Source organism: Polypterus senegalus, chromosome 3, assembly GCF_016835505.1.
Source record: "Polypterus senegalus isolate Bchr_013 chromosome 3, ASM1683550v1, whole genome shotgun sequence".
NCBI classification, from domain to species: Eukaryota; Metazoa; Chordata; class Cladistia; order Polypteriformes; family Polypteridae; genus Polypterus; species Polypterus senegalus.
Genome location: NC_053156.1, coordinates 81,497,261 through 81,641,439, shown reverse-complemented (window position 1 = coordinate 81,641,439; position 144,179 = coordinate 81,497,261). Strand labels below are relative to the sequence as shown.

Here is a 144,179-nt window from a genome sequence, read left to right as displayed (position 1 = left end):
CACTCCGCGGGACAGCTATGACCATTTTAGCTGTGTGTGGCCAAGCATTGACCTGCTCTAATGTTGAATGTCTAGCAGTTCTGAGAAGGGAGCTTGCGACAGGTCGCCATACTCTAAGACCAGCAGCATGGAGCATGTCCAGTACCATCCTGTCACTCATGTGAGCCCTGTGTCTGCCAGTAGCTTCAATTGCAAAATGGTTGGCAGCTCTCTGATGGACCAGCCCAATGATCTAGATACTCAAGGGCAACCAGATTTTGGAGGTCATCAGCATGCTGAAAACTTAACTGTAGTTTGGACACAATGAACCAGCTTAATCTACAGTGTCTGGCAAAGCTGCCTCTGTTAAAGCAGAGATGGGGCCAGGCAGCATAATCAAACTTTAAAATGCAATGCACATACAGACTCAAATCAAATTAGCAACTCAGCTACCTTACATTTATTACAGTCCTTATCAACGGTTTACCTCACTCAGTTCATTTGACACTCCTACCTGACTCCAATTTCCTGTTGCATTGGTCCTGCCTCTAATTAGTTCCACCAATATTGCCAGGCCAAATGAGCATAGCACTCTATCTTATCCATCATGGTCACCTGGTAGTCCCTCTCCCCTTCTTGAACCCGTCCAGTTCCTGCCACCGTTATCTATAGTTCTCAATTCAAGTTCACTACCTGGAGAACAGGGGGGCTTGCTAAGAAAAATAAAAAATACACAGGCACAGGCCTTTTTGTGAGTTAACCCTTGCTATACTAACGTGCATTACGATCCAATGCTTATTTTCATACATGCTTATGATTGTCTTTGAATATATGTAAATCATCAACTTTAAGAATAAACCTTTCTGTACCTCATGCTATGCCCACCTGCACATGCCAATGGCCTTCTCGTCTGCTTTGGATAGCGTTCAAGGCATTCTGGAATAGACGAAAAGCGACTAAGTGTCATGATGGGTCAGAGCTTTGAATAAAGGCCTTTTTACAGGTGACCTGACCAGGTCTTTACTTCAGTGAGTAGAGTGCACCTAATGAGCGCTTATGTGTTCAGCATGTGGCAATGCCTCACTGGACAACCATGCTCCTTTTTCATAAAATTAAAACAAGCTTCAAAAGTACACACACTGTAACTATAGTTTTCTTATCCCAGAAAATGTTGTATTTCATTTTTCTATCAGTATATAATTCTGGACAAAATTTACACAAACAGGCCAGGCTCTGACATGTGTGAAGTGTGTGGCTTCAGCAGCTCTGGTAAACAAAGTAAGATTTTTTGATGGAATGTACAAAAAAACAAGTAGTTGCAGGTTTTCCTGAGTTATGCCTTGTTTAGGTCAGGTTCTATAATATAACTTTACATATCTTCACACCTTCAGTTCTATTGAACTTTCGGTTACTTGTCTACTGAGTATGCTATTTCTGTAACCCGGCCTTTTCTCATATAAAATTTCATATGAGTGCTGTCTTTGTTCTGGTTTGGCTGATTTGTATGAATAAAATGATTTTCTCAGAAAAATGCATTCTTTGTTCCACCACCTATGATTTTTAAGAACTCAAGCAAAAAATGCATGTGCAGTCAAATGAAGAAATAATAAGTAGTGACAAAAATAACCTCTGAATTATTTTTTATGTGTAATGTGATCTCTAAGCAACCCAATTTTCAGTGAGCAGAGTGAGAGTTTCAAACATGGACGAGTGGCTAGCTGTGCCAAATTCAGAAGGTCATGGGACCAACACAAAGCTGAAAGATGAACTCTAAGGAGACATTTTTACATTTAAAGAAAAAAATCAGGATTTTAACAGTTGTACTGCTTAGAAAAAGTTAAGTGGTGTGGCCTTTTGGTTTAAGAGGTGGCTTAACGTTCAGTCCACAACACTAGCTTACTGTGAATCTTATAAAGCCCTTTCATTGGTCAAGTTTCTCCTTCTCTATTGTTAGTACTGTTGTTGCTATAAATGTAGACGCCAAGAAAGACACCATTTAAGTGACCTTACTATCCCTCTTAATCCAGTTCAGGGACCAGGGCACTGCAGCCTAACCCAACAGTACTAGGCTGAAGACAAGCACAAACTGCACGGGGCGCCAGTGCCTTTTAAAGTACCAGATAAAATAAAGACTGCTAAGTATCCTGGGGACCCCACTGTGGCTGCAGGCTTTGCTTTTAACCTACCTATTTGCTGTCTGTAATTGATGTGATAAAATGTACAATTTTATTCCATTAGGAAAAACAGTTCAGCAAAATATCAAAGTTGGGGTAAGATACCTTAGATGTGAATTTTAAACAATATGTATGTAAAAAAAATATTTGAACCACTGTCTCACCCTTAAATAAAGAAGAATTCAGATTACCTAGAAAGTATGCATAAAACTGGGTGGATCAGTCTGGCATAAATTCTTTTAGTTAAGTAAATTTCACTGAGTTATTATAACTTTTTCACATGTGAAGATTATGAGCTTGCAGGCAAAACAAAAATTAAACAATCATTAAACTTTTATGAAATACTTTCTTTCACGTTCTCTTCTCTGTTCATTCTGCTTCTATCGGCTGAACGGCTCAGATCTGTTAAATACTTGTTATGGACTGCAGATCTCCAGGAATGGTTCCTGACTGCTTTCCAAAAGCTGCTAGGACAAGTCCCACTAATTTGATGAATATGTGATTTTGTTAAACTGGTTGTTTGATAACTGTTGGGCAAAAATTAAGACAGCGGTCCTTATGTTGTATGTTTGCACGTACATTATATCATACAGGTTGTCTAAATCAAATTCCATGCAATCAGTGTTGTTATGGTAATAAAGGAAAAATAAAACTAAAACAAGAACTTGGCCAAGTACACTGCAAAAAATAAGGCATAATGCAGAAAATCAAATAGCAGGTAGATACGTTATCACCCACATTATAACCTTTAATTACCAAACCACAATGTTTTATACCACAGTTTTTCACATACAGATTTCTAAATGCAATACAATATTCCGCTGTAGCTGGACATCTTCTGCTCAGGTCTGTGAGTTTTGAATCCTATTACTCTATTTAGTTCATTCAAGTTATCTGGGGTTTGAACTTTGAATGCAGCAGAAATCACTGGAATTAAATAAAACTGCATATTGGCATGAGAGTGGAACAGTAGTGAAAATTCATGTACGGTTGTCTTAGTCTTTAAGGTAACAGGTGTCAATGAATGGGACATTAGTTTAAGGGTTGCCGCAATCTCATTTTGATAAAAAAAAGAAATCAAAATGAAAAGTAACAGAAATTATAGCCATTTCGGTTTTTGTTTTGTTCTATTCCTATGCACAGACTCCCAGAGTTTCACGTTCTTTGTGGAGTCTTGTCCCTAAATGATAATACGTCTTTGGCCAGCAGGCAGAATATATCAGAAGGGTCCCAGAAGGCACGTGGCTTCAGTCTGGGGGTGAAGAGGCTTGGTCAGAGGTTGTCAGTGTTCTTCAATTCAGAGCTGCAGGTAATAATAAAGAGGTCATTAGCGACAGTGCTCCTTCTTGGCTTGGGGTGCAATCGCTTACCAAGACAGAGCCCCGAGAGTGTCTCTTAAATGTCAGACAGGGCTTGAACTTTTCCCTTTTTAAATTTACTTTTATTTTTTTCTGAAACTGCTTGATGAGTACACAGCTGAGGCCTAAACAGGAAATACTGCGTACAAAGCCAGAACCAATCACCAGCTGGGTAATTGCCAGCCCAATTTTGATTTTCTTATGTGTGCATTACAGTGCACTCAAAACCCTAAGGAGAGCTGAACGTTCAAAGATGTACTGTTTAAACTGCATGACGTCACCTGGATCTTTATCATGCATACAGATATGCCAGGAGAAATGCTCAAATGTTCAACTTTACCACAAATGGCACTTGAGAACTGATTATGTTTCCACTTAAAGTAATAGTTTTTAATTTTTCTTAAATTTAAGAATTCTGCAGTCACTACTCACTTGACATGTTTCAAAACCTTAATCACATTAGTCTTTTCCTTACACATATTCAATGAAAATATTTTTTATTTATGCTCACTTTTTACTTCTTAATTTTAAAACCTGTGAAATAAATCAAACAGAATCAATCAAATGCAGGCTTTAATGACACTAATGTATGTCATTCTTGGACTTCTTTAGTAGCAACAACAGCTTCCTGAACAGGCGCCATTTTACAAATATTGGAATGGACGAGGGGTTTGGGATGATGCCGTGAGTGTTCTGATTGGTCGGTGATTTCTTGGCTAAGGGCAAAGTTGAAGCTGCTGTGCTACTCTCAAATCCTTCCCCTAAACTGTTATGATTAGCAATTTTTATTCATTGTTTGTAGGAATTCTTAGATGAATTTTCAAAGTCTATGTGTCTATTTTTGGTTTTGGGACATAATGAACATTATGAATTTAATGACTTAATGAAGTTTGATATTTTTACCATAATGCCATGACATTATCTTTTCTTTTTTTATAGTCACTGCTATTTTGGGACATTTGCGTTGATCTTTGCCATAGTATTTTTCCCAGACTTTCCCAGGATATGCATATCTTTTGATATCATCAGAGCAACAGTTTACAGATTGCCTAGGACGGGCTATCAAAGTTTGTGGATAGATCTTTGCATTCACATTTTCAACAAGATTCTGTTTTGTGACTTCCCGGTTTATAAGCTTTTGCTGTCATTCCTAACTTTAGATTTTTTGATTAGCAGTCTAAACTTGACAAAAAAATAGGCAAAGCTGGGCTTGCCCTCTGACTACGTGCATCTGCTGGACAAGTTCATAAAAATCTTCACTGTCTCAGTACATATGTACCCTTCTTATTGGATCCCATATCAGAAAGACTGCACTTGTGTGTCTGTGACGAGCTATTAGTACAAACCTATTGTTTTCATCAGAAATTTAATAAATATATTTTAGATATGTTAACACATTAAGAAAAAATAAATCCTCTGAACCTATGTGCTTAAGCATTTTAAACAGCAATACTAATCGTATCAATTAAATTTTACAATAATGTAAAAAAAGGCTATTTTATTAATAACACCTACCTATAAGCAGGGTAGTCCTCCATTTGCCCATAGAATTAGATGACCTCACTGGAACTGAAATCAACTTAGTGTTGAAAGTATAGGTCTGAGATACTGGATGATGTTATATATGTTTTGTTTCATTTCTGGCCACCACATTGTATTCCATTGTCTAAGTATCACAGTTTACCGTGTTCTCTTGTTTCATGCCTTTATAAAGAAATCTTTATTTTTTGATCTTTGATTTTCTGACTTTTGCTGCATTCAAAGAATTTTCACTGCTTGTTTTGATATTTTAGTTTTCTCTCTCTCCCGGTTCTTATACTTTTTTCTGTTTTTCGTTTTTTTCTCCTGCTTGCTCAGCTTACTGACAGATTATTTCAGCATGTACTATGGATATAGTGTGTCTTAATTCCCATTTTATCCTACAAATACTTGATACAGCTAAGATCAGGTGACTAGAGTGCCCACTGCTTGAAGGAGAAATTACAGATGTATTCCTAGAGTAGTTCCCGATGTTTTCACAGCTATCACATGAGACTTATCCTGCAGAAATGCCCTTCATTGCCATGAAGTATTGTGTTTGATTGATGGCAATGTTCAGATATCCTGTCACTATGCTTTCACCAAAGGATTCAATCTGAAACAGAAATGCACATCCCACACCACCGGTCTGCATTGCTGATAAATTCCTGGATGTGCATATTGAGGTTTTCCCAATATCATGGTCATCCAATCTGGATTTTTTAGAACATGAAATGTTTTCCAATGCCTGCTCTGTCCAGTTTAGATGTTCCATTATGCTAGCTGTATCAGTAAGCTGAGCACGTTTTGTGCATCTTTTATACTTTTAATATTTTATTTAGTTTTTCAGTTTGACTTTTTTAGCTGGCAATCTTATGTTGTATTTACATGCATATACCCAAACAGGGAAGGCCACCAAAAATACTTTGCCCAGACACAAAATTATTAAAAGTTTAGAAAAGTTTACGACAAACCAAAAGAATTCAAAAATAGTCCAAGTTGCGAAGTACAAAGTAAAAAAAATGAAGGAAGACATGTCAAAAATACAAAATAACTAACTAAAATGGAAACCTTTAAACAAATAAAACCAAAATTACAAACATTAAAAAAGAATAAAGCAAAAAAAGGAAATCCAAATAAAGACAAGTCTGAAAAGCTAAAATATAAACTGGAAACCAGAAGGCAAGATCAAAGTCAAAAAGTACAAGAGCTTAAATGGTCAATACGACCAACAAACGTATACCAAGGGAATATGCAAACGGAAGCTGGCAAACATGGCTAGACGTTACTAAATGCCGCCACAAAGAACCGTCAGTACAGGAGGCTCACAGTGAGCATTTCAAGTAACACCTCCAGGTCTTAATTGAGTAATGGTGAGGAAAGGAACTCAATGTCACAAAAAATGAAGATAGGGAAAGACAAAGGAATGGGAAGAACATGACAAAAAAACAAGAAGACCAAAAGGCAGAGACAGAATCTGTGTATATATGCATAAATGTCAATGGCTGTACTCCTCCATAAAGGATTCATGCATGTTTTGCGGGTTTTGTCCAATTTGTTCTGTTTAATATTTAGATTTTTAAATGCTGTTAATGCTGCTGTTATGACTATTTTTTGGGTTACAGTTGTCACCATTTTGTGCTTTTGTGTAATGTTTGCGGCTGTCTTGTACTGTAAAAAACAAAAAGCATTGCTATCACCTGAACCACAAACTTATTGCAGGATGACGTCATTTACATGTGACTATATAATACAGCACTGCACTTTCTTGCTGTCCAAGGTTGTCTTCAAACACTTTAAAAAAATCAAAGTTTGGTCTTGTTATTTTTCAGTGACTTTTTAGTTTTCTGACTTTTTACTTCTTGAACTTTTACCACGAATATTTTGTTTTTCATTTTTGCTTTGGCACACTGGCTAGGTTTGTTTCTTGTGGTTTTCACGTTGCTTTGTTCTACTATGTTCATTCATTCATCTCCAGGTTGATTTCATTACAAACATTTTCTCTTCTGTCACTTTCTTGCTGAATCAGAAAAATCATTTGTTTAGTGTTTACACTGTATACATAGTGTAAATTGTATTATTTTTAGTACACTATTTTGGACTTTCTTCCCAGTTTGTTTAATATCTCTATGGGTCGGGTGGATGAGCTGGACAATGCTTGCTGGGCTGTGCCTCAAGGAGAGACAGAAAGATATTCTTTATGAGAAAGGACTGAGAGATGTACTCAATAAACTGGCTGAGTCTGTACTGGGAAATCAAAATATTGATTGTTAGAGCAAAAACATCAAAAGAAAATAAAGTACAAAGACAAATGCAAAGATCAGAAGGCCATTGATTTCAACAAAGTAAAGGTTTGCTAACAATTGTAACAGTATCCTAATGTCAGATAATTTGAGGACACCTTTTTATATGTTCGTGTCGATAAAGAAATCAGTCACACATTCTAGAGAGAATTTTGGAGTAATTTCTATAACAACAAGTGATGGTAAACACTGGAAAATGGTAGCACCCAAAAATAAACAAAATTAAGTTACTGTAAATGCAAAATAATTTTAAACTTCTTAAAAGCATTTTTGGAGCAAGACAAATGTTACCAAAATAAAAAACACATAAATACTTTTTTTAATTTGTTATCCAATATTCCTCAGAAAATTAAATAAAAAATCCCATGTACTGTAAGAGGGTGGTATCCTGGCATTCTCCAAATAAAATAAATAAATTATTTACCAGGTAGGGAGATGTGAATCCGAAAGTCCTTTAAAGTAAAATTCAGGTTTGTTACAACCAAAGTACAGAACAAGGGGTGACACTAAATTCAAAATTGAAAAATTAAACTAAATCAAAACTAGAATAGGAACCTAAATTGGGTGCTTGCTTGTTGCTCGGTTGATTGCTGCAAGTTTCTTAGCAAGTCTTTCCTTTCATTTCATAAAATCATAAACACTACTTAAGTCATATAATTATCCTCAATAGAATTGTATCTCAATGACTGGGTCGCAGCCCACTTTTGGGACATGGAATGCTACCAGTTGGTTGCACTTTGGTATTATTTATAACGGTTATGAGTTGAAGTTGACTTGTGAGGGGGCCACAGCTGGATGTCACTTCTGATGATTGCACTCCATTCACCAAGAGAGTTCCCACCCTTGGGTCCATGATACCAAAAAGGCTGAGAAACACTTTTTGTATAACACATCCATGATACCTAACACATGCCTAACAATGAACAATGTCCACAGATCCAAAATGATAACACCTATGAAAACAAACAAATAGTGGATCCCATGAAAACCAGTTATACAAAGTCTCAACAAAATAATGTCATCAGAATAACAATAAAAATATACAAATTCATTAAATGATGAAGAAAATGATGATGAATGTGCTACAACAGAAATAATGTTACAATCGAATCATTATAGCATTTCGTACATGTGGTATTGTGATGGCTTTGCTATAGTTTATAAGACATTTTTCAGACATTTTTCCCATTATGCACAATGGCAAGATGGTCAGTCATAAGTCATATTTCATTTGTTGATATAATTTCTGAAATATGCTAATATATTTTTCTTTCTTTTTTATTGTACCTTAGCAAATTATGCTACCATTTTTTGTACAAAAAACTCTGTGCTCTATTTCCTTGTTGTTTTATATTTTGATGGGCACTGTAACCATTAAAGGTTAATTAAAACAGCGTAAACTTTGACAACTCAGCAGAACATTTTGAAAATTTATTTCTGTTTTTTCCTGATTGCTGGTTGTGATGCTTAGGTTTGTTTCGTCAATCTTTATCCACAACAAAGTATGATTAGCTGCAGACTGATATCCCTGGGCACAGACACAGGAAGGGAGTGGTTGAAAGTGCTGCAGCACCCTCTGCTGGAGAATACTGCACCTAACATGTTGGATTGGTAGTATCATGCAGATGACTCCAAATTAGTTAAAGGTGTCTGAAACTACTACCAATTGGCATTTGCTAAAACATTGGGGGTGTGTGGTGGCAATAAAATCTTTTTAAATAATTTGTTAAATGCATGTACTGTTTATTTTTGAAAAAGACTGAATGACATCTGCCTCATCACATACGGGACCGTAAAAATGGACGCTGATGAGATTTAAGTTAGTTTAATTTTTATACTTAATGTTACCCAATTGTCTGTTATTGATCCCTCCTATTCTGCTTCAGGGTCACAGGTTGTAAGACTGGAACTTAACTTATACTAGCTTTAAAAAATCACAACAGATCATAAAGAAAAGCCACACCTTTAGTACTATTGATCCAAAGCTAGAGATAGTCTGAACATCAGCCCACCATGTAATGTGAGGGAACAGCAAGACCCCAAGCTAACTATAAATGCCACTTGGGTCAATGGCAATTCCAAATAAGGTAGTTATTTTATTTGATTTCTCCCAGTGTGCAAAATACCTTTCTATAGTAATGCCTTTTGTGTGCTGTTTGTATGTCTGTGATGAAGTGTTACCATTTTGTAATGCCAAATGTTATAACTAATACATACATTTCAAAGGCAGAAATGACACATTTACTTGGCTTGTTGAACTCATTTTGGGAAAAAAAGTTAAATGTTATTAAATAAATTTAATTATAACATATAATATTATTAAATAAATATAATTATGACATATAATATATATTATAATATAATTTTATAATATTAGAAATTAAATATTAAAATGAAAGATTTCAGACCTGGGCAGCATGGTGGTGCAGTGGGTAGCACTGCTACCTTGCAGTTAGGAGACCCGGGTTCGCTTCCCAGGTCCTCCCTGCGTGGAGTTTGCATGTTCTCCCCGTGTTTGCGTGGGTTTCCTCCCACAGTCCAAAGACATGCAGGTTAGGTGCATTGGCGATCCTAAATTGTCCCTAGTGTGTGTGTGCACACCCTGCAATGTGCTGGCGCACTGCCCAGGGTTTGTTTCCTGCCTTGTGCCCTGAGTTGGCTGGGATTGGCTCCAGCAGACCCCCCATGACCCTGTAGTTAGGATATAGTAGGTTGGATAATGGATGGATGGATTTCAGACCTTGATTTTTTAGAATGTTTCTTATCACATCTATACAATCTGACTAGTATTGAAATTCACAACGCTCTGTGTCAATAAATTAGTTTGGCTGTATGCACATATTTGTGTAAAAACACCACAGTCCATAATTAATGTAGATAATGCCTAAGAATAATTCTGCAAAAGATGTTTACTCTTAATCATAGCATGAATATATGATCCAAATTTACCAGGTAAGCCCATCTATTGGAGAAAATAGAGCATCTAAGAGAAACCCACACACAGACATGGGTAGAACATGTAAACCACTCACAGATAATGGCCAGGGTTGGGACACAAACCTAGGTCACTGAATCTGTATGGTGCCAGTGCCACCACTCTGATACTCAGTAGGACTTTTCTTCCAATCATGTTTGCTTGTGGTTCTCCCATAAAGCGGTCTCTTCTTATCCAGCATGCTTTTTTGTTTCCTAATCTTCTCTGTTGTACGGTATGTGGCATAGTGGAATGTTCACAAACATCCCCCTGTCTTTAACTCTCTAGTAAACAATCATTACACATTTAAAATTACTAATTAGGTATTCAAACCATACTGTGTAAATAATCTGAAATGAAAACATCAGGGTTTAAACTTTCACAACAAAATAGGACTAAATGCATTTCAGGTATAACAATATTGGGCAGGAGGGGGAAATGCTTGATATGTTTGTCTTGATGACTTAAAGATAACCTTTTGTTCTGTGGTGTAAATAAAGACTGCATTATACTGAAAACATGATCATGCTGTCTACCTTTTAATGTCTAGTCTTTATCAATAATTTACAACATTCTTAGATTCACTTAATTCACAATTCAGAGTCCGTTGCACAGCACACTCACACATAATCACACTCACAGAATGCCAATTAATCTAAGTTGCACTTTACTTGGGGATGTGTGAGAGAAAATCTGAGTACCTGGATAGAAATCTAGACAGGCATGAAAAGAATGTGCAGACTCCACACCGACAGTGACTGGCTGAGGTGTTTTAACAAAGGATGCTCGTTCTTTAAGACAGCAGTGCTACTTACAGAATGAGAAACCTTCATGTACATATGCTATTTCATGTTTCTAGACACTGATCTAAATTTCTATTTAGTACTTTACTTCTTTGTACTTAATCTCTTTTATGAAAATGAACTCATATCATTTGTGGCAGTAGGGGGCAGTAGTGCACCCTCGAACCCTCAGGTACAACTCCCGAGACCAGGTAATAGTCCAAGAATCTTTTTATTCTTTTCCACAGTGCACGAAGCACCTTCCACACTCTTCACAAATCTCTTTATCACACGCACAATAACCTCTCCTCCTCGCCCAGACACTTTGCTCCTCTCCCACCCAGCACAGCTCAGTGTCTGGACTGAGGCACCGTCCTTTTATAGGCCCCGACCCGGAGGTGTTCCTGTCCCAGCAGTCTGTTATTCCTTCCGGGTCAGGGCAATCAGTCTAATACTTCAACCCGGGAGCACGCCATACCTTCCTGTCACGTGACCGTGACGTACTCCCGGGTCATAAGGCACAACAGAGCCCATAAGTCCCCCCACAGCGACTCCTGGTGGCGCCCAAGGTATCCAGCAGGGCTGTGTATAAACACCACAGAGTCCATAAGGCCCTGCTGGACCTCGGGCACGATCCCGCTGTCGGGAGAGCTCCTCCTGTCGGCCTGGGGGTGCGGACCGGCCTCGGAAGCCGGCAGTCTTCCACACATTCTATTTAGGATGCGTAAGAACCTTTGGTAAATAAAACATAAAATTTTCAAATTTTATACTTCTTTAGATATTATTTACATTGTTACACCATTTTGGATTTCTCTCAGTTCCCTGTTATTTTGTGAGTTTTTTTTTTTTTTGCGTGGTTGAGACCATAGAAGTTTGAGGTAAGGAAATTATTTAGGGTAAGGAAGACAGTAGTTTCAAAGTAAGGCAGTTCTTGTTGTAGGCATATTACCGTACATAAGAATCGCCATGAGCAAAGAGAAAAGTAGATGAAAACAGAACAGAAAGAAATAATGAGGGGTCACAACCAGATAGTCAATAAGAACCAAGTGAACTTTGCCAAGGGAAAAAATGAAAGTGAGGGTCAGAGCCAGAAACAAAGTAAAAACCACAACAGCCTACTTGATAAAAACTAACTTTCTAAACTAGACTTGATATTTTTTTAGAAGAATTAAGTGAATAGAAATTGCGAGCTTTGTTGGGCTGAATGGCCTGTTCTCGTCTAGATTGTTCTAATGTTCTAATTTTCACAAAAAGGTAATATATGATTGATACCATATTTATATCTTCACATCCTGTAATGTTAGAAGCAAGACAAAAGTGGTAACGTGACAGAACTCAAAATGGAGTTGCATAAATAAAATACAGTATAATGGTAATAAAAATCAGATTTTTAAATACTTATACATTGTTAAACATCTATCTATCTATCTATCTATCTATTGCATTCTAGTATTCAGATTAAAAAAAAAACTCTCTACCTTTGCTTCTTTTGAACTTTGATCTTTTGTCTTTTTTAACATCTGCTTAACACTTTTTGAGTTTTGATTCTCAGTTTGCAGAGGTGTAAAATAAAGAAGTAGAACTACTTTGTTACTTTACATTTACGTACATTCCATTTTCATCTATCTGCACTTTACTTGAGCAAATTTAATTTTAAGGCTAATTTTACTTTTACCTCAATACATTGTTAGGTCAAATAAAGTACTTTTTACTTGATTACATGTTCGATCAAGACCACACTACTTGTTACATAGACCAAACTTTTATAAATTCTTAAATGAGACCTATCAGGTGTATTGTCAATTTTGGTTATAGTTTAGCCAACAGAATGCCATATATCATTCAAAAAATAGCGCACCTTCTACTGCCCCTTTTGGTAGTTCATTCCCATGGTTCTCACTGTTGACACATACGGGTGCCTCATCTGCTCCTCCCGGGTATCCCAATAGAAGAGGCACAGTGTAAGTGATATCCCCACTCACCAACACCGCACCAAGACGCTGACTACATTTACAGTATGTATCAATCAAAGGCATGATTGCGTTTGCATGATTCATTATTCTGCTGTGCAGTTTTGTAGCAAAAATAGTGTGTTGTTGATAAATAATATAAATGTATTGTGTATTCTTCATAAAGCTTTGCACCTTCTCATTATTATAAAATGTACTTTTGCATTTGGTACTTCAGCAGTTTTAAAAGCAGATTTTTTACTGCAATACTTCAGTAAAAGTAAAAATTTCACTAAGTACTTTGACTTTTACTCAAGGATCATTTCTGAGTACTTTTTACAGCTTTGCATTTTTTACTGGTGACCTTTCTGATAACAGTCTTTTTGTTTTTGTTTTTTTACATTTCCTTTGTCTTGTGCCCTTCATCTCTCAATACATTGTTAACTTATTCTTTTATGGACAAAACCTGCCTTTCTTACATGGTTGGACACAATAACAATTTCATTATATTTTGTGGATGTTGCCTAACTGATATTCGCCTAATTTATTTTGCAATAAATATTATTTAGTTAATCACAATGCTGTATACTTTACATGGTTATGCAGAGACATATGTGATTTTTTGGCTATAATTCCACTGTCACACAATGATCTCAGCTGTATTCATACACACATATCAAAGTATTTCAGCATGTACTAAGAACATCAGATGATATATGAGCTAAAAGATAAGTCTTCAAATCTCAAAATTCAGAGGCAAAGTATAAAGAAGATGGAGCTGAAATTCGAGCACAAGATATTTTACATAGGCAAGAACTCACCAAGTTACAGAGAGAAAGACAGGAAAGAAGTATTGTCTGGGATAATTAAAATATTTATTAGAGTAATTTACGTAAATTAAATTTCGAATAAGATGATAAAGGGGAGCAGTTCCCTCAACTTTCTGTTCACTGCCTATTTATCACAGTGGTTTAATACTGGACTGCTGTCTTGTTAGAATTCATTGAGCCATCTAGCCTTTAAAATTTTTCTCCATGTCATCTCAAACAGCCACAGACTTTATCATGTACCAGTTGCAGCAGTGACTCTTCCTTTGCTGAGTTGCTGCACTCCTGTGTCTTAACAGATGTTTGGTTCAAGAAGTCAAATCAACAGTAAAGTCTGAGTACTATTTTTCCTTAATGTTTGAATGGTTTAGCCATTGAAGACTGTTTTGAAGTGTGCTTGCATGTCTGGGGCTAACATTAGATGTCATATAAAATGATCTGTTTTACAGACAGAGTGTGTCTTCTGTGTAATACACTGGCCAAAAACAAAAAAATACACTGAATCCACTTAGAAATAATGTATACAGGAAATGCCGCCATGTTTATACTGTGGATTATATCATAGAAGCCACGTTACTGAAGGTCTAGCCATGCATCAGATAAATCATTGTGATCTTTGTTTAAAGTAAAGGGAAGACATCCTTTAAAAACAAAGTATTTCTTGAGCAGCCTATCGGTAATTTAAGAGTATGTCTGGTTTCCTCTTTCTACCTGTTCAGTGATTTTGAGTTTAAGATTGTCCATTATGTTTCAGTGTTCATCTTTGACTCTCCATTGAACAAGCCCACTCTCCCATCTGACCATGCTTCTGCTGTTACCACTTAAAGAAACCTCTGCCACTCAGTATGTATGTACCTTGATGGGTACATCATTTCAGTTTTATAGAAGCATATAAACAGTCACATTGCTTCATATTCAAAGAGAGAAAATCTTTTAATGCCTCTTAATCTACATACATTATGATTAGCATGACTTTGTGCCTTTGTAATTAGTAACCATTCCCAGGTGAAGAGAAGGTACAGTTACCATGAGGTCCCCTTTAGAGTAATGGCTTTGCACTGACACCATCTGCCTGACTCACTCAAGGCAAGAGTCACACTGAGTGGCAATCAGTGGACAAAAAACGGCAGCTTGCTTACTGAGTACATCAGATCTCTGAGAAAAGCTAGTGGGGAGGGGACCGGATGGATGGATGGATGGATGGATGGATGGATGGATAGATAGATAGATAGATAGATAGATAGATAGATAGATAGATAGATAGATAGATAGATAGATAGATAGATTCAGTGCACTACTTGGTAACAGGGACAAACACAAAGGGGTGGCTGCAGTTTCTCAAGACCATTGCCACTTTTTTAATATATCTGTTTTCGCGGCACATAGCTTTTTGTGCCTCTCAACTTTGGCACATTGTAACTAACCAAAGCATCATAAAACTGTGGGTGCCTGTGAGAGTGTACATGTATGTATGTCTGCTTCAGTGTCTGCTCACTCTGAGAGCAAGAAGGAGGATCTGATGTTGGCACTTGGGTCGGGTTTATTGACAGGGCTGAGTGTTTTTATCTATACTAATAAAAGGCAAAGCCCTCACTCACTCACTGACTGACTGACTGACTGACTGACTGACTCATCACTAATTCTCCAACTTCCCGTGTAGGTAGAAGGCTGAAATTTGGCAGGCTCATTCCTTACAGCTTACTTACAAAAAGTTGGGCAGGTTTCATTCCGAAATTCTACGCGTAAGGGTCATAACTGGAACCTATTTTTTCGTCCATATACTATAATAGACTTCTGCTCAATGCCCGTGGGAGGCCGGAGTTACGCCTCCCACATAATTTACTGCCTGTCCATATAAGGCTGTCCGTCAGTGGCAATCCAATAGAAACACTGCCGCTAAATATTCACGGGTGAAGGACTGTGCTTCTGCAGACGAAGATGTGATGGTCAGGGTGGTGTTTGGCACAAACTCAGCAAAACTGCATATTCATAAGTGCAGCTACTGCGGAAACAAAGCACACGGTTGAAAAAGTCAATGTCCCACTAAAGGAAGACAGTGTAAAAAAAAAAATGTGCATGCAGTGTGTCAGGTCTCAGATAAAGAAGAAGACGAGCCGTTTATTGATGCAGTAAGAAACGAATCAATGAATGAAACCTGTCATCTTTACAACGATTGACAAACACGGAATGTAACTTGAACACAACACATCGTACAAATACGACCCTGATTGAAAGAAATAATGATAATCAAATCCTTGATGAAAGCAACACTCAATAACACTCACAAAACAAATACTGTATATTGACAGTCATGTTACGTTATTTTTAAAATGTTCCCTTTTCTTTTTCATAACTTCTTTAACACACTACTTCTCCGCTGCAAAGCGCGAGTATATATATATATATGTATATATATACCCCGATCTACATACTCTCAAATAGACAAACCACACACCGTGGCGCAATGGAAGAGGCTTCGCCTCTAGCGCTGACGTCCGAGGTTCGATTACCGAGAGGGGGTGCACTGAGTATGTACGCACGCTTCCCGATTCATTTTAGCCTCGCATCCCCTTGGTTTGAGACGTATGAAAAAATATGCAGTTAACGCAGAAAGACAGATCATCAATTGAAGCTTTATGAATAATGGATACTTTATTCGCCATCAATGATTATTTTGTTAAAGCCATACTCAGTGTAATCATTAGATGAACGGTAAAAAAATAAGAGTGAGGGGAGGGTGACTTATTGAGGCATGCAGGCGAAACCACAATAGCACGCAGGCTCAATGCGTCGGTGCGCGTCATCTCGATCTGAATTGCGCGATCACATTCAAAAAAATATATCGTTTCAAGTTCTATTTAGTCGACACAAATATCTTTGGTTGGAATGTAAGGCGAATTTACTCTTTACATTTCTATGGTGAAGAAAAATTTATGCAATGATGCCTACATTTAACTTACATTCCTACCAAAGATATTTCTGTCGACTAAATAATAATTCCTTCTATTTAAAATTTAAATAGAACTTGAACAGATACGATAGTTCATAATATCCACACAGACTTGCACGTAAGAGCGGGAGTTATCCGTTTTAACAAGCAGCATATTGCACTGATACAAAATAGCCTGCCCATTTAAATATTTAGGAATGGATAAATAAATTAAGATTTTGTACAAATAATGTTTTTCATTTTTCTTCCTTGATGGATTCTGGCACCCCCAGCAACAGTTGCTCGCACCCCAAAGAGTGTGTGTGTGTATATATATATATATATATATATATACTGTATATATATATATATATATATATATATATATATATATATGTGTGTGTGTGTATATATATATCACTCACAACAGTGACAAAACAATTACATTGACAATCATGTTGCGTTATTTTCAAAATGTTTCCTTTTCTTTTTCATTGCTTCTTCAACACACTACTTCTCCGCTGCGAAGCACGGGTATTTTGCTAGTTCTGCATATACAGTACCTGCCCAAATGATTGTGCCCAAGTAGTGCTGGCTACATTTAACAGTTTTGATGTTACCTGAGTGTTTCCAACACTGTTTCACTGTTTGCTGAATGTCAATACCACATTGGCTGTATCAAGAGAAACTGCTGAACAAAGTTTTTCTAAGCTCAACTGGTTTAAGTCCAAACTCAGAAATATATGGGACAAAAATGGCCCTCTGACCTTTTGTTCCTGTGGACAGAGAAAGATATCACTACTAACAAAGATGAAGTTCTAGCAATCTATCAAAACATGAAGCCCAAAAGGGTGATTCTGCTATAAAACTCAAATGATAACATTTAAAAAAGCAAGAGTATCTTATTTTGATTTGTTTTAGTTATAGAGAAATTTTAATATTATAGTACTGTATATATAACATCAGGGTTCTGTATCATAATTTAATCCACAAAAAAAGAATACTGATCTCTGACATCAGATGATCATTTTTAGTGGTATCTCAAAAATCTGACAAATAAAACAATTCATAGAGGGAAAAAAAACATTTAATTTGATATCAAAAATCTTTTCTTTGATGTACTGATGTGAACTCTTGCTGTTAGGGTCCATTTGGTATTTCAGGTAACAGGATGAAAATTATTTTATTCGATTGTTCATTTGGTTAAAATCTATTAAATTAAGAAAATAAAGCACAGTATATGCACAGTAGGGGTGGTGTGGTGTTCTTTATGATAATCTAACATACCCAGCAATCGTAAACAAATATATTTTGCTATTTAAGAAAAACACGGAAATAAAAGAGGGCATTAATTTGTGTCCAGGATTAAAATACAATAAATCTTGTCCTGTATAGTGCCCCTTTTACCCTTCTTAGGCATTTCTCACCAAAAGGTGTTTGCATATCACTGTATGACAGACAGACAGACAGATAGATAGATAGATAGATAGATAGATAGATAGATAGATAGATAGATAGATAGATAGAGACAGGAACCAAAGAAAACATATAGCAAATTGGAGGGGAGTTGTAAGGGGGGGGTTAATAAGGGGGAGTTCGGAGGGTGTTGGTCATTAAGTGTTTTTTATTATTTGAGTGTTCTTTTTTAAGCCCACATATGCTGGGTTCATGTCCTTGTGACAGTTAATGGTGTTTTCATAGATAGCTACGATTCAGTCAGCTCTCTGGTACTCTTAGTATCGTAGATAGATAGATAGATAGATAGATAGAGAGAGAGAGAGAGAGAGAGAGAGAGAGAGAGAGAGAGATCAGCAGTCTGTTCATAATTAACATATTAAAATCCAAGAAAGGCATAGTTTAGCCAGAGAGTATGTTGTCAAGTCTGATGGCAGCTTTTAAAAAAGCCTCCATGCAGCACTGTGGTAGTTTCAGCCTCGTGCTTTTGATGTTCTGCTGACTGATCAGAGTGTCAAGCACATGATGTTTGATGGTGTTATTAAAAGCTGTCTCAACAATCTAAATTTATCCCTAATAGACACATTTAAGTTTTTAATTTATGTTATTTATTGAGAGGAAGGACCATAGTCTATTTATCCATTTTCCTAACCCACCTATGTGGGGAGGGGTCATAGGGTGCCTGGAGCCTATCTCAGCAGGTATTAGGCACAAAGCAGGAACAACATCTGGACAGGGTGCTGGTCCATTGCTGGGTTAAAAAAACACACACACACCAAGGGTGAATTTAACAGCAGCAGTTTACCTAAACTGTATGCCTTTTGACTGTGGGAGGAAGCCTGCATGGACACAGCAAGAACATGCAGACTCCATGCAAGAGCACACAGATTTTGAACCCTGACTTTTCTGTTGCAAGACAGCTGTGGTACCACTATAAAGCAGCAGCACTAAAGATGGTCTAATATCAGTGAAATATCTTAAAAGTGTTAAAAAAACAACTTATGCTTTAATGATTTGTAAATGCCAGGGTGTTATGCTGGCACAGTGCCTGGCACTTATACCCCATGGTGTCCAAGTTCTGGATTCAAATCCAAATTCTTCCTCGGCCACTGGGGTGTACACTAAAGGCTGCCTGGCTTGTCTAAAGTAGCTTCCAATGAGTGACGTGGCCTGTGGTGGTCTGGCATTCCGTCCACAGTCGACTCTCTGAGGCCAAAGCTGATGGGACAAACAGTGTCTTGGGATTAGGACGGTTCAAAAATTATTATAAAATGAGAAAATACATTAAACTAATAAGCATAACTGTTGCCAATGCACATCTTTAAATAAAACGGAAAAAATAACATGCAAAGGACGTGCATGTGTCACTCCACTGTGAAACAACAGTGTAAGAAGACAATTTACTGTCTCAGTCAGTCCTCCGAAATGGCCCAAAACCTTGGCCTAAATATGGAGCTGTCATTCATGTAAAACATATAAAACGGCAACTGAAATGAAAGAAATGCAAAAACGTTTCAACATGACCCACATAATTGCAAAGCGTTTTCCTACGATATAGCGTGTGTTTCTTAGCTAAAACGGGGGAGCCTGTTTAAATCTTACTTTTCTCGATAGCGTTGGCATTTCCAAGCGAAGCGCGACAAACGCGCTTTTCGGCCTGTAGAGGGAGCCAACAAACAGTACGGCCGCGACTTCCAGTCTGCGGCTCTCGTCAGGTCTCGTCTCAAAGCTCGCCGGTTCTTGCCTGCGCCTCTCGTTTCACACGTAAGCGGTTTGAGTGAACAAAACAACGCGAAGCAGCCCTGAGCGAACTCTTCTCGCTCGGCCTCATTCTTTACTTTGCTCCTTCATTTATGACGTCACCCCAAACGGCTAGTGAAAAGGCAACATCACGAGATACTGTTCCGCAGACTAGTAGGAAGAAATGTTTTTGCAGCTCTCCCTGTAAAATAAATACAAAAAGTTAATTCTAGGAATTTTTCATAAGTACCAATTTGCAGTGCTGTTTAATATTTGTAATTAAAGAAAAAAGTATTTTACCAGGAGTGGGGTTCGAACCCACGCGGACATTCGTCCATTGGATCTTAAGTCCAACGCCTTAACCACTCGGCCATCCTGGTTGATACAAAAAAATAGATACTCTGTAGCTTGTAATAGAGAAACAGCGACAGATTTGGTGCATGGAAAAATAAGTTAGATTATTATTCAATGAAAGTCCTACTACAATTATATTGAGGTAAAGGAATACGCGTACATTCAATAAAAGATAGTATACAGTACTTCCTTCAACTTTCTGTGTTTTTATAATAGAACTTCGTGAGGTTTAATTCCGAGAGCATCCAAAGACCAACACGTTCCTACAAATCGAACGCTGTGTCATGTCGGACAAGTGACGGATGTCAATTATTTTTAACAACGTGGCGATCTATGAAGACAGAATGAAAATGTGCGCCACGGTAAGTGTGATAAGCCAGCATCTGGGGTTACGGAACAGCTAGACAGCTGAGGACGAAAGGCGGTTCTCGAAAGATATGTGGTGCGCTTTAAAACGTGCTGCTTTTTTCACTCAGTAGTAAAGAATGCAATGGTTTTTTTTTTATCGCCATAATTTGTAATTATCATTATTATTATTTAAATTTCTCTATTACCTATTAATTTCGAATTTGGGCGTTTTGTTATTTCAAAACAATGGTGTAGCGCCTCCTGCAGATTGAAACAATGAAATGCATATTGTAGCGTGTGCCGGAAAGTCACCATGCAGGAATGAACGAACACCCTCAATGCTAAGCTGTATCTATGCTAAATATAATATAATGTATATTGCTAAATAAAATTCCCAACACAGTATACCATTTGATAGCCAGCATCCTTCCTGTAATATCAACAGCTGACCAACTAACTAAGGACTCTCCTTAATTTCACAATATTAGGAGCGATGCCCCCTCCCTTTTTTTACAGCGGGTTTAGTTTTATTGTCAAGGATCGGACTAACACGTTAGTTTTATGAAGCACAAAAAGAAAAAGCAGCCCTTTGTAGTAAAAGCTCTAGTGGGTGGGCCACACTGTTAGACTGAGTTGTATAATCTGTTAATGTATTGTTATAAGACTGCTGCAACTGCGCATTTTCTGTTTGAATATTTAGCACTTTGTACATTTTATATGAGCTTGTAATTTTATGAAGTGTTTGAGAAGAGACATCAGATTTATGCATATGTGCGCACAAAAGGCATTACATAAGAGACAGATATAAAAGGCACTATATTATAGATTGATAGACAGACATACAGATATAAATATTGTATGTACATTCAAAAGACTCTGATAGATAGACAGGAGAGGGACTGTATTCGAGTTCATGCATACTGTGTTTACATACAGAGTCACTATACAATAGACAGATGGGAAAGGCATTATATAAAAGATAGTCAAGACAGTACATTGCCGCACCCACTACACGACTAAACATCCCAGTTGGCAACCCCCCAGGCAGACACGCGGCTCAGTCCCACCCTTCGGAAAATGACCCTCTATCTGCCACAGCCAGGTGTAACGTGGGCGACCCCTTGGCCTGGTCCAGCCACTTGGGATCTTACAAGTTGGATCACCCTCGGGGAAAACGCGCCACATGGCCGTAGTGCCGTAACTGACACTCCCTTACAATGCAGGTAATGTGCCTCATTCAGGACACCATGAGCAACCGCTAATTTGACACAAAGTCAAACCAACGGTACCCAAGGATTTTCCAGAGAGACACAGTACCAAAGGAGTCTTGTCTTCATCTCAGGTCACTGGATAGCGTCCATGTCTCGCAACCATATAGCAAGACAGGAAGCACCAGGACTCTAAAGACTTGGACCTTCGTCCTTTTGCACAGATATCGGGAGTGCCACACACACCTTTCCAGCAACCTCATGACCCCCTATGCTCTCCCAATCTGTCTACTGACTTCATAGGAAGAGTCACCAGAGACACGAATGTCACTGCCAAGGTGAGTAAACCTCTCGACAAGGTCAACACTCTCTCCACAAACAGACACACTGTTGATGGCTGTGCCCAAGAAGTCATTAAAGGCCTGGATCTTGGTTTTTATCCAGGACACTCGCAAGCCCAGACACTCAGACTTCTCACTCAGTCTCTCGAGCGCCCTGATCAGAGCCTCCAAAGACACTATATTAATAGAATTCACACATACTGTATAGAATCCATAATATTGTATTTACACACTTAAGGCACTATATGACAAAGAGATGGACAGATAGATAGGAAAGGCCGTGTATTACAAAGAATTCCTACAGAGGCACTATATTATAGATAGATAGATAGATAGATAGATAGATAGATAGATAGATAGATAGATAGATAGATAGATACTTTTTTGATTCCTGATGGGAGAGGGCTTACTATAAACTGGTCAGTTATGAGTGAGAGTGCATATATGTGTGTGGAGTGCACTCCGTGACTGACTGAAAGGTTTCCCATCCAGGGTTGGTTCCTGTCACCCCCATGATGCTGGTATAGGGTCCATTTCCCCATCCCCTTCAACAGAAAAAGCAGGCAAATGGATGGTTAAACTACTGAACAATAATAAGTAATATTGCAGTGCTAACACTTTAAATTTAAGTACACCCTGCTTTAGCAAGATTTTGTCAGCAGATGGAGACATTGCCATCCATCCATTTCCAAATCCCTTGAATCCATTACAGGATTTTTGGCTAGAGCATGTCCATATAGTCATTTTTAGTCCATCTTATATAATGAATAGCTTCAGATCAATCCTCACAAAAAGGATGATTTCCAGTTATGGTACTGTATAATGTGATCTGAATGCCCACTTAGTACGTGTAACATTGCATGGTCCTGCACACATAGTGGCCTACATGTTGTTAATTTGGGTGGCATGGTGGCGCAGCGGTAGTGCTGCTGCCTTGCAGTTAGGAGACCCGGGTTTGTTTCCTGGGTCCTCCCTGTGTGGAGTTTGCATGTTCTCCCTGTGTCTGTGTGGGTTTCCTCCCACAATCCAAAGACATGCAGGTGAGGTGAATTGGCGATTCTAAATTGGCCCTGGTGTGTGTCCTGCAGTGGGTTGGCACCCTGCCCAGGATTGGTTTGTGCCCTGGGATTGGCTCCAGCAGACCCCTATATTCAGATTCACCAGGTTAGAAAATGGATGGATGCTGTTAATTCAACAGGTTCCATATCTTATAGGATTTTGCCAAGCAGATATTAGAGCACCCATAGAAATCTACCACACTGTGACATGAAGCAGTTTTCTGAATGTTTGGGACAGGAGGCAAAAAAACATTAAAGTTTTTGAATGTCCTTCTCTAAGCATAAAGCAACAGCACATTGTTAAAGCTCATATCATATAATGCTTATATAAGTCAGGATAATGTTCTTTGACTTTTCCAGTTCTTTGAACATCATTCTGTTTTACTGACTGGGGAAAAAGCTCAAGGTTTTGAATCTTGATGCCCCCCACCATCTCCTGAATCATGGACTATCTGACCAACAGAGAGCAGTTTGTAAGGCTGAAGGACTGTTTGTCAGAAGCAGTGGTGTGTGATACTGGAGCACCACAGGGAATCTGTTTACTCTCTACACAGCGACTTCCAGCACAATACCTAGTGAGTGGGATTACTGGTGTGGCGTCTCTTTAAGACACCGTCTCGGCCTCTGCTCTCACAGTCTGAACTCTTTCTACTAACTCTCATTAGCTGGGCGTGGCTGTTTGCTTATATCTCCTTGCAGATCTGGCACCTTCTTACCCTTGGGTGTTGGAGCCTCTCTTATGCATTCTGCTGGTGGAACTGGTTGTACATCTTTGACTCGGAACTGGAATTTAATAAACTGTGGCTCCACCATTTCCACTACTGACAGATTTAGAACACATTTTCTCTGTTGCGTGTAGACTAGATTTCTAACACTCTGTCCCTAAAGTGAGTCTTGCTGACAATTCATTTGGCTGACACTGGCACAGTTCAGTTTGGTATTATGTAAACCCACAGATGCTTTCTGTTTTACATTTTCATTACATGCATACTGTCATGCCCCCACTTTGGCCTTCTCAATCCTTATTTGAGTTTGGAGAAGACTTATGCTTGCACTATAGAGTTCACAAGTGTCTTCATTTAGAAAGGTGTATACAATTGTTAAAAAAATAATTAAATCAACACGAGAGACCATCAAAAGGCAGGTGAAAAACAGAAAGAGGAAAGAAACTGTTGCTGGTGGGAATGCAACAGTGGAGAATCAAGTATCAAAGTGTATGCTGAGGCCGAAGGAGCTTTACAGACAGACCTAGAGTCACAGTCAATTGAAGGGGAACCAGAAAGTCCGAAAGGCTTGAGAAGAGTAGTGCAGCAAGTCTGTCCTGTGTTGAGAAGGTTGGCATCAGTTGTCTGGCAAGTTTGTTTTCAGGCATGGCTGCACTCGGGTACCAATCTGGGTAATTCGTCATGTGGTATGTGTGGCAGCATACTGTAATCAGTGCATGCTCCTAACCTAGTTAAGCATTCTAGGGGGTGTGAATAGTTAAACTTTGAATAGGATTATAAAAAGATGGAAAAACAAATTTGAAAGGAAGTGGAGTGGTGGATACCAGCTATTATTTTAAAATAAAATTTCAACAAGAACACAGGGGAGCAGAATTGAAACTAGACAAGGGTAAAAAAAAATGTTCACATAGAGAACTATAGGTATGTTGAATGAATGATCAAGTAAGTAGTGAAGTAGATAGTAATAAAATGGGGACCTTCAAAACTTGACTGATATCTTAAGTGAACAAGATTGATAAACGATGCTAGGCTGAATGGCCTGTTTTTATCAAAATTGTATGTTTTAATTCTTAACATATTCATGACACCAGGAAGGCACTACTTCTTGCAGCAAACCTTACGTGCCCAAAGACCACAACATCATTAGTAATGGAAGATGGAGACATCAGAATACCAAATGTTTTTGAGTCCTGGCAACTTAAGCGGCTGGGATATAAATCATGGTGGGTCTGTAGCTTCTGGAAAGTCATTTGAACTGTTATACTGGCAGCACCCACCCATAAATACTTGATTGTTTCGTGGTATTAGTATTGCCCATATGAGAACAGTCATGAGAGTCATATTTTTGGATTATTTTTCATCAGGCTTCAAGTTTGCCATTTGCATCCCTATCACAAATACATATCTCCAGACACCATAACTCTATCAATCAATCAATCAATCAATCAACATTTATTTATATAGCACATATTCATACAAAAAAATGTAGCTCAAAGTGCTTTACAAAATGAATAGAAAAATAGAAGACACAATAAAAAATAAACATAAGTCAACATTAATTAACATAGAATAAGAGTAAGCTCCGATGGCCAGGGTGGACAGAAAAAACAAAAAAAAAAACTCCAAAGGCTGGAGAAAAAAATAAAATCTGTAGGGGTTCCAGACCAAGAGACCACCCAATCCCCTCTGGGCAATCTACCTAACATAAGTCAAACAGTCCTCTTTGTATTTAGGGTTTTCATGGAAGGACCTGATGATGATGGTCACGTAGACTTCTGGCTTTCAGTCCATCAATGTTGGTGCATCATGATGCTTTGAGTAGGTGGTGGTGGCGCCAAGAAACCGGAAAAAGAAACAGAAGAGAGAGTAGGGGTCAGTACGGATTTTAGAGCCACCATGAATAGTTATTATGAAGAATTGAACATACAGAGTATCAGGATTAAGTTAAAGTGAAGTTATAGAAAGGCCATGTTAAAGTAATGTGTTTTCAGCAGTGTTTTAAAGTGCTCCACTGTATTTGCCTGGCGAATTCCTATTGGCAGGCTATTCCAGATTTTAGGTGCTTAACAGCAGAAGGCCGCCTCACCACTTCTTTTAAGTTTAGCTTTTGGAATTATAAGGAGACACTCATTTGAAGATCTAAGGTTACGATTTGGAATATAACGTGTCAGGCATTCCGATATATAAGATGGAGCACGATTATTTAAGGCTTTATAAACCATAAGCAGTATTTTAAAGTCAATCCTGAATGACACAGGCAACCAGTGTAGTGACATTAAAACTGGAGAAATGTGTTCGGATTTTCTTTTCCCAGTTAGGATTCTAGCAGCTGCATTCTGCACTCGTTGTAAATGATTTATGTCTTTTTTGGGTAGTCCTGAGAGGAGTGCGTTACAGTAATCTAGTCTACTGAAAACAAAAGCGTGAATTAATTTCTCAGCATCTTTCAATGATATAAGAGGTCTAACTTTAGCTATGTTTCTTAAGTGAAAAAATGCTGTCCTAGTGGTCTGATGAATATGCGATTTAAAATTCAGATTACAGTCAACGGTTACCCCTAAATTTTTTACTTCCGTCTTAACTTTTAATCCTAGTGCATCAAGTTTATTTTTGATAACCTCACTGAATCCATTATTGCCAATTACTAAAAATTTCAGTTTTCTCTTTATTTAACTTGAGAAAGTTACTATTCATCCATTCTGAGATACAAGTAAGACATTGTGCTAGTGTATCAAAAGAGTCGGAGTCATCAGGTGCTATAGATAAGTACAGCTGTGTGTCATCAGCATAGCTGTGGTAGCTCACGTTGTGCCCTGAGATAATCTGACCTAACAGAAGCATGTAGATTGAGAACAGCAGCGGACCCAGGATAGAAGGCACAGAAGCTGCTCCACCAGACCAACTCACATGAGCCACTTGGGGAAGTTTCCCCATGTAGTTAACATGTAATCAGTCAAGCTAGGAGTCTGAGAGACAGATCAAAAACATACAGAAGGAGTAATAACTTTCTATTGGCCCACAGTTGTATGTAGAATGAGCAGGAGACAGTTACCGAGGATAGAATAGTCTGGTCTGTCCTGCCTGACATGTTGTCCTGATGATACTAACTGGAGAACGCAGGTAAAAAGTCAGTTATAAAGAATACTCTGTGGTGGTGTATTGGTTAGTGTTGCTGCCCCCAGTTAAAGGAGACGTGGCCAGGTCACTGTTCTGGTGGACTTTCAGGTTCTTCCTTTGTCAGAGTTGGCTGCCGCCAGGTTATCTGTTTAAGCACAGCCTAAGTACTGTATATGCATGTTAAATTCCCTGGTGACTCCATTAAAAAAAAGGAAGTTTGACAAATGAACATTCACTCCATCAAGTTCTTTTTGGTTAGCTAATAGCTGAATTTTCCCAATATCTCATCGAGATACTTTTTAAATTGACCTGGTGAGAAAGTATAGATGTGTGAGTGGTGCCCTACCTGATGCTGTCCAGAAAGGCTGTCACTCCCTACAACCCCAAAGTGAATAAAGCATGATTGGATAAGATGCTTCCACAGATTAGAAAGAAAAAGCAGTATTTCAGTTATCTTGTTTTTTAATATTGCTTCCATCATCACATAGTTGTGCCGTGTCTTCATCTCCAGTAGATTGTGATAAGAACATGACATGTCAATGTTCTTCCTTGTATTTAGACTATAACTGCACATATGCACCGTGCTGTAAGAGACCAATTTATTTTCTATCTGAGAGTTAGAACTTGCAGTATTGCTGCAATGAGTGAATGCCAAACTAAGGAGTGTGTGATGGTAATCCCAATCCTGTTCATTTTATCAGACAAATGTTAGTGGCATGAGGACATTACCACCACAGACTTTGGGCACAGAGGCCATCAGTATAAATAACATAAACTTATTAGGAGAGCTGTCATAGTAATAAAAGGAGCACAGAGAACCAAAAGCTGTGGTATTCAATATGTAATGGTGTCAGAGTTTAAAAAGAAATATACCTAAGGCAAGTGGAAACCATAATTGTATTTCTTCCCAGTAGCACACTTCCCCAAACATATAAACATGTGCCACACATCTTAAGGCTATAACAACAGTGTTGAAAGTCAATGTTCACCTGTCCATTTATCCAATTTCTAAACCTGCTTTTCTACTTTGTTTGGAGGAGAAGCCATTCCCAGACAGCACAGTAATATACCATGGAGCACACTCCCGCACTCATATGCAGACAGTTTAGAGTCCTCAGGCAGCATTCCAGCAATTCTTTGGATAATGGCCAGCAATGTGAACATCTGAATGGAATTCACACAAACAGGCAAACTTCACCTATGAGTAACCTAAAAAGGCAATCAGTAGTTCATCATTCTATCACTTTCCCCAACATTTTAATTATCAGGCTTAAAATGTGTGTATTACAGTGTGGGCCGTTGTTTAATCATCGATATACATGATTACAGTAGTATAGTTTTAACCGTCACACAGAAAACTAAAATTTGCAGCTATTTAAGATAAAAGAAAATATGACAGTTGGGTTAAAAAAAAATTAAAAATCATTCAATAACCAGAGCCTCAGAGTAAGATGGCTACTCCTCCTTATCGAGAGGAGCCAAGTGGGGTGGTTTGGGCATGTCAGAAGGAAGCGCCTGATTGACTCCCCCTAGAGTTACTCCAGGTACATCCCACTGGGCAGCAGGCCAAGGATATGCTTGAGGAATTATATCTCTTGCCTGGCTTGGGAATGCCTGGTAATTCCCTAAGAAGAGGTGCTAATTGTTGCTGGAAACAGAGAAGTCTGGGCTGATCTGGTTGGCCTGCTTCTTCCTGTGACCCTCACCAGGGAAATAAGTTGAGATGATCAAGAGTAAACATGACTGAAAATGTTTGAAGTTATGAAGGGAATTAGAGAAGTGGCATTATTAGGTTGGCCAGTGTTATTTTAAAATAAGTTTCTCAACAACATCATCATCATTGTTTTCAAGTGTTCTGTCTTTAGACGTGTCTGATGCACAAACTCAGCTCCACTTTGTTCTATCTTCAGCTACTCTCTTCACCTGCCCATAACTACTTACTTTTTGAACATTTTCTAACACTGTCATCCCTTTCCTTCTTCTTGGTGTTCCTTTGATCTCATCTGTCTTTGGGCCAGTTCCTCTCAGCACATACCCAATTTATATTTTCTTCTTGTTCATAACTAAAAGAATTAGTCCATGCTCTTCCACCTGACATAGGACCTCTTCATTAGTTTTCCTTTGCATCTAATGTATTTATGTCACATGATCCACATTTGAAATGTTTCCGGTCTTTTTATGTCTACCTCTCAAATTGTCCATGACTCAGATGCATATGTTGCCATACTCCAGATATAACTTTTTATTATTCTCTTCTTCAGTCTTTTGTTGAAGCATTTACTTAGTAGCTCTTTCTTTTATCTAAGTGCTTCTTTGGCCATCCCAATTCTAGTTCTGATTCTTTAGAAGTTCTGATGTGATTGGGCTACCCAAGGCTTCCAACTTTTTTTTTTCAACAGTGATATTTAGTCTTTGGCCTTCTCTTTTAGCTGTTCTCACCACTTTATCTTTTTATATTTATCTTCATCCTAAAATATTTTTGATGTCTTTTATCAAGCTAATTGGTCCGAAATCTCAAATGTCAACTTCATTTGAGCTCTTTGGTATTACCACTGATTTCATGAAATCTTCAGGCCGTTCTCCTTTCTTGTTGAAGAATGTAGTCATTTAATTTATTGTTTCTTCCCCTAAGAGTCTGATCATTTCTGAAGATATTCCATCGAGTCCTTCTGCCTTCCCTGTCTTCATACTTTTGCCTTCAGCTGTGACGTTATTTCTAAGAATAGCAGAACGCTTGCCCTCTTTGTGTGGAATTTCTTCTTCTGTCTCAGTTTTGCTTAGCTTTCCTTCTTTATCATACAGTTTCCCAATGTACTCAACAAGAACACTGGACCACAAGTGGCAGGACTAAGGACAAATTTCACATAAGTGTTAAAAAATGGTGTATTCATTGATAAAATCGTCAATATGTGGTGAAGAAAGTGACTCAGAAGTATAGTAGACATAAGTAGTTTAAAGAATTTTAAATCTTGATTTTTTTTTTTTGAGATGGGTGAACTATGTAATCCGTCTTGTCAAAACTTTTCTTGTGTTCCAGTATTCTTAAAATTACATTTACAGCTTGCACAAAATGCAGAAGATGGACATGTTAGATTAAATTGGATTAGGTTAGATTACATTAGATTTAATAAACTTTATTAATCCCATGGGGAAATTTAAAATTTGCAATGATCTTAACATGCTCTTGTTCTGGAGTGTTGCAGCCTTTTCTGGATTGAGTGGGTTCAGTAAATGGATGTATGGATAATTAAATAATCACCTAATGCAGGATCCTGGGGCCACCATAGTGATGTTGGTTTTCAGTTTAAGAAGGCAGTCATAGGAAAAATACTACAGGCAACTAAGTGACTCAGTACATTAGACATTTGCTTTGTTTACTGTTCATCTAGATGCCTTAAAGAAGAAATAAAATGAAAATGGATTCAATTGACATATTTCTTAAAAATTGTAGTTCGCAAAATTCCATTTATTAGTGCTGCTAGTAAGGCTACCTTCCATTTCAGCTTCCTTTTTCTCTAACACTTTTCTCCATTTTATTGTTTTAATTAATAATAAACAGGTATGGAGGCAAAAAGATTAGAGGGCATATCATTTTCTGCACAGTGCACTTGCATGATCATCCTTTTAAAAGTATAACATTAAGGTAAAACTTTAGTTCAGGTACTTCAAAAATGCTTCTGTTACTCAGTTATGTAACAAAACCTTAGAAAAGGCTTCTTTTGGTCTTCATTACACTTACAAAACATCAGCAGATAGGTTTTTGATCTCAGTGCAATGTGACATATCGACATAATAGTAAAATGACTTGTTAATATGACGGATTCACAGGTCTTATATTAGAATATGTAATATCAAGAGAAATGATTGCCACCACAGACCACTCCAAAGTGAAGTTATGTTAGCAGGTCACATTGCAGAGATGAATAAAGACTTTAGTGATGCTTTGTAAGTGTTATGAAGAATCAAGGAAGCCTGTGTTAAGGTCTTGTTACATAAGAGTAAATGAGCAATAGATTCATTTTTGTAGTACCTAAACTAAAGTGTTACCAATAGCAGAAAAAAGAGAAATAGTCATAATAAGAAAGTACAGGAAAGCCAACCTGCTCCTGTGTACAAAATGTGCAAATGTCTTCTGCAATAAGCTGAGGACAGAAACAAGCCATCGAGGCAGGACTTGTTATCTGATAGCATCATTGGTTGTGGTCAGGACTGAGTTTGAAAACTGCTATCCTAACATAAATCTACAAAGTAAGGCTAAGTGTTGAGATCTTGAGATCTTCAAGGTGCTAACTATACCATTTAGAGGAGAGGCTTAAAAACAGACCCCACTCGTATGTCACCAGTCATTTTAAATAAAACTGACATTATTGAAACTCATGAAAAACTAGAATCAGTCACTGGCAAGCCAAGTATGTGACAGCTGAAGCTGTCATGAACTTGGGAGCACCTCAGGATAAACTCCCAAAAACTGTAGCAAAACCTCAACAAGTGGAAGGGTCTATCAACTTTTGGTTTGTGTAACACATGAGAAACAAAGAATCTTTATAAATAAAAATATTTATTTTCTCATAAGGAATGTTGGATGAATTACAAAAGGGACAACAACAATTATCTGAAGTAGGGATTTCAGTAGTAAACAAGTCCCAAAAAAAAATTCAAAACAGGTCACAAAATCCAGGAATCCACAAAAGCAAAGAAATAAGCACAAGAACTCACCAACACCACTAAGCACATTCAGTGAACTGCAAGGCACTGCGTGTTTTCTCAGTCTTTATAAGTTTGAGGGCAGTGCCTTGATGCAGATGGACAAGTGGCCTCAACTGCTGGACGACCACTTACAAAAAACATGGAACATGGTAACATCATCATAGATACATAGAAATAACATTATACACAAAACTAATAAAAAAAAACACAGAATAATGCAAATAAATAACAAAGGTAACACTAATAACTTAGACCAAAACAATCAAAAATGAACAAAAAAAGACATAACACAGGAATTTGAATCCCAGCCTGAGGAGGAAAATTATCTGAAATATAACAGAAACCAGACATGTTCATTTTTTTATTGTCCTCAGTTTATTGTATAGGCTTTATTATTTTTCCAAACCTGTTTTATTAACCAAGGTCACAGAGCCCACATGATACAGTCATATGTATCTGCACTATGAGCTGGACAGAGACCTCTGGGGAGGAGAACAAAAATACACCATTTAGTTATGTTTTTAAGTGGAGTGAACCTGGTCCTTCAAATCAGTGGAAGGGAAATGTTGTGCCGAAGGCTCAGAACTACTGGAGGTTTTGACTTCAACCAACGTGATGATTAAATTACACCTGTAAGTAATAGGAGACCGCATACAACTACACAGTGGAGCACATCAGCAGCTTCAGATTTCTTACAGTCTCCCATTACTAGTGGTCTGATCATAAAGAAGGCTCACCAGCACCTTCATTTCCTCAGACATCTGTGGAAAGTCTGCATGTCTCCACCTCTTCTCACCAACTTGTACGGGTGAACAGTGAAGCTCACACTCCCTGGCTGCACCACATCCTGGCACAGCACCTGCTTGGCTTAAGAACATGAAGCATTGCAGAGGGTGGTGAAGGTGGCACAGAATATGATGGTCACTATTTAGGATGTAAACAACACTCACTGCCATAGAAAGGCAAAGAGGAGAATGAAAGACCTCAGCCATCCTAAATTTTTATATCTGAGATTTACATTTTTTTCACTTGGAGGATGGCTACTTATTTATTTTGCATTTCCGTTGCCCTGTTTATCAATCTGTGTCTGCTCTGTCACCGTACTATGTGCTGTAATATTGCTGCATCTTTCTGCGCTGCTTGGACTGCCATTGTACTGTAAGGTATGGTGATAAAAACCTGAATTGAACTAATTTAACTTACTTTTAACACAAAGCACCATTTTCGTAAACTATGTCCATAAGCACATTTATACATGAGAGCGCAATAAGTGGTTTCGCATTAGGTTGCCATGTTGCCTCTGGAAGGCAGTGTTCAGTCATGGTCTGCATGGAGTCTGTATGCTCTTGCTCTTTCTTTGTGGCTTTTCCTTTGAGTATGCTGGTTAGGTTTTCCTCCCACATTTTAAAATATGTGCAGTTCATGTTAATTTGCAATTCCAAATTAGTCCAGTATGGGTGTGTACCCTATGATGGCTGCTTCCTCCTTTTTACACAATGCTGCTGTCATGGGTTTCAGCACCCTGCACCCTTGAACTGGCTTAAGCAGATGTTTGTTTATCTCTCAGTGTTGGATTTACAATAATGCCAATTCCTTTCATGGCACTGTTTGGAGTAACAGCGGTAGGAATTAGATAAACCATAAACCCATGATGATCTTCTATACTGGGGTCCCCAGCTCTGGTCCTGGAAGGCCGCAGTGACTGCAGGTTTTCATTCTAACCCTCATCTTAATTAGTGACCTGTTTTTGCTGCTGATGAACTTCTTTTGAATTAATTTTAATTGACTTCCTCTTGCAGACTCAGACTCCTTAATTGTTTCTTTTTCCTTAATTAACAGCCAAACAATAATGACATACAATATGAGCCAAAACATGACCAGCAAACTGTGTTCATCAAACAATATCTGAAAATAAAGAAAGATAAAGGTCTCAGGAACGTTGATCTTCTCAGGTGGCCAAAACATTTTAACAGTGCTCTTAGAAAAGAGAACCTCAATCTATTCAGAAACGTTATGCTGTTGTACAATGAGAGCAGCAACAAGCCATGGAATTAAAGAACGCGTTTAATTAACAAGAAGACTCGGCGCCTAATTAAACAACTGATTGGAGTGAAATTGGTTGAAGTTTGAGGCCCTGACTTAGTTGGTGTTCTTTTGGCTCACTCACTTCACATTTCATTTCTTTTTGGGTGCCATTTAAGGAAAGAAATGAAGCAATTCAGAGGAACGATGAGGAAATTCAGGGGAACAAATCTTAAAAAACAGGTCAATTATAATGAACAGAAAAAGAGTTAATTAGCAAAAACTGGCCATTAACAAATGGGTTAGAATGAAAACCTGCAGCTACTGTGCCCCTCCAGGACTGGAGTTGTAGACCACCAATCTATACTGCATGGTTAGCATACTGACTGATTTTTTGCTTAACTGTAAGAATTGTAATTCTGTAATTCTATGTGAAAGTAACATGTTCAAACATCTAAAAGTAGAAATAAATCACATTCTTTTTGCATCGGACAATGCATATTCTAAAATAAACTTGCAAGGCCTACAGTATGCTTCTGTTGAACTTTTAGTGTTTCTTTAATAACAGGAACTAGAGTATAAAGGGCTGTTTGTTACCAAGTGGCTCTCTGCATTGGCTGTAGGTGCAGTTTCAAGTGTTGGTTATTAATCTGTTTTCAGTATTTTTTTCATTATGTCGCATTGACTGTATTTAGGATTGAACTGTTTTTTTTTCTCCTTATGCCGTAGTATGTTTGATTGTTTTGTTATTATTAAATAAAATGAAAGCAAAAAAAACAACAAACCATGTTTTTAGAATGGGATAAGAACTATAAATATGACTGTCAACTAACTGGCTGCTACCACTTGTACCAGTTCATACATATCTTGTGTGAATTTATTGTTTTGAATCAACACCATTTTGTGCACTTTTGTTGTGGCGAGACTAAGACATCTTCCTAAAATCCAGTTGTTTTCTCAAGCTTTTAAATGCCTTAAATAGTGTTTCCCTGCCAGTAACCTTGACCCTTTTTACTAAGATAGAGTAAACCAAATGTTACTTGCATGTTTGGCCAATGTAAAACAAACACATCTCAACCCTCTACAACCATGGTGTAAAAGATTTCAAAGGCACTGAGAAATCACAGTATTGCGTTGCCGGACTCCATGTCCCATAGTGCCCCGCGGGAATCCAGGGCACCGCTGGGGTCCAGGGAGGCTGCCATCCAGTGTCTTGGGGAGGCAGTGTCCTCCAAGAGGTGCCTTTGCCATCCTTCCCTCTCAGGGGCGTCCCAACCAGGTTGAGCTGTCCTCCGTCTCTTACACAACCCAGAATGGGATACCAGTTTGTTGTAGCGTATGACTCTTGCCATAAATCAAATGTGGGAATATAACTCTACCTGGATGATTGTGCCTATTTGTCAGCCACTTTAGAAAGACTTGAAAAAATTCAAGATGTGCAAAATGGCTTGAGGGACTGCTGACTGGGTTACCATAATGGACATTTTCCCACTGATGACTGACACATTGCTGCAGAGATTTTCTTTTTTAAGTATAGGGACGCACCTTCTCCATGTCACACATGTGTAAAAGAATACACACAACTATCTTCACAGACTTCTTTAGAAGTGGTTAATGAGGCTCCATTTTGTTCTTTTTTTTGGTTACAAAGGGAAGTGGAATTTTAACTAACTCTTGCAAGTCTTTCTTGTCTCATACTGAAATTAAACCAGTTATCAATCATGGCGGGGAAAGCCCAAGGCAGCAGATTTCTACACTTTTTTTTTTTTTACAGTAAGTCACAGTAAATGGACCCACACATTCTGTTACCCTTCATCTTGTGGTGGGCGCTGACTCTTATAGCTTGCTTGCATCACATTTCCTGTAAATGTCAGCATTGCTGTCAGTTCAACAGAAGGTGGTCAGTTTTTATACAAGACCTCCACCGGCTGAAAGCAAAACTCATATTGGCTGTAGGTGTTATCGGGAACTTCATCTGTTTCATTACAAAGAAAAACATTAAGATACAAGAAATTATTTCATAGCAGAAAACTTGAGCTAATGAATCATTTTTAGATCTGAAAAAAACTTCCGAGTTTTGTTTTTTTTTGCAGGGTGACTGATGTGTACATTCTATGATAAAAAATATTTGAGCTTAATGCGGAAGACTCACTTTTGGTCTCCAAATAAGCAGAAGAACTTGCCGTGATAGTCTGAATCAGCAGTTCAGAAGAACAGGAAGGTGGCTCAACAGTGGAAAAAAAAGAACATGGGCTTGAGAATGTTATATTAGTTCTACATCTATTAGCTTATTTCTTTATATGAAGATGAATGTTAAAGATAAATGTTGAATTATCTCAATGGGTTTGTTTAGGGGCTGTTGGGGACTAGGTGGAGTAAAGCCTGTGACATTCCAGTCCCCCATGGCATGATCCTTAAACTGAATCCCATATTTCCTTCTGGGACAGCAGGCAAAAGCATGGACCAAGGAAATCATCTGCAGTAGAGGGGCTTGGCAACTCTGTATAACTAGACAGCATTAGTATTCTAGAATGTTACAAAGATTTTTCAAAGTTTATTTAAAAGTGCTAAATATCACAGTGCTGTATATCAAAGCCTAAAGTGATAACTGCTACATAATACAATGGACCTAAATAAATGTCTACCAAGAATAAACAGTAAAAGTTAGTAATGTTGTCCTCTATCCTTCTATTTCTATCATATTCTGAAGAGCAGAATGAGTTGAAAAAATCACATTTCATTCTGTTTCATTGTGGCTTACCTCTGTTACACTTAGTAATTGTATACATCCATCCATCCATCCATTTTCCAACCCGTTGAATCCGAACACAGGATCACGGGGGTCTGCTGGAGCTAATCCCAGTCAACACAGGGCGCAAGGCAGGAACCAATCCCGGGCAGGGTGCCAACCCACCGCAGGACTTAGTAATTACTAGGCTGACCCGCCTTTTAAGGCGACCGACTTTTAAGTTGACCATTTCTTAAGGCAATTCAATATGTAGATCTATTTGATATTTTATACAAACTCATTAATTTGGTTATATTGCATTTGAGCGGTATTACTTTAATACTCGTAGTTTCTGTTATTTTTGTGATGAAATTGAAACTTTTTTCTATATTGAAGTCGCCCTTTTGAACCCCCCTAATTTTTACTACTCGGTGAGGCATTTGTACTCCATCAACATTAATTATTTCCAGAGACATAATTTTGTCTATTTTTCCAGTGCATCGCGTACAAAAGCAAGGGAACGATGGGAGCACCAGAACTCTGCTCACATCATGTCTCTTCGTACCGCAAGCTGCAAGTAAGTAAGTCTGTGATAAGCGGAATACCGCTACGCTTTCCACTCACGGGACGGAAGGACAATCCCGAATGCTTTTATATAAAGAAGAAAGAAGAAGAAGATATCGCACAGTCTGGAGTAGAAAATCATCTTTTACCTGGAAAAACGAAACTACAAATCCCATCGTGCATTGCAAAATGGACGGGCGTGTGAAACTCCGCCTGCATAGCACTCACGGGACGGAAGGACAATCCCAACCACTTTTATATAGAAGGATATGCAGAAGTAAAATATCATTCTCCTTTTTAAAAAATGTATGGCTTTGCTTTGATAAAAATGTGTACACAGGACGATCAAATTCCTATTTTCACGCTCAAACAACACGTACCAGGACACCGCTGTCCTTGTCCAATAGCCTGAATCTCACTCCATAGGTAGTGATGAGCGAAACAGTTGAGTACTTTTTCACATTCATTTTTGCATATTTAATGCTGAAATCTGTTTGTCTGCAACATTGAAATTTAAAGTTTAAAGTTAAAGTTTTTTCTGGATGTTGGAAAGAAAGGAACATTGCTTTTTAAGGGTTTCGCAACACCACATACCTCTTAAAATGGTCCAAGTGAAAATAAAATAAACAAGTGAGAAAAGTGTCTTTAAGAAATGAAATATGGCAAAACATAACACATGGTGAGACAGACATACTCCAAGACAAAAGATATAATTCAGCAAGGCAAGAATAGAGTTGTCCATGTTCATTAAGAAGAAAACACTGTAGCTAATGTCTTAGATGAACTCCCACTTTTGCAAAAGATATCTGAACTTTGTGTGCACCAATAAAAGTGTCCTCCCATAAGCCCCAGCGGAGTGCTGCCTGATGTGAACTGTAGACCTCACACCAGAATGTCACCTGGTTGCAGATGAGGTAAGAATAATGGGCTATTATATGCACTAAACATTTTCCTTCCTAGGTCAATAAAGCGAATTTCACTGGTTAATTAAACGTCACACAGTTGTGGCAAAAAATGTTGATAAGTATTGGTTTTCACAAGTTTGCCGCTTCATTGTTTTTACATCTTTCTGTCAGATGTTTCTATGGTATACTGAAGTATAATTACAAACATTTCATAAGTTTCAAAGACTTTTATTAACAATTACATTAACTTTATGCAGAGTCAATATTTGCAGTGTTGGCATTTCTTTTTCTGCAATTTGTCCTGGCATGCTGTCAATAAACTTCTGGGCCAAATCCTGAATGATGGCAGCCGATTCTTACATAATCAATGCTTGGAGTTTGTCAGAATTTCTGGGTTTTTGTTTGTCCACAAGTTCTCAATGGGATTAAGATCTGGAGAGTTTCCTGGCCATGGACCCAAAATTTCGATGCTTTGTTCCCCGAGCCATTTAGTTATCACTTTTACCTTATGGCTCCATCATGCTGGAAAAGGTTTTGTTTGTCACCAAGCTGTTATTAGATGGTTGGGAGAAGTTGGTCTCGGACAATGTTTTGGTATCATTCTTTATTCATGGCTGTGTTCTTGGGCAGAATTGTGAGTGAACCTACTCCCTTGGCTGAGAAGCAAACCCACACATGAATGGTCTCAGGATGCTTTACTGTTGGCATGACACAGGACTGATGATAGCATTCACCTTTTCTTCTTTGGACAATCTTTTTTCCGGATGCCTTAAACAATCGGAAAGTAGATTCATCAATGAAAATGACTTCACCCCAGTCCTCAGCAGTCCAATCCCTGTACCTTTTGCAGAATATCCATCTGTCCCTGATGTTTTTCTTGGAGAGAAGTGGATTCTTTGGTGCACTTCTTGACACCAGGCAATCCTCCAAAAGTCTTCACCTCACTGTGCGTGTAGATGCACTCATACCTGCCTGCTGCCATTCCTGAGCAAGCTCTGCACTGGTGGTGACCGAATCCTGCAGCTGAATCAACTTTAGGAGACGGTCCTGGTGCTTGCTGGACTTTCTTGGGTGCACTGAAGCCTTCTTCACAGCAGCAGTGGAAATGGGTTTTTGGGGATTAAGTTCATTTTCATGCAATTAACTGCAATTCTTCTGATCACTCTTCATAAAATTCTGTATTCTGAGTATATGCAAATTGCCTTCATAAAAACTGAGGCAGCAAACTTTATTTGTGTCATTCTCAAAACTTTTGGCCACATTTCATAGTTTTTATTTTTTTGAAAAGCAAATGGCTCATTACTAATCAGCTAAAAATAGCCTGTGTCCAGGCCTGGGTGGTCTCCCTATACTATTTGTATAAGCTTTACAGTCACCCCCCCCTCATTGCATCTGATTTTTTGATTTTCTCCATTGCCCTTACCATTCTGTTTTGTTCTGGTGCAGCATTCAATGCCACACCAGAAGATTCTCAAATAGTGTTTACCATCAGGCCATCGAACGTTGACCTGCTGACCCCCAGTCATCTCCAGGACTCTACTATGCTGCATTTCATTGACTTTGAATTTTCTTGCTTTGTATTATCTTTCACTTTCACTCTGACCCACTGACTGTATTTGATTATGTATTTGTTTGCTCTCTTACTCTCCATTTTTCTGGTCCCTCGCCTTCATTCTGCCTTTTTAAGGTACCCAGAAGAGGCGCATTGTCAAGTTGTAAAATCAAGATGTAATTGTAACCTAACCCTGCTCACCAAGACGGTCCCCAGAATACATGCATTCATTTTCGAAAGTCCATCCGTCTGTCTGTCTATGTCTCCTGCTTTTTAAAAGAAAATTAGCTTGACAGTTTGGCACAATAATAGGCATTTAAGTAAACCAGACCAACAACACTAATTTTCCAATCACTGTCATTTTTGGGGGATCTTTGTGTGTGTCAGTTGTGCCTATCCATGTAGTTGCTAAAGCCATAACATAAAAACAAGAAAGACACAGGACGTCAAGTCAAGTGGTTTTATTGTCACACTATCCTTACCCAGCATACAGTGGCATGAAATGACGTTTCCCGAGACCGTTGTGCAACATATTCACAAAAACAGGACAAGTGCAAAACAAGTAAAAACTACGCGGTACTATAAATAGATGAATGAATAAATAAATAATACTGTAGGACAAAGTGGGCATTGCCCATTTCGCTAGGCTTTTAGTGGCACACAAGGCCTGTTCAAACAGCAGGGATGAACAAAGCCAGATGACACCTCCCCATACAGTTCTGAAGGAAAACTAAAGTGAATGAGTAAACTGCACTTCTAGCAACACTTTGGTCGGCCTTGTACTTCATCTGATAACAAAGGTGTAAACCAGATTTGAGCTGATGCCTCTGCAGAGACTCCTTCAACAACAACAACATTTATTTATATAGCACATTTTCATACAAATAATGTAGCTCAAAGTGCTTTGCATGATGAAGAACGAAAAAAAGACAAAGTAAGAATGAAAATAAGACAACACTAATTTACACAGAATAAAAGTAAGGTCTGATGGTCAGGGAGGACAGAAAAAAACAAAACAAAAAAAAACTCCAAACGGCTGGAGAAAAAATAAAATCTGCAGGGGTTCCAGGCCATGAGACCACCCAGCCCCCTCTGGGCATTCTACGAGTACCTAACATAAATGATCAGTCCTCATTTTATTCAGGGTTCTCATAGAAGGACTCAATGGTGAAAGTCACGTGGACTTCTGGCCTCTAAACCATCAATGTAGGGACATCATGGTGCTTTGATTAGGTGGTGGTGGCGTGGATTGCCACCACAGAAGACCGGAAAAAGAACAGAAGAGAGAGTAGGGGTTAGTATGGATTTTGGAGCAAACACCATGAATAGTAATGATAATTAATTGAATATACAGAGCATCAGGATTACACTAAAATGAAGTTATGAGAAAGCCATGTTAAAGAAATGTGTTTTTAGCAGTTTTTTAAAGTGCTCCACCGTATCAGCCTGACAAATTCCTATTGACAAGCTATTCCAGATGTTAGGTGCATAACAGCAGAAGGTTGCCTTACCGCCTCATTTAAGTTTAACTCTTGAAATTCTAAGCAGACACTCATTTGAAGATCTAAGGTTACGATTTGGAATATAAGATGTCAGACATTCCAATATGTAAGATGGTAAGAGATACATCAGACAAAATACATCCAAATTACACCCAGATGAACTCTGACTGGATGTGATGGACAAAATAACAAGGCTATATGCAGGCACTAGTTCTTTAATGGGAAGGGATCTCTACAGGTTACACTTCCCTTCAAAACTACAGTAGCTGCATTCATCACTTGCATCTCTTTTGGTTATCAAAAAGCTGGTGATCTGTTCCCTTTGTGAGCTGAAAGCAGACAATCTACTCTTTTTGGGGCAAGAAAATACTAGCTGTCTGTGGAGAAAAAGGCTCACAACATTTCGAGCTGGAAGCTCTTCTCTATAGAGCCTTGGAGTTTGACATCTTGAATTAAATCTTCAAATCCAAGCTCTGGACCAGTGAATGAGCTCAGTCTTAGAAGAATAAGAAGCATTACTTTGAGAGGGGAACTTCATTGTCAGCACTCCTGTGCCAGCAAGAGCAATGTTTTTTCCCTATTAATTTGCATAAGACACAGCAAAGAGCCTAACAGCAAGCTGAGAAAGGCAGCATCAGCAAACACCACTGACAAAAGAGCATGTTGTAAGAGTGCAATCCAAAGCAAGAAAAGTCTTCCACTTGAACCCAGAGCAGCAAGACTCAAATTCATATAGCATCGGGCATTATCTTTAAAGTCTTGGTATCATACAGACAACAAATTTTATTAATTATTTTTCTTAAAGTGTGTGTGCTTCTGTTGCCTTGATATAAGTCTAATGGCCGGAGACCCCCTCCTACAAGGAAAGGTAAGGAAAATAAAATGGGAGCCTTACCAAATTACTTAAATAAAATGATTACCAGCAGTTCTGAAGGCAAAATGTATAATTAATATCAATCAATCTGTTCTTCTCACATTATCCATCCATCCATCCATCCTCTTCCGCTTATCCGAGGTCGGGTCGCGGGGGTAGCAGCTTAAGCAGGGAAGCCCAGACTTCCCTCTCCCCGGCCACTTCCTCCAGCTCTTCCGGGAGAATCCCAAGGCGTTCCCAGGCCAGCCGGAAGACATAGTCCCTCCAGCGTGTCCTGGGTCTTCCCCAGGGCCTCCTCCTGGTTGGACGTGCCCGGAACACCTCACCAGGGAGGCGTCCAGGAGGCATCCTGATCAGATGCCCGAGCCACCTCATCTGACTCCTCTCGATGCGGAGGAGCAGCGGCTCTACTCTGAGCCCCTCCCGGATGACTGAGCTCCTCACCCTATCTTTGAGGGAAAGCCCAGACACCCTGCGGAGGAAACTCATTTCAGCCGCTTGTATTCGCGATCTCGTTCTTTCGGTCACTACCCATAGCTCATGACCATAGGTGAGGGTAGGAGCGTAGATCGACTGGTAAATTGAGAGCTTTGCCTTATGGCTCAGCTCATTTTTCACCACGACAGACCGATGCAGAGCCCGCATCACTGCGGATGCCGCACCGATCCGCCTGTCAATCTCACAATCCATTCTTCCCTCACTCGTGAACAAGACCCCGAGATACTTAAACTCCTCCACTTGGGGCAGGATCTCTCCCCCAACCCTGAGAGGGCACTCCACCCTTTTCCGGCTGAGGACCATGGTCTCGGATTTGGAGGTGCTGATTCTCATCCCAGCCACTTCACACTCAGCTGCAAACCAATTCAGAGAGAGCTGAAGATCACGGCCTGATGAAGCAAACAGGACAACATCATCTGCAAAAAGCAGTGACCCAATCCTGAGTCCACCAAACCAGACCCCTTCAACACCCTGGCTGCGCCTAGAAATTCTGTCCATAAAAGTTATGAACAGAATCGGTGACAAAGGGCAGCCCTGGCGGAGTCCAGCTCTCACTGGAAACGGGCTCGACTTACTGCCGGCAATGCGGACCAGGCTCTGACACCGGTTGTACAGGGACCGAACAGCTCTTATCAGGGGGTCCGGTACCCCATACTCCCAGAGCACCCCCCACAGGATTCCCCGAGGGACACAGTCGAGCGCCTTTTCCAAGTCCACAAAACACATGTAGACTGGTTGGGCAAACTCCCATGCACCCTCCAGGATCCTGCTAAGGGTGTAGGGCTGGTCCACTGTTCCACAACCAGGACGAAAACCACACTGTTCCTCCTGGACCCTCCTCTCCAGAACCCCTGAATAGACTTTTCCAGGGAGGCTGAGGAGTGTGATCCCTCTATAGTTGGAACACACCCTCCAGTCCCCCTTTTTAAAGAGGGGGACCACTACCCCAGTCTGCCAATCCAGAGGCACTGTTCCCGATGTCCATGGGATGTTGCAGAGACGTGTCAACCAAGACAGTCCTACAACATCCAGAACCTTAAGGAACTCCTTTTCACATTATACAGTACAAATCTTATATAATAGGTAAATAAGCAGACAGTAATGAAACTGACTGTAGTAAATAAATAAGCAGATCTGAGGGCAGGGAGACAGCACAGGGCTCAGAAATCAGACAGCCAAGGGGTAGAAGCTGTTGCAGAACCTTGCAGAATAGGTTCAAATGCTATGGTACTTCCGCCAGATGGAAGTGGGATACAGAGACTGTTCGAGGGGTCGGAACGGTCCTTCACAATGCTACAGGCTTTGTGGATGCAACACTTGATAAAGGTGAAGGGTAGAAAGGTCCTGATATACTATCCACTGTAGGACCTTGCGGTCAGAGACACTTCAGTTAAAAGCACAGAGGACTACCAATGAACATGAGAAATGGAGACCCATATAAAATTGAAAAAGAGAAAGAAATGGGGCAGCATGATAAATGAATACAGAAGCAAGAAAATTCACTTATCAACCATCTTTTACTATTACAGTTCCATTGGAATCCTTAACCGATTGTGTATGGTTGTGGTACGAGAGACTGCTGACGACAGGATAGTTCTCCAGATCCAGGCCATCAGACCTTACTTTATTCATTGTTACTTAGTATTGTTTAATCTTATTTTTTTATAAACTTTTCTTTCTTCATCTTGTAAAGCTCTTTGAACTACATCCATTGTATTAAAACATGCTATATAAATAAATGTTGCTGTTGTTCTTGTTGCCAGTGTACACAGATGTGCATGCGTTGGGACTGTGACCCTTTTGATGAGCTTTCAGGGATGAAATGAGTGAAACTAGGTGGGGCTAACGCTGCTGTTTTCATCATTTTTTTTGATCTCCTTGTTATTTTTACTGGAGTGTTTATTATTCCATAGGGCTTAGGTTATGTCAGAGAACCTATTTCTGTCATTATTTTTTGATTGGGTTATCATTTTGACATCTTTAGTGTTAATTTATGTTTAACCATGCTGCCCTATTTGTTTATCTGTTCTATGGCATTCCTGTAAGGTCAACCAGAAGTGTGTCATGTGACACTACTGGGTTGAAGATATAGAGGTCAGTGTCATGTTTGTTGTGGATAATAACAAACATTTTAATTCATGCTTTATTTGCTGATTTAATCTTTGGTTTTTGATTTACAATTCTGAATATTCTCAACAATGAATTAGGGTTTCATTTTGTTGCGCATTGCCTTACATTCTGGGAGTCAGGGAGCTGAAATAAGAACTTTAACCCAATCTGACACCACCTACTGGGTCTCGCTGCATTATAAAAGCTCCATTTTTCTTGCTTCTCTTATCCAGATGGAGGCAATGCATTAGTTTAATAGTTGCTGGTGACAGTGAACCTGTGCATGCCATGTCATCCTTCCTTAAAATAAGTGGGGTTTGCCCATTTGGGACCCTAATCTTTCATCTGCTACTTGTGTGCTTTTTACAAGTTAAACATATGTCAATTTACTTATGCACATGTATGCATGTTATATACACAACAGTCATTTTCAGAAAGAATTGTCATTCTAGGGTATTGTAAGGCTCACGAGCTGTACTGTATACAATGAAGCAGTGGGTAAGTGCTTCAACAAACTGCATCTAGCAGCACATTTATAATGCCACATGTCCGTCTCATGTCCTGATAAATGATGTATTGCTGTTGTATTTATCTTTTTTTTTCAAACTAAATTCAAGATAATGATAAGATAATTTCACTGTCTCATGCTGTCTCACGCTTATTAACATAACCTGACATTTTTACTGAGGTGAATTGCATCACAGATCAAAAACAACTAACTGTGCTGTTTTTTGCATGTGCATTTCCTTTAACCTTATCTTTGTATATTCAATCAAATTAACATTAAAAAGTGCCATTCGTGAACCAAAACTAGGCCCTTTAATAAAGGAGATCTGTTGATAAAAAAGTGAAATGATGATTTTAATGATACAGGAAGGGGAATTAGGATATCTCCCAGGATTTCTCAAAATGCAAGATGAACATTGACTTTAAGTGTAGAATTAATCAACCAGAGAAAAGAGTATTTTGACCAAACCCTAATACCAGTAAGTAAATGAAATGGTTAAAAACTTCTGCACTGGCAATGCATCAGTGGTTGATGAGATCCAGCCACCAAAGCACTGGATACCACAGAGTGCCTTGGCTAACACACCTCTTCAAGTTCAATATTGTATTGCAGTTGAAAATACAATGGCTATAGAAAGGCATGGTGCTTCCCATTACTAAAAAGAGAGAAAAAATGATGTTCCAGTTGCTTAAGAATCACATTCCCCAGCCTGCCTAGCAAAACCCATGCAATGAGGTACTAGAATGAAGACTCTAGCTCAGATCCAGGAGGGGCAGTACAGATTCATCACCTTCTCCATCACTATGTGCCTGCCCGCTCACTAAGGTCCTCTAATTCTGGTAATCTTGTTGTGCCCCACACTAATCTACACTCTGTGGGTGACAGTGCCTTCAGCTGTATAGCGCCCAGACTCTGGAATGGCCTACCAAAATTAATCAGATCAGCTGACTCCACAAATTCTTTTAAAAAACAACTCAGAACTCATCTGTTCAGGAAGGCTTTTAGCTCTACTTGACTTTATTACCCCTCTTTCAGTTTACCTTTATGTCAAGATGCTCGTGTAACCTATGTGGGTGTGCTAGATCATCAATTACAGTGCATCCAGAAAGAATTCACAGCGCCTCACTTTTTCCACATTTTGTTATATTACAGCCTTATTCCAAAATGGATTAAATTCATTTTTTCCCTCAGAATTCTACACACAACACCCCATAATGACAACATAAAAAAAGTTTACTTGAGATTTTTGCAAATTTATTAAAAATAAAAAAAATTGAGAAATCACATGTACATAAGTATTCACAGCCTTTGCCATGAAGCTCAAAATTGAGCTCAGGTGCATCCTGTTTCCCCTGATCATCCTTGAGATGTTTCTGCAGCTTAATTAGAGTCCACCTGTGGTAAATTCAGTTGATTGGACATGATTTGGAAAGGCACACACCTGTCTATATAAGGTCCCACAGTTGACAGTTCATGTCAGAGCACAAGCCAAGCATGAAGTCAAAGGAATTGTCTGTAGACCTCCGAGACAGGATTGTCTCGAGGCACAAATCTGGGGAAGGTTACAGAAAAATTTCTGCTGCTTTGAAGGTCCCAATGAGCACAGTGGCCTCTATCATCTGTAAGTGTAAGAAGTTCAAAACTACCAGGACTCTTCCTAGAGCTGGCCGGCCATCTAAACTGAGCGATCGGGGGAGAAGGGCCTTAGTCAGGGAGGTGACCAAGAACCTGATGGTCACTCTGTGAGAGCTCCAGAGGTCCTCTGTGGAGAGAGGAGAACCTTCCAGAAGGACAACCATCTCTGCAGCAATCCACCAATCAGGCCTGTATGGTAGAGTGGCCAGACGGAAGCCACTCCTTAGTAAAAGGCACATGGCAGCCCACCTGGAGTTTGCCAAAAGGCACCTGAAGGACTCTCAGACTATTAGAAACAAAATTCTCTGGTCTGATGAGACAAAGATTGAACTCTCTGGTGTGAATGCCAGGCGTCACATTTGGGGAATACCTGGCTCCATCCCTACAGTGAAGCATGACGGTGGCAGCATCATGCTGTGGGGATGTTTTTCAGCTGCAGGAACTGGGAGACTAGTCGGGATAAAGGGAAAGATGACTGCAGCAATGTACAGACACATCCTGAATGAAAATCTGCTCCAGAGTGCTCTTGACCTCAGACTGGGGCGACGATTCATCTTTCAGCAGGACAATGACCCTAAGCACACAGCCAAGATATCAAAGGAGTGGCTTCAGGACAACTCTGTGAATGTCCTTGAGTGGCCCAGCCAGAGCCCAGACTTGAATCCGATTGAACATCTCTGGAGAGATCTTAAAATGGCAGTGCACCGACGCTTCCCATCCAACCTGATGGAGCTTGAGAGGTGCTGCAAAGAGGAATGGGCTGAAACTGGCCAAGGATAGGTGTGCCAAGCTTGTGGCATCATATTCAAAAGACTTGAGGCTGTAATTGCTGCCAAAGGTGCATCGACAAAGTATTGAGCAAAGGCTGTGAATACTTATGTACATGTGATTTCTCAGTTATTTTATCTATACTAATAAAAGGCAAAGCCCTCAATCACTCACTGACTCATCACTACTTCTCCAACTTCCCGTGTGGGTGGAAGGCTGAAATTTGGCAGATTCATTCCTTACAGCTTCCTTACAAAAGTTGGGCAGGTTTTATATCGAAATTCTACGCGTAATGGTCATAACTGGAAGCAGTTTTTCTGCATTTACTGTAATGGAGATGAGCTTCAACGCCGTGGCGGAGTTTAGTGTGACATCATCACGCCTCCCACGTAATCACGCAGTACATAGAAAACCAGGAAGACCTCAAAAAGCGCTGAAGAAAACATGCATTATATAATTGAGAAGGCAGCGAAACAATAAGAAGCGAGCGAAGTGACATATACAACCATATTCATGAGTTCTGCTACTGAAACAAAGCACGATGTAAACCTACACTTTAAATTAAGTTCATAGACAGGCTGCGCTGGCGTTTGTAATTTAGTGCCTGCCCATATAAGGCCGTCCGTCAGCGGCAATCCAATAGCAAACTGCCACGGTAAATATTCACGGGTGAAGGACTGTGCTTATGGAGAGGAAGATGAGATGGTCAGGGTGGTGTTTGACACAAACTCAGCGAAACTGCGAGAGAAAGTTTTAAGTGCCAGGACTAAGGTAACATTAAATACAGCCATGGACATAGCACGAGATGGCACCAGCACAGCTGGGAACCTTCGATGCATGTACACCGAGTGGCTCACGTGAACTGACGCAGTGCACAGATAAAAAGCAACAGTTCCAAAGAGCTGAACAAAACCGAATTACACAATTGAAAAGGCAGCAAAAATATGAAGCGTCTCATACATACAAGCATATTCATAAATCCAACTACTGCGGAAACAAAGCACACGTGGAAAAAGTCAATGTCCCGCTAAAGGAAGACAGTGTAAAAACCCGTGCATGCAGTGTGTCAGGTCTCAGATAAAGAAGAAGACGAGCTGTTTATTGATGCAGTAAGAAACGAATCGATGAATGAAACCTGTCATCTTTACAACGATTGACAAACACGGAATGTAACTTGAACCACAACACATCCTACAAATACGAACCTGATTGAAAGAAATAATGATAATCAAATCCTTGATGACAGCAACACTCAGTAACACTCACAAAACAAATACTGTATATTGACAGTCATGTTACGTTATTTTTAAAATGTTCCCTTTTCTTTTCTAGCTTTTTAACACACTACTTCTCTCTGCGATACGCTGGTATATATATATATATATGTATATATATATATATAACCCGATCTACATACTCGAATAATGGATACTTTATTCGCCATCAATGATTGTTTTGGTAAAGCCATACTCAGTGTATTCATTAGATGAACGGTAAAAAGTAAGAGCGAGGGAGGATGACTTATTGAGGCATGCAGGCTGTAGTCTTGCGTCAACTCTATCTGAATTGCGCGATCACATTTGAAAAATATATTTTCAAGTTCTATTTAGTCCATATGTGTCAAACTCAAGGGCGGGCCACATCCGCCCGCGTAATTATATCCGCCCGAGATCATTTTATATACTGTATTATTGTTATTAATGGCCCGGTATATGAAGCGCTGGTAACACAATAAACTACAGATCCCATAATGCAGCGCTTCAGCTGCCTTGCTAACACTTACGCGTTAATCAAGTCTAGCTTATGATGCTGCAAGTTATTGCGAAGCTAGCTCACACGATGCTGAAGAGAAAAGTTGATTCTGAAAATAGAGCCTTTAAAACCGATGGGAGGCTGAGTATATGTTTACTGAACCCGTGTGTCTCATTTGTGGAGCTAATGTGGCTGGAATTACAGAATTTAATCTAAGACGGCACTATGAAACAAAACATCAGGGTAACCTGAAAGACCTGAATGCAATGCAGAAGATACAGAAAGCAGAAGAATTAAATAAGAATCTGACACTTCAGCGGACGTTTTTACCCGTGCACAATCACAAAGTGATTTCAAGTGAAGCTGCTTTTATGGGAGACACAAATGCACCAGTGCAATTGCCCCACTTTCCCTGTTGCCAAGTAATGTTAAACCAAGTCGTCACTACGGTGTTCCCAAATCGCACTTTGCTGATAAACTGAGCGCACTGAGTTTGCACGGCGCTTTGGTGACTTTGAAGAACAAAAAGTCCGTCTACATGCGGCTCGAACCTCGTGCATGTTTGGTAGCACATATCTGTGTGAGAAGCTCTTCTCAGTGATAAAGACTAACAAAACAGCACACAGGAGTCGCCTCACTGATGAGCACCTGCAATCCATCCTGAGAATCTCCACAACACAGAACCTCACACCAAACAGAAACGAACCTGTTGCCAAAAAGATGCCAGGCGTCCAGCTCTGATAAAATGACATATGAGCAAAGACAACTGAATGATTTGATTTGTTATTGCTGAAAGGAACACATTTTATTTATATTTCTAGGTTTTGTTATGCAGCATGTTCATATTTGAATTTGTATAATTTTGACAGGATATATTTTTATGGAGAGCAAAATCTTTTGGGATATTTAAAATCTAAGTTTATTTTTTATATAAAATTACATAAGAGTAAAGAAATTTGAATGTTTGTTCTTTTAATGTTTACTTTATTTCTAACTTGTATAATTTAGACAGGATATATTTTTATGGAGAGCAAAATATTATAAGTTGTTTAAGGTTTGAGTTGATTTATTCAGGAATAATATTCCTGCCTGTTTTTACCATTCCTACCAAAGATATTTCTGTCGACTAAATAAAAATTCCTTCTATTTAAAATTTAAATAGAACTTCAACAAATACGATAGTTCATAATATCCACGCAGACTTGCACGTAAGAGCGGGTGTCATCCGTTTTAACAAACAGCGTATTGCACTGATACTGAAATAGCTGTGTGTGTATATATGTAGATATGTATGTATATGTATATATATGTTTATATATGTGTGTGTGTGTATGTATATATATATATGTATTTGTGTGTATATATGTGTGTATGTATGTATGTGTGTATGTATATATATATATATGTATTTGTGTGTATATATGTGTGTGTGTATATATATATGTGTATATGTATAGATATGTATATATATATGTTTGTGTGTGTGTGTAAAAAATATATATATATATATATATATATATATGACAACAACACTCATCACTCACAACAGTGACAAAACAATAACATTGACAATCAGGTTACGTTATTTTCAAAATGTTTCCTTTTCTTTTTCATTGCTTCTTAACACACTACTTCTCCGCTGCGAAGCGCGGGTATTTTGCTAGTTTTTAATAAATTTGCAAAAACCTCATGTAAACTTTTTTCACCTTGTCATCATGGGGTGTTGTGTGTAGAATTCTGAGGAAGAAAATTAATTTAATCCATTTTGGAATAAGGCTGTAACATAAAATGTGGAAAAAGTGATGCGCTGTGAATACTTTCCAGATGTACTGTATGTTGTCTGTTAGGCTTTTTTTCTCTGAATTCACTGTCATAATCTTCTTTATTTATTTGGTTTGTACAATGCTATATACTGTATACCCTGCCATTCTTTCTTATATTCTGTAAGTGCCTTGAACATGAGAAAGGCACTATATAAATAAAATGTATTATTATTATTATTCCAAACTTTAAAAATGAAGTTAACCCGCTACTTTCAGACCCGCACCCTTGTGTTCATATGGACCAATAGGACCATTGGTGTTTGACCATCCTGTGCACATCAGATCTGGAGAATGCTTATGCCAGTGTATCCTGCTGTACTGTATGGGAGGTGCTACATAATAACAGTCTTCCCAGTGTCAGGGCGCGTGTCATTTGGTCTCTTTATTGACACAGTGAGAGCTCTGCACACATCGAAGACATTAAGTTGGACCAGTTTAAAGTGGATGGCAGAGGACCTGTTCTGGTATGTGCTTTGTCTTGTCTATGAGGTCAAATACCCTGAGGTGTAAAATCTCAGCCTAGTCTCTTTTAATACACAGCTTCTGGCTGGGGGAATGAACAGTCTGCCTCCATTTGAAATTCTGAGCTCCCTAATGTATTTAAGAAGCATTTGAAGACTTTTTTGTTTTACTGAGTTTATGTGTAGTTGAAATTAGCTGTAACTCACTTATATTTTGTTCTGAGCTGTTCGCATGAGAAGATCGATTTGTACCCTTGTCCTGTATCACTTTCCCAAACAACCCCTCAGACTGATATTACGGAATTATATTGACCTTGTTTGTAGGTGGCTTTATGCTAAGCACATAAATCTAAATGTAATCCCTTTAATAGTCTAACAAGTAAAGGAATTAAGTGTAGGATGTACAAGAAAAAGACATATATAACAAGAACCACAAAATTTTGAACTTGCTTAATAAAATATGATCATGGGAGACTGGAACCAAATTTGATAGCATCAGGTATCTCTGGATAATCAATCTCAGGGCCCAATCACACTTATTCTCGTAAAGTTGATTTAGAGTCATAAATAAACCTAGATCCAGCATCTAATCTTGTGTCTTTGTCAGTGTAGAGTTTGCATGTTCTGCCCATATCTGTGTGGTTTTAATTCTGGTATTCCAGTTTCTTCCCATGTCCCCAAAGACTTTCACATTGTCAATGTAGGCTGACCCCATGCTTGTGTTTGTAGTCCCTTAGGTAAAGTGGAAACCCCTCAGGAGTTTTCTCCTACCTTGCACCAAATGCTACCAGATAGCCAATAACTGGATTACTCAGGTTTGAGAGTACTTTACTATGGTGTGTAGTTAACCAACACCCAAGTCTTTGGGTGGAGAGGAAGACAAGGGTAACTGAAGAAATGCATGTACTGACATGGGGGTAATGTGCAGACTCTACACAGACAAGTCCAGGTCAGGATTTGAACACAGAATACGTAATAGAGCAGAGCTAATCACTGTAATGTTCATATTGAAAGTCATCCATCAAGCAATTCATCAACAGGATCACTGCAGCTGTTTACTGCCACTCCACTTCATCTTTTTGACTGTGAAATGTTTTGCCTTAAAAAGAACTAATGGGCCAAATCGCTCATCACTAATAAGCAGTAAAGCCATCCAGCCACTTCAGTACTATATGTTTGTACTTCTTGTGTCCAGTTTTCTATGTCAATATATTTGCGTTTTCTATGTCAATATATTTGCAGTTATCATATTTCTACAATCCTTGTCTTTGTCAATACATTTTATTATTCTGTTTCTTAAAACAAATGTGCTTCAGTTAAAATGATACAAGTCTAACGGCCAGAAAGCCCATCCTACAGAGAAAGGTAAGGAAAATAAACTGGGAGCCTTACCAAATTATTTAATCAAAGGCAAACTGAAAATTAATTAAATTATTGTTTAGCATCAATGAATTCTTCTTACATTGTGCACAAATTTCCTAAAATGGCAGACACTGGGAAGGCAGGAAAAATGGTTAAAAAAAAATCTGGACAGACTTCAAAACTGTGAAAACACTTGGAAGATGCACTTTCAATTTAGACAAGTGCAAAGTGCTACATGGGGGCAAAACAAATATCTATTATAAATACAAGATGGGAGACACTGGGCTACAGGAAGCAACATCTGAAAAGAATTTAGGGGTATATGTTAACATAACCTGTGGTGGGCTGGCACCCTGCCCGGAGTTTGATTCCTGCCTTGCGCCCTGTGTTGGCTGGGATTGGCTCCAGCAGACCCCCGTGATTCTGTAGTTAGGATATAGCGGGTTGGATAATGGATGGATGGATGGATGTTAACATAACATTTTCATTGTCTAAGCCAGTGCTCTGCAACCTTTTCACACCTACGACACACCAAAGTTCTTCCTAGAATTCTGTGGCACGTCAAAAGCTAAAATATAAAGCAGTAGCGTAGCTAGGGCTTGTTGGCGGTCCGAGCACCAGCTATTTAGGGGCATCCATACTACGGTAGTTTCCTTTTTTTTTTTTGTTCCTTGAGGAGGCGCAAAAAAAAATTTCTTTCACCTTTGGGGCGTCAAATTTTTCACCGTCCGGGCAACATGATCTCCAGCTACGCCACTGATATATATAGATATTAATTTAATACACAAATTTTACAATAAATTTTCATTTTTTATTATAAGTATACATTTATTATAAGTATACATACATAAAAACTATATTATATTTACTTTTATGCAATCTTAATAATTATTATAATGACTGATTAATGTGATACCTGCGCTTGTTTCAATGAACACAAAAGTTTTATATTCGGCTCAATATTTGACAGCGCAACCCAAAGTTCTTGGTCAAGATCTTTTAAGCATGACCGCTTATCATTTTTAATTAACACAAGAGTTGAAAAACTTTGCTCACATGAATATGTCGTCAAAAATGGAAGTAGTGTTAGGATGGCCTTGTCGGAAATGCGAGGATATTCTTTCTTAACGGAAATCCAGAAAACATCTAAAGGAACTTCGGCGAAAGGAAGTTTTAACGTCCTGTCATTACTTAATCCTATAAATTCCTCTCGAATTTGCAGTGACAGTGCTTCCGTAGAATTTATTGCATTGGTTGCAAAAGGATTTTGAATCCAATCGTATTGTTCCGTATTAAAAGAATAAAAATAGTGATCAAATTTCTGCTGAAGCATGCTTAAATGTTGTTGGGCCAAATCCACAATTAATTGCTTATTTTCAATCGTACTATGGTTGGTCCTTTGGTACATTTTTAAACATCCTTTTTGCAACTCTTCCTGCCAAAGTTCGAGTTTTTTTTGAACCCCTGTAATTTAATCGGAGCACGTCAATATATTCTCATTCCGTCCTTGCATTTTTTTTATTAAGTTCATTCAGATGCTTGAATATATCAGCCATGTATACAAGTTTGGCTATTCAGTAATCATCATCGAGGCGCTGGTATAGTTCGGGCATATTTTGATCTAAAAGAAACTCACGCACCTCGTAGCAAAGCTCAAACAATCTAGCCAAAACTTTGCCTCGGGATAGCCAACGAACTTCAGTATAAAACAATAAGGATTCATATTCGGCTCCCATTTCTGCACAGAGTATTCCAAAGATTCGCAAATTTAGGGCTCTCGATTTAATTATGTTTATGATTTTAATGCATTCATTCATTGTGTTCAAAAGTTCCTCTGGCAAATTCTTGACCATCAATGCTTCTCGATGTATGCAGCAGTGTGTAATTTGTATTATCGGATTTTTTTGTTTTACACAAGAGACAAAACCTTTTTTTACTACCCGTCATTGCTGCAGCGCCATCCGTGCAAATAGCAATGCAATTGCTCCATTGAATATTATACTGTATATTTTGAAGAAATCATCGGTTACTCAGAAAATTTCTTCACTAGTAGTTCGCTCTGGAACCTCCTTACAAAATAAATAATGTTCTTTAATAAAGTCCTTGTCAACGAAACGTACAATAGCTATCAGTTGTGCTTTATTTTTAATATCGGTTGATTCGACAATTTGAAGCACAAATTTTTCAGCCAATATCAGTTTTCTAATCAGTGTTCCTAAAATATTGCTTGACATGTTGTGAATACGTCTTTTAACAGTATCGGCAGACAACGAAACTTTATTTCACTTCCTTAGCTTCATTGGGCCCAAGCATAAGTCAAACAATTTCCATGCATGCTGGTTTAATAAGTGTTTCGCTGATAGTATGTGGTCTTTTCTGACGTGCAATTAATTTTGCAACATGGTAGCTAGCTTCTAAGGCCTTTTCAGAAACCGTAACGGCCGATTTCATAAATTGCTTCTGTTTTTGATTTTGTTCTAAGCGCCTCTGAAAATATTGTTTGTCTTTTTTGGCGTAACTGGGATGGTTTGAATTTAGATGGCGATTTAGTTTACCGGGTGCCATTGCCTCGTTTGATAGCTGATCGCCGCAAATGATACATTGTGGCTTTGGAGCTGTTTCGTCACCACACCACGAGAATCCATATCGAATGTAGTCTTCGTTGTACTTCCTTTTCACAATCTTCTTTGTTTTTTTTGCAGCACTTGTGCTGGGTTCTTCATCATCTGTATGTGAAGACGAATCTTTTCCACATAAAAATTTATCCATATTTAAAGGGGTATAAAACTAAATATGAATCACATGAAGAACGTTAACCATACACAATTCAGCAACACAACTAATAGTAAGGAATGATAACTACTGTCGCAAGACGAGTGAATGCGACGTAGCACGACTAATACGTCGGCTTCAATTGAATCTAGGTGAGGGCATGGAGCGCTCTGCCTATCACAGCATACTACGCAGTTGTCTGGCGACTACGTAGGGCCTACATCGTAGGCGCCAGGCGATGGAATTTATTATTTCAGATAAATGACACATAAAATTATGAAACCTTTAAAAGGCTATTTACGCAAATATTTCATTGCACGTATTCTCGTTATTGTGTTTCTAAGGAGGACCGTTGAAATATTATTTAGTTAGAAAATTGTCTTATTTGACCGCGTCACACCTGTATCGGCTCAAGGCACACCAGTGTGCCGTGGCACACCAGTTGCAGAGCACTTGTATAAGCAATGTCTAAGCAATATTGAGACAGCTTAGTCATTAGCTAAACAAATAAGCTTGATGGACTGAATGGTCTCCTAATGTTTGTCAAATTTGTTAATTTCTTAAAAAAAAAGTGAGACCTAAAGTGGATTTGTAAGCCCAATCAGATGTTACCATCTGTGGGGAGCTGCTTGAAGGGTGGCACACTAAGAAAAGTTACAACATCACCGAGGGTTGAACACGGTCACACTTCCTAAAAATGTTTGCATGATCACAGTCTCATGATTTATTTCGAAATGCTGTATAAGTATAGGCACATATGCCCAACAGAAGAGTGAAGAGGGCCAATCTGCAGTTTAGTTTCACATGAGAAGTTGAGGGAGGGGAAGGAAGGAAGTTCTGATGAAGAAATCACAATTGAAAGCTACAGGACACAGCAAGAAGCAGGACAGGCCAAGGAATTATTACAAGGCCTTTCACGAAGACGATCATCTCAAGCACAGTATTGTTAATAGCTGTATGTTTTACCAGAAATAATTTTCTAAAAAAGACTAAAGCAAATATCCTACTTACATAAAGACATACATTCTCATACTCACTTAATCAAATCCAGAGGACCCCAAAGTCTATCCTGACAGCAACAGATGCAATACAGAGAAAAAGTCAGGTCAGAGCACCAGTCCATCACACTCACACAAGAATATGACCTGAACAACAAACTGCAAAGATATGTGGAAAATGTGCAATCTCAACTCAGACATTTGCTGGACTCTGTAAAGTGGCATTGTCATGCCAGTCAATGAAAATATCTGTATGACTACTTAAAAAAAATACTTCATCTTTCCTTTCATTCATTCCCTTACCTTGCCGCATCCAATTTGAGGTCACAAACTATGCATGGGGCAGCAGTCCATTTGCCATTGTCCATTGTCAGCTGCTTGGGTATAATAACTCTTTTACAGGGACTGAAAACCTGCACCCACATAGGATTCACCAGGAGTGAGGACTAAGTTTGAAGACCACTGATCTAGATTCTAAACTGTCTTCAGACAGGAGGACACTGACACAGAATAGCGAATCCTCCCTGCCTTCACCTCTAGCCCACTTCTTTCACTCCAAGGGTCTAAAAACTCCCCAAAGAACAACATATAGCATCACTTAGGGACTGATTGTGGAGCAAGGCACTGAACCTAGGCCATATATCAAAAATTAATTAATGGATGGATATTGGTGGGCTCCATTTATATCAATAAGTTCTGAACCTGTTTAAACAGTGAAGAGCGCTATACAAAAATGAACTGAACTGAATTTCACATTTTCCAACTTCTTTTTGCCAATACCTGGGTAAATTATATTTGTCTCTATTTGCTGTTCTATAATTGCATACTAATATTAAAATAAAAGTAATCTTTGATATACCTAGCATGAGAAGGGTAGCAGATGATAAAGGTCATTCATTGTAGCAATAGCATGAAGTAAGTCAGTGTACGGGGTAGGAACCGATCCCAGCAGCACCATCCAGAATGGGCTGCCAGTTCATTGCTAGGCCCATTTACTCATATGGGATAAATCAGTAAGACAGGGATATGTGGGATAACACAAAATATCATTATAATATTGTTTGACGAGAACAGGCCAATCAGCCCAACCTAATCTCTCTAAAATGACATCAAATGGAGTTTTGATGGTCCCCCCAAAGTCTGCCTGTCCGCTGCCTGCCACAATACTTGATAACTTGTTTCATGTATCTATGGCTCTTTGTGTACGAAAATACTTCCTAAAATGTACCATTAACATGTTTCTGTCCTCTTATTCTTGTTGAAAAACTAATTTTAAAGTAACAGTTGGGATCCACTGTACTAATTCCCTGCATAACTACAAACTCTTTTATTATGTTACATTATAATCTCATGCAAACTTCAGGCAGTGACGTTGCCAGGAACTCAACACAGACCTCTAGAGCAGTGAGGTAGCAGTGCTTGTTGTAGTGCCACCCAGGTGAAAAGTATTTTTTTGTTTAATAATGTAAGAGGCTAGTCAGTATGTCTGTCCATAATTGATGTAATCAAAAAAGCATATTTGTGGCACACACATACTCTGTATCTTACTGAAGCTGAATCTTTGCATCCACAAAAACAGACAGATTGACTGCCTCTCATTATTTTCTGATCAGCAGTCATAACTTTCAAGATCAGCTCACAAGCTGTTCATCCACACCACTATCTTAATTATACTCCATTCTGCAGTGAAGAACCCAGGCTATAAAGGCCTGACCCATTTTTACCTTCACTTTCAGGCTCATTTCAATGTTCCACACAACGAGCTAAACTCATGACCCACCACACAGCGGACATGCTTGGCTGATTAAGTGAAGTGATACCCCTCACTCCAGTGTCAATGCTTTGGCCAATTTCTGTGAGACACCATGCTGACTTGGAGCACACTTCCAAAAATCCTGAAAACTGAAAGATGTGAATGAAATACTGTATGTCATTAAGTAGCAGTCATACGTTCAAACAAGAAAAAAAATACATCTACAGTATGTGAACGGCTTTGTAACTGGCACGATTTTTTTAACCAGATGTTTCCTCTTCCTGTTGATCAATCCCACACAATTTGGTGGTATGAGAACTTATGCTTTTCAAAACGGTTATATGCTATTGAACATTAGAAGTCTGTCCAAAAGAGGAGACTATACAGTCCATCATGCTTGTTTGGTGTACCAGGGGTTATCATTTTGTGGAATTTCACCAAATACCAACTAGGCTATGAACATGACATGATTTCCTTTTTGTGGACAATGCAAATAGCTTCTGCTTTAGTCATTCTCTTGCAGATGCTCTACCACAAGACTAATATTTTGTTAAGATGGAGACTGTTTAATTCCCAATTTATGGATTCCACCAATGGTTGGAAGCCAGTCAGGTTCTACAAATCTTTATAATCCTATTGGCATAAGATACATTTGCAGATATAAGTGAACATTCCATAAGATAATATGGAGACAGGTTGGGAGCATGCACTGATAACGCTTTTCTGCACCACGCACATAATGAACCACTTGGACTGGGACCGAGTGTGAGTTTTCTACCACCAGCCCCAAAGTTCTCCCTGCAAACTGGAGGACCTGCTTGCAGGGCTGGATGCAGATCAATGTCATACCCAGGACGCATTGCAGGTTAAGGGCCTAACTCAAGGGCCCAACAGAGTTGAGTCACTTGTGGTGTTTACAGGATTGAAAGTAGCAACCTTCTGATTGTCTGCGCAGATCCGTAGTGTCAGAGCCATCCCTCCGCCTGTCATAACATAATAACATTCTCAAATTTGCTTCATCCAATCAGTCCAGCAGCAAACAGCCCAGCATCCAGTTCATATTCATGCTCATCTTAAGGATAGTAAAGCAGAAGCATTCACTGGAATAGCTTAAAAAGAATCTTAATGTTCATATAGGAACAACATTCGAGCATTTTCATACATACAAAGGAGAAACCTCATAGTGCTTTACAAGATGACAAGGAAAAAAGTGTCAAAAAAAACAAATACAAAATGATGAAAAAATAAAGCATTACATACAAAAAATATTTGATAAGAATAAATTAGTACATATTTACCTACAAAAGATGTGCAAATTGAAACAAAAAGCGCTGGTATTCCAAAGGTTGCCAGTTCAAATCCCCATCATTGCCAAAAGAAATCCTACTCTGCTGGGCCCTTGAGCAAGGCCCTTAACCTTCAATTGCTCCAGGGGCGCTGTACAATGGCTGACCCTGCGCTCTGACCCCAAGGGATATGCGAAAACGAACAAATTCCTAATACGAGAAATTGTATAAGGTGAAATAAAGGGAAAAAAAAAGATCAAATAGCATAGATTTGGTATAGTAAAAAAGAAAAGAACATATTCAGATAACACTTGTTAAACACCTGCCTTTCAGTCACTTTAAAATATGAATTTGTGTCAGCCAATAGACCAAGATAGTTAAACTGACACTGATCACAAACAAGATGGCGGTCACTCAAGCCATGGGCCCCGTCTTGTGTGCACTCAATTGTATGTACTGCTCATTTGTTCCTTGTTAAAGGCATTTCCTCTTATGCTTATATGAAGTTCAAAAACAAACAACTTCTTTAAAAAATAAGTTATATTCAAAAACAACGAAGTTCACACATCTAATTGGCTTAAGTGTGAAGCTCTTATCAAGCTTTGACATGCCTTTTGTCACTTCTTATGCTCAGTTTCCAATACATTGTAAATTAAAAAGTCAACACGGCTAACTGAAGGTCACATTAAAACACAACAGAATGTTTCAAACCAGTTATGTCAAAGATGCCATATCACGGACAGCTTCTACAACTAGACATACAAATTCTGTTATGTTTTTCCTGGGCCAAACTCCACAGAGGCAGATTATCAAAAAACAGCTGCCATTTTTACTGATGATTGAGTGCAGATACAGTAACGGTTCACTGGTGCTGCAAAAGTAAAATTCATTGCTTAGTTTCTTTTCTACGAGAAAGCTTTTCAATAAATGTTTTGAGACCAATATTATTACCACAGAATATTGTAGCCTACATTTAAACAAAGAATTAAAGGGTTTTACAAAGTAGAGTATCAGAAAATGAAAAAACAGCAGCAAAAGTTAACTTCAGATTGATAAATAAAGAGGTTGATAGAATAATGGTCCACTGCAAATGAGGCATAGAAATAGCAGTTAGACACCTATGCAAAAATGTACTACAAGCTTCAAAGTTCAAGAGATATGTGGTCCACTCTGATGCCAGGCCGCAGTCTGCATTCATTTTTCTTCAATACCTAGAAGCTTATGTTATGTTAACTGGCTCTACTCTAAGCTGACACACTATGAGCAAGTATCGTTGTTTGCGAGTGCTCTTTAATGGACAAGCACAGTGTATGTTTTCCCACAGTTGCCAAGGGCTGCTCCAGTCTCTGTGATTCTTGACTAGATTTAGCAGTTCTGATAATACAGAAATGGATGGATTATTAATCAGGGAAGGCTTTGTATTGGTGATGTGCTTCAGTGCCATCAAAAGATTTTAAGAAAAGAAAACTTGGTCAAGATCTCAATAGTGTTGGATTAAGACAGTAAGAAAAACATCCCAAGGCTTGATGATTGAAATCCACAGCATGCCAGCAAATATTTGTCATACAGGAGTGGGATCCATTTCCAAATAGATTTTCTCCTGAATCACAAATGTAAATTGGCCTGGAAAGTATGTATGGCCTCTGACACATTGGCATCCTGTTAAGTTCAGGAATTGGATGAACAGAAGGAAACATCAAGATTTAACAAACAAAGAAAAACCATAAATCAATAATAATATAGAGAGTAACATGATATCAAAGAGCACTAAAAGTTAACTGAAAAAATTGGCAAAAAAGATAAGAGAATTTCCAGAGGTACTAAAGTGAAAAAGAAAAAAGTAAATTAAACTCAAAAAATGTAGCACACATGTAAGGGGAAAATATTGATAAAAAAAACAGAAGGTGGCAAACTAAGAAAGCAATTAATTTCCTCAAGTTTATTTAAAAAAAAAGACCAAATTGAAGGTCTCTGACAAAACTAGCAATGTTTGTTTTAGAACATTTTGCATTAGAAGCCACTGATGTGTTCACTCCGTACACATTTTTCAAGTTAGTACAATTTGCTTCTGGAAAAACATCCAAATGCTAATTCAATAAACAGCAGTAACAGGAGTGTCACCTACAAGAATTTTCTCAGCAGAGATCACAGTACAGGGAGTGCAGAATTATTAGGCAAGTTGTATTTTTGAGGATTAATTTTAATATGGAACAAACACAGTGCTATCAGTCAATCCAAAATGTTAATAAACCTGAATGTTTCACAACGGAAATGTGAGTGTGAACATCATCAGGGGAATACATATGTGCGCACAATTATTAGGCAACTATTAGTGTGCAGATTTATTATGCAACTAAAGGAAAAATGAAAATTTTCCCATCTCACTTGTTTATTTTCATCTGTTATAGTGAGAATAATAAACAAACACCTCAAAATTTACAAATAAACATCTCTGACATTTCAAAAAAAATCAATCAATCAATCAATGACCAATATAGCCACCCTTCTTTCCAATAACAGTCATAAGCCTTTCCATTCATGGAGTCTGTCAGTTTCTTGATCTACAGCCTCCCAGACACTCTTCAGAGAGGTGTATTGTTTTTCTCCCCCGTAAATCTAGCGTTTAAGAAGTGCCCACAAGTTCTCGATAGGGTTTAGGTCAGATGAGGAAGGGGGGCCATGTCATTATTCCTTCATCTTTAAGGCCTTTATTGGCTGGCCACGCAGTGGAGAACTTCGATGCAAGTGATGGAGCATTGGCCTGCATAAAAATCATGGTCTTTTTCCTGTATCACTGTTTGAAGAAAGTGTCTTCGAAAAACTGGCAGTAGGTCAACTAGCTCATCTTTAAAAATACCAGCTCATACCAGTACCCCACCTCCACGTTGGAGTGGAGCTCTGTGCCCATTACTGCTCCACAGGTCCATCCATCTGGTCCATCAAGAGTCACTCTCATCTCATCGGTCCATAAAACCTTTGAAAAAAATCTGTCTTCAGATATTTCTTGACCCAGTTTTGACGTTTCAACTTATGTTTCTTGTTCAGTGGTGGTTGGGTTTCAGCCCTCCTTACCTTGGCCATGTCTTTGAGCACTGAACACCTTGTACTTCTGGGCACTCCAGGTAGGTTGCAGCTCTGGAATATGAAAGTACTGGACGATAATGCGTTCCTGGTAGCTTCACGTTTGATTCTTCTCAAATCTTTGGCAGCTAATTTGCGTCTTTTGTTCTCAACACGTTTCTTGCGACCCTGTTGACTATTTGCAACAAAATGTTTGATGGTTCTGTGATCACACACCAATATCTTAGCAATTCCAAAAGTGCTGCATCCCTCTGAAAGACTTTTTACAATTTTTGACTTTTCAGAGTCAGTTAAATCTCTTTTTTGACCCATTTTGCCTGAGGAAAACTAGCTGCCTAATAATTCTGCACACCTTGATATAGGGTGTTGATCTCCTTAGGCCACACCCTCCCTCATTACACAAATACACATCACCTGACGTGCTTAAATCCAATAAGCATTCAAGTTAATACAGCTTGGAGTTGGAATATACGCATAAAAATGATGATATGGTCAAAATACTCACTTGCCTAATAATTGTGCACACAGTGTATAGTCAACCAATCCACTATAAGATTATAGGATATGCATCAGATACATTTTTAACCTGTTAAAATTTAAATGCTATTACTTTTTAATGCAGTAAGGTGTCCTTTACTATTTTCAACTTACAACCCTCATTTTTTTTTTTTAAATATGGTTTTGGTTACTATAACAGTGTACAACTATTTGCCCCTTCCTGATTTCTTATTCTTTTGCATGTTTGTCACACAAAATGTTTCTGATCATCAAACACATTTAACCATTAGTCAAATATAACACAAGTAAACACAGAATGCAGTTTTTAAATGATGGTTTTTATTATTTAGGGAGAAAAAAAAATCCAAACCTACATGGCCCTGTGTGAAAAAGTAATTGCCCCCTGAACCTAATAACTGGTTGGGCCACCCTTAGCAGCAATAACTGCAATCAAGCGTTTGCGATAACTTGCAATGAGTCTTTTACAGCGCTCTGGGGGAATTTTGGCCCACTCATCTTTGCAGAATTGTTGTAATTCAGCTTTATTTGAGGGTTTTCTAGCATGAACCGCCTTTTTAAGGTCATGCCATAGCATCTCAATTGGATTTAGGTCAGGACCTTGACTAGGCCACTCCAAAGTCTTCATTTTGTTTATCTTCAGCCATTCAGAGGTGGATTTGCTGGTGTGTTTTGGGTCATTGTCCTGTTGCAGCACCCAAGATCGCTTCAGCTTGAGTTGACGAACAGATGGGCGGACATTCTCCTTCAGGATTTTTTGTTAGACAGTAGAATTCATGGTTCCATCTATCACAGCAAGCCTTCCAGGTCCTGAAGCAGCAAAACAACCCCAGACCATCACACTACCACCACCATATTTTACTGTTGGTATGATGTTCTTTTTCTGAAATGCTGTGTTCCTTTTACGCCAGATGTAACGGGACATTTGCCTTCCAAAAAGTTCAACTTTTGTCTCATCAGTCCACAAGGTATTTTCCCAAAAGTCTTGGCAATCATTGAGATGTTTCTTAGCAAAATTGAGACGAGCCCTAATGTTCTTTTTGCTTAACAGTGGTTTTGCGTCTTGGAAATCTGCCATGCAGGCCGTTTTGCCAAGTCTCTTTCTTATGGTGGAGTCGTGAACACTGACCTTAATTGAGGCAAGTGAGGCCTGCAGTTCTTTAGACGTTGTCCTGGGGTCTTTTGTGACCTCTCGGATGAGTCGTCTCTGCACTCTTGGGGTAATTTTGGTCGGCCGGCCAATCCTGGAATGGTTCACCACTGTTCCATGTTTTTGCCATTTGTGGATAATTGCTCTAAATTGTGGTTCGCTGGAGTCCCAAAGCTTTAGAAATGGCTTTATAACCTTTACCAGACTGATAGATCTCAATTACTTCTGTTCTCATTTGTTCCTGAATTTCTTTGGATCTTGGCATGATGTCTAGCTTTTGAGGTGCTTTTGGTCTACTTCTCTGTGTCAGGCAGCTCCTATTTAAGTGATTTCTTGATTGCAACAGGTGTGGCAGTAATCAGGCCTGGGGGTGGCTACGGAAATTGAACTCAGGTGTGATACACCACAGTTAGGTTATTTTTTTAACAAGGGGCAATTACTTTTTCACACAGGGCCATGTAGGTTTGGATTTTTTTTCTCCCTAAATAATAAAAACCATCATTTAAAAACTGCATTCTGTGTTTACTTGTGTTATATTTGACTAATGGTTAAATGTGTTTGATGATCAGAAACATTTTGTGTGACAAACATGCAAAAGAATAAGAAATCAGGAAGGGGACAAATAGTTTTTCACACCACTGTATATAAAGAAACTTAAAACTGATGCAAAAGGTACAGATCACAGATCAAACTGACAGATCTCAAGCATTTTGGTGACAACACACAGCACTGCAAGGTAGTATTAAAAATGCACCCATCTATCCCTTTGCTTAACTAATTGCATATTTTCTTCCTTACTAAAGCGCAATCAGTTTTGATTACAGAAAGTGGGTCTTGTTAAAGAAATCACCAGCAGATTTTTAACAAAAAAACAGATGTTACCTCAGGTATAGACCGCAACAAATTTTAATAGTACATGAAATTTACATTGTTTAAGGGGAAAAAAAAAATTTGGATGTAACCGTCAGTAGGCTTTTTCGCTCTAGTAACCAAGGTACCCAAATTATTCAATACCATTTCAGAAATTATTTACCACTCTGATTCTGATCTTTCTGATCATAAAATAGGTCATTATGATAGCAACTGATGAGAAGAATTCAAAATTAATTGCAAAATTATGGTATTTGAGGATTCCTCTGGAGTGCCTCTTTCTCTTGTACGATTTGGGTCAAAAACTAATCAGCACATTGTCATCTACTAACAGGCTTAACTTTCGAGTTTGGTATTTTTTCTGTCCAGCTGTTTTTGCTGTAGATCATGCTCAAGAAACAGTGACACACAGATACACACCCATCATCAAGGCACCAATAGTTTCAGTATCGGGGACCTTAAAACATTTAGAATCTAAAGCTTTTGCTCCTCTCCTATTGACGATAGGTTATGATGGAGAAGGGTGCAAACAAAAACAAGCAAAGATTTAATTTATAATTTTTAGGAACATAACTATCAGTGGTAAAATCCTGTAAGTAAAAAATGAAGCACACCCTCCATTCAGTAAGTTGCAGAAGGACCAGTTAATAGAATCTGGCATTGCAAAAGCATTTTTATATACAGACCTCTTTAGGACTTTTGGACTAGGTTTAGGTCATTTCAAAGTTATAAACTTTTTTTTTTTTTTAAACAATTTGTTCAAAGACTTGTGTGCTTTATCATCACTGTAATGCTGCATGACCCACCTTTGCTTGAACTTTGTCTTTCAGAAAGATGAAGTCACATTTTTCTCTAGTATACTCTGTTATGGTGTGAAATTCATGGCAGACTCAATAATAAAGATTCACTTACTGGGTCACTAAAGTAAAACTCCTAAAACCCCAGCCCACCATATTTAATACCTGCTAAAAGATTCCAAGATTCAAAGATACTAGCTAATTTCCATGAATATGTCACTTTGACCAACAACTCCACTTTCATCTCATTTTAAGTTGACATTGTTCTAGATCCTTTTCACTGTGCAGCTTTGCCAAAAATCTAACCTTACAACACTGTTTTAAATTTGGCAGCTTTTCCATCCATTAAAATATTTCCGGATGATAAATCCATGAAGTTTGACATAAGCCATTAAGGTAGGAATTCACAGAGACTTTTTATAGCCTTAAAATCACAGGACATATTTGCCAGGAAAGCCACTTTAGGTGGACTGCAAACTGTCTTGAATTTTGTGCCTTCTTTACCTGTACATGGCTTCTAAAAATCTTTGAGACTAAGATCTGAGATATACACCGAGCTAGTTAAAAATAATTTACTTATATTAAAACTTAAAAGTTTTGTTATACATACTTCCAGATGATCCAGTAATTATTTGCAGAAGCTGTAGTGCTCCTAATTTTACATACTGTCTTGACTAACATCAAAAGGGGGCCCAGGTACTTACATTTTCAAACAAGGGAATTTAGATGTTGGCTGATATTTTTTAATGCATACTTATAAATGAAATACAAATACTCCTTTGTAAGTGGAGCTTCCTGTTTACTATAAAAAAGACTTAATAAGGAACATCTTACTTGAAATAGTGAAATCTGATACTGGGCCTTGTCAATCTAATCTGTCAAACGGCCAAAAGAATGACTAAAACTGTGTGCCACTATCACTGAAGCAGTTTGTGCTTTCACAGACATACAAATCCATTGTTGCGTAACTGATGTACAGTAATTTATTGATATTCTCTAAAACACCATAAACGCCACAATGAAGTTAATATTATGCAGGTTCATTTATAATACTATGGTGTTCATTAATGAAAACTTATGCGTTACATTCAGATAACTGAGATAATTCCTCATTTATGTAGATGTAGTTGTGCTCCGTTTTTGGTTAATCTGCATTTTGTACCGATTACAGTTTTGTGGTGGTGCCTCTTTCTCATAACTTTTTCTATTAACACTTCTGCTTAAACTTGACATTAAAGAAAAAACAACAAATACTTAAATAGCTTTTCTTCTTTTATTAAATGTTTGATTATCACATGTAAACCTTTTTTTAAATATCGCACACAAAGAACACACCACGGTACCAAAACAGTCATACACATTTTTACAGCACTTATTTATAAGTATTAAAATATAGAAACACTTGTTCTTGCAAATATTTTTTAAAAACTACCCTTTCAATCAAAATCTTTTAATTTCCATTCTGTCATTCTCAGCTCAGCTTTTAATAATGATAATTCTTGGAGAATATTGGCCTAGAAGAAAATGTTTCAATATAAGCAGATTAACTGTCAATCTGACAGGGCTCTGGGTTTGAATTTGAGAAGATTTAAAAGTGAAAATTAAAATCTTATGATGTGAGCAAAAACAACTTATGTTGTGACAGTTCAGTGTATAAAGAAAATCCGAGAACCCCCAGAATGAAATGTAGCCCACTTGTTTACAGCTGAAGGCAGCATATAATACTAACAAAATGCTAGATTTTGCATTTTGCCCCGAGACACATTTCTTCTTTTGACACGGCACCAATATGAAACCAAAACAAAATCAGTAATATGCCTGATGATTGCTTGCTTTACTGTTTTGCTTTTATATATTATCACCGCTGCATACTTCCTTTTGTCATCTCTTACAGCAAACACTATTGCCACAGCCATCTGCATACAGAGGAAAACTTGCATGTCTCAACTTTTAAGCACTTTGAAACAAATCACAACTTTCATGGTGGGATTAGTCACCTATAGTGATGGCTAAAAACACAAAACAAAAACAGTGATCACCAAAATGTCTGGTTATCTGCAACAAGGAAAACAGCAGCAAAACAGCTGTCGGCAGGGGTTCTTTTTTTTGTATTCCACAGCTTTCTTGATGTGAGTCATGGCCTCACCAAGATAGTCCTCAGTACGTTGAACATTCATTTCAATATTGTTAAGCATGCTTCCTTGCTCCTCCACCAGCAACGCCATTTGAAAGAACAAGTCATGAACGTCGCGGATGCGACTCTCAAGGTCCAGTAACTCCTTATGTCTGTTCTCAATTTCGTTGAGGGCAGAGCGAGCTGCCTTTCCATCTGTCAGAAGGTTTTCAGAGAAAACATCCCACTTCCCTTTTTCAATCATATCCTCAAGCTGATCTCCAGAGACATCTTTTCCCATGATTTCCAACTGACGCTGAATTCTGATTTTGCAGTTCTCCCGCTGACTCATCTCTGCTTCATTATATTCAAACATGGCATCACGAAATCCATTTGTCAGAGATACAAGCTGTGCCCGTACAATACGAGCTAGTGCAGAATTGACGCCATATTTTTCTTCAATCTCTTTACTGGAAGCCTCCATCTTTTGTAGCCGTTTGTAGACTCCCTCACCCCTGGTCTTGATATCACGGGCAATACTGTTGGAATCTCTCTTGATGCTACTGATACGGCGCATGGAGGTAAGGAAACGAGTGTTTTGTTTCCCAAGCCTCTTAACCTCCATTTTAAGGAGATCATTTTCTCGACGCAAGGAATGAACTTCTTTGAACAAAACATCCATGATATGATCCTCATCAAACAAGATGGCTTCCTGAACCAGTTCCCCATTGTCTGTTTCATCATTAGTTAGTTTATCAGTAGAATTATCACAGAAATTCTGAAGATCACCAAGTCGATCTTTCATTTTTCCTGCAGGGAGAAATAAGATACAATAGTATGCATGACAAAAAAACAGGAGCAGATAAACACACACACACTAGTATTAACATTAGGGTAAAACTGTAGTGAAGCACAGCATATTCATTTCTTAATTTTGACTATTTGTTACATTTATTTCAAAATAAATTTCATTTATTTTTGAAAAGTGCTCTTCTCGGAGTTTAGGCTCAGAGCATAATATCAAATGTTCAGGTACAATACAAATTACAAAACCTACGCACTGTATTCTGTACACATTAGAACACTGGACTTTTTTGACAAGAACAGGCCATTCACCCTAAAAATGCTTGCCAGTCTTATCCACTTAATTCCTCCAAAATAACATCAAGTCTAGTTTTGAAGTTGCCTAAAGTCCTACTCTCCACCACACTAATTGGTAACTTATTCTATGTGGCAATGTTCTGTGTGAAGACATACTTGCTAATTTTTGTGTGAAATTTATACTTAAAGTTTCCAGCTGTGTTCTTGTTCAACTCATTCAAGGCATGAACCCCTGTACGAATTCCTTTTACAAATTTAAAGACTTCAGTCCAGTCACTTCTTAATCTCTATTTGCTTAAACTATAAAGGTTCAACTCCTTCAACCTTTCTTCATAACTAAAACCCTGCAGTCCTGGAATCAGCCTAGTTGCTCTATGCTGAACTTTTTCATTATAAAACATAAGCATTATTATTATGATGCTTGCATGACAATAATGTCCGATAAGCCTATAAACATAATACAGATTATTTTGAATGCACAGTAGAGGAAGCAATTTCAAACTGATGAATATAAATGGATCCTAAAAAAGTATGTCTATTAATACTGTCATTGAGACATGGCTACCTGAAAAACAACAAGAACTACAACAACTCAAAACAACAACTCTAGTCATACCTTGAGAAAACAAACATTTGTGCGGTCCATGGTCAGTTATAACTCAAATTTATAGACAAAGTCAGACACAGTAACAGTTGTGGAGAACAAGGTCCACTGGCCACTCATGCTCTCTCACTAAAGTCTACAACAAAAGGGGTGGGAGGGACACACTGGCCATTTTCTTAGCTTGTTTACTTCATAGTTATCAAAATATTATTCATATTCATACTGTACAGTACATGGCAAGGTTTTATGACAGTACTACCTATCTGCAGCTAAATATGCTGTCCATATTCATCTCTTGCCGTGAAAAAAATATTTATGCTATTAGGATGCTTCATTCAGAAAAAAAATATTGGGTTTGATTTGTTGCTGATGCTTGGATATATTTATCAACAGAACTGGAGGATCCTCCTTCAACTACATCACTAATTAAATTTTACCGTGAGAATAATAATTTTAAAAGTGAGACTTACTCTCCTTTAAATTCAGAAATAAAACACAAAACTTTTGGTTTTCTACACTGTCAGAGCTTCTATTTCAATCTTAGATATATAAAAAAAAATTAAATGGCTTAGCAAATCATATATAGAGAAGTTACTTCAAACAGAATGAACCATTAAAATGATTTACTGTAGAACTGTTCAATTGCTACTCTAACCTCAATTAAAACATGGTAGTAAGAATCATAACTAGAACCAAGGCCAAACTAATTACTAGCCTAATTCTGTTTAGAAATAATTTGAATATTCATCATTTGACTAATAAAACCATAAATGGCCAAATCCCCACCTCACTCTCTATATAATACAGAGCTCTTAAGATGAAGACCTGTTTAAATTTCCAAAGATAAGACTTGCATCATATAACCAAAGGCCTGCCTAAATTTAAGGAGTCCCACTGGTCTCAGCATTACACTCAAACAGAGAGTCTTCTGTTTAATCTAAACAAACATTTACTTGAGCTGCTGAAAAAAATCAATGTTACTTTAAAGTTTCTATGAAAATATTCTTGACAGTTCTTCTTAACTTCTAAACAACTAATGGTAGTGAATACAGCTGCTGTCTTTCTGATCAGGATATACCCCTCTGGCATTGGAACACGAGTCACCAGATCACCACCAATGACAGGCCCAGTCTTTCACATTCTTTGTATTTTTCTGGTCATCAATGTTTGCTTGTGCCACAGTGCATTGTTGGAGTGCCATCAACAGGTTAATAAAGCCTGTAGACTGGAATTTTGCCATTCTCTTCTCTGTTGCCAGCTAGTCTTAGGTTAATACACGGTATATATTAATACTTTCAGTTTAATTATTACTATTTTTAAACCAAATTACAAACTTAATATGTTAGGAAATATATGCATATACACACATAATTTTGATATTTAAATCAAAGGGGTTTCTTTTATTTTAACACTTGTTTTACATTTCATTCATGTTTATAAAGCTATAACACACCGTGCTATTAGCTGGTTAGAGGATGTGTGGTGTTTATAAATAAATACATTTGTTATCATTAAATGCAGTTCTATGATGATCTGACTTTAAAATAACTGTACTCTTTGTCAGAACGCTAGCACAACTCAAGCTAAAATTTTTTACTTGGGTTTCCATTTTCTCTACAGGCATTTCTTGATTAATATTGTAGGAGTTATTAAACTCTATATTAGGTAAATTATTAAAACTAAAAACAAAAAAAAAAAAAAACAACTTCCTGTTAACTTTGAAAGTGAAAAGGGCTTAGAGGAGTTAGTGTGATTTAGCACAATTCAGTGCCGGAAGTCTTTTTTTTTTTTCTCAGCAACTTTCACTTTTCACCCATATAAATAAAATAATAGTCTTCATACAGGTTTTTAGCAAAGGTGTACACATTTTACTATGCATCAGTATCATAACTTAATATATGATGAAGTCATATCCAGTCATCATCTGTGCAGAATTTCCATGTTCTCTCTATTTGTGCGAGTTTCCCTCCCACATCCTCGAAGACGTGTGTAAATTAAACTAACGACTCTAAAGTGGCCCCATTTTGGTGTATGCATGAGTGAAGTTGGTGACAGGCTGGACATCTGTCCAGGGCACGTCCCTACCTTATGCCTGAAGCTGCTGGAATATGTTCCAGTACCATATTACCTCATACTAGGTTAAATAGATTGGAGAATGTTATGAATTATACCTTTGTGTTATAGGATTGTTTTTACATTACATTTTTCAAAATTGACTTAAGTGAACACCAAAACAGAGGAAAACACCTGCTTTTGTGAAGTTAAAATTGCAAAGATCATAACTGTGAAGATAACTCATCTACAGTATATTTATTTCTACCTAAACTCTCCATGACAAGTCAAGTCGGGGTGCATACACTGGTACAGTGCGTTGCCACACCCACTACACGACAAAACAACTCGGAATCCCGGTTGGCAACCCCCCAGGCAGACACGCGGTCCAGGCCCACCCTCCGGAAATGACCCTCTATCTGCCACAGCCAGGTATTACGTGGGTGACCTCTTGGCCTGGTCCAGCCACCAGGGTCCCCAACAATGAGGATCTTACAAGCTGGTTCACCCTCGGGTAAATGCGCCACATGGCCGTAGTGTCGTAACTGACGCTCCCTCACAATGCAAGTAATGTGCCTCATTCGACACAAAGTCAAACCAACGGTACCCAAGGATTTTCCGGAGAGACACAGTACCAAAAGAGTCCAGTCTTCTTCACAGGTCACTGGATAACGGCCGTGTCTCGCAACCATATAGCAAAACAGGAAGCACCAGGACTCTAAAGACTTAGACCTTCATCCTTTTGCATAGACATCAGGCGCGCCACACACCCCTTTCCAGCGACATCATGACCCCCCATGCTCTTCCAATCCATCTACTGACTTCATAGGAAGAGTCACCAGAGACATGAATGTCACTGCCAAGGTAAGTAAGCCTCTCAACAAGGTTGACACTCTCTCCGCAAACAGACACACTACTGATGGCTGTGCCCAAGAGGTTATTAAGAGGTCATTGTCTCCATGACAGTCAGGATTAAAGATTTTCTGTCACTAAAACCTCTGGGCTTAATGTTTTAATTAGGGTGTTCAATTTTATTACAGTTTTTTTGCAGTGTCCATGTAGAGTGTTCAACTACTGTAGATGTCAGACAGAAATAAGGCAGTTGTACAGACAGCATGTCTAAAGTGCACCTAACCTAAAAGTTTCAGGTTAATACATTCCATCCAATCAGATGCAACAGCTCTTTTTTCCTAGCCAAAAATATGGCACCTCACAAAACTGGATCACAATCAAATATTATTGATAGCAGCCAAATACAGAACAGGATTTTTTTGTTATTGTTTTATTAATACGTATTTTGAAGTTAGTTAACTTATGTAAAAGTGTTTTACTTTCTAAATATTTTGACCCCAACACTGCAGCACTCCTGGACACGACTGCATTACATCTACAATTTTTCATGTGCAAAGCTATTAAGTTCTACTGAGGATGGATGTGGATCAATTTATGATATGAACACAATTGTTATGATGTGGCTACATTTAAGCTAAGATCCATAATAGCATAAACACTGTTGTAAACTGTAGGGAACGGGTAGTAAATTTCAATTAAAACAAAAAAATAACACAGTTGTGCTGGACTATATGCAGAGTGCCATCTGCATGCATAGGGTGATGTTCATAGCCATTCTGAAACAAATGAAGCTGGTTTGAAAGTGGTTACATTTCCTCAGACCACAACAGAACAGACTATGAGACTCCAGATAATCAGGAGATGCACAAATGCCCACATGTCTGAACCTGAAAGGGTGCAGATTTTATTGGTGCCCAAAGATCAGCATGTGTATGAAATACCGGAATTGCAAGTACTTCTTGTATTTGTGGTTTATAATGCATGTTTCTTGTTTATGACTGAAAGCTGTAAAATGAACTCTCATGGAATCACGATACACTGTCAGCAATTCATTCAGTCACCTTCAAATGCCACAGCCAAGAGATGGGCCACAGACTCCTGTGGTTGTCTCAATATCTGGCAATTCATTCAATTGACACCATAAACAGAAGAAAATCGAATACGGGTGCTTAGAATACTGACTGCTGAAATGATGTATCATTACATCCAGCGCTCCAATTAGAAGCATATGAATTTGGACTCGGAGAAATTTAAGAAACATTTTATATCCATGGAAGAAGCTGTTGCTGAGTTTGAACAACAACTTAAAACTATGGAATCACAAAGATTATGTAGCAAAAATGAAATTTAAGGCCCAAGTCAGCACTGGCAAGATCACATCTTTCTCTCAAAAGGCCCACATAATTTGATGTTATTATACCGGTTTACTTTAGAGTGTCCTATAGACAATAAGGAAAAGTGGCAAGGAAATCTTTTGATCATCTCCTTTCACAACAATATCCTCATTCACACAGAATGGATTGTAAAGGCTGCTCTGCTTACTGTAAAAACCTGGCCTTGTATGACTGCAACCAGTTTCCCAATCTGAAGGGCTATCCTACGCAGATGATGAAGATGCCAAGTCAGCTAGAGAAGAATCACTCTACAAGCAAATGACAATGTTTTGTCATTGTTTTACTAATACGTATTTTGAAGTTAGTTAACTTATGTAAAAGTTGTAAAAGCTGTCGCTGTATTCTTCAATCAAAAAATTAATGATATTAGAAATAACATAGTATATCTCCCCAACACTAAGGATCCCCCTAAACCCCAACATCCTGTTATAAACAAATTAAACTCTTTCACTAGGATAGATTTACCTGATTTACAAAAAATAATATCTCAATTAAAACCCTCCACCTGCGTCCTTGACCTGATACCAACAAGGTTTTTCAAAGAAGTATCAGGCGTGCTAATTGATAATGTTCTTGACATAGTAAATTCGTCACTAGATACTGGGGTCTTCCCAGACTGTCTTAAGACTGCTGTAGTTAAACCCCTACTTAAGAAACATAATCTTGACCCCTCAGCTCTTGAAAATTTTAGACCCATCTCTAACTTGCCCTTCTTAAGTAAAGTTCTAGAGAAGGCAGTCATTATGCAGTTAAATGACCACCTAAATAAACATGCTATTCTTGATAAATTTCAGTCAGGTTTTAGAACAAATCACAGCACAGAAACTGCACTCGTTAAAGTAGTAAATGACTTGCGGGTAAATGCAGACAGAGGCCATTTATCTGTTCTCATCCTCTTAGATCTGAGTGCTGCATTTGACACCATTGATCACAACATTCTTAGAAATCGCCTTAGTCAATGGGTGGGCCTCTCTGGCAGTGTCTTAAATTGGTTTGAATCCTACCTGACAGGGAGAAAATATTTTGTTAGTTGTGGGAATTACAACTCGAAGACACATGATATCCAATATGGTGTTCCACAAGGCTCTATCCTGGGTCGCTGTTATTCTCAATCTACATGCTTCCGTTAGGTCAGATTATCTCAGGGCACAACGTGAGCTACCACAGCTATGCTGATGACACACAGCTGTACTTATCAATAGCACCTGATGACCCGATTCTATTGATTCACTAACACAATGTCTGACTAGTATCTCAGAATGGATGAATAGTAATTTTCTCAAGTTAAATAAAGAGAAAACTGAAATTTTAGTGATCAGCAATAATGGATACAATGAGGCTATTAGAAATAAACTGGATACATTAGGATTAAAAGTCAAGACGGAGGTAAAAAGCTTAGGGGTGATTGTTGACTGTAATCTGAATTTTAAATCACATATTAATCAGATCATTAGGACAGCATTTTTCACTTAAGAAACATAAGTAAAGTTAGACCTCTTTATCACTGAAAGATGCTGAGAAATTAGTTCACGCGTTTGTTTTCAGTCGACTAGATTACTGTAACGCACTCCTCTCAGGACTACCCAAAAAAGATATAAATCGTTTGCAACTAGTGCAGAATGCAGCTGCTAGAATCCTAACTAGGAAAAGAAAATCAGAACATATTACTCCAGTTTTGATGTCACTACACTGGTTACCTGTGTCATTCAGGATTGACTTTAAAATTCTGCTTATGGTTTATAAAGCCTTAAATAATCTAGCCCCATCTTATATATCGGAATGTCTGACACCTTATATTCCAAATCGTAACCTCAGATCCTCAAATGAGTGTCTCCTTAGAATTCCAAGAACAAAACTTAAAAGAAGTGGTGAGGCGGCCTTCTGCTGTTATGCACCTAAAATCTGGAATAGCCTGCCAATAGGAATTCGCCAGGCTGATACAGTAGAGCACTTTAAAACACTGCTGAAAACACATTACTTTAACATGGCCTTTTATAACTTCATTTTAATCGTAATTTAACTTAATCCTGATACTCTGTATGTTCAATTCATCATAACAACTATTCATGGTGGCTCTAAAATCGGTACTGACCCCTACTCTCTTTTCTGTTTCTTTTTCCGGTTTCTTTGTGGTGGTGGCCTGCGCCACCTCCACCTACTCAAAGCTTCATGATGCTCCAACAATGATGGACGGATTAAAAGGAAGAAGTCTACGTGACCATCATCATCATCAAGCCCTTCCGTGAGAATCCTAAAGCCAAAGAGGACTGTTTCATTTATGTTAGGTAGAATGCCCAGAGGGGACTGGGCGGTATCATGGTCTGGAATCCCTACAGATTTTATTTTTCTCCAGCCGTCTGGAGTTTTTGTTTTTCTGTCCCCTGGCCATTGAACCTTACTCTTATTCGATGTTAATGTTGATTTATTTTTTATAATTATGTCTTTCATTTTTCTATTCTTTAATATGTAAAGCACTTTGAGCTACTGTTTGTATGAAAATGTGCTATATAAATAAATGTTGTTGTTGTTGTTGTAGATCCAATTGGTGTATGGCAAATGTACAAGTATTCACTGGGAGCATGTTGAAAAAATGTTTGTGGTTTTGCTGACACTTCTCCTAATAGGTTAGCATTAGCCTCAGAATATTTTGATCACACCATGTATATACAGATACTGTATATATATATACATATATGTATGTGTGTGTGTGTATGTGTAACATACCCTTTTATCTGTCAAATGCAGGTGTACCAAGCTTTCACCAATATTGTACATGCTAGACATGTACCATAAATCAAAGCACACATAGCTCAAATATTTTATTTTAAACTGTTTATATATGTTGGTAAGCATAACACTTTGAATTTAACAATCAACAATGCTCATCATCCACTAGCTAACACAACATATAAAAGATCAAACCTTTATTCACTACTGTGCTGTGATCAAGAGAAAAACAATATTTATTATGCTAGAACCTAAAAAAAACAGTAACAGAACACTTATTTGACATATGGAAGTTTAGGAATTACTAGCAGAAACACTAATTACAGTAGACAGAAACAGTCTGCTATAAATTCATAACTTTTGTAATTCACAAATACAGAGAATCATTCCTTGATGTGGGATCCACAAATGCAAATTGCTTTACAGGGAACAGAAAATATAAACCTAAATGAAAGTGCACACTTTAATTTGACATAAAAATTGTTCTCCTAAATCACTCTAAGAACCTTATTTATGTATGACATTTATTAAATATTTACTTTTGCAATAACATCATTAGGTAAATATGATTTGGTGAAATATATCAAATAACACAAAAATCACATCAGTAATTATTATCCCCCAGCTAAAAAATAAACTCAACTAAAAAAAAATTAACATAATCAATTGAGTTCATATGACTGACTGCAAATTCAAAATGCCAAGTTAAAATAGCAACTAAATATTTTAGGAAACATGAGCAGACTGCTTGAGAGAAACTTGGATAATTGTACTAAATGCATGTATTAAACTTTTTACATTTTCATTTGTGTGTTTACATGCATGACACCTCTGAACTAATATTACAGGAGAAATACAGTACATGTATTCATGCTCTGAATGGTGGTAAATTCTACTTTAAGGTCAAATAGTGATCATACATTAATTAAAGTTGAGTATTACTATTAACTCCCAGGAAACCCTTCTTCCAATGCTCCATGGCATATTTTTGTAGCAACATTCAGTTAACAATGTAATGAAAAAAGCATATTTAAATGAATCATTTTAAAACAATGTGTACAGATTTACTTTAGCAGTGGTTAGTGTTGCTCCAGTAGCCCAGATCTGAATACTGACCAACCAGCAGTTTTCAGAAAATTTAAATCCCAGCTGTTCTATGGATATTTTCTGGGAATTTTGTCTTCACACATTCTAAACATATGCGGGTAACCTGGCAATATTAAATTGGCTCACTGTCACTGAGTGTACCCTGTAATAGCCCAGCTTGTCATCTATTGTTGGTTTCTGCTGCTCTTTGGATGTGCTACAGATGTCTACAATTACTTTTGAGTAAAAAGCTGTTTAAGAAACTGGATGGGAGAGCGTATAACACTGATAACTTCAGGGATTTGGTTTTAAATGCCTGCAAGGTACAAGGCATAAATGTTCTACTTGTGTCTATGTGGATTAATAGCTTGTATGTCATCCTAAATGAAGGATTCCTAACCTTTTTTGCCCCTTTTACCCAGTGGCAAGTTTTCAAAAGGAAGTTTATATATACTTCTACCATAATAAATTGATTGAAAACGGGTACATAATAAGATGTTGTTTTTAAACATTATTTTAACTTCTAAATAACAATGGCGCAAACTGCAATAATGCCATTTCGTTTATTTAAAAACGGCTAATAATAAGCACATGCTTGTATACCAGAACAAAATGCAGTGAGTCAATGACAACACATCAATCAGTGAGATGCTTCTTCTTGGACATTCTTGGCGCAGTTGCTGAAAGTCTCGTGTGTTCCTTTGGGAACTATCCAAAATCTTTTAAACTTCAGCTTTTTAAAGCAAATTTACCTCCTAAGTAGGAGAAATCTACCCCCAGCAGGGATCGTCTGGACTAAATTCTGACTCCAAATATACTATGAATGTGTGACTGAGGTTTAAACGGTTTTCAAGGGTGTAAATGTAATTGTATTAAGCAGTGCACAAGGTTTTTCTTATAATATTCTGCAAAACACGGAACGAGTCACGCTAATTAATATAAATAAAGTATTCCTCAGATTTGGGCACATAAAAAGTAACCCAACAAGATTATTTAACGTTCTCATTGATCTCCATCCCCACCAACTGCATCGTACGTAACGAGTTCGCACGTTCTCTCCGTGTACGAGTGGAGTTTCCTCCAACATTCCCAAAGACGTTCAGGTTAGTTTAAACGGCGATTCCAAATTGGCCCGTGTGGGTGTGTGTTGTACGTGCGTGGGCTATGTGATGGACTGGCACCCTAACCCGGGGTCGTTCCTACCTTTCACCCGATGCTTTATTGATCGACTCCAACGTGGATTTGACGGGTTTAAAAACTCTGCTATTCCTTGTTACAATAATGCGAGAAAGAAACCTGAAGAAAAAAAAAAAAACCGGCGCAGTCTTCACCTCAAATACTATACCTTAGTACATGGCATGCGCGTACACACACACCAGCTGTTTACCGTGAGCACTACCTTAGCACTTAATTACTAACACATCTCCTCTCTTTCTACTCTTCTAGCAGATCTGCTCGAACTTTGTAGACAGTTTGGCCAGAGGCGGAGTCAGCAGCGCCGAGACTCCGGTAGGTCTAGTTTTGTGAGCTCACGAAGCACGGGGCGGGGTTAAAGCTAAATTTCAACTTACTGGTCTCTCTTGATAAAAATGTAATGTGTACAAAAATAACTTCATTTACGGCTAGGATGAAGAAGCGGAAAAGCGCGTTTCCGCAGAGGTCAGAAATGTGATTGACAACCCATGTATTTGTAGGGCCAACCTTGTGGTGCTGCGGCCCAGCACACCGTGGGAAAGGAGACACCCGCGCACCTACGCACTTTTGTTTTCGAAAGCCATTTTAATCTGTACTCACGACTAACGCTTTACACATTGCATGTCCCGACAAGAGGCTGCTCTCACTATAATCACTTATAGTTTGGCTAAAAAATTGTATGGCTAGCTTTGAATATGGTGTAAAATACATCAAAGATGAGTTCCTACTAGATAAAGTTTACTTGTGCTTAAGTTAAAAATCCATTAAACAAAACATGGAAATACAATTTTAAGAATTATTCAAATTTCTAATTTCCTGATAATATTTCATTTTTTAAATTATGGCTGTAGTACACGCTAAATTCTAGCATTTAGAAACTGACAGGTAATGTGTCTAGACTGGATCTATTAATCTGAACAACATATTAATTTCACCTTTATTTCAGGGTTCCTGGAACAAACCATGACATTTCACTGCAGAATTGATTCCCATTCTGTACATTGTACTGTACATATGTCAAACTGGAAACACCTCCGTTTTGTTTCAAAAAGTGGTCTTAGCCTGTGTTTTCCTGCATATGATGCGTGAGGAGTTGCATGGTTGTTCTGCATCCCATTTGTGAAAACTTCCATGAGCTGTTTTGATCTTGTGTGCAAAATACAGTAACAGATTGTTCAACCTTTCAATGTCACTATTTGAAATGATTTGAAAATTCCAGTGACATGCAGAATATTGTTAGGTATCAAAGAAAATTGATAATGCATGACAAATTGTAAGTGTAAGCAGTGCCAAATGAAAACATAAAAAATGAAGTAAAACAAATGTGTGGATGTTGGATTAACTGGGAACTTTAATCTAGCACAGGATGAGTGAAAATGCCCTGCTACAGACTGGTTTCCTTTCCAGATTTTGTACTCAACATACTGAAAAGCCCTAGCTCCTCCGCAATTTATAAAACTGCAGTAATTTCCTCTGTATCGTCTATGATACAACTAGTTTTTAATTGGTAGATGTGGTAATGAAGCACCCTTTAAACAGATCTTTTGCAATGAGCAAAAGTCAAGGTATAAAGAAAGTAAACACCAAATTATAAATTATAGTAATACTTAATAGCTAATTTAACAGGAAAATACTGAAATATAAGAAAACCTGCAAATAATTTTTTTAACGTACACACACAAAGCAAAAGACCGAAAGTACTCTCTGATCGATCCCCACCCGTTATTATGATGGCAGTGTGGCCTAGGGTTTGAAGCATTGAGATTTAAACTAAAGAGATGCCGATTTGGTCCCCACTTTGGACTAACTTTGTGATACTAAGTAGCAGTAGATAAACCAAAGCAGTTGTACCCTGACTTTCTACTTGTGAAGTGTCTTAGAATTGTTTTTACAATAGAAAGATATTTTCAAAAAGGCTGGTTGTTTGTTGCAACATGAAGAATTACAAGGAGAAGTGTAGAAACAGGTATGTGTTCAAAGAATACAAAATACTGCATGTAAACTAATTATAATTATTGGATAGCACACAAGCTTAATATGTTCTTCAAAAATAATTTGCTGTTGGGTGTCATAGTGAATCATTTTATATTTTTGGATGTGCTAATGTTGTAATTTTTCATTTGTGTTGCACTGCCATTTTGTTTGCTGTTTTTTGTGGGTGCCTCTTTTTTTTTTTTTTTTTTTAAGTGTTTAGATGGTCGCTAATCGCTACCATACTGTTTGTAGCAATGATGCCTTTGCTGGTCACCTGAATTGTAATCTACAGGGTGTGCACAAAGTCCGTATACCCCTATCTTTTTTGAAAGCTAAAGGTTACCTCTTAAGAATCCAAAACAATTTTCAATTGTCATCACACTTATTCTGTCAAAATTGGTGACACACTCAGCAGTCTGTTAAATCTTTGAATCAAAAATCTTAAAACAAACTACATACTAATGTTAATGCATAGATTGTCAACTAATTATATTTCAGTGTTTCAACTTTTAAATTGTTTTTCAGACTATGTGGTTTGGTTTCAATTTTTTGTGCCTTAAATTAAATGTGTTCAGACCTCTGCCTGTTTTAGATAAATGGATACACGGACAGATATATAGAGTTTATTTGTCTCCAATGGGAAATTTGTTTTTTTACAGAAGCTCTTTAAATAAATAAATGCATAAAAATATACCAGTATACATACACAATATATATACACACATACTATGTTCTGAACAAACACCAGAATGACCAAAAAGAAAGCAATTTAAAAAGAAAGAAAATTTCTGACTTGGCAGTCCCAGTCACAATGAGGCATTATGCAAGCGTATTGCTTTTAGCATAAAGGAGCCCTAGTAGTGTTTCTTGACACATATTTGGTGTCAAGAAAATATGTTGGCTGACAGTACTCAGTGTATCAGAGGGATGTTGTGCAGCATTGCTCATTGCTTATAATGGAACAGTTTTATTTCTCTCCTTTGCTACCACCTCCAGGGGTCCAGAGTGCATCCCATAACTGAGCTTGCCTTTTTAAATAGTATGTTGATTCAGAGGGTCTCTCCTGAAGTGATGTTACCAGCCCAGTACACCACAGCATAGAAAACTGCACTGTTCATCACAGAGTTGTAGATGATGTGAAGGATGTCACTTCCCATATTAAAAGAACACAGCCTACTAAGGAAAAAGATAATGCCCAGCACTTTCTTACATAGCTCCTCTTTGTTCTGAAACTAGCCCTACCTGTTACTGATATGGACACCCAAGTACTTGTAGAAGCACACCACCTCTACATTCACTCCCTGGATAGTGATAGGACATAGACGTTCTTTGCTGTGGCAAAAGTTGATAACCAGTTCTTTGGTTTTGCTGATGTTAAGATGCAGTAAATTCTCTTTGTACCTTAAAAGAAAGTTCTCCACCTGACTCCAATATTCTCTTATATGCTATTTTACTACTATTCTCTTGGAATGCCCATTTGAAAGCTTGCCATTTCCTAGATGTTACCTTTAGCAAAGACCATGTTCAGTCCTTTGGTTTGTTTTTACGACCAAAGTAATATACAGCGATGTGCAAAAGCAATGAGGTTTGAAGCCATCCTTATCTGGAATAGCAGTCAATTACTGATTTGTGGGTAAAGGATGATTAACAGTGAAAGTGAAATTAGGTGTCTTAAAATAAACCTCCAAACAATTAACATATTCAAAACCTGTATAAGAGGAGGACCTGAAAAAATATTATTACTATACAGTAATGCTTATCTGAATATTAGTACTACTCAAGCAATTATTTTTAAGTTTCTGAAATGGAACTTAAAAATGTAACTACTGTGAACTGGGACCCGGACACAGTCAGACGGACATCGTATGTTCACCCACAAACACTGTTTATTTACAATATATTTACAATTTGTTTCAGTGCACTTCCCAGTGCCTCCAGCACCGTTCCCCCAAATATCCAGGCCTCACAGTCTCTGTGCCTCTCTCTTGGCCACCTCCCGTCCTCTCTTCAGCTCTGTCCTCTTCCACCCGACATCCACCAATGACTGGAGGGAGGTGGCCCCTTAAATAGGAACCCGGATGGGCTCCAGCTGCTTCCCGGCATTCCTCCGTAGCCACACCCCAGTGTGGCGGAAGTGCCGGCTGCGCACCCGGAAGCCATCCGGGTGTCCTCTGTCGTCTTCCCCCCAGCACTTCCTGCTGGGCTCCCGGGATATTCAGGCACTGGGGCGCTGCCTGGCAGTGGCCACGGGTCCCTACAGGGCTGGGCTTCCAAGCCCATCACCCGAGGCCCCCAACATAACCAGGGCGGACGCCCCCTCGCGATCTGGAGGAGGCACAAGCCCTCCTCCGGTCCTCCTGGGTGTCCCGGCCAGGCTCCAGCCCCGGCCGGATACCACACTACCTTTTTTTCTATCAGTTTATAAGTTAAAATGGTTTAGCATTTTGTATTATATAATAGTATCTGTACTGTAAGATGACTTTTTTTTGTGAAAACCTTGTGATTTTCTAAATTTGTGCTAGGAATCTTAAATGTCTGATTTATCTCAGTTTTTTTTTTTGTTACAGAAGGGTTTTTAACATTATTTACAATGTTAAAACCAAACAGAATTAGTTGCAGTGTTTCCTTTTTCTTTGCCACTATCTTTCTTCAAGCCTACATTTTTATAATACAGTACTCTTTCAGTTTAACATTACAGTTAATGAACTAGTAGCTTAATACATGAACAGCAGCTCAGATTTTGAGGTAAAACCATGTTTTGATTTTTTTTTTTCTGGTTGTGCATAATTAATATGTTGTTATAAATCCACAATTTTCTAAGGTGCATGTCTAATACAGGGTAACTCATAATCAAACTAAGTGTTAAATTATCACTCAAAATCTATATATATAATTCACTAAGGGCACGCAAGACAGAGAGCCCCGCCCGCCAACTCTAAGACCATGGGATACGCTCGACAGAGCCTCGCCCGCCAACTCTAACCCTCCTCCTGTGTCATGGGATACGCACGACAGAGCCCCACCCACCAACTGTAACCCTCCTTCTGCGTCCACTGTCGCTCTTGAGGCATGTGCACTGCCTGCTCATGTGCCTGCATGCAACAACTCACCAAACGCAGCCTCAGTCACTTTCGTCTGTGCTACAGTCCACATGCACCTCTGAACCACGTTGACTTTTCATTGTTCTTTTTGGTTCCGGCTGCTTTTCTATATATATATTTATAATCGACCAACGTGCCCGACTGAGCCACAACCGTCCACTCTAACCCTCCTCCTGCGTCATGGGCAACGCACAACAGAGCCCCACCCACCAACTCTCACCCTCCTCCCGCGTCCACCCTCGCTCTCGAGGCATGCGCACTTCTGACTCCACTGAACGAATAATGCAATGTGAACATTGCCAGCAGTGCTTCAAAACAACTCGCACTCTCAAGAAGCACTTACAAACTCATTCCACTCACACCTTCAGTTGCACATTTTGTAACAAGGACTTCACGGCTGAGATGGATCTCCTCAACCATGTGCAAATCCATTCAACACAAACATCTGTCTGCAGCCAGGCTGATGTGACGTCGTCACCTTCCCACTATCCTCTTACTGAAAAACATTTACAAACGCATTTCACACTGGCAACATTTGCTCAAAAACTTTCATGCTCCAGAAATATCTCATAGCACAATTAAACACACACTCCACTGAACAAACGCATTCCACGCAGGTCTTTCAATGCTCTATTTGTTTGAAAACGTTCCGACTGCAGAGATATCTCAACGCACATTTAAAATCACACTCCACTGAACAACTGTGTCTTTCAGGAAGTGTTCACACATCAATAAATAATTATGCGGCGTATGCTACGCTACGGGTTGGCTAGTACTCTATAATATGGTTTCATATCTATACTTGATTTCTTCATTTTTGTCTTCTTTTATACACCTTACATGAACAAAATAATATTAAGTAAAAAAAGAAACTTTAAAACAATTTATTGCTTTGATTGACCAAAATAGGAGATTCAATGACTTTTGTCAAATAAGCAGGCCACTTAAATAATGTTGGAGAAGAAAGGATAGGCTGCCTTTACAAAGTAACAGAAAAAATGTCACAAGGTGTAACAGACAGAATTTGGTGGCTGTGTTTGCCTAACAAGTCCTGTAGAGAAGCAAATTTTGAGAGGAAGAAACCTTACATGATGTAAGGAAATATCTGATTTTTCTGAGCCACAGTTATGAAGAAAATGCAGGAAATAAAAAAAAGAGATTAAAATATATGTATGTTTTTTACAAACAAACTTATTTTTAGACTCCACTAATTACTTCAAACCACACCCTTTTGTAAGAGATATTCCTGTGTATCTCAAGAAAGGATCTTATAATGTGACAGTATCGTAGTCATATGTATGGAAACAGAATAAAAGTCTCCCACTTTTGACAAGAGTCATTCCCAAGTTTAAAAAAATAAATGATTAGTTAATTTTAACATATTGTATAAAATGCTCCCAGTAACAATTTCAGTTATTCTTATCATTGCAATGTTGGTCTGTGAGTTGTATAGTGCTACAGTATTTTGTGGTGCTTGCTACATCACAGCTTTAGGGACCTGGTTTCTTTGCAATTTGTTTACATACTGTGTTTTAATCTTATCTGGGTACACCAGTTTCTTCACTCACCTCAAAGGTGTTTGTTTTAGATTAATTGGTGTTAAGTGAGGTGTACTGGCAACCTTTTTCAAAGATGGTTATTGGCCTTTGTAACCAATGTTGCTGGAATACACAGCATGTGTTTTAAGCTTTTAATGGATTAAACATGTTTGAAAATGAATAAACCCCATGATAAAACAGGATGACCGGGATAAAGCAGGTTTGGAAAATGGATGGTTGGATAAAAGTGAATAGAAGAAAATTATCATCCTTGTTCTCATGACAAAAATGTTAAGACATCTACTTTAGTCAACTCAGTTATCAGTAGTAATTGTATGGAAGGGTTTTAGCTTTGTTAACTGACTTTTTAATTCAAATCTCAAATATCACATGTTGCACATACCCAATCAAGAAAGAAACAGTAATAGGTTAAGGAACCTTTATATTGGCAATAGAACAACAGAATAGGCCTTTCCCCTTTATTTGTACACTCTTTGGGCCAGTGTCAGGGAACGTTTAATGTTATTTTATCTCTTAGATGTGTACAAAGCTATCATGTTCAGGCTAAGGGGGTGTGCCTGAGTTCATAACTGGAATTTTGTAAAGGGAAAATTAGAACTATTTATAAAACAAGAAGGCTGAAGAACTGGATCAAGTGAAAAAGAAACAGAAATAAAAGTGAGGCTAGAAGCAATTTCATCATTTTGTTGGGTGGAGTAACCTGAAATTGACATTCTGTGATCTAGTATGAACCCGACATGATATAATTGTTGAAGCAATTTCATGTTAATCCCTGTCTGTTCATTTCACATCAGTCTGTTTTATTTCTTTCAGTTTTACTGCACTATTTACACGTGGGCTTGGGCAGGGCATAGCATAATGAAACCATCATAAAGAAGCAATAAACTAAAATGAAGACATTCCATCTGTTCCACTGTGGTTGGCTGATAATCAAAGATGAATTAAGTTCTTTATTTGTTCCACTCTAAATGTACATAATCTTCTTAACTAATTTAATATTAAGTAGAATGTAAGAACAGTATTATTTATAAAAACAAACACTGTGGTACAAACATTAGGCACTCTTATATTAATGTAGTTTGAAGGTTATGGTCCAGTTTACAGATTTGAAGAGGAACTATAACACAGTATTTCCTAAAAATACCCCTAAAGGAAAAATATTTTATAACTGTGTAACTCATTATGATTGATTCATGTCTGTTCTTATAACTTCCTTCTCACTGACTAATCTTGTGGTTTAAACTATCTCCCTTGTGCTGACTATTTCAATAAATGAGGAAATGTTTATGTTCTGATAAAATTAACGAAAACTTTGCAGTTGCTTTTTTATTTGAAACAACTCACCAGTTAGGATATTGTGGTGAATAACAAACACACATCCATTTTTTTAAACTCGCTTTCCATTGCAGGGTTGCAGAGGGCCGTTATCTTGGGTGAACAGGGTAGTTGACAGGAATTAACTCTAAATGACATGCCAATAATTCATACCTCATAACAAGCGAATTTAGAGTCACTAAATAATGTTGCCAATAAGTATTTGATATGGAAAGAAACGGAGTATTTGGAGAAAACTCCAAGTGGATACAAGTAAAATGAGCAATTTCTACTCAGACAGTGATGTAGTTAGTAATGAAATGCAGATCAATACAGCACTGAGACAACAGTGCTAGTTACAGTACTAATATGAACCTCTGTGCCACCTTGAATAACAAAACATTTGTTTTTGAATTAAAAAAAGAAGATGACAAGTACAATTTACTCTGAACTAACTTATAATAAATAGTGGAATATTTCTGTGTTTAATGTTTCAAAAAGAATTAATTTCAGTGGCTGCTCTTCCCTCATCTTTAAGTGATGTGTAAAGAGTGCAACTTAAACTCAGGAGTTCATAATTTCTTTAAAAAACATCTTTATTGCCTCATTCTTCCTAATCATTTCCAAATCTGTGGTATCTTTTTTTTCCTCCTACACTTACCGTTCCCTCTCCTGTGATTACAAAAGCCATCTTACTACTGTTTATGCAACTTATATTTCTACTAGCTACGTAAGCCTGTGCTATAAAAAGCCCGGGGTCCTAGAAACTATTGAAATTGTCAGGAAAAAAAAACTGAAATATAGAGATGTCAGGTAATTGAAAGGAACTACTCTGGGCATTTCTCCTAGGATTCGTTTTACTGACGTGCTCACATTGCTTGTGTGTTAGCGGTGGGAAGAAAAGTAAAAGGGATACCGTTTTGTCGATGTTAGTGGCTAAGCTACTTTGTCTTTCTTCTGAGGTTTTGTTTTGCTAATGTGCTAGCCTTGCTTGTTTTATTAATGGCTAAGCAAGTTTTCTGTTTCCTTGGAGGCGGATCCCTTACCTCGATTCCACCTCTCATTTCCGGGCCGGACAGACATGCACACTTCCATGCGTAGATGTTTATATATAAGGTATCTTCATTTGTCATTTCATCATTCCTCAGAAGAAACTGAAAAGCTATACAAAACAACTGTGACCAGCACCTCAGGCCTAATTTTCCCATTTGAAGACAGGAATAACAGCATAAAACTGTGCTCATGACTTACAAAACCTTCAATTTCAATGTGAACACTCTAAATGTAGCTCTCTTTGTTGGTTGGCTAATACCAATATGTCAGACAGAAGAAATCATTTGCTCTTGGACTTTCACTATGATTTTCTATGCAACCCAGTGCCTATTTGGCTTATTGACTTCTCTAGCTAAGCTTTGTTTGTAAAGCTCAAATGGTGATGACATTCTTACTAAGATTAAAACTCAGCTGACCCTTTGATGAATTATAATGAACAATATCCATAACTATATTCTAGTTTTAACTTTCAGAACTTAATTTAGGTCCCTGTGATTCAATTTGTTAACGCTTGATGCCAACCTATTCCCATGTATTAACAATTAATGCTTACTTGTGTAGACTCTTCGCAGTTTGTATTATAGTACATTATAATTTACTGAACAGTGTTGAATTCTACTTGTTTACTTTGGTATAGTGTGCTCGGTAGGGGCTACTATGTTAAATAAAGATTAATTAAAAATCTGAAAACCTGTGAATTTTTGGCACTCAATTACTGTTTGTAATAAAAATGTAGATATTCTAATAGGTTGCGTAACAAGTAATAAGAGTATTATCAATGTTCTGGCACTAAAGAAAGGCATTTATTTCTGACAATGATACATCTTAATATAACATTTTTAAACCCATTCAATTCAGCTCAGGCCCATGAGGGCCACAGCCAAACCCAGCAGCATCAGGCAGAAGTGGACTGAGCTCTAAAACACCACAGAGCCCTCTTACAGACAGACCCACAGTTACACTCCCATGAGATCAATTTATAATCACCAGTTAGTCTAGGGTTGTGAAAAGTATCAAAATATCAATATGTATGAATTATAACATTTTAAAAATTATTTCAATACTGATTTTTCATGGTATTGATTCTATAGCCTACATTACGAATATCCTTCCAGTTCATTGTGGCTTCTGAAAATTGAGCCTAGGCTACCCGTTGGCATGGCTAGAGCTGCAAGCCAATTTCTAATAGTATTTTATGTCTAAATTATGGAAACATTAATCAGTATAAGTCTGTACTGTTGCTTTTGATGTAGGAATGAAACATTTGTTTTTCTATAGGTTAAAATGTTTTTTATAGTAAATATTTAATAATAGGGGTCTACAAATATTTTTACCCGTGGGCCTGTTTTATCGGGTGCTGTTTATTCATGGGTAACACTGTTTAGCACTAGAGCTCAGTCATCCTCTCTATTTTTAAAACCTTGCCACGAAGCTTGCTACCATAGTGCATTACTCTCTTTTATTTTTATTATGTGTGATTTTAATTTTATATTTCATCACATTAATATACAATGTAAGGTGCAACAACTTTTCACTGCTCAGTTGCATAAACACCCCTCCTCTAGCCGCCACCTTATCGTAGTGGAGGGGTTTGCATGACCCAATGATCCTGGGAGCTCTGTTGTGGGGGCTTTATGCCCCAGGTAGGGTCACCCAAGGCAAACTGGTCTTAGATGAGGCATGTGACAAAGAGTGGTTCAGAAGACCTCCTATGATGCATACAGACATTGGATGGCGTTTTCCCTTGCCCGGACGTGGGTCACCGGGGCCCCCCTCTGGAGCCAGGCCTGGAGGTCAGGCTCGATGGTGAGCGCCTGGTGGCCGGGCCTGCACCCATGGGGCTTGGCAGGGCACAGCCTAAAGAGGCAATGTGGGTCCCAATTCCCATGGGCTCACCACCTGTAGGAGGGGCCAAGGAGGTTGGGTGCAATGTGAGTTGGGTGGTGGCCGAAGGCAGGAACCTTGGCGGTCCAAGCCTCGGCTACAGAAGCAGGCTCTTGGGACGTGGAATGTCACCTTTCTGGAGGACGAAGGTGCCTGAGCTAGTGCGCGAGGTTGAGTGGTTCTGGCTAGATATAGTCGGGTTCACCTCAACGCACAGTGTGGACTCTGGAACCAGTCTCCTTGAGAGGGGCTGGACTCTCTACCACTCTGGAGTTGCCCCCGGTGAGAGGCCCCGAGCGGGTGTGGGAATATTTATTGCCCCCAACTTGGAGCCTGTTCATTGGGGTTCACCCCAGTAGACGAGAGGGTAGCCTCCCTCTGCCTTTGGATAAGGGGATGGGTCCTAACTGTTGTTTGTGCGTATGCGCAGAACAGCAGTCTGGAGTACCCACCCTTTTTGGAGTCCCTGGAGGGGGTGCTAGAGGGCGCACCTGCTGGGGACTCCCTTGTTCTGCTGGGAGACTTCAATGCTCACATGGGCAATGACAGTGAGACCTGGAAGGGTGTGATTGGGAGGAATGCCCCTCCCCCCAATCTGAACCAGAGTGGTATTTTGTTATTGGACTTCTGTGCTCATCACGGATTGTCCATAATAAACACCACGTTCAGGCATAGGGGTGTCCATATGTGCACCTGGCACCAGGACACCCTAGGCCTCAGTTCCATGATTGACTTTGTGGTTGTGTCGTCGGACTTGTGGCCACATGTCCTGGACACAGGCAAGGAGAGGGGCAGAGCTGTCAACTGATTACCACCTGGTGGTGAGTTGGCTTTGATGGTGGGGGAGGATGCCAGTCAGGCCTGGTAGGCCCAAAAGTAATGGGAGGGTCTGCTGGGAATGTCTGGCAGAGTGCCCTGTCAGAAGCAGCTTCAACTCACACCTCCAGCAGAACTTCGACCAAGTCCCGAGGGAGGTGGGGGACATTGAGTCTGAATGGGCCATGTTCCATGCCTCTATTGTTGGAGCAGCTGACCAAAGCTGTTGCCGTAATGTGGTCGGTGCCTGTTGTGGCGGCAATCCCCAAACCCGTTGGTGAACACCGGTGGTGAGGGATGCCGTCAAGCTGAGGAAGGAGTCCTACAGGACCTTTTTATCCTGTGGGACATCAGAGGCTGCCAACAGGTACCGGCAGGCCAAGCGGAATGCGGCTTAGTGGTTGCTGAGGCAAAAACTCGGGCATGGAAGGAGTTTGGGGAGGCCATGGAGAACGACTTCTGGATGGCTTCAGGGAGATTCTGGTCCACCATCCGGCGTCTCAGGAGGGGGAAGCAGTGCAGTGTCAACACTGTGTATGGTGAGGATGGTGCGCTGCTGACCTCGACTCGGGACATTGTGTGTCGGTGTGGGTAGTACTTCAAAGACCTCCTCAGTCCCACTAACATGTCTTCCAATGAGGAAGCAGAGCCTTGGGACTCTGAGGTGGGCTCTCCCATCTCTGGGACTGAGGTCACCAAGGTGGTCAAAAAACTCCTTGGTAGCAGGGCCCTGGGGGTGGATGAGATACACCCGGAGTTCCTCAAGGTTCTGGATGTTGTAGGACTGTCTTGGTTGACATGCCTCTGCAGCATTGCATGGACATCAGGGACAGTGTCTCTGGATTGGCAGACTAGGGTGGTTCTCCCTCTCTTTAAGAAGGGGGACTGGAGGGTGTGTTCCAACTACAGAGGGATCACACTCCTCAGCCTCTCTGGAAAAGTCTATTCGGGGGTCCTGGAGAGTAGGGTCCGTCAGATAGTCAAACCTCGGATTCAGGAGGAACAGTGTGGTTTTTGTCCTAGTCACAGAACACTGGACCAGCTCTACACCCTTGGCAGAGTCCTGGAGGGTGCATGGGTGTTTGCCCAAGCAGTGGACTTGGAAAAGGTGTTTGACCGTGTCCCTCGGGGAATCCAGTGGGGGGTGCTCTGGGCAGGCCCGCCGGTAGAAATATTTGGGCCCCAGACAACTGGGTACGTGTGGGCCCCTCTGCCTTCATCCGGGTCCCCACATGCCAAAACCTTCAAATACGTATACAAAATGATCGAAATGTAGTTTATCCGACAGCGACAATGCTGCTTTTTTGAAAACCATACTTGAGTTAAGCCTTCTCACACATCAAAGTTTGACTGCAAGAAGGAAAACCAGTGCTAATGGAAGTTTGTAGCGGAACTGAAACAATACATTAATGAGATAGGCCTATGTATTATCTAACGTGTAATGGTAAAATTATACCAATGCAATGAATAGGAGTAACATCTGAACATTTTAATATATACTAATGGTTAGGGTTATCTACATGGTGTACAATCAGTATTGTAACTTGCTGTATCAAACTTCAAAGTTTTCAAAAAATCCAGGTGATCTGGAATCTTTAGTGATACACACAAAACCAACGCACACTCGTCACTGCTTTAAAAGCAACAATAAACACCAAAGCAAATGAATTATCAAACTACGGAGATGGACTTTTGCTACACCATACACGTCAACATCCACGATAGTGCACAACAATATCACTGTTGTCTGAGACAGAACAGCGCCTGTGTGTTTAAAACGGAAGTATTCAATTACAGCGGCGAAGTCAATCCATTATCCATGTACCCTGTACAACAAGCATACTAGTCAACGTCAAGCTCAAGGGCGTCGGCTCTCCTTTGTCACACGACACAAGCACAATATCTACTTGAGTGGAGCGTGCGGCTATTAAAACACTCACTTGTATTGTTGTCAGCTAAATGATTTAACTTTTCTATTACATGTAACTTGAATAATTGTCCGAATATATGAGGGGGGACCCAAAAATAAACGGAATTTTGTTGTTGTTAGGTTGGTACTTATACGTGGTTGGGCGATGTAACTAGGGCTAGGGTGATCTAGTTACACTCCTCACAAGTCAGTCTGGAAGGTTGTGCTTGTGTTCAGTGAATTTTGTAAAAGTAGTTTTGTTCAAGCGTCGTTTTTTTACGATGGCCGATTATCGTGAGCAACGCGTGGCAGTGAAATTTTGTTTTCTTCTTGAAAAACGTGTTGCAGAAACTATTGATATTGAAACGGTATGACAACCCTAAACCACCCTACTCACCGGATTTAGCTCCGTGTGATTTCTTTTTGTTCCCTCGAATGAAAAAAAGACTTGAAAGGAAGGCGTTTTGCTGACGTCGAAGAGGTAAAACAAGAAACGACCAGAGCAATAATGGGCATTACTTCAGACAATTTAAAAATGTTTGAACAATGGAACAAGCGGTTAGATAAGTGTATTTCCGCCAATGGAGAGTACTTTGAAGGAGACGAATTGTAATTTGTACAGAAAATTAAATTAAACACGTTTTTAAAATATTTCTGGTTATTTTTGGGTCCCCCCTCGGATATCTACGTTCACAACATCAGCATAAAAAAATTCAAACATGAAGGGGCCCCCTTCCGTTAGGGCCCCGGACCAGAGTCCCGTTTGTCCCTCCCGGCGGCGGGCCTGCTCCAGGAGTATGGCGTACCAGTCCCCCTGATAAGGGCTGTTCGGTCTCTCTACAACCGGTGTCAGAGCTTCGTCCGCATTGCCGGAAGTAAGTCGAACCCGTTTCCGGTGAGAGTTGGACTCTGACAGGGCTGCCCTTTGTCACAGATTCTGTTCATAACTTTTATGGACAGAATTTCTAGGTGCAGTCAGGGCGTTGAGGGGGTCCGGTTTGGTGGGCTCAGGATTGGGTCACTGCTTTTTGCAGATGATGTTGTCCTGTTTGCTACATCAGGCACTGATCTTCAGCTCTCTCTGGATCAGTTCGCAGCCGAGTGTGAAGCGGCTGGGATGGGAATCAGCACCTCCAAATCCGAGACCATGGTCCTCAGCCAGAAAAGGGTGGAGTGCCCTCTCAGGATTGGGAGCGAGATCCTTCCCCAAGTGGAGGAGTTCAAGTATTTCGAGGTCTTGTTCACGAGTGAGGGAAGAATAGAACGGGAGATCGACAGGCGGATCAGTGCGGCGTCCACAGTGATGTGAGCTCTATATCGGTCTGTCGTGGTGAAAAAGGAGCTGATCCGAAAGGCAAAGCTCTCAGTTTACCAGTCGTTCTACATTCCTACCCTCACCTATGGTCATGAGCTATGGGTAGTGACAGAAAGAATGAGTTTCCTTCGCAGGGTGTCTGGGCTTTCCCTGAAAGATAGAGTGAGAAGCTCGGTCATCCGGGAGGAGCTCAGAGTAGAACCACTGCTCCTCCACATCAAGGGAAGTCAGATGAGGTGGCTCTGGCATCTGATCAGAATGCCTCCTGGATGCCTCCCTGGTGAGGTGTTCCGGGCACGTCTAACTGGGAGGAGGCCCCGGGGAAGACCCAGGACATGCTGGAGGGACTATGTCTCTCGGCTGGCCTGGGAACGCCTTGGAATTACCCTGGAATTACTAGTAGAAGTGGCCAGGGAGAGGGAATTCTGGGCATCTCCGCTCAAGCTGCTGCCCCTGCTACCTGATTTCAGATAAGCGAAAGAGGAAGGATGGATGGATGGATGGATGGAGCTGCATAAACAGTGATGCTACTACTCTGTGTAATACAGTAGAAATAGAACTGTGGGGCTGTAACTAAAATTAAAGTTGATTGGATTTGGCTGGCTGTGGCTGATGCTTCATGGATGTAATCTGTGTAAATGTACAGTATCAGCGTGGTACACTTTCCTTTGAGCTGTATCATGAAAAGTGCTGCTCAATACAGCACTGTTTATGATTTGATTTGTTTTTTTTATACTTTGATGACTCTGCTGCTTTGTTGCAGCTTTATGATATTGTTGGACAAGCCAGATCAAAATTAAAATCAGACTGCATAAGATTATGACTAGGTGAATGGGAACTGTACTTTTTCAGTAGGCCATAATGCACATTAAAGTTAACACCAAGGCAGTTGACAACTACTGTAAGTAATTTTCCCAATGGTTTAATGACTGAAATTTCTATTATTTGTTTTCATTAATGTAAGGATTTTAATGCATACAGTACTGAAGTTTATTAAATGTAGATTTTTATTAAGTTGCATTATTCACTGTATTATGTATTGAAAATTTGTATTTCAATACTTTTCTTAGTATCATATCAAAGTTTGAAATGTTGGCATCGTGACAACCCTGCCTAAAACACACAAGTCTGTTAGTTTTTTTAGCAGCAATAAGGTATGAACTTACCATAAGGTAAGTCTTTTACACATTTTTTTTACTGTGCAAGGATTTTGCTTCAAATTAAGATTAGTTCTTTTTTCTTTCCTATATTACAATCCCATCTTTCTCTGCCTTAACCTGTATCTCTTTCTAATAAAACTTAAATCCTTTGTATATCATTTGCTTAGCCCTTTGCTTCACTCTTTAATAAAATATTCTTGATGTAAGTTGTTCCACTGAACACACTCTTCACTCTGATTCCCTTTTCCTTGCATTTAAACACTTTACATTGCTATTCTATTTGATTTTCATTTTATGTGTAATTTATATTTTCTGTCTACTGTATTCTGCATTTTTTAACAGAAAATCTAATACTTGCATATGTTCTTATTTTTTTCTTGGTCTGCATTTATCACCAATTGTTTACTTACTATTGTATTGTGTATACATGTACTAAGTACCCACTTTATTATGTACACTTATCCTGCAGATTTTTCAGGTGCACATACATGCTGTGAACCTCTCGTCCCACCCCAGCCAAAAGGTGAGTGCTTTCTATAGATTAAGATTTGGGAATTGTGAAGACCACCAGAGCAACTATTACGGTATTTTGAGGAGGTGGCTTATTTTCAGACACATTTTTATGCAACTGATAGTATATTGCTTTCCTTCAACATCAAAATAAAATTATGAAATAATACATTTTTAAATTAATATTACATTTGAGTTACACAAACTATGGTACATGATATATTATTGTTTTTGGCAAAGTGGAAACTTATTTTTTCATTTACAGTTGCAGAATACTTACCACTGTTTGAAATCTGTGCAATCCACTAATCAAAAACAACAGAATCATCAGGTAAAATAAATATATATGCAGTATCCTACAGTAATTCTTAAAACATTTTATGAAACTGACTTGAAGAAACGTCACTTAGCCCAATTGGTTGTTAAGACTATCAAATGTGAGCACATTGAAGTAATTTGTTAACAGTTCCACTCAGTTGCACTACAGAGAAACTTTAATTAAATGGTAATTACAATAAGTAACAAATACAGTTCAATTTGGATATCTTTGTTGCAAAGCCACAATTGTAATCTTGCTTGACATTCTACTGCTTCACAAAAAACAATTTCTAGTTAGCACTTAATTTCCTTGGCGTTAACCCTGAGCATGACTCAGGCTTGAAATTCTAAGTAAATATGGTTAAGCCCCAGTCAGACTTGGGGTAATGTGTAATGATTCATCTTTTCTGTGTTACACCCAAATAACTCTCAGGACAGTATTCCGCTGCCATCTAGTGGGTGAAATGACGCCATGCTGCAAATAATCATGAATACAGTATTTCCCTGCATACTGCCCACTTTATGGCAACTGTATGAAAACTCATCAGTATTCAGGAGTGGGGCAGAGCATTCAACCAAAATCAAAATGGCAAATGAAAAGCCCTAAAGCCAGTTTTAGAACAATCTGAAACTGAAACATTGCTCAAATCAAGCGAAAGCGATGACGATGTGAACTGGTCATCAGATATTGGCATGTACTGTACAGTGAAACTGATACCTGTTCAGTAGATTCCAACCCGCCAAGTTTCAATGATGTTCGTGTTTGCTGTCAGGGACAAACTACTGCTGCAAATCCTGCACCTTTTCGTTGTCCTGTTCTAAAGATGTCTGTTAATTATCTGGACTATTTACAATTTGTTGATGATAGTCTGGAGGAGAAAATAATTTCTGAAGCAAACCACTATGCAGAGTAGTGTCAAAAAAGTCACAGTAAACCATTTGGTGATCGCATTCGCTTTCAGCCTGTCACTGCAGATGACGTGTAGGTTTTTTATTCTCCGGTATAACAGGTTATAGCAGGTAAACCTGCCCAGAGATGGTAACAGTTCAGAAACCAGTTGTTGTAGATATCTCTTTTTGGCAAAGTTATGAGTGAGTGTCATTTTGCAATCATTATGAAATACCTGCACTTCACTAATAATGAGGACTATGATGAAACCAATGACCCAGCACTTAAACTATACAAACTGTGGAATGTGTATTATATATATTGTAAAATATGCAGGTGGTGTAAGTTCCTAATTGTAATACAAGTATTGGCAAATGTCTCATGAATTACAATGGAAGGCTGTCGTGGATATACAGTAGTACATCACATCCTATGATCCCAGATAGTATCAAGATCAGGCAGTCCAATGAAACTGAGCAACAGGACAAGAAGTACAAATGTTAGAGAAATGACCAAGAGACCAACTACAATACTAACAGAGCTCTTAGGCTGATATGGCACCAACTGTCCACACATAAATCTCTTCAGCACATCACAATTTAGCTTCTTTGGGAGAGTGGCTTAAAGAAAGTCATTCTTAAGAAAAGGTACATGAGAAATTCTGAAACCTTTTCAAAGAATAAATTTGTGGTAGGATGAGACTAAAGTTAAACTTGTTGCCTGAACTAAACTGCTATGTTTGGCCCTAAACAAAATATAGTCCAAAACATCAGATTACACCATCCATACTATCACAAGCAGCCTCTTGCTAGTGGGTTGCTTCACAGTAGAAGGAACTCCAAGGCTTGTTTCCATCAAAGACAACATCGATGGAAACCAATACAAACAATTCTTCAGGAGAACCTGTTTAAGTCAATCAGAGATGTTTGTTCAGGACAAAGATTCATTTTCCAGGAAGACAGCAGCCCAAAACATAAGGCAAAAATGACTAAAGAGTGGCATTAAAAAAGAGAAAGTTAGTATTCTGGAATGAGTCAGCCAGTGCCCAGGCTTGAATTACACCGGGAACCCATGGTATGTCCTGAAAATTGCTGTTCACTAATGGCCTTCAAAGGAGAAATAATGATTTCAATGTGTTAAAATTTAAAGGTGTAGCAGGAAAAAATGAAAAAAAAAAAAAAAATCAAGAGAGTGAATGCTTTCTGAAAGCACTGTATTTCAAGCATTACAATAGTTTATCACAATTTTTGTGTTTTATTTTACAGAGACAAATCATTTCTTTGGTCAACATAACAAAGTGCATGGTGTAAGTAAACAAATGAAAGTGGTAACATAATATTTATTGTCTATACTCTACATTGTATATTTTCTGCATTTCAAGTTAAAAGAAAACACAGTGAACTATCAGTGCATTTAAAACAAAGGAGGTTCAAACCTTTTGTTTATACAGATTTTTGTCTGGTCTTTATTTGTTTTTGTGGTGATTTTATTTTCATTGATAGACTATAAAAACATCACTGAGAAGTGGTTTGTAATAGTAGTATGTATTTCTTTGATAAGAACCTGTAATGCAGAGATACTGTAAATACTGATTTCAACATGTGATGTTCTTCTGAAGATAAGCACATTATTTTTATCATAAGCTAAAAGGTGTCTAAAGGAGAAATCTGACAAGTTTATGGTCAAGATTTTAGTTAGGAAGGAAGTGTAGTAAGAGATAGCCTGTTTTGGTTATAGAAGCAAGAGAGATGCTCATTTATCTCTGTGTGTGTTTTTTTTTTTTTAAATAATATTGCATGGACGGTCCACGGATACAGATTTTTAGAAATAATACTAAATGAGAGGTTAACTGTGCTCATCACAATTTTATACCCTACAATGCTTTTGTTTTCTTGGACATTGCAGCAGGTTATGAAAGCTACCAGCAGCAACAGGTCTGAAATCAGCACTGAGGGATAAAATGATCCATCGATCCATCCATTTTCCAACCCGCTGAATCCGAACACAGGGTCACGGGGGTCTGCTGGAGCCAATCCCAGCCAACACAGGGCACAAGGAAGGAACTAATCCCGGGCAGGGTGCCAACCCACCACAGGACACACACAAACACACCCACACACCAAGCACACACTAGGGCCAATTTACAATCGCCAATCCACCTAACCTGCATGTCTTTGGACCGTGGGAGGAAACCGGAGCGCCCGGAGGAAACCCACGCAGACACGGGGAGAAAATGCAAACAGCGCTGCCACTGCACAACCGTGCCGCCCGTGATAAAATGATGTCACTGAAAAATTCTAGTGAGGTTGGCAGTCTGGACACATGTGAGAATTTGTAGCTAAAGCAAAGTACTTTTGTTTACACCTCATTAACATGCATCACAATCAGATCACACAGACTTTTGGAGTTTGTCAGAAAGAGATAGCGATCATATTATCACAAGTGGGGATGCAAATACACTTTCTGTCCACATGCAACAATCAAGTCAGCAGAGCAGAAAAAAAAAGAATTTATGAAAAGAACTGACGGCAGTCATGTAAGCCACAGAAGGGTCGCCAGTCCTGACATCTATTCAATTTAAAAAGTGAGCAGAGTGACAGCAGTATTGTGTGTGTGAAGTTGAGCTACCATCTCTTTCATGTAACTTTTATATCTTTGGCATCATACTAAAACAAAGTTATTTAAGGTTATGTGACAGGTCACCTTCTTTTCTTTTTTTTCTCGTTGAATCATTGAAAACAGCAAATTTCCATTGTAACTGTAGGTTAGTAGCTAAGGTTTGCTGCGGAAATAAATATGAGCAGACACTGGAGATGCATTTTAATGCCAGGAGTAAATGTATATTATATATGGATACAATCTATTTGTGAAATGTATGTTAATAGGGAAACTTTTAAAAAAATAACACATTTTTTGGCTGTATGGCAACATGTTGTAAATACTGATGAAGTGGGCCTCTTCAAAAAGGTCTCAGGGCTAAATCCAACGTGCAGGCTTTAGACAGACTCATTCTATACATAGCCAAGTAAAGGTATAATCTAGGGATCAATGTTTCGCCAACGTGAGCCTACATTAGGACTGGAGTTCAGTTTGAGCAGCCCAGATTTCATGAATTTAGAATCAAACTGTGTTTGGCCTTTGACTTAGAGAATTATTAGCTTTGCACATTGAGAGAATGTAAATAGCTGTTTAATCTGGACTATTTTCTTTAAAAACACACTGCCAAATTAGGCATTTGTAGGATTATCTTCATCTACAAAAACCCAGTGTTACTTCAGTCTTTTAACTCAATGGCTGTAGATATTTTTTTGTTGTAAACAGAAAATGGCAGACCATACATAGTTGCCAGCAGGAAAGCATATGTGTCGTTTGTTTCTTTTCCTCAAGGAGATATGGTACAGTATCTGTTTCTTTCTGATTAAGCATTTGAGCAACATTGTGTGATGTACTCTTTTTCACCTGATCACTCACCAAGAACATTTTTCCTTACATTGTTGTGTACTACCATTTGTGTCAAACCATTTTTCTACAAGGCTTTGTCTAGTCACATACACCTTCTTTCTTCTGGAATTCTTTTTTTTTTTATAGGGCATGTGTAGGGCATTTTGGCATACATAGTACAGTCCAATCTACACCTTTGTTACATGTACTAAATGACACTTAGAGTTGTATCACTCCATGCTAATAGTGACATCATTTGTGAAGGTTTTCCCAAATACTTACTTTACAGTCCTCAGGCTCAGCTCTGTTCTGGATCAATAAATTGTTCTTTTGGTTAGATTTTAGAATATTCTTACTTCCTCATTCTTCTACTCTGTATGCCTGTTTCCAGGGAGTCTGAACGACTGATTTTTGTGTACATTTCATTTTTAAGTGCATTCACATTTAATTCAAAAAGCAACTATTGAGATTGCAAAGCCTTTCTATCTTTTTGCATGAAACAACTTGGCTCTGGGTGTACTGATTTTGTTGAAATCTGGCGTGCTTATACTTCTAAGGCTTTTGTCAGTTCCATTTTCATTGACGTATATTGAATACATCACAATGTACTGTACAACATTTTTAAATGTCAAAACCTCAACTTGAAAAGCATTAGTGAATTTCTGAATCTGTCTACTTTAAAAGACAGGATCATTTTGTGCAACTTCACTTGCGGATTAATTTACTCTTCCTATTTGTATGTTGTATGTTTTACTAATTTGACAGATACTTCTGATGGCAAAAGTACTTCAAGTTAGTCAAACACTGGGAGAAACACAAGCACAAGCCACATGTACAGTATATCAGCTCGCTCATTTTGTTGCTTTTAACTGTAAAAGTTAAACAAGTTAGAAGATGTACATATGACATAACATTTAGGTGCTCTTCGGTTGACTTTGTTAACTGATTTGAAAGTGGAAGCATTTTACAATTTTATAATTGCTTAATTTTTCTAACAGTGAATCACAATTAAAAAGAATAGTCATAATAAAATGCAGTTACAAATGTTAGCAGAGTACATTAAATATACATTTGTTAACAGCACATTTTAAAATCATGTTTGTGGTGGCTCAATAAGTTTCATATATAACAGATTCCAGTTCAACTGATATAAAAATGGCACTAATTGAAGTCCAATTTTTAGTTTGTTTGTGAAAAACTCTAATTCAAATTTTCTTAACATACTGTATAATGTTTAAAAGATGTACCTGAAGAATTCCATTTAGGTCTCAAGGTAAAACTGTTGGGTGCTTCAGACCATGATGGAGAACGGGTCTGGAGTTTTGCCAATAAATTATACTGTCAGAAAAATACTGAACAATTACAATGTGCAGATAATGCAGCAGTAAGGTTATTTTAACTTATTTTTCTTAGTAAAATATAAAGTGTTATGAGAGTAATGTTCTTCAAAAATTATTGTATTGGTTTTTTTTCCCCATTATCGCAACAGGGCATTCAGGAAAAGTGTCATAACACTTAAAGACACAATGGCCCCCCAAATCAATTTTAAAGAAGTTTACTTCTTTATTTCTAACTAAATAACACAGAAATGGAAGAGAATGAGTAAATTCCAATCAGCAACCTGACTGAAAAACACACCCATGCTCCTGGAGATATGAGAGACCAGCAAAACTATTGTGCAGTCATTCTGTTTTCTTTTTCCTTTAGATTAAAAGTGTAAACAAAACTGACAATTTTGCAGATAAAAGTCAGAAATTATACTTTTTTTCCTGCTTTTCTGATGAGGATTATAGTTGTCTATCATGGCAAGAAGAGCAAAGAAAACAGATCAGGGATCCATAAACCAGCAGGGATATGACATCTTTAATATATCTGCCCTGAAAATACAAAGTCCTTCTCTATCAAACTCCAGCAGCATATCTCTGGTGCACTGTTTTCAGAACACATAAACTACATCAACATGTTTACAATATTTCCCATATTTAGAATAGCTTAAAATATTGAGACTTCTTAGCCGTAAGTCTACCATCTAAGAAGTCTACCATCGAATGCATCATGGCACTGAGGGTTCTCATGGAGTGCAAGCGAGAATACTCTGCACAGTTTCTTAGCAGCATTTGTTGATTTTTGAAGTCAGCAGACAGATGGCTTGGGGGATCATGAGGTCAAAGGAAAGGGGTGTGTGGCATTCCCTATATCTATGCAAAAGGACGGAGGTCCAAGCCTTTAGAGTCCTAGTGCTTCCTGTTTTGTTAAATGTTTGTGAGACATGAACGCTATCCAGTGAACTGAGATGAAGACTGCACTCCTTTGGCACTGTGTCTCTTCAGAGAATCCTTGAGTACTGCTGGTTTGAGTTTGTGTTGAACGAATGGTTGCTCATGAAGTCCTGGATGAGGCACATTACCTGTGAGGGAGCATCAGTTACAGCACTACGGCCATGTGGCGCGATTCCCAGAGGGTGATCCAGCTCACAGGATCCTTATTGCTGAGGCTGGACCAGGCCAAGGGGACACCCATGTAACACTTGGCTGCAGCAAATATATAGTAATTTCCGGGGGGTAGGACTGCGTGTCTGCCCGGGGGGTTGCCAGCCAGGATCCCAAGCTGTTTCGTTGTATGGTGGTTGTGGCAACACACTATATCAGTACATGCTCCCCAACCTGACCTCACCTGACCTGACAATATTTGGATTACTTCTTAACTTCTGTATTTTTCATTATTATTCAAAGAACTGTGATTTTTTTTTTTTTTTTAATTATAAACTTCTAAAAAGGAAAATGTGAAGATACTGACTAAATGAATACACAGTAGATGTTGCCCATTTCTTTTATAGGGTTATATTTAACCTACACTTTATTTCCTTGATTTTATTTATTTTATATATGTATAATGTAAATGCCACAGGGGTTGGACGCTCCAAGCAGACAGATGGGCATCCCAATCAGCAGAAAGGAAGGAGCCAGACCCAGGAGTGATGGCCAGACAGCACACCAGAAGATGTCGTTGGGGACTCTTTTTATTCCCCCCAGAACACTAGATGGCAGCAGCCCTGGATATCAGTGCCCAGTATGGAACCAGTAAGTAGTGTGGTGGTGAAAGGAGATGTGATTTGTAGAAAAAGAAAGTATACCTGTGCTTGTGCTTTTTGTTACTTTTGAAGATATTTGTAAAAAAAAAAAAAGTTTATTATTTGAATCCACGTCTTTGGTGTGATCATGTTTGGGGTTAGCTGATGCCCCTGGTTCTATCACTATATATATATATATATTATACACACACACATACACACACACACTTTATATAATGTGTGTGTGTGTGTTTATGTATGTATGCATGGGCTTCAGTTAGTTCTTCATTGATTTTAAAAGTTACAGGGGGTCTTTGTTATAAATTCGACAAGACCAATGCTTATTTTTGTCCCTCACATATCGGTCTCAAACAATTCTGAAAAAGGTATACCCATGTTATCCAGGAGACAACCCTGTAAAATTATTTTGATGTCAGACTGGTACTTTCCAAGATACAGCCAATTTTGTTAGGGGAGAGGGGTGTCAAATTTGACATGACTTTATTTTTTCATCAATTTCACAACATCAAGTCTCAAGAACTAAACTACCTAGCAGATTTAAATTTTGCATATGGGCACCTTTAGAGGTTTAGTACATAAAGAAATTAAAATGTTTGGTCCAAATGACACCACTTGGTAAGAGCAGACCTTCAAAAAATGGAAAACATATTTTGCGTCTTTGGATTTCCATTGCACACTTTTAATTGGTACAGTCTGCTGTATTTTTTCCATGTTTAGATACCTACGCAGGGCTTTTCAAAAGGTTATAAAACAAGAAACTGCATCAGGTATTAACCAGCAAACCTCTCATATGAAAAATTCATTTTGGGTGTAATTTTTAGACCATCTTAATACACCGTAAGAATGTCCACCCTTATACAAATCTTTTATTTTAATTTTCCATTCTAAACATGGGTTAAATTCACCAATTGTCAGTAATGATAATCATCAGGTTCCTCATAAATCACCAAAGGCACATTAAGCACAACACATGAACAACAGCTGCTTGATTTATCACTAAATACAACACTAATTATAATGAAATGTTAACATCTTGGTATTGCAGCAGCAAGAATGTAACCCATTTTATTTCTGTTTAAATTGAAGTGTAGAGTGTACTGCCTCCTACTGACCATTGTGGGTGCACTAAGCAGCGCAATGACACAATGTAATGGTACCCAAAAAATATCATCTCTACATGGCCAATAGAAAGACTGTGCAGGATAATTTGGATGCATGAAGCATATCAGGATGTTTAATTCCGCTTCATTCTTGTCATGAATCACATCAATTCAACATTTTTCATCATACATGCTCCCAACATAGCCTTCAACAGGCCACTGGTCTAAGGTGAGGGTTGCATCCGATCCATCAGGAGTGTGATCTTGAGAGGGCAGGAACTCAGCTGCTGCTTCAATGGTGGATAGTCAATTGACTGTATTCACCAGACAGCCAGGGCACTTTGACTTTACTGTGGGGATGTAACAGTGGTATTCTCGAGTACCAGATACTCTTTTGGCCATAGAAAAATCACTCTTTCTGTTCAGCAACATGAGATAGGACTTTGTCATTTGATATGAGAAAAGTCTGACACTTTTGATAGCTTACTGATTGAAAGCAGGACAAAGCCCCAGAAGCATGTAGCGATTAACCACTGGGTCAGTTTTAAGATGATGTTTACGATGGTCTACTTTAATGACTAAATAAACTACAAGATTAAAGTGAAAATGTTGAGATTAAAGCTGAAATTTCCACTGTAATCACAAAATAGTCCTTTTGACAGTGTCCTTAATTTTTTGTTCTCCACCAATAATGAGACATTTGTCTCATTTGCACCTGAATACATTTGTATGTCAGCATTTTGCTTCACTACATCGAAACACTCATCCAACGCTGAAGCACACACATCGATCCTGTAGGATCTGCAAAGCGGCTTGCTGTCACATGTTGATAGTAAACAGAAACTCAGACATCACGCTCCAACTTGAACACACGTCGCGTTAATTTCTAAGGACGTGCTCAGAGGACGCGTCAAATGAATGCTGGGAGCACATGGCTGCCATGATGCATGCACGTTCTGAGTGTGAAGTATAAAGTGGCCCTTACTGTCTAGATAGAAAAGATGAAGGTTAAACCCTGATGGGGTGCTGTTGTCAGTTTCTGTTAAAGTACCTTGTGTTAAATACAGCCTGGAATCAACATGATTCTCTTTTTTACCACTTTACATCTTCCTAAATGTTCCGGGGAAAAAAGGAATTCTGCTTAATAATAAGCAGTGTCAAGAAAAAAAAATAAAACACAATAAAGCAACTATTAATGATAGAAAATCTGGTTACGAACATTTTATGTTATCAACATAGAAGTAATATCTCCTTCACTGTTCTTATTTGCATTGGAAAAACATTGAAACCAAGTAGTTGCCATACTCTTGAGCCTTATACTAGTTCAACCCCATTCTTCAGGTTAGTGAAAGCGAGAGCTAATTGACCTTAACTTGCATTACATCACATGACTTGATATAAATTGTAGAGCATGGTAAATTTAATGAATACATTTGCTTAATACTGTTGCCTTGGACGGTGTCAAACTGTACTGTATAATTTGCAATCACTAAGTGTGACTGCTTATATGATTTCCTTAGGACTTTTATAACTGTTTCAAATCTTGTATTGTGTTGCAGTCTCTACCTATCTTTTTTCAAACTTATGTTATGACAAAAACCAAACATTAAATAGATATCTGTACTGTCCAAAACTATTGTTTCCCTTTTTATTGCAGCTGGCTGTTTCCCTCACCGTTTGTATGAAATGTATGCCTTGTACTTACAAGTAAAGGACTCACTGTTAAAGCCTGAAGACACAAAAGTATACAGTTAAGACTTACAACTTGCTATGATAAAATCAAACCAGTTTGATTGTGTTGTGCTGAGTTGCAGACAGTTGAATAGTAGTGTTGATTGTAGAGAAAACCAAGCAAAATGACACCTTTTATTGGCTAACTAAAAAGATTACAATATACAGCCAATAAAAGGTGTCATTTTGCTTGGCTTTTCTCTACATTCATAATGGCTCACATGGTACAACACCCTAGTACTAAAGTGTTGATTGTGGAAATTTAGTTGAAATTTGTTTTCCACAGAAAATTTGATAGGTTTGCAGGTGCCCTTGTTCACCCAACTATCCCCTAAGAATTAAGTGTAGCATGTGGCTGGCATCACTCCATAATGTTAGGCAAGGCTGTATGTTATAGCAGGGGATGTCTTTACCTGACCCATTAATGGTATCTGCCCGATTCGTAACGTTTATGTGCGGGTACTGTACGCATACTCCATATCACACTTTACGTCACTGCCACATGCTTTTTGTGAATCTGTGAATAATTTCCGCTATATACGTGCATGCATGATATAAACTACCCAATCAGGGCAGCGTCTCCCAAAAATGACAAATCTTAGCGATTAACAAGTGATTTTATGATGCATCTATCTATTTTGTGTATTTCCTAAAACCCCTCTTATGTGAGCAATTTACAAGCAAGCATTATGTACTATTTTTTTTAACCTCACCCCAACAGTTGCCTACAAAAAAGCATCACAAGTCCAGTAAAAAGAAATTTATTGGCAATAATATTGTTATGTTTTTGTTATTGGTTCTTCAGTAAAGTCAAATAAACTTTTGAAAAGCAATATTACATAAACTTAACATTATAAATTACTATCAAAATACGACAGGAGTATAAATAAGCACAAAATCAGGCAAATCACACTTTTTGAAATAAAAGCTCATTCTTCTTTTAGATGATATCAGAACGTTTTTTATTTACTACGATGCAGCCTCTTCAACAGCAGGAAAAAAAAAAGTGTAACGAGACACTGAGGAGAATAAGCCTACACATCACAACTTATTTTACTCTCTTTCAGTCACATAGATGCCACTTAAAAAGGCAATCTATAAACTCATTGAGTATACTCAATAACATTCGAGAATAATACTATACCAAAAAAAAACACACACAGTACTACTTCTGAAGACTGCAGAGTCCCTGTGCTGTGTGATGGGGCTGTTCGTGGACGTATTTTCATAGTCCCTTCACACAAGATATTGCTTCTGAAATGAAGACACAACTTTTAACCAATAAATGAGGGGAGAGACAGGTCTTCAATTCACAAGGGACATCCTGTGTGAAGTGGCTTCCGGTTTCTGAACAATTTAAATTTTCTGGAGTTATTTATTTAACCATATTTTAGCAAAAATGCACCTGTTTTGTGTGTTATAAGCATATGACTAGATGGCTTGACATGTGGATTACATGTTTTTTAAACTGTGAGTCTGGCAAGGTTGACATTTAAAAAAAAATCAATTTTGAAGACTTTAAATTGCCTTTCTTAATATTCACTAAAAATGTTCTGCAATTGTTTTATGAAAACAGTAGCGTGTCAATGTAGTTATTACTCTGATGCTGCAGGTCTCAGCCAGAATGGTTCGTGAGCTACTGTCAGGTGATAAACGATGGAGTGGGCTAGTATTTACACAGTGGCCGAAGTAGAGTCTCAATGCGGAGTTGTGTTTCACTTCCACTGCTCTGTCTCACTGTGGTCCTGCTGACAGTGTTCAATTCTGTCCGTTCATGGAACGCTGTTCTCTTATTCTAAGTCCACAGCCTTTTCCAAATCAAGCCCATGAAGCTCCCTCTTGCTCCCCTTCAATCCATGTTAGGCTTGATGCTGCCTGGCAAAGGTGTGCAAAGACCCACGCATTTCTGCGAAATGATGCATCATAACATGTGAGCATTGCTTTTCTCACCCTAATGCAAGCAGTCTTTCAGAGCCCTATCTCACAGTCCCAGGTCCAATCAGCCAAAGTATAGTGGTAAAGTTGTCTGCTGTATCATCATTTTCAGAACAATTTTAGAAATTGGCAGAGTAATGCAAAATAATATACAATGGAGACAATGCTAACAGTTATTAATAAAAAAATGCATGTAACTAACATTTCATTTTAGTGTTTTTAATATTAACGAAATATATAATGCTTTTGTTTCAGGATAGAATCACCAGTGTTCGGTAACTTTAATAAATATAGGAACAGACTGTATCTAGAAACCGAACTGTCAGCTATGAAACTCACTCAGCATTTACATTAACCTTAAACCATTTGAGTTTTTTTTTAACACCATAACTTTTATTTACTTTGTGAGTTATTTTCTCCTGCTTTGGATCTGGAATTATTGTAACTGTATATATTTTTTAATATAAAGTATTGGAAGTTTATTTTATTTTTATCAAGTCACACTAGTAGTTTTACATAAAAATAATGAATTAAAAAAGAATTTGGTGCATACACATAAAAAACACACCAGTCCACAAATATCATCAATATCCTTTCTTAAAATTCCCCAATACAGTATTATGGAAGAGTGTTTAAAGACATATTCCTTTAGTTGTGCCCAAGACTTCAGAACTTAACATTGTAAGACTGAGAAAATGGTGGCACAAACCAATTTAATTCCAGTAGGTGGTACATCAGGAAAAAATGTTGCGTACACTGGTCTAGAGCGGTCACATGCTATGTGACAACATATACTTAAGAATCTGGTTTGAATAATAGGCCTGCTATTAACTAAACTCATGCTGAGAGACTGTTTTCAGCAGAAGCCAAGATCCAGGATCAGGCCTAGCTTTTCAGCATTGGGTTTACATTGGGGGTGGTTGGGGGGACCAGATAATACATTTTAGGGGGGAATTGGCTAAAAAAAGTTTGTGAACCTCTGGATTATGCAAAATGTGTAACATGAAAATTATTTCCATAGATATTTTTGATATCGTGTGCTATTGTCCAGAATTGAGTCCCATTTTTATTAGAAACTTTATGTTTTGTCTCCACAAAAACTTGAGTAACAAACTACTTGGGGTCAGTAACATATAAAATATAAAAAAATATTTTTGGGTAGAGTATTCCTTTAAGGTTCGAAGTGCCAATTTATAATACATAATTCTGAAAAATTAACTTTGTAATCTTTCACTGTGCAATGAAAAAAATCCTGAAACTTTTTTTTTTGGTGTGATGTTGCATTTTCAGGCTCCTTATGTATTTGTTCCTTAAAGTAAGAACATGCTAGATCAGACCAGGAAGCAAACCCAGACCCCTAGAACTGTGTAGGAACTGTCCCAAAGAGTTGTGGGAATCTGTAATAAACTATCTAGCCATGTAGTTGAAGCAGAAAATCCTGACAATCTTTAAAAAGAATCTGGACAAGATATTAAGACAACTTATCTACTGTATTTGTTAAACAAACCAGCTTAACAGACTGAATAGTTTCCTATTGCTTGTCATATTTCTTAGGTTCTTATGCATTTCTGATGACCACTGTGTCGTCATACCACCAGTCAAACTCCTGCCATTTTCAAAACCCCTTATTCCAATTTAGTGTCATATGAACTATAGTTTAATTCAAAAAGTTCAAGAAAGGAAATAAATCTGGACACTGCACCATTGTATCACAGGACACACATTTAAACATGTTTATACCAGATCAAATCATCAGAATCTCCTAATCTTCATGTGCCTGGGATAAAAACAGTACCTATGTAAATCTCAGGGATATAACACAATAAATTCTCAACCTATGTGTACAATAATATCAAGTTATTGTCACATATTTCAATAAACTGTTTTTTTTAGTAAAATTACCGTCTGTATGGAAAGATTATGATAGAATGTTAATACCTATAATAATATTCATCCTTTGGAAACTTTCACATTTGTCATTATATAAAACTGAATCATGGTCAATTTAATTGGGCTTGTTTGACATTCACCAATATATTTAATATGCAGCCCAATCAAATCAATATTTTGTAGATACACCTTTGCTTGAAATCCCAGCTTTGTGTCTGTGTGGATATGTCTCTGTCAGCTTTGCTTTGCACATCTGAACAGTGTAAATTTCCCCATTCTCTGCAAAACTGCTCAAGTTCTAGCAATTTGATTGGGGATCATAAATTAACAGGCTTTTTCAAGTTCAGCAACAAATTCTTATTTGGATTAAGATCTGGACTCTTGAGTGTCCTGGATTATTAAGATCATTAATACTGTTGTTTCCTGAATAGCTTTGATATTTTCCTTGGGGTTGTTGTCTTGTAGAAAACAAAACAAAACCTTTTGCAAAACACAGGTGTCCTGCAGACTACTTATGATTTTCCTCAGGATTTCCTTGTATTTTGCTGCATACATTTCAGTCTCTACCCTTGCCAGCCTTCTAGGGCTGCAGAGAAGCATCCCCATAGCATAACCCTGCCACTGCCATACTGTACTTCACAGAGAAGATGGTGTGCTTCTGATAATGTGCAGTGCTTGGCTTATACAAAATATGGCATTTATTCTGATGGACAAAAAGCTCAATTTATCTCTCATCAGATCATAGATCCTTCTTCCAGATGACTTCAGAATCTCAAAAGTTGCTTTCTGGCAAACTCTAGCTGAGCTGTCACGTGTGTTTTTCAACAGTGGCTTTCTCTTTGCCACTCTCTCCCATAAACATGTGACTGAGTAAAGCATTCAGACAATAGTTGTTACATGCACACTCTGTCCAATGCTATCCACTGTAGCTTGTATTTTCTTCAGAATTATCATAGGCATCTTGATACCCTCCCTCACTAGTCTTTTTCTTGCACAATCTGTTTATGTGCACAGACTTCTCTAGGCACATTTACAGCTGTGCACTACTCTTTCTGTTCCTTAATGACTTACGGTATTTAACTGTACTTCCAGCCGCTGATATGATTTTCAATTACCTTTTCAAAGACTTGCTTAGGATATTCTTTTTCTCTTCATTGTGTAGGGCAGTCTATGATATTGAGCCACCACAATTTGTACCTTTCATATACATTTAAACTGCAATCAATTAAAACCCCTTCAGGACTTCTTTCTCTAGCCTGTTTTTTATTGTAAACCCTGGCAATAAAATACATATTTCAAGTATATGGATGATACACTTGGTTGAAATCTAATCATGTACATTTTCTTTATCATTTTGAGAAACAAAGCAAGATATTTCTTCTATGGTATAATGTCAACCGCATATGTAACATTTAAATAAATTTAAAAAAACAGTAATTTACATTAAGAAAAAGATGACACTCAAGCAACTTATTTGCATCAGATAGTTTAAAGCTGAAAGAGTCCAAGCTCTTGGGAATAATAAAATTTAAAATCACAGAGGCACATAAAGACAAAAAAAATCACCTATGCATACTTTAATCAAACAGGTTAAACTCATTTACATTGGCATTATTGTCCTTGAAGTGTTCTATAAATTACCTATGGAGTCGTAATTGCATGCTTCATAAGTGTTTTTTAAGGAAAGTGTGAACAAAACTGCACTAAGGTTAACTGAATAAATCAGATGTGCAATTTATTAGTGTAGAATAGGAGCTAACCACAGCTCCATGGGACAAGGTTTGAATCCCAAGCACTTACAGACTGTATGGTGTTTGCATCCTGTCATCATGTTTGTGTGTATTTTTCTCCAGGTACTCAGATTTTGTATCCAAAAGTCCAAAGAAAAGCTTGTTATTCAGCAACTCTGAGCAGGTATGGAGTGATCAAGCATAAATGTGTGTGGGAGAATACCCTAAATTGAATTGGTCCCCCATCTACATCAGATTTTTATATTGTCCCCACTCCCTTCAAGATAGGGTCTGACCACAATTTTGTTATTGAATTAATTGAGTTACTAATAAATAGATAAAAACATACTGTCACAGGTGGCTGGGGGTCAGACCCAGCCGGAACGCCTGGAAGGACCTGGAGGTGGTCTATACGTCCCCCAGGCCACGAGGGGGCAACCGCCCTGGATGTTGAGGGGACCAAGGGGAAGAAGCAAGGAGGCTCAAGCCCACTGGGGCCCGTGGCCACCGCCAGGGGCGCCCCGAGCATTGTGGAGCCCAGGAGATCGACACTTCCGCCACACCTGGGAAGGTGGAGGAAGGAATTTCCAGGGACGCCCGGAGTGCTTCCGGGTGCAAGGGCAGCACTTCCGCCACACCAGGAAGTGCTGCTGGAAGACCACATCCAGGAGGGAATAAAAGGGGCCGCCTCACTCCAATCAGGGAGCTAGAGTCAGGAGCTGGAGCAGGACGAAGCTCCAGGGACGAGAGGAAGAAAGGCGGCCCACGGACAGTGAAAGGCCCGAGGAAGGGTGTTGTGGTGCTGGAGCACTGTGTGTGTGCGGGACTGATGTTTGGGGACATTAGTTTAATAAAAGCGTGTGTTTTCTAAACTGTCGGTGTTCGGTTGGTTGTGTCCGGGTTGAACATCTCACAATACATTAGTAATTATGTAAAGAAAAAAAGAAGATCAGAATATATTTTGCACTAAACATTTTTCATACAGACAACCAAGGCAACTTTGGAAAATTATTATACAACAGAATGAATAGAATGAAGTGATGCTTTCAACTTTAACTAGAAACTGAGAATTTCAGTCTGAGTGTTTCAGAATGAAAATTACACTATACTGTGATGTATCCTCTATGTTGAGAACCTGAGATAAATCTTTCAAATCCAAATTCAAAAGAAACAAGTTCATGCCACGAAAAGCTGTTGTTGGCAAGCTAAAAGGCAATATAGGAGCAAACTATCTGAAAGGGAATTCCAAGTTATAAAACTAATGAGGAGGAATGTATTTTCAATGAGACCCCTCTCCCAGATGTGCTGAATCTTTAGCTCTGTTATTTTGAATACGTCAATACAAAACCAATAATGGAAGGTTTGCCAAGCCCTAATGATTCTGTTCTCTGTGTCACTGTGGCTGATGTGAAAACAACTTGAAAATGACTACAATGATTATCACCGAGCAGAGGCATTACCCTAATAATAAAAGGCAGGTGATAGCACATGTTAACAGTTTAGACCCACTCTGATTTGCTTAGGAATGTGAACAGGCCCATAGCAATGATAATTTCTTTTCCCTACATACTATTCTGGCTAAAACAATAAAATAATATATATCTGATTAGTTTATAATAACTATAGCTTAGCTTTTAATGGTATAACTCCCTCCAAAGCAGTCACTAAGATCACTTGTCTCATATGGTCAGGTACAACTTGATCTTCAAGTGTGCTGAAAAAACGCACTGCTGTTGTGTATCTGATCATCTACAATTTTGAGTCACTATACAAAGATAAGGTAAATGACTTGATATTGTGGCAACATGATGATATTAACACTCATGTCTGGAGAATAAGTGGGCCCACTTAGATTCCTCATGTAGTTTTGCAAATATTCTTCAATTATATCATTTGGGGCACCGTAGAGATAGTTCTTGCCAATCTAATTTGTTCCAGCTACATAAGTTCAATAATTAGTGTTTCTGGCAACTCTACTTCCTCATATTTCTTAGAAAATGACTTCATGGCTACAATGTATTTTTTATAAATATGCAAAAGAGAGTTTACTTTTTATTTTTTTTCATGATCAGTTTTGGCAGTTTACAAATTCAGAACAAAAGGCCAGTAGCAAAGATAAAGTATATCATTGTTTTTATCAACTGAAGACATTTACATAGTCCACTCCATTGCTACATTAAAGCAAACGACACAATCAGGAACTTTAGTCATCCAGGTCATAAGCTTTCTTTATTCTGTCCTAATGATAGGAGTATGAAAGCAAGCAAATGCAGACTTAAAACACAGATTTTTTCATCAAGCATTTAAACTTTTGCAGAACATCTCATAATAATAATCCTTCCAGTGCTTTAGTGAATATTGTGTTAGAATTGTGAACACATGATCTGATATTTAGAAGACATAAAATTAAGGGTACAATACTGTTAATATGTAATCTGAAGTAGCTTCACGTAAACTAAAAATGACACTTTGTTAAGCCCAATAGTATAGGGTGTTACTGTGGCAGAACAAGGAAGAGAGGCAACATCAGGAGCCACATATTTGGGTAAAAATTTACACCAGTGAATTATTCAAAACACTTACTGCATAGGCAAACATCAATAATGATTTACATGTAGAACAAAGCAGACATTTGCTATTTAAAAAAGAAATAATAAAAACAAGGAATTTTCTTCTTACCTGGAAATTGTAAATGGTAAATGTAAAATCTTGGAATGATTATGCATTTTGTGTACAGTAACTTATTTTCCATTTCTAGATACACTGTTATGATTTAATCATTTTTAAAAATGATCATTTAAAAAAATAAAATGAGAAAATCATTGTTATCTGTTGATTTTGGTAGTTATGGTGTAAAATGTCACAAGTGATTACAAGAATTGGAATTTCTGGAATTTCATCACTGGGAGTACTGCACTTGTACTTGAAATGTTTCTATACAATAGCACACTTGGGTCTTTCATGGTAAAGTAACTTTAATTCAGCAAAAGGTACTCTAATCATGTTGTTTTAGATCTATAAAAAATTGTAAAGTTTACTTTACCACAGAGATGCATGGATACAACACTTTACTGACCTAGTATAAGATATTAAACATTACAGTATTTAGCTTTCTGGGACTACAGTTTTTTTTTTCTGTCAGTTAATGAAGAAACTATAAATTTTTGTATTGAATCCCATTGGGCTTAAATAGATTACTTCTTTCTTACTTGTTTTCAGAATTAGAAATATTTGGTGTCAGTCCATCTGTTCTACTTCCCCAACAATCAATATCTGATTCTACTGTATTTCTATAGAATACCATCTTTTAAAGTGAAAACTATCTTAGAAATCTGCACTATTTAACACAATTGTAAACTTGTGTTAATATCATTTTTTACAAAATTGTCTTACTTTTTTTAATGACTATCCAGAAAAGACTTGGTGCAAGACGGAAACTGACACTGGCCAGTATACCAGATCTCCCCAATCATACTCATAGTCACTCATAGTGGGCCAAACGTGAGGTGCCACATAATCTGACATATGATTCCCCAGAAGAAAACTGGAGCTCACAGAAAAAAGAAGGACAATAGAAAGAACAAACAAAACACCAAACACTGTAAATAAATCGAGCTGGGAACTGAACTCAGCTGTATGGATCAGTAAGACAGCTCTGCCAATCCACACAGCACCATAAAACTGAGTAGATGAAGTTTGAGATAGGAGTTTTGCAAAGTACATGTTATAGCAGAATTTTTATGTACGAATTTGATAGGTTGACATTAAAGACATACAGTTTATACGCCTCTTAGGTTTATACTTTACACCCAATACTGTTGGTATAAGCACAGTCTCTATGCAACCCTGAACTGGATAAGCAGGTTAGAAAAAGGATAAATTGATGGAGAATGTGAATGACACCCATTAGTAAAAGGGATGTGGTTAATTCTGGGTGACACCTTTACTTTTAATTTAGCTGCAGGACATGTGATTAAGATGAAATACTGAACTGTGATTCATTAAACATAAAGTACATACAGCTTAACTCTCTGGAAGAATAACTAATACAGTACCATTTACTGTATGTTTAAGGAGAAGAACAGACATTCCAAAACACCATGTACCTGTATAAGGCAGAAACTAGACCAGGATGGGACTCCAATTCATCACCCTCACAACCATACACAGCACATCACTTGAATGAAACATAGAACACTTACATGGGGAAAACATACAGTATAGGCTGCAAGGTCACAGTAACTAGGCCAAGGATTTGGAGGCAGTCTCCTGAAGCTTTTAGGAGGCTAGTGCTATTCTGTACGATCACCCAAAGGATGTGAAAGGACAGTGTTATATACTATGCAATCATCAACTGAATTATTCCTGATGTACCTTTAAACAGTTCTGTCATATCTCCTTTTATTTCTCTCTTCCTTCAACTCAATCAGTGTCTCCTTATAATTCTTACTCTTTACTTTCAGCATAGGTCATGCTGCTCACAATAGATGACAATCAAAACTCATATTTAATTGAATATGGTAAAAACCCAAGAAAGTATTTCTTTATCATCCACATCCACAGTAAGCATTGGCACAGAATGGCAATTTGAATGGAGCTTCAGTGTCAATGTTTTTGTCCTGCAGATAGGTCAGTGATTTGACCAGGGGCTGCTGCACTGTCTGCAGCAGGCCTCCATTTGTCAAAAGCATGTAGAAGTGCTTTTTATAAAACTTTCCAACACACATTTCATCTGGGTTTCCCTTATGTGTGGGTGGCACCTGGTTACTTGCTAGAAAGACTTGAATACCTCTTGCATGGTTTTTCTGAATCACCTAGTTGTCTTTTTTTCTCTCCATCATCTCCCCCGCACAAAAAATGACTGTTCACTAAAATTTTCCCATATAGAATCCAAAAGTTATTCTGACAAGAACATTGCCAAATGAAAATAACAGTGGGCGAAAGAGTTTGCAACCACAGGGTAAGTCTCAGCATAGTAACATTGACTAAGTTAAAATCTGGTTAATTTGACGTAGAACTGGGCACTGCCTAAACTCACATGCAGAATAAGTGGGGAAACTCCCTGGTGTAATAAGTGCCACAATGAAAGGCTCTATTTACTTTGTATGAACATGGGGGTGGGAAGAACAGAAAGAGCAATATTTCATGAAAAAGGTAATTTCATTTTCTCCTTTTAAGAATCCTTGGACTAGAGTCACAGTTAATTAAAAATTTCATATGAATCAAACATTACACAACAAGGGCAACATAATGCTGGTATATATCAGAAAGGCCAACCCATACAATCAAATTCAGAACACAATTCCTGTAGTTCTAAGAGTGGTCTTGGGTCCAAGTGATTGGCTGCATAGTGTGAGTCACTTACTTAAATTAAGAATTCAATTAGTAAATGATTGTCAATTAAACAGCAAGTAAAAAAGTATGATGGGGGAGGGGGGCTTGTGGAACCCTCTACTCCCAGAACACCTCATAGTAAGCTAGGCAAATAAGTAATTGTGTCATTAGCATCACAAAATAAAATACAGAAATACATTATCACAGGAAGAGCAGAGGGAATAGACCTGCAAAATAATCAACAAAATAAGAACAGCTACTGCCTTTATGGACCTTCCCAAACAGGTACTTGAGATCCTTCTAGTGTGGTAGAGTGGCTCACTGATCTAGTAATCAGAAGTGAGCATCTCTTCTCATTTGTCTTCGCCTTGACCTTAGCCTTTCCTCTCTTCTGCCTGCTAGTTTTTGGCTGTACCACTGATTATTCTCCAATCACCACACTTTACTAACCTCTGGCTATGAGGTAGTTTTAAACAATCCAGATATCACCTTTGCTGTCAGGGACAGTCCTACATTTGCTAGGCTAGAATTCCATTTAGTAGGTGATGGTGTGCCATTACTTGCCGTAAAAGGCAAATTGTACTGCTTAATCTGAAGGAAAAGTCTGCATTGCTCTTATATATTGCCAATCACTGGATAACTTGCCTTCATGCTTTGCATGCTTCCACCCAGAGTGCCTGTCCCTCCCTAATGCCCCTATGGGGCACACAATGCATATGAAGAGAGTAACACTCACTAGTGGCCCCCATGCTGTTACCTCCACAAGTGCAGTTTTTCACAGTAGTTTTGCGAGATCTAAGCCTAAACTTGATTATCCAAATAGTACCCTTGCATGTGAAAAACTCTTGCCTACTACAGCCTCCACTCCCGCCAATGACTTCCACATCTCAAGACAGCAGAAGATGTAGGATTACACAGCAACATTTGGTCTGGATCATCACAATTTGGGTGTCAGTATGTTACTTCTTCCCAGAATAGCCGGCTCATGCTTCATTATGATAATCCATACAGGCAAAAGAATCATTAATTATCAAACCAACTCCACTCAGTTAAATAATTTTGACTGTGAAACTCACTGGAGCATTTCAATTAAAATCAACCTCCCTCTTGCTGCATCCTGTAGAATAAAGTATGACAACCTTACCTCAAACATTCTGTCTTGCTTAACTGAAAAATCTCTTAGCACAGTCTACAACACTCTCTACCACTAGCAGACAGGTTAGAAGCATGCATTGATAGCACGTTGCCACACGCACCGCATGATAAACCACCTGGATTAGGACTCAAGTGCAGCGAGTGACACTTGAAGAACCTGCTTGCAGGGCTGTATGTAGATTAACATCATACCCAGGATGAGCAATTGCAGGTTAAGGGCATTGTTCAAGGGCCCAATGGAGTAGGGTCACTTCTGGCATTTATGGGATTCAATAGATTCCAGTATAGATCCCTAGCCTCACAGCCACCACTCCACCCATTAGAAGACATATTAAGGTTTATTCAAATGAGGGTTCTTCCATATGTTGTGCAAGTGAGAAAGAAAAAAAAAAAAAGAAAACATATTACATATTAGCCACATTACTCACAAAATAACAGTTTGTGTGTTTTTTTGAAGTTTTTTCTTAAATAGACTTTGTTCTCCAGGTCTCAATAAGCTCATAGCTTAGCTTACATTTTCCTGTTTTTGTGATCAAATTTTTATTGAGAGACCAAATAACAAACATGTCTAGTGGAATTCACATAAAAAACATTAAAAAAAAATACAGAAAAAACCCAACCCAACCCAATGACACCCCTACATTGAGCTACATTAAAAGTTTACTAGTTTAATTTCCCCTGTTAGGCACTGTTATTAAATGTATTTACATACAGTAAACTTTTTATTTTGTCTGTTACTTTGGTAGGTCTAATATCTCAGTAGTCATATAATCACTCAATGTTTCTTAATTCAGTGGTTGACCTGCTGCCTCATAACAAGGAGACCAGGGTTCACACTCCTGGTGCTTCCTGCATGGAGTTTGAATGGTGCCTTGTCCAGGTACTGTTCCTGCCTTGTGCCCTATGCTTGCTGGGATGGGCTCCAGCTTTCCCATCACCCTAACCTGAAGAAGTGGGTTAAGAAAACAGGTACATGTCTCTAAACTCTAATAACAATGCATTCCACATGGGTTTTCTATCACCATCCAAAGAGCAGGGTTTGTGGGGAAGCTGACACCTATTCCAGCAAGCTCCTGGCACAAGTCAGGAACAGTCCTTAAACAGGGCTCCAACACATTGCTGGATGAAAACACACACAGACATCAGGGGCTACTTTAGCTTTTCCAATCCACCTAACCTGCTAGTCCTTGGACTGTATGAAGAAACCAGGGCATCCAGAGGAAACCCACGTGAAAGAAATTAAGTTATTAGAGATCACGAACATCCATTTAATGATCCCACTTATTCACAGCATATCCCAACAAGCACTGGGCACAAGTTAGGAAATGACCCTGGAGGCCCCCGCAGGTTGAACACACACACATCCACCAGGGGGCAGTTTAGCTTCACCTGTCCACCTAACGTATTCCGGATAAGGGGATTCAGAAAATGGATGGATGGATAACTAAAAAGCAGATCTTTAATTCTTTTTGGTCTGCACGTCCGAAAGACTCAGGGTCAAGCTTGTGAAGCACGCTTCTTTTTGCATAAACATATAATTTTCTCAAACTTTTGTGATTCAAAAAACTACAATGAATACTAATGATGTTTTCTCGTAACAATGCTGTTTTACTCGTTTGCCGAGATTCCAAAACGTTCAGGCCGAGATAACCGCGGGTAGTTCCACCTCGGAACTTTGGTTCAGCGTTTCAATGAGTTCACGTCTTTCATTTAATAGTATTTCGATATTTTAATATGCCACACATTTGAAACAAATAATTGACCTACAGTACCATAAAAGAAGCCAGAAGAGACTATACCTCGAAGAGCGGTTCCTTCCGCGTACTAGTCGGTGTATTCCTGGGCGCTTGTGCCGCTTCAAACACCTGACACCCGTGTGCCTGCCGTGCCTGTGGAGACTACTGAGCCGCTCGTCGTGGCTGGAGCGCCGCCTGTCTCGCTCTCCGCCTCGATTGCATTTTCCCCCTTTCAGCTTTCGAGTCGGAATACTGTTATCAGCTGTAGCAGGATGAATTGTTCTAGCTGACAAAACCACTAGTTTATGACATGTCGCAGGTCAAAAAAACAAACTAACCGGAAGACAATATAACGATGCACGAGAACAAAAAAAAAAGTATTAAGAGAGGGTGCCAATGCGACTTCCTCCTAGAGGTGTGATGGTGAGGGGTTGACTGACGCGCCTAATGCAGCAAAAGTGAATTTGGTTCTGATTATCGTCCACTTCTAGAAACTAAAGGAAGACCCTGTATTATTAATCATTCTTAAAATTCAGAAACGGTGTCTTTGAAATATGGACGTACAGTACGATTTGTTTTTATTTTAAAAATTTTATTTTAAGAAAATAACATTCCATGTGATCAAGTGTAACTTATACAGCGAAGAATATAACATTACATACAGTCAAACGGAACTTAAGACAGAATTCAGTCCCCACCTGAGAGAAAGAGAGGAGAGCCAACAGCAAAAGCAAACCTTTACAAACGACAAAAAAGGAAGAATGTCCCTTTTCCCGTTGAAAAAGTTTATTCTAAAATGTTTTTAATTAAAGCTTGCCATATTTTAAACAGAGTAGTGAGGTAAAGGCAATTATAATCAATTTATCCTTCTTCACTTAAAGCTCCTCTGGGAGAACACCAAACACAGATGTTAATGGGCTAGGAGTGTTTGTGACACCAAGACAGATTTTTCTTCAAAATGCCGTGAATTTGGTGCACTTCCAAAACATTTACCCCAGTGAAGCTGGAGCTAGATTGCAACATTCACAGGTTGGATCTTTCATTGGATACATTTTGGACAATTTTAAGCAAGATAAATGGGATCTATGGAAGATTTTAAGATGAATGATTGAATGCTTTGTACATAAGGAGTTAGAGAGCATTCTATGCATGGCTGTCTTCCACTTCTTTTCTGAGATGTTAAATGAAAGATCCTTTCCCCCTAGTACCCTCGGATCTTTGAAGGGAGAGACTTTAATATGTTTTTACATATTATTGAGATGCAGTGTGAGTCTTCAAGATTGATCAGTGTTTCTTCTTGTATATAAATGGGTTAGAGGTGTGGAAAATTGGGTAATTTCCTTTTAGCAGTTTCTGATTTGACAGTAGTGGGAAAATTTTGTTGATGAGAAGTTAAATTTGAAGCATAATTGTTCATAAGGGGCAAACAAAGGACATATAAAGAAGTACAACAGGATTTTATTTCTTTAGCAGACCAGGTTTTTATATATTCATCAATCTATGTCAATATCCAGGTTTTTATAGCTTGTATATCTGTTGCCTAGTAAGAAAATTTAAACTTGGCTAGTGCCATTACACTTTCTGCTTTAGGTCTTTGTAGGGTCCCCCTTTTAATGCTTGGATGTCTTGTATTCCAAATAAGTGAGGTTATAACTGAGTCTAATTTTGTAAAGAACAATTTGTTATTCTATATTGGGATGCTCTGAAATTGAATGAGAATCTTGGGAAAAATGTTCATGTTGACAGTATAGATTCTTCCTGCTAATGTGAAATGGAGGGTAGACCATAGTCCCAAGTCATCTGTAGAAACTATTACTTAATCTACTCATGTGAGTGCAATTGGCCCTGTATCGTTTACGAGAAGGGATGAGTGAGAAAAGTGAACATGTAGGATGACTGATGTCTTTAATTATACAGTTTCTCTTTCTAAGACAACAAGTGTAGTGGTATATGTCCTGAAGAAAAAGTTTAGTGCTGGTAATATTCCGTGTCACCTTCAACACACTCTGCAGCACTTTATGATCTTGAGTCAATGAAGTGCAAAACCAGGGTGTGATGCAGACAGTCAGGATGGACTGTATTGTGCACCTGTAGAAGTCCGTGAGGACAAATGGAGAAATACCATCTATGCTCATACTTCTAAGAAAGTAGAATTGCTATAGAGAGTTTCTGACAAGAGCCAAATTGCGTTTTGACCACTTCATTTTGTCTTTGATAGTCACTCCTAGAAATTTAAGGTTGCTCATTGTTTCAACAGCATCTCTTCCACTGTAGATATCAGTTTGGTCTGCCTTCTGTTTTCTGAAGTCATTGTCGTAATTCTTTTCTTTTGCCAACATTAACAGTGACATTGTTCTGGCACCACAAAGTCTGTAGATAGTTTTTCTCTGTTGGCTGCTACATCATTGTTTGTGATCAACCTATAATACAGGTGTCATCAGCAGATTTAATGATAGAGTTGGGGAAGCTTCTGGCCACACAGTCAGACTAAATAAAGAGTACAGAAGGGGGGGCTTAGCACACTGCCCTGTGGAGTGGCTGTGTTGAAGGTCAGCATGCAAGATTTGATGCTGCCAAAATGTTCACGCTGTTGCCAGTTTGTTAGGAAGTCCAAACCCCAATTGGTAGAGAGTGCTGAGTCCTAAGTTGAGGTGTTTGGTGGCCAGTTGTGATGGTACAACTGTGTTATAAGCTGAGGTATAACATACTGTATGAATAGGACTCTGGCTTAGCAGTTTAGATTATCTAAATATGGCAGAATGCTATGAAGTGCAAGGGATAAGGCTAAAGAAATAATGGATTGTCTTTTTTTCTGTTAAAGCCTGCTTTACAGTCTTTATGTAAAGGCTGATGACCCCCCTAACACTTATCATTTGAACTGGAACAAGACACAGAAGACACAGTCACTCACATTAGGCCAATTTAGAGTACACATTTCTAGGATGTGAGAGAAATGCCCCAACAAGCCCTGCTACCAAAGTCTTCAATGTAAACTCAAAGACAACATATATTTCAGTATTCCGGAAAAACATAGTAACAAAGATGCACATAGACAAAACAAATCATGCGTTGTACATCAATAGATATAATAGAATGTTGCGTCTTGGGTCACTGGAGGTATGAGAACACAGTCAGCAACTAGACTAGATTATGTTTCCACTTATTTTTTTTTATGGACTCTTTGAATAATCCTGCCTCACAATTTATGCTAACGGAAAAATAATATAAATTAATCACCCTTTGCTGAATTTACAAGCTGCAGTAGAAGCCAGTGAAACCTTGTATCTGTCTACTGTAATTTCTGGGCCACTCAAGACTGCTCCAGAAAATATGAAAGATTGATGGGAAAATTGTATTCATCTGCCTATTTCTACTTCCTTTTGCTAACTATTGACAGCACAACATATAATGAATCTGTGTACTTTTCATGGAACAAAAAATGAAATTCAAGCAGACTTTTAATTCCAATATAAAAAAAGGTTTTAATTGTGCAACTCACTTAACCTGCTAGTGCTTCAATAAGGGCACTTGAACAATTGTTATATAAAAAGGATTCTGCCCAAAAAAGCTCATCAGTACTTTCACCCAATAATTGTAAAATATACACATTTATAAAGTGACTGTTGTAAGTATTGTAATAAAAAAATAAGTGTATGGTAAAAGTACAAAATGTCACAATTTTTGTGATTATTTCTATGTATGTTAATATTTTAAAAGGCCACTTTGAGTTCAATGTTAAATCCGGTTTGCATGCCTATACTGTCTAAATAGCAATTTTGACTGCACTGTCTCAGTGCTTTTGGAAAGAACTTCATTATATAAAAGCACCTGACATGGTGCTCACTTGGGTCATTGTTGCCGCTGCATATTGCTTGATTGCTTGCTAGGTTGCGTTTTTTGTGTCATTCCTTACAGCCCTAAAAACTGCTGTTAGCTTAGTTTGCATTGATAAATTGGGTGTATGTTGGATGTAAAAGAAAATTTTTCATTTTTTTAATAATTACACATTCTGCCCTCTGAACAAACACACACTCATGTGACAGGTATAGCATTTGTAAATAAGCACTTTTGGAAAATTCTGTCTTCCAGTTGAACATCGATAGGAATAAAAGTTATTCTGGTATGCTGGAACAAACAATGGGCAAAGCACCTGCATTGAGTACACACATGCATACACATTGAATGAATGGAAATCATTCAGGCTCAAAAGTTTCCCAAGCAGGACACCATCACTCCTCACTACCCTTCATGACAGTTTATACTAGATTGGATGTGATATCCTGATGCCTCTCCATACTTTGTCTAAAATATGTTTAGTGAGTCTTGCCCTGTTAAAGGTCATTAATGCTTCATTCTTTATTACAGAAAAATAACTGTAAAATAACTGTGGGATACAGAGGAATCAAAGCATTACGCACATCTGAATGTGTTCCTTGGAGAGTCACAGTCAGGACTGCTGATGGAACGGTCCTTATGGATGACGCTGTAGTTGAGACCTGCTGGGCTGGCTACTTTAAGCAGCTGTTTAAAGCTGATCTCCTGACAAGGATGTTGAATATCTCTGGGTTCACGATTCTTGAGGCTGATCCTCCAATTAGCTGTGAACCAACCACTCTCACTGAGATTGCACAGGCGGTGAACCAGTGGAGGATAGGAAAGGCTGCAGGGATCTGTGGTACCCGGGGTGAATTTCTCCAGGCTGCTGGTAAGGCTGTTTTATATGGCACTGAAAGAAATCTTTGCTTCATTTGTCCCTACTGACTAGAAAACAGGACTTGTCATACCTATTTTGAAAAGGGAAGGGTGATTGCCTGGATTGTGGCAACTACAGGGTGATAATACTGCTCTCGGTGCCAGGTAAGGTCCTTGCTAGGGTCAGCCTCAATAGGATCCGTGATCACTTGCTCACATACCAGCAACCGGAGCAGTCTGGTTTTACGCCTAAGAAGTCTACCAACGATCGCATCATGGCACTGAGGGTTCTTATGGAGAGCAAAACACAAATATTGGCAGAGTTTCTTTGCAGCCTTTATCGATTTTCGTAAAACGTTCAACTCAGTTGATCGAGCTGCCCTGTGGGACATCAGTTTTTGGATATCATGGCTGGCCTGTACACTGGTACTGTGAGTGCTGGGCAGAGTGGAGGCAGAACCTGTGCATTTTTCCCAGTTGATTCTGGGGTCGTCAGGGGTGTGTTCTTGCTTCTGCTCTGTTCAATGCTTGCATGGACTGGGTGTTGGGAAAGGTTGTGGGGTCTAGCGGCACTGGGCATCTGTTGGTGAAGAAAGATTTGTTGATCTTGACTTTACTGACAAGGCTGGGATCTTCGTGGAGTCAATGGAGGCTCTGATTGGGGCTCTAGGCTTGTAATTGTCCTGGATAAAAACCAAGACCCAGGCCTTTAATGACCTCTTGGGCACAGCCATCAGCAGTGTGTCTGTCTGCAGAGAGTGTTGACCTTGTCAAGAGGTTTACTTACCTCAGCAGTGACATTCATGTCTCTGGTGACTCCTCCTATGAAGTCAGCAGACGGATTGGGAGAGCATGGTGGAGTCATGAGGTCACTGGAAAGGGATGCATGGAACTTCCAATATCCGTGCAAAAGGATGAAGGTGGTTGTGAGACATGGAAGCTATCCAGTGACCTGAGACAAAGATTGGACTTCTTTGGTACTGTGTCTCTGCGGAGAGTCCTTGGGTACTGCTGATTTGACTTTGTGTTGAATGAGCGATTACTCATGGAGTCCCAAATGAGGCACGTTACCTACATTGTGAGGGAGTGTCAGTTACAGCACGATTGCTTGAGGGTGATCCGGCTTGCAGGATCCTCATTGTTGAGGCTGGACCAGGCCAAGGGGACACCCACTGTAACTGTAGCAGATAGATCGTCATTTCCGGAGGGTGAAGCTGGACCACGTGTGTGCCTGGGAGGTTGCTAACAAGGATCCTGAGCTGTTTCATCATGTGGTGGGTGTGGCAATGTGCTGTACCAGTGCATTTTCCCCAACCTGACCTGACCTGAACAGAGTCTTTCTAATAATTAATTTCATTTTTGTATAGCTGTCTTCACTGAAAACAAAAAAGCAAGCTTAAACACGTTTACAGATGTAATACAACAATAAAACATATATATGTTGTTTATATATATATATATATATATATATATATATATATATATATATATATATATATATATATATATATATATATATATATATATATATATATATACAGGGTGAGTCAAACTTATATTAACATTGCTACTGTACATGGTACTGCTATGTATATACTTACAGTTAGGTCCATAAATATTTGGATAGAGACAACTTTTTTCTAATTTTGGTTCTGTACATTACCACAATGAATTTTAAATGAAACAACTCAGATGCAGTTGAAGTGCAGACTTTCAGCTTTAATTCAGTGGGTTGAACAAAAGATTGCATAAAATGTGAGGGAACTAAAGTATTTTTTAACACAATCCCTTTATTTCAGGGGCTCAAAAGTAATTGGACAAATTAAATAACTGGAAATAAAATGTTCATTTCTAATACTTAGTTGAAAACCCTTTGCTGGCAATGACAGCCTGAAGTCTTGAACTCATGGACATCACCAGATGCTGGGTTTCCTCCTTTTTAATGCTCTGCCAGGCCTTTACTGAAGCAGCTTTCAGTTGCTGTTTGATTGTTGGCCTTTCTGTCCGAAGTTTAGTCTTCAACAAGTGAAATGCATGCTCAATTGGGTTAAGATCAGGTGACTGACTTGGCCATTCAAGAATTTTCCACTTCTTTGCTTTAATAAACTCCTGGGTTGCTTTGGCTGTATGTTTTGGGTCATTGTCCATCTGTATCATGAAACGCCGCCAATCAATTTGACTGCATTTAGCTGGATTTGGGCAGACAGTATGTCTCTGAACACCTCAGAATTCATTCGGCTGCTTCTGTCCTGTGTCACATCATCAATAAACACTAGTGTCCCAGTGCCACTGGCAGCCATGCATGCCCAAGCCATCACACTGCCTCCACTGTGTTTTACAGATGATGTGGTATGCTTTGGATAATGAGCTGTTCCATGCCTTCTCCATACTTTTTTCTTGCCATCATTCTGGTAGAGGTTGATCTTGGTTTCATCTGTCCAAAGAATGTTTTTCCAGAACTGTGCTGGCTTTTTTAGATGTTCTTTAGCAAAGTCCAATCTAGCCTTTCTATTCTTGAGGCTTATGAGTGGCTTGCACCTTGCAGTACACCCTCTGTATTTACTTTCATGCAGTCTTCTCTTTATGGTAGACTTGGATATCAAAATGCCTACCCCCTGGAGAGTGTTGTTCACCTGGTTGGCTGTTGTGAAGGAGTTTCTCTTCACCATGGAAATGATTCTGCGCTCATCCACCACTGTTGTCTTTCGTGGACGTCCAGGTCTTTTTGCGGGGCTGAGTTCACCAGTGCTTGCTTTCTTTCTCAGGATGTACCAAACTGTAGATTTTGCCACTCGTAATATTGTAGCAGTTTCTCGGATGGGTTTTTTCTGTTTTTGCAGCTTTAAGGATGGCTTCTTTCACCTGCATGGAGAGCTCCTTTGACCGCATGTTGTCTGTTCACAGCAAAATCTTCCACATGCAAGCACTACACCTCAAATCAACTCCAGGCCTTTTATCTGCTTAATTGATAATGACAGAATGACGGACTTGCCCACACCTGCCCATGAAATAGCCTTTGAGTCAATTTTCCAATTACTTTTGAGCCCCTGAAATAAAGGGATTGTGTTAAGAAAATACTTTAGTTCCCCCTACATTTTTATACAATCTTTTTGTTCAAACCACTGAATTAAAGCTGAAAGTCTGCACTTCAACTGCATCTGAGTTGTTTCTTTTAAAATTCATTGTGGTAATGTACAGAACCAAAATTAAAAAAAAGTTGTCTCTGTCCAAATATTTATGGACCTAACTGTATATACAATTTTTGTGGACAATTTATGTGCCACATATGGTATATGTGTTGAATGTAATGGTCGAACAGGTCAAGACATTTCTATAAGTCATCTTACACATATGAAGTAGTTTTTGTGAATAAATTGTTTCCACCATTCAAATGTTAACATAATTTGACTCACCCTGTATATATATAAACTACTCAAAAAAATTAAATCGAAAACACATAAGATCTCAATGGAAAAAAATCATGCTGGATATCTATACTGATATGGAATGGGTAATGTGTTAGGAATTAAAGGATGCCACATCATTTGATGGAAATGAAAATTATCAACCTACAGAGGGCTGAATTCAAAGACACACCGAAATTCAAACTGAAAAAATAATGCGGCAGGCTAGTCCATTCTGCCGAAATTTCATTGCAGCAACTCAAAATCATACTCAATAGTATGGCCCCCACGTGCTTTTATGCGTGCCTGACAACGTCGGGGCATGCTCCTAATGAGATGACAGATGGTGTCCTGGGGGATATCCAGACCTGGATCAGGGAATTACTGAGCTCTTGGACAGTCTGAGGTGAAACTTGGCAGTGTAGGATGGACCAAAATATAATGTTTTAGAGGTGTTCTATTGGATTGAGGTCAGGCGAGCATGGGGGCCAGTCAATGGTATCAATTCCTTCATCCTCAAGGAATTGCCTACATACTCTCACCACATGAGGCCGGGCATTGTCATGCACCAGGAGGAACCCAGGACCCACTGCACCAGCATAGTGTCTGACAATAGGCCCAAGGATTTTATCCCGATACATAATGGCAGTCATGGTGCCATTGTCTAGCCTGTAAAGGTCTGTGCGTCCCTCCAAGGATATGGCTCCCCAGACCATTACTGACCCACCACCAAACTGGTCATGCTGAACAATGTTACAGGCAGCATAACATTCTCCACGGCTTCTTCAGACCTTTTCACATCTGTCACATATGCTCAGGGTGAACCTTCTCTTCATCTGTGAAAAGCAAAGGGCACCAGTGGTGGACATGCCAATTCTGGTATTCTATGGCAAATGCCAATCAAACTCCACAGTGCCAGGCAGTGAGCACAGGGCTCGCTAGAGGACGTTGGGCCCTCAGGCCTCCCTCATGAAGTCTGTTTCTAATTGGTCAGAGACATTGAAAAGCCAGTGGCCTGCTGGAAGTCATTTTGTAGGGTTCTGGCAGTGTTCATTCTGTTCTTTCTTGCACAAAGGAGCAAATACTGGTCCTGTTCATGTGTTAAGGACCTTCTACAGCCCTGTCCAACTCTCCTAGAGTTATATACAGTGGTGTGAAAAACTATTTGCCCCCTTCCTGATTTCTTATTCTTTTGCATGTTTGTCACACAAAATGTTTCTGATCATCAAACACATTTAACCATTAGTCAAATATAAGACAAGTAAACACAAAATGCAGTTTTTAAATGATGGTTTATATTATTTAGGGAGAAAAAAAATCCAAACCTACATGACCCTGTGTGAAAAAGTAATTGCCCTCTTGTTAAAAAATAACCTAACTGTGGTGTATCACACCTGAGTTCAATTTCTGTAGCCACCCCCAGGCCTGATTACTGCCATACCTGTTTCAATCAAGAAATCACTTAAATAGGAGCTGCCTGACACAGAGAAGTTGACCAAAAGCACCTCAAAAGCTAGACATCATGCCAAGATCCAAAGAAATTCAGAAACAAATGAGAACAGAAGTAATTGAGATCTGTCAGTCTGGTAAAGCTTATAAAGCCATTTCTAAAGCTTTGGGACTCCAGCGAACCACAGTGAGAGCCATTATCTACAAATGGCAAAAACATGGAACAGTGGTGAACCTTCCCAGGAGTGGCCGGCCGACCAAAATTACCCCAAGAGCACAGAGACGACTCATCCGAGAGGTCACAAAAGACCCCAGGACAACGTCTAAAGAACTGCAGGCCTCACTTGCCTCAATTAAGGTCAGTGTTCACGACTCCACCATAAGAAAGAGACTGGGCAAAACGGCCTGCATGGCAGATTTCCAAGACGCAAACCACTGTTAAGCAAAAGAACATTAGGGCTCGTCTCAATTTTGCTAAGAAACATCTCAATGATTGCCAAGACTTTTGGGAAAATACCTTGTGGACTGATGAGACAAAAGTTGAACTTTTTGGAAGGCAAATGTCCCGTTCCATCTGGCGTAAAAGGAACACAGCATTTCAGAAAAAGAACATCATACCAACAGTAAAATATGGTGATGGTAGTGTGATGGTCTGGGGTTGTTTTGCTGCTTCAGGACCTGGAAGGCTTGCTGTGATAGATGGAACCATGAATTCTACTGTCTACCAAAAATCCTGAAGGAGAATGTCCGCCATCTGTTCGTCAACTCAAGCTGAAGCGATCTTGGGTGCTGCAACAGGACAATGACCCAAAACACACCAGCAAATCCACCTCTGAATGGCTGAAGAAAAACAAAATGAAGACTTTGGAGTGGCCTAGTCAAAGTCCTGACCTGAATCCAATTGAGATGCCATGGCATGACCTTAAAAAGGTGGTTCATGCTAGAAAACCCTCAAATAAAGCTGAATTACAACAATTCTGCAAAGATGAGTGGGCCAAAATTCCTCCAGAGCGCTGTAAAAGACTCATTGCAAGTTATCGCAAACGCTTGATTGCAGTTATTGCTGCTAAGAGTGGACCAACCAGTTATTAGGTTCAGGGGGCAATTACTTTTTCACACAGGGCCATGTAGGTTTGGATTTTTTCTCCCTAAATAATAAAAACCATCATTTAAAAACTGCATTTTGTGTTTACTTGTGTTATATTTGACTAATGGTTAAATGTGTTTGATGATCAGAAACATTTCATGTGACAAACATGCAAAAGAATAAGAAATCAGGAAGGGGGCAAATAGTTTTTCACACCACTGTATATGCTATGGTCTGAACACACACTAGAATGACTGAAAAGGAAAAAAAAATTAAAAAGAAAGAAAACCACTGACTTGTCTGTCACAGTCATATTGAGGTATTATGCAGACATTGCTGGTGGTATAAAAGGAGCTCCAGTGCCATTTCTTGACACACTGTTGATGAATGATTTGTTGGCTGAAAGTATTCAGTTTAAGTATGTCAGAGAGAGGATGTGCAGTATTGTTCATAATTGCCTTCAGTTTTGTTTCAACTCTCTCCTTTGCTACTACTTCAAAAGGGTCCAGAGTGTATCCCTTAATTAAGTAAGGCCTTTAATTAGCTTGTTAATTCAGTAGGCCTCTCTTGAAATGTTGTTACCAGCCCAGCACACCACAGCAAAGAAAATCACACTTTCCATTAGAGTTGTAGAAGATATGAAGGACGTCACTTCCTACATTAAAGGAATACAGTCTCCCTGCTCTGACCTCTCTTATAAAGTTGTTGTGTTATATGACAAGTTCAACCCGTCATTGATGTGGACCCCCACATAGCTGCAGAATTGCACCACCTGCACATCCACTCTTTGAATATTGACTTGACATAGATGTTCTTTGGTGTTACAAAAGTACAAAAGCTCCTTAGTTTTGCTGATCTTAAGATGCAGACAATTCACTTTGCACCAAGAAACAAACTTTTACACCTGACTCCTATACTCTGTTTTATCCCTTTTATCAATACACCCCATAAGTGCAGAATCATCTGAGTATTTTTGCAAGTGACTTGACGTGGTATTATATTTATAGTCTGAGGTTTACATATTGAAAAGAAAAAGACTGTTCCTTAAGTAAATGGACTGTTCCTTAAGTATATATATATATATTGTCACGCATGCGCGAGTAGGAGATCGCGGACGGATCTTAAAACACATCGAAGGATGTTCGCCGGCAGGGAATGGCGGGGTACTAACCTTGTTTCTTTGTTTTCCAGACCCAAAGACACTCCGCCATAAAGACCTGCCCGCAGTACGACTACTTCCGCCCTCCTTCCGCCATCTTTGATGACGTAATTTCCTCCCATCATCCATCACACTCCTTCCCAGCATTCCTGCACTTCCGGCTCCTCCCATATAAAAATGGCCGCGCCTAGTATGGCGTCGCGCATGAATTGTTTATGTCTGACCTAACTGTTTGCTTTGAAATACTGGAGTGTCGACAATATAAGGGGCCGGAAAACCCCAAACCTTTTTGTTGTCTCCTGTTGAATCTGTTACATTGGCGTAGTTGGCAGGATCGTTGTCCGAGAGAAATGTCGGAAGGACAGGACCTGAATTCAGTGCTACAGGAGATGAGCGCCCAAATCGCGGCACTGCAGCAATCCCAGGCCGCGGCCAACCGGGAGTTGGAATTAACAAGGGCTCAGCTGGCCGAAGCCCGGAGAGCAATAGCAGATCATCCGCGCCATACACTGCCACCCCTGGTACCTATGACGGAGGCCAATGATGTCGAGTCCTACCTAGGGATCTTTGAAAGGACGGCCACCCGGAACGAGTGGCAGCAGTCCGAGTGGGCGTCCATCTTGGCGCCCTACCTGAAGGGTCCCGCGCAGCGTGCTTATTACGACCTCCCCGAGGAGGAGGCCGCCAAATACGACGTCCTAAAGAAGGAGATACTGGCCTGCTACGGCACAACACCGGGCCAGCAGGCGGCGGAATGGAGAACCTGGCAGTTCGACCCGGAGAAGCCGGCCCGAGCGCAGGCATTCGAGTTGTGGGGTAAGATCGGGAGGTGGCTACGGCCAGAAAGCCCCCAAGCCAGAAAAGTGGTCGAACAAGTGGCCTGTAAAGGCCTGGTTAACGCCCTGCCTAGTTCTCTCGCCCAGCAGGTCCGGTCACATCCTTATAAGGAAATGTCAGGTCTCCTGGAGGTCCTGGAACGTCAACTGGCGGTCTACCGATCCGGGGGATCGGAACGGCAAGCGCGTGGGAACCGACAGGGACGGGTGGCCCAACCCGAGCCCTCTCGACGCGCTGCGGAAGCGCCGCAGAAATTCAAAGAGAAGCCGGCCTCCCCACGCTGTTACAAGTGTGGCGAGACCGGTCATCTACTGCCAACCTGCCCCCTCAACACATCATCGGAGCCGATGGACTGCACCTGGGCTACTAAAGAGAGGTACTGTACTCCGTCTCACCCGCTGGCAAGTCCGAATACGGGAGTGGTGTTGTTAAATGGGCACTCGGTGGTGGCTTTGTTCGACTCCGGCAGTAACATTACCATTGTTGCTCACCGTTTTATCTTACCGCGACAGTGGCTCACGAAACATTTACAAGTCACCTGTGTGCACGGGGAGACCAGATCATATCGGTCCGCCCAGTGTTACGTTACCTGGAAGGGGCAGGTGTCCAATTTGATGGTCGCGGTGTTGCCTGAACCCCCCTATCCGGTAATCTTGGGGCAAGACTGGTCCAAAATTAGCAGCGGTAGGATGAACACCGCTCCCAAAGTCTCCTTGGGTCTAGCCATGAGGGGATGAGGTGCCCTTCCTGCGATCTCCACGCCATGCACAGGGGCAAGCCAAGATGGCGCAGGCGTGTCGGGAGTGGATTCCCGAGCGACACCCTCTGACCCGGAAGTATCCACCGGGGAAGGGACAAGCCGGGGGACACTTCCGCCAAACCCGTCTCAAGATCCATTAAGCAACCTGGATCATCAATTTCGGTCTACGCCTGCGTCTTTTAAAAGAGAACAGTGGAATGATGATTCCCTGCGGTTTGCCCGGAATGCAGTTGTTCTTCCTGGTAGCACACATGCTGATGGTTCCATGCCACGCGAGCCCTTCTTTGTGTTAGAAAATGATCTGTTGTATCGGGTGGCAACTCACGAGGGTGAGGTGCGGAAACTGTTGTTTGTGCCATGTACCTTCCGGCGGGAGGTGTGTGAACTAGCACACGCTCACCTCTTAGGCGGCCATCTTGGGGCCGAAAAAACATTAGAGAGAGTTAAACTCCGCTTTTATTGGCCTGGGATCAATGATGAGGTCCGGCGTTTCTGTCAGTCCTGTCCAGAATGTCAGATTCGCCAGATTCCGAGGAGGGACCGCGCTCCTCTCGTCCCTATTCCTTTAATAGACGTCCCGTTTGACAGAATAGGGGTAGATTTAGTGGGACCCCTGGAACCCTCAAACCGTGGCTACAAATATATATTAGTCATGGTTGATTATGCGACCCGATACCCAGAGGCGGTTCCCCTGCGCTCCGCTACTACAAAAATATCGCGAAGGAATTGGTTAATTTATTTTCAAGAGTGGGTATCCCCAAAGAAGTCCTCACGGACCAGGGTACACCATTCACTTCGGATACGTTCAAGGAAGTTGCCAGATTACTCAGGATAAAGCACCTAAAGACGTCTGTCTATCACCCCCAAACAGACGGGTTGGTAGAACGCTTTAACCAGACGCTCAAACAGATGCTCCGTAAGGTAGTCAGCGCCGATGGCAGGAATTGGGACCAGCTCCTTCCGCTCGTCCTTTTTGCCTACAGGGAGGTACCCCAAGCGTCCACGGGCTTCTCCCCTTTTGAATTATTGTATGGGCGACAGCCCCGGGGACTTTTGGATATCCTAAAAGAGGGCTGGGAGGCCGAACCCCTGCCCTCCTCAAATGTGCTCGAGTATGTTGCGCAACTACGTGACAAGCTCGAAAAAATCAAACCAATACTAAAAGACCACGTGACTCGTGCACAGGCAGCTCAGGTCCGGTGCTACAACCGTAACTCAGTCCTCCGAGAGTTCCGTCCGGGGGATCGAGTGATGGTACTCGTTCCCACATCCCATTCTAAATTGTTAGCTCACTGGCAAGGGCCATACGAGGTTAAGGAGAGAAAAGGATTGGTCGACTATTTGGTTCTCCAACCTAATCGTCGACCGACCGAGAGGATCTACCATGTCAATTTATTAAAGCCTTGGAAAGACCGGGAAGAATCTCCCAATGCTAGTAGGTCCCTCTCCTTATTCACTGGCGGAAACGCCCTTAACCTCGGTAAAGAGCTTACCCCCTTACAACGGCAGGAGATTATTAAAACTGTCCACGCCATCCCTGAAGTGGTGAGCGAGACACCGGGCCGAACCACACTGATTGCGCACGACATAATCACGGAACCCGGGATGATCATTCGGGAGAGGCCCTACCGACTCCCCGAGGCAAAACGCGCCGAAGTGGAACTGGAGGTGCAACGTATGTTGGATATGGACATAATTGAGGAAAGTAACAGCCCCTGGTCCAGTCCAATTGTCCTTGTTTCCAAGCCTGACGGCTCATGGAGGTTCTGTAATGACTTTAGACATCTGAATCAGATCTCCAAATTCGATGCTTACCCGATGCCCCGCATTGATGACCTTCTTGAGCGGCTAGGTGCCGCCCGATACTTGACTACCCTTGACATGACAAAAGGGTATTGGCAGATTCCTTTAACGGCATCCGCGAAAGAAAAAACAGCCTTTAGCACCCCTAGCGGGCATTGGCAGTACGAGGTCCTCCCATTTGGGCTGCACGGGGCACCGGCTACCTTTCAACGTCTAGTGGATAGTGTTGAAGCCCCACCAGTCCTATAGTGCCGCCTACCTCGATGACGTAGTCATCTATTCCGGCACCTGGGAGGAACATTTATTGCAGCTCTCAGCTGTCCTCGCGACATTGGCTAACGCCGGCCTCCGTATTAATCCCCGCAAATGTTTCTTTGGTTTACAGGAGGCCAAGTATTTAGGGTACCTAGTGGGACGAGGACAGGTGAGACCACAATGCTCCAAAGTTAAAGACATCCTAGAATGGCCCCGTCCGAGTACCAAGAAACAGGTGCAGGCTTTCTTGGGGCTAGCTGGGTATTACCGCCGATTCGTACCCCGTTTCTCCAAAAGAGCAGCACCCTTGACTAATTTAACAAAGAAAGGTGCTCCCCTTCACGTGGTATGGAACGATGTGGCGGAACATGCATTCAGTGACTTAAAGAAGGCCCTAACGTCGGCACCTGTGTTATGGACTCCGGATTTTGGAGCTCCTTTTATCCTCCAGACCGATGCTTCGGACACAGGCTTGGGTGCCGTGTTGAGCCAAAGTATCGATGGTGTTGAACACCCCGTAATGTACCTGAGCCGGAAACTGCTGGACTGGGAGACCCGGTATGCGGCGGTGGAGAGGGAAGCCCTGGCCATAAAGTGGGCTGTGACTTATCTCCGGTACTACCTGTTGGGTCGCGAGTTCACTCTGGTGACTGACCATGCCGCGTTGCAGTGAATGTCCTTGCATAAAGAGTCGAACCCGCGGGTCACCAGGTGGTTTTTGGACTTACAACCTTATAAGTTCACGGTCACTTATCGCCGTGGCGGCCTTCAGGCCAACGCTCATGCACTCTCCCGTATCCACGACCTCTCGGTTCGGTCCGCCCGTCCTGACGGTTTCGGGCTGAGGGTCTTGTCACGCATGCGCGAGTAGGAGATCGCGGACGGATCTTAAAACACATCGAAGGATGTTCGCCGGCGGGGAATGGCGGGGGACTAACCTTGTTTCTTTGTTTTCCAGACCCAAAGACACTCCGCCATAAAGACCTGCCCGCAGTACGACTACTTCCGCCCTCCCTCCGCCATCTTTGATGACGTAATTTCCTCCCATCATCCATCACACTCCTTCCCAGCATTCCTGGCACAGTGTGGTGCAGTGGTAACAGTACTGCCTCATGGCAAGGAGACCTCATTTCCCATCCTGGGTCCTCCCTGTGTGGAGTTTGCATGTCCTTGTGGGTTTACTATGGGTGCTCCAGTTTCCTCACACATTTTCAGAGAAATACAATATAGATGAATTGGTGATGCTAAATTGGCCCTAGAGTGTGTTTATTTTGTGAAGGACTGTCCAGTATTTTGGATTAAGTGGATTAATAAATGACATAACATTAAAAAATCATGATCTTATAAATTCCACTGCCGTTATAATTGTTATATGGCCAGTTGGTGGAGAACTCCAGATATCAGCATTTATGGAGAAAATAAGTCTTTGGCAGTCCATGATCATGTACTAAATAACAGTAAAAGTTACAGTTCAGTTGACACAGACCCAGGGACTCAAACTCAGTTTATAAAGGACTGCAATGGCTGCAGGGTTTAATTCCAGCTACATTCTTAATTTACCATACTTGCTTCACCAAATGATCATACTTTGCACTGCCAAGCCATACGTAAATAAATTAACACATAAAATGAATATGAAAAATTAACTTCTATTAATTTATTTGATTGCAACAAACACCTGACACCATAGTAACCCTCCAGGACATGTGTTTGACACCCTTTATTAGAGCTTGTCAGCTTACATTTTTAATATTGTTTGTTTGTTCTTGATTGTTTTTCCAATTATATTTAGCTGGCAGCTGGTTAAGGAAAAAAGTCAAGTCAGTTAATATCCAAGCTACAAAATATGTTCTATAAGAAAAAGACATTTGCTCATCATTAGGAAAGTGGCTGAAAGGAAAACCTGCACCCCGAATTTTTGACCAACTAGCTACACTGCAAGACACCAGAAAATTCTGGAGTTCACGCAAAGCTGTCTGGTGCCATCTAGTGGTACTACATGGTTACTCTGTTTCTGCCATTAGTTTCAAAATGGTTAGAAATGCATTCCATCATCTACTGTATTTTTTACACTTGCCTCTGTTAAAAATTCATGTTTTTTCTTAAATATGTACAATATTTTTCTTAAATATTGTAAATATCATGTTAATTATTTCACAAAGACCCATTTTTTTAATACTGGCATCCTCTTTTTGAAAGCACCTTCATTAAGTAAGAATTTCATTTTACCCATCTATCCATTCATCCATTATCCAACCAGCTATATCCTAACTACAGGGTCACGGGGTTCTGCTGGAGCCAATCACAGCCAACACAGGACGCAAGGTAGGAAACAAACCCCCAGGCAGGGCTCCAGCCCACTACAGGGCGTGCACACACACACACCACACACACACACACGGGATAATTTAGAATCTCCAATGCACCTAACCTGCATGTCTTTGGACTGTGGGAGGAAACTGGAGCACCTGGAGGAAACCCACACAGAAACGAGGAGATCATGCACGGTGCTACCCACTGCGCCACCGTGCTGCCCTTCATTGTACATGTACACAATAATATTAAACCAGAACTAGATACAATGATTCTGATATTTAGTTGTTTTAATGGTTTAGCTCACCTGATGCAGGTTTTGAAGTGCTTCAAGATCTAAGTGTTTCTTTGTTGTAACATACTGATGTGATTTGGAAAGCCCCTTATGATTTGTGTTTTCCTGTGAAGGTGCTAAAAAATTGATTTAATCACCTTCCAGGTTACTAACCCAAGGCAGACTCAATTCTGTTACCTTCACTTGGATCAGCACCATTTTACTGGTTTTAATTTTGTGCAAGAACTGCTTACTGTTAATATATATCATTGTTACTTACTGTAAAAAGCCATTTTGTCTGCATTTTACATTTAGTGTCTTTCAACAAAAGTAATAATACTTAGACATAGACAAAAACAGAAATGATGTACTAGGAAAACAGAATCAGACCTGGGTACAAAATGCACACAAAAAAAGAATAAAATTCTTATTTATTGAGTTCAGAAAGAATTGAATCAAGATGATTTAAACAGTCGGATAATGTGCTGCCCAACGCATGCAGCAGCACGGGTAAGCTTCTGAAGGTCAAGGGGAGCATTTTTAGTTCTGGTATCCTGGTTAAAAACTGTCCATGATTGTTTCCAATATAATTAACTTCTTGATTAGAATCATTTTTTTGCCTAAGTAGTATGTTTCTTTCCCTTGCCAAAACCACTCATTTTAATTCAGAGCAGGTTATCCTAGTATCTTAAGGCAGGAACCAACCTTAGGAAGAACACCAGTCCATGACATACTCACTCTCCCTTATAAGGTGAGAATGTATTGCTTTCTTTCATTTAGATTTATTAATTCATTAAACATATTCAATGTAATTCATAAACTTTACAGCCACAATTTTAGGTACACCCATCTAGTAACAGGCAGGAAGCCAATTTACCCACAGAACAGCCTGAATTTTCCAAGGCATATATTTAATAAGGTGACGGAAATGTTCCTTAAGGTTCAGTGTTGACTCAATAGCACCATGCAGTTCCTGCAGCTTTTTTTTGGCCACACATTTTTGCTGTAAATCTCCTATTCCACCTCATCTCCAAGGTACTGCTTTGGATTATGATCAGAAACCATTCAGACTACTAGAGTAAATTTAGTCAACTGGAACATGGAACAGGTATAATCAGCTTGTAATGCTTGCTTTTTGACATGGCACAATATACTGGAAGAGCAGTTCGTGGCCATAATGGAGATGATGAATATGATCAGCAGCAATGCTTAGAAATGATGTGCCATTCAAATTATAGTGGATTAGGAGGCTTAAAATGTGCAAAAAGATACTCCTAAACCATTACACTACCCCCTACTCCCACCACCAAAAGGCAGGATTGATGCATAGATTCACATTGTTTATACTAAATTTGAATGCTTGACAACATGTTTTTCCCTCTTTAATTTTACAGTATTCTTGATCATTAATTGGAAGAATCAGTATAATTTTAATGAATATCTAAATTTCTAGAACTTTTAAAATGTATATAAACATAAGTCCTTCTTTCAGAAACTACATGCAGTTATAATATCTTTAATACTGCATACGTAGTAACGTCAACTAAAAATAAAATAATGAAAAACCTAAAGGAAGTGGAGGTCTAGTCCTTTCATTTTATTATGTGGGAAGGAAAGGTTAGCAATCCATACAGACATGGCTTGCTATTCAAAGAAATCCTATTTTGTGCATCTATCTATCTATCTATCTTACTCACAAACTGTCCCCAGCATAGTGAAAATTTAGCACCTGTGCAGTCAATATCCTATAAGCAAAACATTTAATTTCTTTTTTTTTTTTTTTTTTTTTTTTTTTTATTTATTTATTAATTTTATTACAATCAATACATAGCAATCAAGTTTTAACAAAAAAAAAAAGAATTATGCTAAGAACAGATCGATCCCCACCCTTGAGAGAGAGAGCAAGCCAAACGGTGTAAAATTTAAGGCTTTTAAAAATACCTAAATCAACAAATTCTATGTGCTTTATGAAATCATTTCAAAATATTACTGATTAGATCCTGCAAAACATTTAATTTCATGTATATATTGTTAAATGTAGAATAATTTCTGGCCTCCCCAAACTATTCATTTTTTTAATATTAGAACAATCTAGACAAGAACAGGCCATTCAGCCGAACAAAGCTCAACAGTCCTATCTACTTAATTCTTTCCAAATAACATCAAGTCAAGGTTTGACGGTCCCTTAAGTCCTACTGTCCACCACACTCCTTGGTAGATTATTTAATGTATCTATGCTTCTCTGTGTGAAGAAAGTTTGGGTGAAATTTACTCTTAATAGGTTTACAACTGTGTTCCTGTGATCTTGCTGAACTCATTTTAAAATTACAGTCTCAACCCACTGTACTAATTCCTTTTACAATTTTAAACACTTCAATCATGTCACCTCTTAACCTTTTTTTGCTTCAACTGTAAAGGCTCAGCTCTTTTAATCTTTCCTCATAATTCATTCCCTGTAGACCTAGAATCAGATAGTCGCTCTTCTCTGGACCTTTTCTAGTGCTGCTATGTCCTTTTTGTTGTCTGGAGACCAAAACTGCACACAGTACTCAAGATGACGCTTCACCAGTGCATTATAAAGATTGAGCATAACCTCCTTGAACTTGTACTCCACACATCGTGCTATATAACCTAACATTCTATTAGCCTTCTTAATGGCTTCTGAACACTGTCGGGAAATTGATAGCGTAGAATCCACTATGACTCCTAAATCCTTCTCCTAAGGTGTACTCTCGATTTTCCGACAGCCAATTGTTTATACAAACCTAATATTTTTACTTCCTATGTGTAATACTTTACATTTACTGACATTAAATTTCATCTGCCACAAATCTGTCCAAGCCTGTATGCTATCCAAGTCCTTCTGTAATGATATAACGGATTCCAAATTATCTGCTAATCCACCTATCTTGGTATCGTCAGCAAACTTAACCAGCTTGTTACTTATATTTCTATCTAATCATTTATATACACTCACCTAAAGGATTATTAGGAACACCATACTAATACGGTGTTTGACCCCCTTTCGCCTTCAGAACTGCCTTAATTCTACGTGGCATTGATTCAACAAGGTGCTGAAAGCATTCTTTAGAAATGTTGGCCCATATTGATAGGATAGCATCTTGTAGTTGATGGAGATTTGTGGGATGCACATCCAGGGCACGAAGCTCCCATTCCACCACATCCCAAAGATGCTCTATTGGGTTGAGATCTGGTGACTGTGGGGGCCATTTTAGTACAGTGAACTCATTGTCATGTTCAAGAAACCAATTTGAAATGATTCGAGCTTTGTGACATGGTGCATTATCCTGCTGGACGTAGCCATCAGAGGATGGGTACATGGTGGTCATGAAGGGATGGACATGGTCAGAAACAATGCTCAGGTAGCCCGTGGCATTTAAATGATGCCCAATTGGCACTAAGGGGCCTAAAGTGTGCCAAGAAAACATCCCCACACCATTACACCACCACCACCAGCCTGCACAGTGGTAACAAGGCATGATGAATCCATGTTCTCATTCTGTTTACGCCAAATTCTGACTCTACCATTTGAATGTCTCAACAGAAATCGAGACTCATCAGACCAGGCAACATTTTTCCAGTCTTCAACTGTCCAATTTTGGTGAGCTCGTGAAAATTGTAGCCTCTTTTTCCTATTTATAGTGGAGATGAGTGGTACCTGGTGGGGTCTTCTGCTGTTGTAGCCCATCCGCCTCAAGGTTGTGCGTGTTGTGGCTTCACAAATGCTTTGCTGCATACCTCGGTTGTAACGAGTGGTTGTTTCAGTCAAAGTTGCTCTTCTATCAGCTTGAATCAGTCGGCCAATTCTCCTCTGACCTCTAGCATCAACAAGGCATTTTCGCCCACAGGACTACCGATACTGGATGTTTTTCCATTTTCACACCATTCTTTGTAAACCATAGAAATGGTTGTGCGTGAAAATCCCAGTAACTGAGCAGATTGTGAAATACTCAGACCGGCCCGTCTGGCACCAACAACCATGCCACGCTCAAAATTGCTTAAATCACCTTTCTTTCCCATTCTGACATTCAGTTTGGAGTTCAGGAGATTGTCTTGACTAGGACCACACCCCTAAATGCATTGAAAGAACTGCCATGTGATTGGTTGATTAGATAATTGAACAGGTGTTCCTAATAATCCTTTAGGTGAGTGTATATTAAATAGCAGCGGCCCTAGCACTGACCCCTGTGGAACACCACTCTTAATATCGGCCAGTTCTGATGAGGTTCCTCACACCATCACCCTCTGCTTCCTGTGTCTGAGCCAATTCTGCACCCATCTAAATACATCACCCTAAACTCCCACTTCTTTTAATTTGATGCCCAACCTCTCATGTGGCACCTTATCAAATGCTTTCTGAAAGTCAACATGAATAATATCATAAACTCCACTTTGATCGTATCCTTTTGTTGCCTACACATAGAATTCCAGCATGTTAGTAAAACATGACCTCCCTCTTCTAAACCCATGCTGACTGTTCAGAATAACTCCTGTCCGTGCCATGTGTTGCTCAATCTTATCCTTAATAATTCCTTCCATTAATTTTCCTGTGATGGATGTTAAGCTTACTGGCCTATAGTTGATTGGGTCTGCCCTGTCACCCTTTTTATATAAAGATATGATATTTGCCATTTTCCAGTCCTTCAGAATCTCTTCAGTGTGCAGTGACTTCCTAAAAACATGCATCAAGGGTTTACATATGTACTCACTAGCCTCCTTAAGAACTTGAGGATAAATATTATCTGGGCCTGGTGATTTGTTTGATTTCATCTTATTTAATCTGAGCAGCACTTCTCCCTCTACAATTTCCAAATCTCTCAGTACCTCCTTAGTAGTCACGTTTACCTCTGGGAGGTTGTCCACTTGCTCACTTGTAAACACCTCAGAAAAATGTAAGTTTAGGGCATCTGCTATTTCATTGTCTGTATCTTTTAATTCCCCTTTACTATTCCTGATGAACTTGACCTCCTCCTTAACTGTTCTTTTACTACTAAAATACTGCAAGAATCTCTTGGGGTCTTCTTTCGCCTTATCTGCTATATTCCTCTCCAACTGTCTTTTAGCCTCTCTGATATCCTTCTTAATGGTTGCCCTCAAGTTCTCATACCCTCTACGATTCACTTTGCAGTCATTAGTCTTATATGCCTTATACAGCAGTTTTTTCCTTTGCAACTTCTTTTTTAAATCTTTATTAATCCACGGTGGAGTTTTTTTAGTTTCCTATTACTGTAATTCCATATTTAGGTATGTATCTGTCCTGCATTACATGTAAAACATTTTTAAACCTGTTCCACTGCTCCTCGACTGTCTCCACACTTAAAAGCTTATCCCAGTCTATCCTACTTAAACTTTGTCGCATCTGCTCAAAATTAGCCCTATCAAAGTTCAACTTAACAATTTTAGTCTTTGCATCAGCACTCTTACAAAATACTGAGATTTGTATTACATTATGGTCACTTGACCCTAGTGGTTCAATCACCTCTACACTCTCAATTCTATCCTGATTATTACAGAATACTAAATCCAGACAGGCTTCACCCCGTGTTGGTGCTTTAACATGCTGTGTTAAAAAACAGTCGCTGATTACTTCTAAAAACTCCTGCTCTTGTACTCCTCCATCTGCAAGGTCATCCCTGTTAATATTTGGATAATTAAAATCCCTCATGACTATAATATCTCCCTGTAAACTTGCCTTTTTGATATTACTAAAAAGATGTGTCTGAATTGGGTGGTCTATAACACACTCCTAAAATAAGACCTGTTTCCCTAATATTTTCCAGGCAAAGCCACATGTCCTCACTAAGATGGGGATCATCATCCAACTGAAGAGGTCTTACACTTTAATTTCAAACGTTAATACCTTTATAAAACATCTGATTTTTCCTAGACTGAGGAGGATGCTTCCTTTTTGTATTCTCACTAATC

At 39.0% G+C, this 144,179-nt stretch overlaps 1 protein-coding gene and 1 non-coding gene across 6 annotated transcripts; both read right to left on the bottom strand.

The window, feature by feature from the left end:
• Positions 1 to 20,285: 20,285 nt before the first annotated feature.
• trnal-uaa lies at positions 20,286 to 20,368 on the bottom strand. The gene has a single exon. It is a non-coding gene; the product is annotated as a tRNA-Leu (tRNA).
• A 47,018-nt stretch (positions 20,369 to 67,386) lies between these two features.
• On the bottom strand, positions 67,387 to 120,606 carry stx11a (syntaxin 11a). Of its 5 annotated transcripts, none has more exons than XM_039747513.1 (2): positions 120,264 to 120,606; positions 67,387 to 69,055 (listed from the first exon to the last, which is right to left on the bottom strand). In XM_039747513.1, exon 2 carries the CDS (start codon positions 69,048 to 69,050, stop codon positions 68,184 to 68,186), a length of 867 nt encoding a protein of 288 aa, XP_039603447.1. In that variant the 5' UTR covers positions 69,051 to 69,055; positions 120,264 to 120,606; the 3' UTR covers positions 67,387 to 68,183. The 5 variants fall into 5 exon arrangements, with proteins under 5 accessions (XP_039603447.1, XP_039603445.1, XP_039603448.1 ...); XM_039747511.1 differs by lacking the exon at positions 120,264 to 120,606 and adding an exon at positions 79,407 to 79,526; XM_039747514.1 differs by lacking the exon at positions 120,264 to 120,606 and adding an exon at positions 79,393 to 79,525.
• Positions 120,607 to 144,179: the final 23,573 nt, after the last annotated feature.

Coding starts and splice junctions, on each gene's coding strand:
- stx11a (XM_039747513.1), bottom strand. CDS start 69,050: ATGAAAGATCGACTTGGTGATCTTCAGAATTTCTGTGATAATTCTACT.